The sequence below is a fragment of the Schistocerca americana genome, chromosome 2, assembly GCF_021461395.2.
Source record: "Schistocerca americana isolate TAMUIC-IGC-003095 chromosome 2, iqSchAmer2.1, whole genome shotgun sequence".
Lineage (NCBI taxonomy): Eukaryota > Metazoa > Arthropoda > Insecta > Orthoptera > Acrididae > Schistocerca > Schistocerca americana.
In genome coordinates, this window is record NC_060120.1 from 705,497,136 (window position 1) to 705,641,314 (window position 144,179).

The window sequence follows — 144,179 nt, forward strand, 5'->3', positions numbered from 1 at the left end:
AGTTTTTAAAACAGCCAAATTTGATTCCAACATGTGATTTGGACTAGCATTGATGATCTTACTATCGACGTTTATAAAGGAATACTGACGATTTCTTTACTACCCGCACGCTGCAGGTGGGAGTGGGATGTGGTGGGTTTACTGCTAGCATTGAGAGTGAACTGTCAAGTTGATCCTTCTTACTATGTGTTTGAAGAATTATCTTAGGAGGGGGACATGTACAGGCATTCTTATATAGCGGTGTGAGTATTTTCAGTGTTTCTCGGGCTATAGAGGGAATAGTTGCAGAAATATATATATTTAAAAAATGTTAACGTCTTTTGTTTCCGTCATTACCACTCGTGATGTTTAAGGTACCCCACAGTTACTGGAATTCAGCACATTAGAAACTTATCTCATTTTACAAGAGAGCGAAAAATAAAAATTAGATGCAAGATTTTTGCTACTTCGCATATCTGTTACTGTTCTCACTTTGTATAGGCGTGATACTCAAGATACAACCAATACAGAAGCTAACACTAACTAACTACGTATTTTATATAGCCAACATTCAACGGAACACCTGCTTATACCTTCCTTTCGTTTGCTACAAGTTGCAATGTTCAAAACGTCTTTCAATACAAAAAAATTTTATGGCGTTATGATCATTATCTAAGTACTAGTGAGACGTATCCATCAGGATTTTATACATTTTAAGGAGTAGATAGATACGTAACAAGGATACTTACAGCAGAACGCTGGACCAATTTTCAAAAATGTGACTCATGTTTCCGACGTTTGATCGACTTTTATCTACGTGTTATGCAGCTACCCAATTTCTTTATTCTAACACAGTACTGCCAGTGTGTTGTAACTGCTCAACAGAATTAGCGAAGACCGACAGACAGACTCTAGATGTCTAAACTGTTGGTACAAAAACTTAGAAAAACAAGGAACGTGAACAGATAATGATTAAAAGAACAATGATAACCGCAATACATCCATTGAACGTTGCGTTTCTGTTCGTGTTTATACAACTTACTGTAATTGCTGCATGTTTTGGTGGAAATCGTGCTCTTATTAAATGTACTATCTTAATTTTTCCTCTAATAACCTTACGCGGTAATTCCCTAACCAAGAGGACAGCAAGCTGCCTTAACCTGAGTCATAGAGAAAGCGGATAGTGTAGAGGTGATGCGAGTGAAAGTTTAGCGATTGCGGTTTGTTGCTGCGTCTACACGTCTCGTGTGATTGGTTAAAAATGTCCTCGGGCGTCTCCTCTGAGCTTTACTACAACACTACCTACGTAACTGTCAAACCTAGCATAATTCTGAACAGAATATTCGGAAATTAAGGTGTGATCCGTTGTGAAATGTAAACCATAGTTAAAATGATTTTTTTTTTTTTTTTTATTTTAATAAAAACAGCTGCGTCCCTACAGAGTCGTCGCTCCAGATGATACGCTTGACATAGAATTTTACTAAATTTCCAACACCCCTGTCGTAGAAGGCAGCCGCCTGTGCATTCTGCCAGTCCTCTACGCTGACCTGTGCCAAAATGTTGTCATCATAGCCAGCGGTTCATCTGAACGGAGACGAAAATCAGAAGGAGCAAAGTCTCAGCTGTTGGTGGATGATGAAACACTTCCCAACGAAAACGCTATAGGGTTGGTTTATTACCCCTGCAGTGTGAGACCGAGAATTGTCATGAACAAGGAAATGCATGACAATTAGTTTGTGTCGGTTACATGGAATCAGGCGACAACTCACACAAGCGCTCATAGTTGGTGGGAGACACTATTTTCTAGAGCATCTTTATGTGTTCACCGTGTGCTCAGAATTGAAACAAGCGACTTGAGGCCATGGGCGGGGACTCTGTCCAACACGTCTATGCAGAACTTCGTCAGTTTTTCATTATGGTTTCCTTTCCGTGATCGATCGGACCTTACATTCCAAATAGCCCTGAAATGGGAAAGTACGTTTCTAACGTGATCCCCCCTCGATTCTACCTACACTAGCTATCGGCCTTGTACACTAACTGTACTCCGTACAAGAAATAAATTTCCTTTTAAAAGAGAACCGAATCTCCTAATTGCCAGCTCCCTAAAGGTTACCGTGCCAGAGCAACTGTTGAGCTGCTTTGTACGCATTGCAGTGTGAATCAATATGTGCAGTGAAGTAAGAGAATCCAAAAGAGCAGGAAGGTCAGAGGAAAAATAGTGAGGTAAGCAATTGTGATTGCTGTTTCAGCGCAGGAATGCCCTGGGCACCAGTGTGTTCTCGGTGCCGGGCTTCTGCTGCCTCTTGTGGTGCCCCTGCCTGGCGGCAACCAGCCTGTGCAGCAGCACCTCGAATAGCAGCGCCGCCAGGGATGCGGCGACGCCGTAGCACACCATGAGCAGCGCGGGCGACACCTCAGTGAGGCCCACCTCGGCGTAGCCGCTGTCGCGGTTCAGGCAGCGCGGTTTCTGCGCCACCCAGCGCGTCCACTCGCGCTTCAGCAGACCTGTCTCCCGCAGCCACGTCAGCCTGTTGTATAACAAAACTTCCCTTTAGCTCCACCATATGACAGACAAGCTAGTGAAATACCAAACAAAACACACACACACTAGGCTTTAATACGCTACTGGACATTAAAATTGCTGCACCAAGAAGAAATGCAGATGATAAACGGGTATTCATTGGACAAATAAATATATTATACTAAAACTGACATGTGATTACATTTTCACGCAATTTGGGTGCATAGATCCTGAGAAATCAGTACCCAGAACAACCACCTCTGGCCGTAATAATGGCCTTGATACGCCTGGGCATTGAGTCAAACAGAGCTTGGATGGCGTGTACAGGTACAGCTGCCCATGCAGCTTCAATACGATACCACAGTTCATCAAGAGTAGTGACTGGCGTATTGTGACGAGCCACTTGCTCGGCCACCATTAACCACACGTTTTCAATTGGTAAGAGATCAGGAGAATGTGCTGGCCAGGGCAGCAGTCGAACATTTTCTGTATCCAGGAAGGCCCGTACAGGGCTTGCAACATGCAGTCGTGCATTATCCTGCTGAAATGTAGGGTTTCGCAGGGATCGAATGAAGGGTAGAGCCACTGATCGTAACACATCTGAAATGTAACGTCCATGCGGACAAGAGGTGACCGAGACGTGTAACCAATGGCACCCCATACCATCACGCCGGGTGATACGCCAGTATGGCGATCACGAATACACGCTTCCAATGTGCGTTCACCGCGATGTCGCCAAACACGGATGCGACCATCATGATGCTGTAAACAGAACCTGGATTCATCCGAAAAAATGACGTTTTGCCATTCGTGCACCCAGGATCGTCGTTGAGTATACCATCGCAGGCACTCCTGTCTGTGATGCAGTGTCAAGGGTAACAGCAGCAATAGTCTCCGACCTCATAGTCCATGCTACTACAAACGTCGTCGAACTGTTCGTGCAGGTGATTGTTCTCTTGCAAACGTCCCCATATGTTGATTCAGGGATCGAGACGTGGCTGCACAATCCGTTACAGCCATTCGGATAAGATGCCTGTCATCTCGCCTGCTAGTGATACGAGGCCGTTGTGATCCAGAACGAAGTTCCATATTACCCTCCTGAACCCACCGTTTCCATATTCTGCTAACAGTCATTGGATCTCGACCAACACGAGCAGCAATGTCGCGATACGATAAAGCGCAATCGCGATAGGCTACAATTCGACCTTTATCAAAGTCGGAAACGTGATGGTACGCATTTCTCCTCCTTACACGAGGCATCACAACAACGTTTCACGAGGCAACGCCGGTCAATTGCTGTTTGTGTATGAGAAATCGGTTGGAATCTTTCCGCATGTCAGCACGTTGTAGGTGTCGTCACCGGCGACTACCTTGTGTGAATGCTCTGAAAAGCTAATCATTTGCATATCACAGCATCTTCTTCCTGTCGGTTAAACTACGCTTCTGTAGCACGTCATCTTCGTGGTGTAGCAATTTTAATGGCCAGTACCGTACATCAAGGTGACAAAACTCATGTAGAGATGGTAATAATACCACATACACAAGGTATGAAAGGGCAGTGCATTGTCAGAGCTGTCACTTGTACTCAGGTAATTCATACGGAAAGATTACACTTGTGCTTCTGGCTGCACGATGGAAATTAACAGATTTTGAATGTGGAATGTTAACTGGAGCTAGATGCGTGGGACATTCCATTTCGGAAATCTTTACGGAATTCAATATTCCGAGTTCCACAGTGTCAAGAATGTGATGAGAATACCAAATTCCAGGCATTAACTCTCTTCATGAACAGTACAGTGGCTGACGGCCTTCACTTAACAACAGAGAACAGTGGCGTTTGTTTAGAGATGTCAGTGCTAGCAGACAAGCAACTCAGCGTGACATAACCGTAGAAATCAATATGGGATGTTTGACAAATTTGTGTCTTAGGACTATATGGCGGAATGTGGTGTTAATCGACAGTTGAAGACTGGCGTTAATATCTTCGCTAACAGTACAACATTGCCTGCAGCGCACTCCTGGGTTTGAGGCCATATCGTTTCGACCCTAGAGGGCTAAAAGAAATGGCCTTGGTCACATAAGTACCGATTTCAGTTGGTAAGAGCTGGTGGTAGGGTTCAAATGTGATGCAGGCCCCACGAAGCCATGGGCCAAATTGCCAACAAGACACTATGTAAACTGGTGGTGGCTCCATAATGATGTGGGCTGTGTTTATATGGAATAGACTGGGTCGTATGGTCCAACTGAGCCGATCATTGACTGTATATGGTTATGCGACTACTTTGACACCATTTGCAGCCATTCATAGGCTTCCAGTTCCCAAACAATGGTGGGATTTTTTTGCATGACAATATGCCAAGCCATTGGGTCACAGTTTTTGCTGACTTGTTTGAGGAACATTCCATACAAGTCAAGTGAATGGCTTGGCCATCCAAATCGCCTGACATGAATCCCATCGAACATTTATGGGACATAGGTGAGAGGTCAATTCATGCAAAACATCCTGCACCGGCAACTTTCGTAATTATGGACAGCTATAGAGGCAGCATGGTTCAATATGTCGACAGGGGACTTCCGACGACTTGTTAAACCCATGCCACTTCGACTTGCTGCACTATGCACGGCAAAAGGAGGTCCGACACGGTATTAGAAGGTATCCTATAGCTTTTGTCATCTCATTATATGCAATGCATCACTGGCACATAATATTTTACCAGACAGGTTAAAATATCCAATTATTAATCCATTTCATAATAAAAGTGACAAGACAGACTTAAACAATTTTCGCCAAGTTTTCTTGTCTCTATTTGTCACGTCGGATTTGGAAATAGCTAAGAGAACTTTGAACTTTAAGTTTTAATTAACGTTTTTATCAGCAAAAATAAATACTTCACAAAATATAAATATTGTTTGACATTTACAGGACGAAACAAACATAAATAAAACGTAGATCATCGATTTAGTAAGTGTCCTCGCCTCTAATTCCTCGGGATGCGCCTTCCAATTTGTATCTAAAATTATTTTATGGTGTATCCCTCCTCTATCGCGAGTTGATTCCCACTAGAACTAAAAACATATTTGCTTATTTGACCTTCATTTAACCTTGTCGTGATCTTGAATAATGTATTATATTATACGTAAAATTTGATTTGCCGCTCTTTTCAAATCTCAAATCAAATATTACGGTACTCATTTAAAAAAAAAAAAATCACTTAACCTCCAAATCACCTTGAACTTACGTTCAAGATCATGGCCAGTAGCTGTAATGTCTGATCCTCTTTGCCCCCTACAACTATTACCTAAAACATTTTGTTGTATCTCATCTCCATCCCGAGTTATTCCGCATTATGGATTAGAACAGTGCACCCTGTGTAACTGCCTGAGTAGGACTACAAATAATGTGTTCATTAATGTTAACGCTTATCATGTAGAAATATCCTGTAAACTGGCTTGTTCCACATCGATAAAAGAACCGTTCAAATTATCTGTGGAGCATATAAAAACACACACTAGTCTTTAATAAAGAGTGACGCACCTAGAAGGAGACGAGAAAACGGAATGAAATGTAACGGATTGAGAGGGAATGCGATGTTATTTCAGTGATTACAAAAATGGCTCTGAACACTATAGGACTTAACATCTGAGGTCATCAGTCCCCTAGAACTTAGAACTACTTAAACCTAACTAGCCTATAGACATCACACACATCCATGCCCGAGGGAGGATTCGAACCTGCGACCGTAGCAGCAGCGCGGTTCCGGACTGAAGCGCCTAGAGCGACTCTGCCACAACGGCCGCGCAGTGATTACAAAATCGAGTTAAATTTACAAAGAAGTTGGCTACACGAACCCACTTATCAGCATGACATTGCACCCCGTCGGCTCTGTTACGTGCTCTGTTTTTGTTTCGGAAGGGTGTCATAAGGCCGTGCAACCTATCCTGGGGCATGATAGCTTACAACTGTGGAAACTAGTCCTTTATATCCTATATACTGGGACTGGGATGCAGTTGACATCCTAGATGGTCCCACCATGTTCTATCAGCGGCGGATTTGAGGTCTTTCTGGTCACGGAAATAGTTCGACATCACACATGCAGCTCAAAGGGATACGTCGAATCCGTTTATGATGATTGTACTGTAGAAAACTGGCCCCACTATACTGTCCCATGAAGACACGAGATATCCGTGACGTACTGTTGTGCCGCCAATAACTACCAGCCATGACCTGAAGTCGTACTTGATGATTTCTAACATCATGACGTCAGGAGTAACATTGCTGTGATCCCTAAAACATTAGAAGAATGAGACCTTTCCCTGGGCAGCCACCATGCTCACCGACAATGGTCATTCAGGGTAGCGCAGAACCGCGAATCATTGCTGAACACAATGAGACACCATTCTTCAGCAGTCCTTGATTCGTGGCGTCGCCATCGATCCAAACGTATCCGTTTGTGTTGTGACCTTGACGGTAGTCAACGCGAGTGACGGTAATTACCTAGTCTGGCTGCTGCTAGCCTCCGACTAATGATGCCAGATGACACGTGACCTTGCAGGCAGTCCATTGTGTGAGCTCGGATGGCAGGTGCAGCTGTGAAGGTGTTGTGATATGCTTGGTACACAATACGGCGATCTTCCCATGTGATGGAGACGTAATCGATCGGAAACTTAGGATGAGTATGCCTGTCCTACGCTGTCACGCAATCTAAACGTCAGAATACTACCACATCTGATTGTCACAAAAATCTGGATAGTGCATGAGTCAGCTAGCCTAGTAGAGATCCATAATGAGGCCCCTTTCAAACTCTTCCAGGTGCTAATATGATTACGAAGTCTTTCGCGACGGAGTCCTTGCATAAAAAGTTCTCGGTTCCAGGTGCTGATAATACAAGTGTGACGCTGTTCACGGTTTTTCTATACCGTTTCAGGCCTGTTAACAACCCTAATCACCTATGCACTCTAACGGCCGTTTTGCTTATCACATAGAACTGCAACTCTAATCATTTACACACCAACCGATGATGTGTATGTGCACGGAACTACTTTGACATTCAACAACGTGTTCTGGGCCCTTCACTTTGTTTGTCTTGCGGTGCATTCCAGAAAGTCTATTCAAGCATGTTCTTAGATTCTTTCGTGGCTTCCTAACTGAATAAAATTCTCACGTCAGACGAGATTCGACTGCGTGTCAGTAGTGTTGTAACAACTCGTTCCCAGTGACGCCGTGGGGTCGTCCTCTCAACCGTGGTGGTTGCGACAATTGGTGGGTTTGGGCTTAGCTCATCCTGGATCTGATCGGAGGATCTTTCGCTAATCCTCGTAAATCAGGTTATGTTCGTCGCCTACAAGGCTGCCTTGAGGACTAGTGACTGTCCCACAATGCTGGTGCTTTCGAGCACCTGTTCCAAATAAACTTGCGAAAATTACTGTCAGAAGGCAGCATTTCCCAGAGGAGTGGTATTATTTGGAGAAGCGAATAACCAATGATAATTCTTGTTAGATTTCTGTTACTGAAAATCACTGGCTGAGAGGCCAGAAGTTTGAATGATTTTGGGAGTTGTTGTCAGTTCGTGGGGTTGGTAGTCAGTCAGCAGCCCCTCTGGGTCAAGGAGGCAAGTCGTGTACCCTCTGGACTCGACGTGGAGCTTAAAACCGTTTAACATTTATGATCCTTAGTTAATAACAACATCCTTAGTTAATAACAAAATCGAACAGGGGACAATCGACACCAAGTGTTTCTAATGGTGATGACATAATATCAGTACTTGAAGGCTGGTGGCCAACTTACCACATTCTTATTATAGCTGTTCTGTTGGGTGCTCAACCATTTTACTGAGCGATTATCCCAGGGGGCAAAACCTGGACCCAGTTGCAGGCTGCCTATCTAGTGGCTACCCAGAGGTAACAAAACTTCTGTTTTCAATGTTTCATACAAGTACTGGCAGAATTAAAAAATTTAAAATGCTGACAATCTACTCATTAAGAGATATAGTCTTATGTTAAAGGTTCCATACCTTTAAACTGTATATGTCTTCAGGAACAGTAATGCACATCCCTTTAATACCCAGACTATATTCGTGCAATATTTAAAAATGAGAACATTTTGTGGCTTCCAACAAACTTTAAACATAAATTCAAACCTTTCCCACACTTTTTCTGGTTTACATGGTTGATATCATACATTTAATACATGGAGAAGTAATCAGAAGTTTGAAGTTGTTTATAACAGTAGTTCGATTCCATAAAGAATCAGGGGGTTACTGACAAAACACTAATTTATGTAGGTTAGCAACTAGTAATAAGGACGGTACATATGCAGCACAAGGAGCCACCCTACAATGTCAGTACTGGCTCTTGAACAAAGAAGTCTGATGGCCACTGCCAGAAGTCAAGATGGTGGTGGTGGGGGCTCATTTTCAATATTATTACTGACTTTCAAAGGTAGCATACAGATGTATAAATGACATGTAAAAAAATGCTGATTTAAAAAAAACAGTACACAGAAAGAACAATCATCAGAGTTCAGAATTTATTTTCATAAGCTCAGAAAGCATATATATAGTCAGTGCACTCTCTTTGCTTCTTTGTATTTGGCTATGTTGCATGTTTACATTCTGCCGATTTTTTCCTTATTTCAACTAAATGAGTTATTACTCATAACTTTTTTTATAATAAGAATATGGGAGGAAGAAACTGAATGTGCCAACAACAAACATTATTTTAAAAAATGCTGCTCATGAGGAGATAAAAAATTCATCGCATCACTAAAAAGGTAGTAATTCTGTTGGTTAACATGGTGTTCCAACATACTATTAAATTCTGGTGCTGATTTGACAATACTACACTTAAATCATATTTGCGACAACTCAGTGACCCAGAGTATAGTTCCTCAAAGGCTAAGATATATTGAATTATCACCCAAAAATGAATCTGTAGATAAGGATAACACTTTTAATTCCAATATGCAAAGATTACGTGAAATCAAAAATGCATTCCCCCGCAGAGACATGGAAATATGATCTGTCGCTCTCTGGTTTCCCAGGCGAGAGTTGTGGTTTAGAGTCCGTGTTCGTGCTCGGTAGGCAGATGTCTTGTATCAGGTCGTGGAGACACTAACCAGCTAGAGATGATGGTTAATGAAACAGATGGACTTGACAAAATGAAATAGTGAGAATACCGAAATCCCTGACTGATTTAGAAAACTGTGCCAAAATACGGCTAGCGATTTCTGTGAACCACACGACGACTGCTACAGGCTGCGTCGCTTACGTCCTGGAGAAGGTCTCCTTGTACTGCGACTGCTTCCTGACGGCCATGATGATGCCCCTCAGCGGGAACATGGGCACCGCCTTGAGGCTGCACTTCTCCGACTCGAGGAAGGTGTCGCCGATCACCTTGTAGGCCGCCTCGTCCGCGTGGCACGCCACGCCGCCCTCGCGCATCTGCGCCACGCAGTCCTCCAGCGGGCGGAACGCTTTGCGCGGCTGCGAGTACACGCGCTCCCGGTAGAAGGACTTGATCAGCGGATCCTTCGTCTCCTGCAGACATCCACAACGCATTTGCTGTACAGTCTGAAAAGGTACAGACAGCAAATCAGTCTACATTTATCAAGCAGTTCCCAGCCTAAGAGGTCCTAAACATAACTTCCACTAAAAAGTTACTGCAAATAAAATCATACGACAGTAATTTTTGTTTAAATAATCGTAAATGGCATAAATACTAATGTCGCCATTATACACTACTGGCCATTAAAATTGCTACACCACGAAGATGACGTGCTACAGACGCGAAATTTAACCGACTGGAAGAAGATGCTGTGATGTGCAAATGATTAGCTTCTCAGAGCATTCACACAACGTTGGCGCCGGTGCCGACATCTACAACGTGCTGACATGAGGAAAGTTTCCAATCCATTTCTCATACACAAACAGCAGTTGGTCGGCGGTGCCTGGTGAAACGTTCAGTGATGCCTCGTGTAAGGAGGAGAAATGCGTACCATCACGTTTCCGACTTTGATAATGGTAGTATTGTAGGCCATCGTATCGCGACATTGTTGCTGGCGTTAGTCGAGATCCAATGACTGTTAGCAGAATATGGAATCGGTGGGTTCAGGAGGGTAATACGGAACGCCGTGCTGGATCACAACGGCCTCGAATCACTAGCAGTCGATATGACAGGCATCTTATCCGCATGGCTGTAACGGATCGTGCAGCCACGTCTCGATCCCTGAGTCAACAGATGGGGACGTTTGCAAGACAACAACCATCTGCACGAACAGTTCGACGACGTTTGCAGCAGCATGGACTATCAGCTCTGAGACAATGGCTGCAGTAACCCTTGACGCTGCATCACAGAGAGGAGCGCCTGCGATGATGTAATCAGCTACGAACCTGGGTGCACGAATGGCAAACGTCATTTTTTCGCATGAATCCAGGCTCTGTTTACAGCATCATGATGGTCGCATCCGTGTTTGGCGACATCGCGGTGAACGCACATTGGAAGCGTGTATTCGTGATCGCCATACTGGCGTATCTCGCGGCGTGACGGTATGGGGTGATATTGGTTACACGTCTCGGTCACCTTTTGTTCGCATTGACGGCACTTTGAACAGTGGACGTTACATTTCAGATGTGTTACGACCCGTGGCTCTACCCTTCATTCGATCCCTGCGAAACCCTACGTTTCAGCAGGATAATGCACGACCGCATATTGAAGGTCCTGTACGGGCCTTTCTGGATACAGAAAATGTTCGACTACTGTCCTGGCCAGCACATTCTCCAGATCTCTCACCAATTGAAAACGTCTGGTCAATGGTGGCCGAGCAACTGGCTCGTCACAATACGCCAGTCACTACTCTTGATGAACTGTGGTGTCGTATTGAAGCTGCATGGACAGCTGTACCTGTACACGCCGTCCAAGCTCTGTTTGACTCAATGCCCAGGCGTATCAAGGCCGTTATTACGGTCAGAGGTCGTTGTTCTGGGTACTGATTTTTCAGGGTCTGTGCACCCGAATTGCGTGAAAATGTAATAATATGTCAGTTCTAGTACAATATATTTGTCCAGCGAATATCTGTTTATCATCTGCATTTCTTCTTGGTGTAGCAATTTTAATGGCCAGTAGTGTAGATACACACAAGTTCCGTGAGAAATACAGTGAGACTTACAGCACTGGAAGCGATATGCCGACGCTGTGTTGTTCTGCTTGTGTAGAACACTGTATTCAAGTCTCCCAGACGCTCAGTCCGAGTTCCAGCACCGTGCAGCCATCACGTAATCGTTGAGAGCGCCATCAGTGAAGCTGTGTTTTTGTTGTGTGTTACGAAAATGGAACAACGGAATGTGGAGCAACATTAAGCCATCAAGCTTTGTGCAAAACCTGGAGAATCTGCGAGTGTAATCTTTTAAAAGTTGCAACAGGGCTAAGAGGAACATTCATTATCAAGCGCAAAAGTTTATCGTTCGCACAAATCGTTTCTGGAAGGCCAAGAAAATGTTCAACCTCGCTCAAGGAGATCCTCAACTTCAACAACTGACAAAAACCTCGGATGTGTTGTGTTTCTGTGAGATCAGACCGACGTTTAAGGATGATGGGTGATCTCTTAAACTTAAACAATCTCACCGTACATCGGATTTTGAGCGAAAATTTGCACATGAGAAAGGTTTGTACCAAAAAGGTGCTGGAAAACATAACAATTGATCAGAAGGACAAATGAAGAAACATTTGCGTTGATCTTGAGAAGATTGCAATGACCAATTCGGTCGTGTGATCACAGGCGATGAGTCCTGGATTTCTGAGTACGATCCTGAGACAAAGAGGTAAAGTGGGGAGTGGCACAGTGAGACATTCCTCGACAGAAAAATAAGCTCGAATGAGCAAATCAAATATCAAAACAATGCAGATTTGCTTTTTTGACAGTAGAGGTCTCGTGCATAAAGAATTTGCTCCTCAAGGATGAATTGTCAACCACGTGTTTTACAAAGATATCCTTGAAAGGCTCAGGAAAAGAATGAATCGAGTGAGACCGGACACAGCAAACAATTAAACTATAGTAAAATGAAGACCCTAAGCTGTCGACAGGCGTTGATATACATCAACGGGGACAGTTGAAAATGTGTGCCCCGACCGGGCATTGAACCCGGGATCTCCTGCTTGCATGGCAGACGCCCTATCCATCTTTTTTTCATTATGGTTCGTAGCGGACGTCACATGACATCTGTTGAAGTTCGTTGTTGATCTTTTCACTGAGTTTTTTTTTTTTTTTTTTTACAGAGGCCAGCCAGCTCTCTGACCGAACACGCTGAGCTACCGTGCCGGCTCCATCTGAGCCACTGAGGGCACAGAGGATAGTGCGACTGCAGGGATTTATCCCTTGCACGCTCCCCGTGGGACCCATATGCCCAACTTAATGTCCACACACCATATTCGTAGTGCCCCTCCCCATTACACTCATTACTCGCGGCAGACAATCTTGCCGAGTCCCGTAAGAGTACGGGCAATGCGTGTGCATCCAGCACAGAAAAAGAAGGTCAATGGCCGGTTAGCCTTAACTATATGAAGATGGTATCAGTTCTTTCGGACATGTTCGAAAGAACAGATATCATCTTCATATAGCGAACAATTGGATGCTGCATCATTACAACGTCTCATGTCACACGCCCACTTCCACCGCGGAATTTTGGAGCTCTGAGGGCATTGCTGTTGTTCCACAGACCCCCTATTCGCCTGATCTCTTTCCTTATGAAATCTTTTCTTTTTCTGCAATTGAAAAAGTCTTAAAGGACATCATTTTGGGACTCTGCAGAACATTAAAAAGAGTGTGACCGACATGTTAAAGGCCCCACCACTTGAAGCCTTTCCGCACTGCTACGTAGAATAGAAATAACACCACCGGTGTATGGCTGCCGATGGGAACTGCTTCGAAGGGGACAATATTGTGGTTTCAAAATAAAAAGTAAAAGCTTTAGTAGATAAAAAATCAATATCTTTACCTTTCTCACACGTCTCGTAATAATTACTGATGTGCAAACACATGGCGACCATTGTCCACCGCGAGAAGCAATGCCAACTGGGGAGCTGTCCACTCCGCAGCAGCCAACTCTTACGTGTTTCCATATAGACCTAGACATCGTCATAGTCATCATCATCATACCTGACACCTTCAGTTAAAATCGCAGAGCGCACTAGACCATCTAGATTGAGCCGTCGATCAATGGAAATGTGTCGACTGGTCGAATGAACCATGTTTCTTGTTACACCATGTCAATGGTCGTGTCCTAATACGCTATCATCCAGACGAACGATTCCTCGAAAACATTTACAGCGCCGCAGATTCAAGCTTGTTGGGACAGTATTATGCCGCTGGGGAAAATTACCCTGGTTTCCATGGGATCTTTGGTAATAATCGAAGGCACATTACAGCTGTAGACTACATGAACACTACTGTGAACCCCGTGTATCCTTCCATGCTTGTCTCTTCTATGACGACAATGGTATCTTCCAAGAGGGTAACTGCCCTTGTCAAAAGGTGATAATGGTATTACAGTGACTCGAGGAGCATGTTAGTGAACTCACATTGATGTGCCCACGAAATTTGTCAGATCTGAACCTGGTGGAATACAAAATGAATGCTATCGGGCGTCAATTCTGTGTCCATAAGTCAACCACCCGTAATTTGTAGGAATTACGTCACCTATGCCAGTCACCTCAGGAAATGCCACGCAAAATTCTTGATGTGTCGAATTTTAAGAGTAACAGACAATTATTTAGTTGTTATAATGTTTTGGATCCTCAGTGTAAGTAGACGGTAAACCACGCAATCTATTGTACAAATGCTACATGTGTATCTGAGGTATGAAAGCTGAGTTACGCGGCACATTTTGATGCAGATAGGTGACAGCCGTTGTTTGTGGTAGTTGGACGCTAGGCACCATATCCTGCACGTGTTGGAGAGTCTAGATATGGATATGTAAAGGGCACGATACGAAAATAGGGGCTTGTGGTATCTTGTTGAGATATAAAGTACCATACAGTGTTCAAATGTTAAGTGGAGTCATTGTTTCTTTATTGGTTGTACTAATTATCAAAAGTCCACACCTCTTACACAGTCAGTTGATTTGGACCACAATGGCCATTTTCAAGTGATGAATAAATGCATATACATAGTAAATGCGTACAGATATGGTCGGACGGCAGGAGTTAGTAAATCATGGAAGTATGAACCAGTCGTCATTGTTTCTTGGATCAATACAAGAAGAAGTCGATTGTTAAGTAGTAGTGAGTACTAAAAAGTAATGAGTGCTATCGACAGCGGGTCACAACTTGATTCCATACTTCTCGATTTTCAGAAGGCTTTTGACACCATTCCTTACAAGAGACTTCTAACCACATTGTGCGTCTTAGGAGTATCGTCTCAGTTCGCGACTGAATTCGTGATATCTCATCAGGAAGGTCACAGTATGTAGTAATCGACGGAAAATCATTGATTAAAACAGAAGTGACATCCAGAGTACCCCAGGGAAGGATTGCAGATCCTCTGCTGTTCCTAATCTATGTAGTCGATTTTGGAGACAATCTGACTAGCCCTCTTAGATTGTTTGCAATTGCTGCTGTGATATACCGTCTCATAAAGTCATCAGGACATAAAAACCAATTGCGTAACGGTTTAGAAAAGTATGTGTGTGGTAGGTAAAATGGCAATTGTCTCTGAATAAGGAAAAGTGTGAGGTCGCCCACATGAGTACGAAAAGACAACCGTTAAATTTCGGTTGCACGATAAATGATACAAATCCAAAGGCAGTCTTTTCGATTAAATACGTAGGAATTACAATTACGAACAACTTAAATATGAACGATCACATAGATAATGTCGAGGGGAAGGCACAGGAAAGACTGCGTTTTATTGGCAGAACGCGTAAAAGATGCACAAACCTACTGGAGAGACTGTCGACATTACACTTGTTCTCCCTCTGCTACAGTATTGCTGTGCCGTATGGGATCCTTACCACATAGGATTGTCAAAGAAGGGCAGCTCTTTTGTATTATCGTGAAACAGGAGAGAGAGTGTCACGGTTATGATAAGCGATTTGGGGTGGCAACCATTAGAAGAAAGGCGCTTTTCGTTCTTTTCAAGAAATTTCAATTACCAACTTTCTTCACTGAGTGTGGTGCCAACCTGCACTACCGTCACTACCATCATCCGAAAGCACAGTGGTTATGACACCTAACCAGCTTTCGGAACTAGTGTTGTTTAAATCATTGTCCGACCATTTAGATTTTTATTTTTCCGTTCTTTCTCCAAAATCTATTCCCCCGAATTTCGGGGTAATCTCTTGAAAAATTATATGGCCGATCATCTTCCCATTCTTCATCTATCCGACACGATGCTCTGTCTCTGATGACCTTGTCATCGACTGGGCGTTAAACTCAAAGTTGCTTTATTACATGCTAGGTACTGTACTTATCCTAGCTCTGTACCACTTTCTGATGACATACATGTATCCCTCGCAACTTGCTACATTAGGTGGTTATGTGGCCAGAGGTCAGCGACTATAGGGCATTTTTTTCTGTGTGTTCTATAATGCATTTTCACCGGTATATTTTGTGTTTGCATTTATTGATGAGAGACACAATGTATGTCTCGCCTTACATTTCCGTAGTTGATGTTGTAGGGCAGGTCATGGATGACGATGCGCATCTTGGAACTGAAGAGCGACTCCAGGGTCTTGATGCTGCTGCTGGGCAGCTGCAGGAGCGTCACGATGCACGCCGAGTAGGCCGTCATGTGGAAGACGGCCAGCACCAGCAGGAACATGAGCAGGATGCGCGAAGAGGCGTTCTGCGGCGGGTCCTGCATGCCTGTGGAGACGTACAGTAAGTCATGATAGAAATGGTACATCTGTTAACTGTTGCTGCCCTCTGCGCAGGACGTCACCCCAGTGTTATTTACGGCTTCAGTAAACAAGTCAAAATCATTTGAGATCCAACATTTTGCAAGTTGCAATTTTATAAACTGGAAAACGTGTGATAGCAATTCACTCTGCAATCTGTACTAAGTGTTTGCAATTGACCTAAACTATGCTACAACCTAACTGGCATGATAAGGGACTTCTATACAAGAAAATATGATCGCGTAAGGATGGAATGGATAGAAACTACAGCTATGATAAAGCTAACTTACTAAAAAAGAAATCCACTCAGTGCAGCATCGAAGAAGGAGAGAACAAGAACAATATCTTCATCACCAATAGCATGTCAATTGCATCAACTGGAGAAAATGGTACTGTAGTTATTATCTCGAATCCATAATGGTTTGTGTATATACAGTACTTCTCTTTACTGTGGAAACTATTACGGAGGGAGACGGAGAGAGAGAGAGAAAATCTAGTTACACCAGTGTTCGTTATGGGTGCTAACAGTGCTCATTTACCTGGTGAGCTGAAGAGAAGAATATTGACTTTATGATGAGTGATGAGTTACATATGACTAAGCAGTCAGAGGATTCAGGCAAGTAATTCGAAAGTTTCTACAAAGTAATGGTTGTACAACTTATTCTGTTCGGGACTAGGAATTGGCTCTGGCTTTAATGCGCAAACAATGTTGATCGAGTGGGGTGTTGAAGAAGGAAACACTTAGGAAAATGTGATAACCACACTTTTGCAACTGGTATTGCAAGTCATCTCAAGCAGTAAATGATACGCAGTAAAGTCAGCGCCGGCACGCCAGACCGGAACGACAAAGAAGAGAAGGCTGTGAGAAGAAGTCAGCCAATCGTACACTGACCAACCTCTCTCCAGGACAACGCGACAGCAGCGGCCCCCAGGTGAAGAGGACATAAGAGCCGCGCCCGGCTGGAGGTGGATCACTTCGATAGCAGCTTCAACGTTAGCGACTTCGTTAGGAATCTCTATGTAGCAAAGACTTGTGGTTGTCTGTTCTGAAGAAAAGTGATTATTTTGTATGTCGCCCTTTGCTTGCGCCACATCTAATAAATTCAAGTATTGTAATTGTCTTATTGTAATAAAACTCATTAATACGAGTTGTTTGATTGTTTGTCTAGTGGACAAAGTATGGTTCAAATGGCTCTGAGCACTATGGGACTTAACTTCTGAGGTCATCAGTCCCCTAGAACTTAGAACTACTTAAACCTAACTAACCTAAGGACATCACACACATCCATGCCCGAGGCAGGATTCGAACCTGCGACCGTGGCGGTCGCGCGGTTCCAGACTGTAGCGCCTAGAACTGCTCGGCCACCCGGCCGGCGTGGACCAAGTATGCAGGATTCCTAGACACAACAGGATTTGTGACGAGGATGGGATAATAACATTGACGACGAGAATGGACGAAAAACATTGTCGACGAGGTGAACGAATACTACAGCGACATTCTTTTAACATAGCCACCCGCTGTCACAGATGTTTTGTTTTGCCGTGGGCATCATTGCGCCTTAATTTTACGTTGTCTTTTCTTTGCAGGGGTGTGTTTACATGTTTTAACAGTATCTCTTATAACGCTTTTTTCTATTCAGTGTTTTCAGAAGGGTGTAGCAGAAATTTTCTTTGCTTCTGTGCTTATTTTTCTTGCTTGCATTGTCTATTTACTGCATTTGCCTGTTCCAAAGTGAGTAGCCCACCTCTCCCACCCCCTGCTGAGGCGTCTCAGCTGCAAGCGATAGATGCAACGCACCTAACACAGATGTTTCAGTTTCAGATGCAGCGGATTTCAACCCTTCTAAACACGGTACAGCAGTTACTAACAAACCAAGCAAAGAGCGCAACGCAACATGCAACAGCTGTATCTCTGAGAGGCATACTGCCTTTTCGCCAGTTTAATGAAAGAGCAGACGAATGGCTCGAATGGTTGCGAAAGTGTGAAGCCCACATCATTGCTCACAAAATATCAGATGCTATGAAACTACATTACTTTTTGTCAACAGCAGAAAGTGTAGTCTTTCGCCTCATTCAGAAATTGTTCCCTAATTCCACTCCGAGTGAACTTCCCTATGATCAGGTTGTAGGTTCTCTAACTAATATGACCAACAAGTGAATGTGGTGGCGGCTAGGTATCAATTCTGTCATTGCAAGAAAAGGTCAGTACAAACTTATCGCGAGTGGGTAATACATTTGCTGGGTATGACTAGGAAATGCAAATTCAGCTGTGCTTGTGTTACTTTATATGCAGATGTTATGTTGCATGATGCAGTCGCGTACAATGTAACTGATGTCAAACTTAGAGAACATATTTTGAAGCAGCCATATCCATCGTTTCATCATATAGTGCAATTTCTAGATCAGCATGATTCAGGTGCCGTAGAGGCTGATAAATTTGAGCAGCCACAAATTTCTTGGGTTGAGTTGTTCCTTGTTCATGACTGACCCAGTAGGCAGAAACATACGCACGTGCAACGACACGTAAACAGTTCTCTAAACAAGCGGCTACGTCAGTGAATCGAATTAAGTCACGCCGTTGGTGCTATTCACAGCACAAACGCCAAGATTGCCCGTCCAGACAAGCACAGTGTTACGCTTCTTGCAAGAAGGGTCAAATACAGTCCGTATATTTGCAACGGAACAAACATAAGAATTATTCCCATTCACAAAAATCTAGTTCAAACAGTTCAAATGGCTGTAAGCACTATGGGACTTAACATCTGAAGTCATCAGTCCCCTAGACTAAGAACTACTTAAACCTAACTATCCTAAGGACATCACACACATCCATGCCCAAAGCAGGATTCGAACCTGCGACAGTAGCAGCAGTGCGGTTCCGGACTGAAGCGCCTAGAACCGCTCGGCCACAGCAGCCGGCAATAATCTAATCACAAGGCCCATATAACCAGTGCAGTGTATTCAACGTCTGCTGCAGGTATTAGCAAAACTAGCAAGCAAACAATTTCTTCAGTGATACTCTCGTCCAACAAACTTTTTGTTCATTTGCAACTTAGTGGAAAATATGTGAAATTTCAGTTGGACACGGGAGCCTGTGTTACATTGCTGAAGCGTAACGCGTATGAACTGTTACGTTCCCCATGCCTGTCTAAAAGTAGCACGCACCTGATAGCTTATAATGGACAAGACATTCCCGTTCTCAGAAAATGTACTTTGCCTTCTAAGTATCGTTCGCATACACGAACTGTGACTTTCACTGTGCTATAATCACGCAATTGTGGGAACATGTTTGGCCTTGGTTCGTTTGATTTGTTTGGCTTTCAAATTCATGACAATGTGTTGTCAGTGACAGCATTTAGTGATAAAGACAGTGTAGCAGAAAGAATTCCCTGAACTCTTTTCCGAAGGTTTAGGCAAGGCTAACAATTTTATTGCACTTATTGCTATGAAAGACAATGCTCAGCCGAAATTTTGCAGCGTCAGAACTTTTCCCATTGAATTACGGTACAAAGTGGCTGCTGAAATTAAAGAATTGCAAGATAGCGGAGCCCATACAAGCTAGTCAGTGGGTAAGTTCACTGGTTTTTCTCACCAAACTTCAGGTCGCACTCGCCTCTGTGTTGACTTAAAGTCTAGAGCCAACCCACAAACTGTGGTTCATATTCATCCCTTGCCACGCCCGAAGATTAGGCGCTGGTCGCTACTTTTCAACAACTGATTTGCGTGACGCATATCTTCAAATACCACTAGATGAAGAATCTCAAACTGTGTGTGTTGTAAACACTCATTTAGGCTTGTTTAAATATTTGCGTTTGCCTTTTGGCAGTGCTTCCGCACCCGCCATTTTCCAACGGTATTTGGAACAGCTGACTGCTTAAGTACCAAACTGTTTAAACTATTTGGGCGATATTGTCGTAGCAGGTCGTACATGTGAAGAACACATTGGAAATTCGTGTGCTTTGTTTCGTGTGTTATCTGATTCAGGACTAAAGTGTAGACTGGGCAAAGTGCGATTTTTTTAAACCTGAGTTGCAGTGTCTTGGTCATGTAATACACAGTCAAGATGTACATCCTCTTCAGTCACATTTGTTAACCATACTTGGTCTACCAGTTCCTTGCAATGTCACAGAATTGCAGTCAGTCTTAGGGAAAATGAACTATTATATTCGATTCATACCGAATGCTGCACAAATCGGACCTCCATTGCATTGCTTGCGTTGCGAGGATGTCCCCTTTGTTTGGACAGATGAGTGCCAAGAAGCTTTTGAAAAGCTTGAAGATTCATTTCTCAGTGATCGATGCTTGGTTCACTTTGATCCTGACAAACCAGTTGTGCTGCAAGTTGAAGCTTCCTCTTACGGAATCGATGCAATGCTTTCGCACAGCTTTGTTGATAAAGACAGGCCTATTGCTTTCGCATCGAAAGTGTTGTCCACAGCTCAGTACAACTATTCACAAATAGAGAAAGAGGCATTGGTTATTGTGTATGGTGATACCAAATTCCACCACTATTTGTAAAGCAGAAAATTCTACTTAATAACGGATCACAAGCCACTGCAGTCCTTGTTTCATCCTATGAAGACGGTTCCTGTACAAAATGCCAAAAAATTGCAAAGATGCGCTTTGTTGTTGTCTCAATATCAGTATAAGACTCTGTATCGTCGGACTGCTCAACATGGCAATGTGGACACACTTTCACATCTTCCATTTGGCCCTGATACAGACTTTGACGCTTCTGCTGCATCTTATTGCCACAACGATGCTCATGATTCTGAATTGCTTCAATCATTTCCTCTGAATTATAGGAAAATTGCACAGGCCACGGAAGTTGATTTAGATTTGAACATTTTGCTCCACCCTCCTCAACATCTGGTGCCGAAGGAAGCCGGAGGTATCGCTTTGCGCCCATGATATTGTGTTTTTCAGGGTTTTCAGTGGCAGCAGATTGTGAGCGTGAGGCAAGATCCTTCGTCGACTTGGCAAATGCATGTATCTCATTTCAGGCCGAGACAGATTGCAGCGCCGACATCACAGTCAAATTCACCAATGTCATGTGAACGGTGATCCTTCTGTTTCTCTTCCCCCAGATTCACATACCCCGAGGACAGCGCGATGCCGGCCGCTGGTGGCCGAGCGGTTCTGGCTCTAGAGTCTGGAAGCGCGACCGCTACGGTCGCAGGTTCGAATCCTGCCTCGGGCATGGATGTGTGTGTTGTCCTTAGGTTAGTTAGGTTTAAGTAGTTCTAAGTTCTAGGGGACTTATGACCTCAGCAGTTGAGTCCCATAGTGCTCAGAGCCATTTGAACCATTTGACTGCGCGATCATAGCAGCCACCAGAGGGTGTCATCACGACACTGCAGAACGACCCGATGGAGCCTTCACCTCCTCCGCCCCCTCTCATCCTACGATGGAGCTGGACCTGCCCACTCCGCAGACGCCGACATCTTCTACATCTTGCTGTGGGCCTCAGGAGGCGGATGCGTACCCTCCTGGGCGTTTCCCAGTGGACGTTTCCAACAGGGCAAAGGCCGGATGGCAGAGTATGACCAGGACTCTGACGTCCCCTGCAGCCACAGCTTCCGGTCCATCAAAGTGTCCACGCTCCTGCCTTCCACACTACCCTCCCCTTGTCGTGCTCCATATACAACGACGGTCAGCGCCGGCAAACCAATCGGGAATGAGAAAGAGAAGGCTGTGAGAAGACGTCAGCCAATCGCACGCTGACCGACCTCTCTCCTGGACGACAACGCGACAGCAGCGACCCTCAGGTGAAGAGGACATAAGCGCCGCGTCCTACTGGTGGCGGCCCGCTTCGATAGTAGACTTCGTTAGGAATCTCTATGTAGCGCAGACTTATGGCTGTCTGTTCTTCAGAAGACTGATTATTTTGTAAGTCACCCTTTGCTTGCGACACATCTATCAAAGTTAAGTATTGTAATTGTCTTACTGTAATAAAATACATTAACACGAGTTGTTTGATTGTTTGTCTAGCGAACCGAGTATGCAGGATTCTTAGACACAACAGTAAAAATGTTAACTGTCGTCTGTCTTACCGTATGACATGTGAAGCCAGACACTCAGATCTAGATAGTGCCATGGAAAGGAGCGCTGAACATTGATGGAAAGAAGAGGATATCGCATCTGTTACAGACCTTAAAATACCAGGGGAAGAGTTCGAGACTTCTGTAATGGGTGTCAGCTAGACGCTTCCGAATGAGAAGCACTGGTCAGGAAATCCGTTCCGCAAATTCTCATGAAGAGCCTTATAAATCAATATCTTCACTTCCGCACTATTTTTAAGTTCATGCTTTATGCAGCTCCGTCAGACTTATAAAATAATCTTGTCCACTGTCCAGCATCACATAGTATCTCCACCCTCTTTGCCGTCCCATTTCTGATGACGTTTCCATCGACAGAATGGTGTATCCTTATCTTCCTAAATTTTTTGTTATCCTAATGTATCACAGAAGCGGCATGCCCTGTTTCTCACGGATGTGCATTGAGGATGTGGTGATGTTACTTGATATTCACTAGCTTCCAGGCGAATCTAGGATGTCAGAATTGGATAGCTGCAGCTCTGCACATCCAGTCAGTACTCTCGCCATGTGTAGGACCCAGTCAACAAACATGATATCTTCTTGCCTCAAAATATCCTGGCGCTGTTATGTCCTCTATGTGGCAAAAGAAAAATTCCGACATCTACAATCAGGCATTGAAATAAATCCAAGGGCGTCAAGTAAAAGTTTTATGCTGGGTCAGCACTCTAATCCGGCTTTTTCAGTTATACTTAAACTCTTGGGCTATCCGAGTCTGCTTACAGAATATCTCATTCGTCTTGTATATGTGGCTGCGTGTTTGTGAATGGTGTCTGTTCTTTCAGACATCTCTGAAAGAACAGACACCTAACATATATACATTCCGCGTATGCCTCTTGACGCTAAATAATAATTTCAGTGCAGATGCACTCTTCGTCCAACCTCTCCTGGGTAGCATGTGAGGCTGTGAGCAGAGAGGGTAATGGGCAGGGGGCGCTATTTGTGTAGTGTACGACATACGGGAATTTGGTTTGGATGGGAAACGTGCTCGGATAGCAGAAGTGCTTAAGGCGGACGCTCACGATAAACGATAAATCCGGGTTAGAGTCCCAGTCCAGTACAAATATTAACTTATCGCCAGTGGATTTATTTCACTGCCCCTTTGCAGCTGATGTCAGAATTCCTCTTTCGTCATGTACATACGGCTGCAGGAACATGAATGGTATCTGTTCTTTGTGACATGTCGGAAGGAACAGCTACCACACATATAAATTGCTTTTATCTGCCTGCAGTGGTCGCAAAGAGTTTTCATTTATTTACCACCATTATTTCAATCAAAATACAATGTAAGGTCATTAGACTAAAATAACGACAATAGCACTCGTTGGTTCTAGTCTACAGCATGGTACAAATGCATCCAAAAGCACTTCAAGGATCTCTGCTACCGTATAACACAATGCGTTTGAGTGTTGATGGTGTTATTATGTGGGATTAAGCGATGACATACAGTGCGATAGTCTCACACCAGCGACTCTCTGCTGAAAGTAGCACAGCGAAAGGTGCCTGCCCTCGTGTACCCTTCTGATAAATCAGCAAGATCGAAGACCTTTAGTCTTTCAAGAACTTTGGAGTACAGTCGATAGGTAAAGGTCTGGATGGATTCCGATATTGGGTTTGCGAACCTGCACCGACCCGAATATCTACAGATCTGTTTGTAAAATTACTTTATGGGTAAACGGTAAAAGACAAAAGACAGTGTCCATTTAGTAGTTTCTTCTATTTTTGGAGTACAAGCAATTGAAAACAACACTTAACATTTTTAACATATTACCGCTCACTAGGGACAAATACCGCTACTGGACATTGGCTTGAGTGCGGAGTATCCTGGGAAAAAAGATAGCTGTGCTTTGACATACGCAAGGGCTGCAAATGAGGACGCAGATAACCTTCAGATTTTCCGCTCAAATCCATGTACCTCTTGCTTGCGTCGTATGAACAGCTACTTTACGCCTGAGCCGTTCCTTTTTTCACTAACATTGGTCACTTACGCAATTACCAAAGCGACATTAAGGCTAATCTAGCATACCCCATCCATTGGAATCTTCGCTCCATGGTCTTTCTCCTGTTTGTTCACCTCACACGACATGAACGCATTTTGTAGCCCTTAGCATGAAGATCGTCCAATAAATAACCTTTCCACAATTTATTTTCTCATGACATAACCACTCTTAAGAGTTAGAATTTGGTGGAAATACCTACATTTCTTTTACATTTAATGTTTGTCTACTTAGTCTCCGTCACATCCTATGGCCAGAGTTGTGTAAGAGCGTGTGGAAAGGTGCCTGCCTATTCATTGGATCGTTCATATCCTCATCACCTATTTCACATTCTTCGAGATCTGTGAGATTTATTTTATAACTATCGCTGAGATGTTGACTTAAACCAGCTTTTGTATCTGCGCGCCGATATACTCCGCGTATTCACGTGCAACAGATTAGTCTTGAAAAGGCTATGAATTATTAAATATTTGGAACTACATGGTCCCGTCACAGTAACGTAACCACCACTTGTGGTCGACTTCAACGTGCAGTAACGACTCACACACGATAAGTTGGTTTGTTGGTTTGGGGAAGGAGACCAGACAGCGAGGTCATCGGTCTCATCGGATTAGGGAAGGACGGGGAAGGAAGTCGGCCGTGCCCTTTGAAAGGAACCATCCCGGCATTTGCCTGGAGCGATTTAGGGAAATCACGGAAAACCTAAATCAGGATGGCCGGACGCGGGATTGAACCGTCGTCCTCCCGAATGCGAGTCCAGTGTCTAACCACTGCGCCACCTCGCTCGGTTTACACGATAAGTGGCAGACTTGTAGTGGACGGTATATAAAGCATGTCGGTGGCACACGGAAAACAGTTGTCGTAATCCGGAAATGGAGCGATTTATCTGACGTTCAAAAGGGCATTATCATTGGCTTTCGGGCCGATACGGCTAAGTTTGTATACTGTTCCCGTGCCGCCGTGGTTAAAGCATACTGTGCAACTCAGAATGAGGCTATCCAAAACCGGTGCAGAGGCAACTGTGGTGGAACATGGGCCATGACAGGTGTGAACGAAGGCTGTAGACATGTGTGCGGTGTAACTGACGTGCAACTGTTCAGCAACTGACAGCCTAGATAAACGTAGGAGCTACCAACAGTGACTCCTCAACGACCATTCAGCGAATGTTGGTGCATAGGGGCCTCCGCAGCAGGCCCTGCACCTGGTTCATGCACCCTTGCTGACTGCTGTTCATCGGCAACGAAGACTGGAGTCTGCACGTCAGTACCGCAACTGGACGTCCACTGAGTGGCGACAGGTGGCCTTCTCAGATGAATCACGTTTTATGCCCCATCGGACAGATGGCCTTTGGCGTATAAGGCCCTGCAACAGTCGTCGGAAGGGTCCAAGCCGGAGAAAAGAGCAGTATGGCCTGGGGAATGTTTTCGTGGTATTCACTGGAAGATCTCATCGTTCTGGAAAACACAATGGATCAACACAAGTATGCATATATCCTTGCGGATATACGCAAACCCCTACATGCAGATTGTCTTTCCTCGGCACGATAGCATCTTCCAGCAGGACAACGTGTCACACAGCAATGTACGCATGTGATTCATAGAGCACCAGGATTAGTAATCCATACTCCTCTGGCCACTGAACTCACCGGATTTAAACCCAACTGAAAATCAGTGGTACCATCTCGATCGGGCTATTCGCTCCATGGATGCTCAACCGGAAAACATAACGCAGGTGACCACAACACTGGGGTCGGCATGGCCTCGGCATCCGTCAGTGGCTTCCAGAACCTCACTCACTCTCGACTTGTACGTCTCGCAGCACTCCGCTCTGCAAAAAGTGATTATTCGGGTTTTTGGCAGATGGTCATGTTAAAGTTACTAGACAATGTAATTACTGCATTATCATTTCGCATTATTATATCTTCAATTTTTCCGTGTTATAAATGAAAGAAGTGCAAAGTCTGTTTTGTATGGACCATACATGATTTCTTTTGCGACTATAGACGCTTGGTTTAGTAAAGATTAATTTAGGTAGGATTTTAATCACGTGGTTATAATTTGTGAGCCGCGCGGTTTGAGGCGCCCGTGCCATGGATTACGCAGCCCCTCCCGCCGAAGGTTCGAGTCCTCCCTCTTGTGTGTGTGTGTGTGTGTGTGTGTGTGTGTGTGTGTGTGTGTGTGTGTGTTTTGTTCTTAGCATAAGTTAATTTCAGTAGTGTGTAAGTTTAGGGACCGATGACCTTACCAGTTTGGTCCCTTACGAAGTGACACACATTTGAACATTTATAATTTGTGTTCATATGTATGAGAAATATATTCGTAAATTTATATTCAACAACGTGTGTTTCTTAGTGAATTACCACAGAGATCATTCCTTTTGTTCGTGTTTTACTTAAATGTGCCTCAAGTGGCTCTGAGCACTATAGGACTTAACATCTGAGGTCATCAGTCCCCTAGACTTAGAGCTACTTAAACCTAACTAACCTGAGGACATCACACACATCCATGCCCGAGACAGGATTCTAACCATTGACCGTAGCAGCAGCGCGGTTCTGACTGAAGCGCCTGGAACCGCTCGGCCACAGCGGCCGGCGTGCTTCAAATACGATGCCACCATTTTGTAGTCGTGATCTTAGACAAAGTGGCAGCTACAGTGAAAGGTTTTCTGATGATTAAGTTCACACACTGTGAACCATGATTTGAGGCTAACGATAAAATTAAGTACAATCTCTTTGCATCCTACCCAGTTTCTAGGAACTGAATAAGGGAAGACGATGTGCGTTGATGTGTCGCTGGTGTGTTACGTATGGTAACCCTATGTCACTAAATTATCATCATTTCACGTGCGAAAGATACTGGAGTGTTATTAAATGATTTTTCAGATAGTTAACCTCTGCATTCACTCTGAACTTACTAGTATATGATTGGTGAAAGTGCTACACGCCACAGCTGATCGCTGTGCCACTACTTTAGAGGTGGTTATTCGAGTCGGATAGGGATAGAAAATTTGATGACAGTTACATATTTCATTTTGCAAATCACCACAATATCAGGGCTTGCGCGCCACTACCCGTACACACCTTCTAATGCTATCGTTGTTAGTAAAAACAGTTTTCATATGCCCATAGCCATTTCATGAAGTACAATCTCTTCTTCTTCAATGTGTGTCCCGCATGTAGGATTCTTAAACGGCTGAAGTAGACAGATGTCCGAAGGCGCTAAGTCGTGGCTGTAGGGTGGATGAGGCAATGATGTCTAATCCAATTTGGTGATGCCTACGCAGGTTCTGGGACTTACGTGAGGGTGTGCATTATCGTGTTGGAGAGAAATTTCTTTTGGGTTCTTATCAGACCGAACAGGTCAGATATGGTTCTTGAATTTCTTCGGAGTGTTTACATGTGCCTCTGAATTAGTGATTATCCCTAAGGCAACACTTCCATGAGAATGATGCCATCACTATCCCAAAAGACTCTCATTATTACTTTGCCAGCAGAGGGTGGTGCTACCGCAGTGACTACCTCTGATTTTCAACGCAAAGTGATGCACCCAAGCTTCATGAAACGTAATGGTCCGTGACAGCCTCTCTGTTCGCCTCAAACGGCGCCAACAGTTTTCTTTGAACCTTATGTCTGTTATGAGCGTTCGTCGGACCTATCTTGAGCACTGCGTTCAATACCCAAGAGTCTCAGTGGTTTTACACGCCAATCCAGCGCTCACAGATTGCTGTTGAGCCAATTGTCGACATGCGTTGTGTCGATCTGCACGGATAATGGCATCCGCGCGATTCACCATGTTGGAAGTGTTGGCTGTGACGGGACGCCCCCAACGTGGCCGATCATGGAGCTCCGTTTCCCCACTTCATAACGCTTTAACTCTCTATATCCAGAGCCCACAGTACTATTATCTACTGCATCACTGCCAAAAACCACACGCAAACATTAATGAATTTTCAACACGGTTTCTTTCTCCGCAACCAAGAATTCAATTACAGCTGCCGGCCGGTGTGGCAGAGCGGTTCTAGGCGCTTCAGTCTGGAACCGCACGACCACTACGGTCGCAGGTTCGAATCCTGCCTCGGGCATGGATGTGTGTGACGTCCTTAGGTTAGTTAGGTTTAAGTAGTTCTAAGTTCTAGGGGACTGATGACCTCAGAAGTTAAGTCCCATAGTGCTCAGAGCCATTTGGACCGTTTTCAATTTCAGCTGGCTGCTTGTAACAAATGCTTTGCACGAACTACGGCACTGCCACGTGTCGGAATTGTTAGAAATTTAGCAGACGTGCTAAAGAAACATCAGACGTGACGCAGCTAAACTTACGTTCTCCTGTAGTTATTAACAGCCGCAAAAACTCGTGGAAGTGTTTATTGAACCACCCTCGTACTCTGAGAAGTGTAGCACGTTAACATGCTTTAACATTATGGTGAATAAACGTACATGTGATAAATCAAGTAGCTGGATAATATTTAACAATTTGCAAGATGTGACAACAACTTGTGAAAGTGCTTCATTTGAGTTCCCGATGTTGAGGAAATATTCTGATAAAAAGTCACAGAATCCATTACAGCAATGTAAATACAATATACGTAAATGTATACAATATGACAGAGGGCGCTGATAACCTCGCCGCTTAATGACCTAAAACACCAATCACATAACAACACAATATGACTGAGTGTGTTGTATTAAATTGTGGTTATGTCTGGTCTATACATTCTTAGTCTATTGAATGTGGAATGAGAGGTCAGCTGATGAAAATTAAGACCAAGTGCAAGCCTACCACCAAACGTTCAGTGTACAGAACGAATAATCAGATGAAACTACATGGTTCCAGAGGCCTTCTCATGTCTATAACAACTATGACGTATGAACGCAGACTGAAGCGACGAATGAAATTTGTACCAAGGCCAGGATTCAGACCCGGGTCTCCTGCTCAATAGGCAGATGCACTAACCATTACGCCATCCTGGCACAGTGGCTTTGCACAACTGCACAACTGCCATAGCACGCCTCCCTCTTGAACCCAAATTCCCATTTACGCCTCAACCCACTTGGTATTCCCCCTAAACTCGAACATCTCTGCAGAGACTCCCCAACTGTATTGAAATAGCACCATAGTATCGAATGAAAAGGGGAATTTTGTCTAAAACCCATGTATAGGTGCTTTAATCAAATGAAATTATTTGGTTCCAGAGATCTTTCCAAGTCTCTAACATCTATTCTGTATATATACAGACTAAAGCAACGAATAAAAATTTATACCAAGGTCAGGATTCGAACCCAGGTCTCCTACTTACTACGCAGATACACCAACCACTACGCCACCCTGGCACAGTGGCTTTGCAAAACTGCACGGGCTGCCCAGGCACACCTCCCTCTTCAATCCAAATTGCAATTGATGCCTCAGCTCACTTGGTATTCTCCCCAAACTCGAACGAATGATATTGGTTTACAATATTGTAATGGACTTGTGGATATGGACAGCATATCTCTTGCCCAGGAAATCTGCAGGACTTTCCACGTTCTAACTCTCTGCATAAACTGAGGGTAGCTGTTGAGAAGGCACGATCAGTAATAAGGTGGAAATCGAGGCTGGTTCCAGAATGAATTTTCACTGTACAGTGAAGTGTGCATTGACCTGCAACTCCCTGGCATATTAAAACAGCTCTCTGACTGAGCTATTCAGGATAGGAGAGAGACACTGGCGGCAGTAATGTTGTGCAGAATGTCATGATTCGTTCTTGCATATTCAGTCGGTATAGCACTTGCTACCGAAAGACGAAGCAACAAGTTTCGACTTCCCGTGCGGATTGGAGAGGCAGGCTGATGTGACTAATCATTTTTCTCATCCTGTAATACTATGATTCTAGACTCATACATCGTTGAAAAGAGAAACAATCTTCAGCATTCTCATTTGAATCCAATATCGTTACTCGATTAGCGTTATTATTGTCAGTGAACACCGAGCTGCAAAGCGCCACAGGTGAGTCACGCACCTTCCTCGCAGACGATGCTGAAGGCGACGAGCGGTACGTCGGCCCAGGGCGGCGCGACGGCGGGGTCGGCAGTGGCAGAGAGCACGCCCTGCGCCCTGGCCAGCAGCCGCTGCGAGGCGACCACCAGCAGGGCGAGCAGCAGCGCCGCCAGCGAGTAGCTGAGCCAGACGCCGCGCGAGAAGGGCCGCGTGTACACGTTGCTCACCGCCGCCAGCGACGGCTCCCGGAACATGAACGCCGGCCTGCACCGGCGACAAAGCCAAGTAATCAGTCTGGGACGTTACTGTTTTATTGTGGCTGGGGGTCGATCTAGGCAACACGAAAATGGATACTGTACACATACCCTGAAACTCGGAACTCATTTTATACTCTCCATTGCAAAACGAAATAAGATTCTATAATGAGGCGAGAAAAGTCATGGGGCAGCAAACTCCCCTCTGGCCGAACATGGGGGTTGAACCCCTCTACCATCCTTCACACCTACAAATCCTTAATCTATCCCATCCTCTGTTATGCCAATCCCACCTGGATATTCACCCCCCCCCCAAATTCCATAAGTCCCTCCAGATCCTCGAGCACCACGTTCTCCGCCTTGCCTTCCGTATATGCCTCCCGTCCCCCCCACGCGGATCCTCTACGACCTGATTCCTTTCCCCCATCTGCTCCTTTTCCTCGAATATATCCACGTCCTCTGCACCTCCTGCCGCCTTGATCTCCCTCATCCCCTAGTTGCAACTCTCCTCTCCAAACCCCACCCTCTGCTGCGCCTTCACAGTTGTGTCCCCCCTACCCTCCTCCTCTTCACCCTTTATCTCCTTTCCCAAGATGGCTTCCGTCGACTTCCTGTCCCAGATGCTGCCCTCTCTTCCTCCATTTCTCCCTCCTATCAACTCTGATCCTCACCTGCCCCTCCCCTCCTCTGTCCTTTTCCCAGGATCCCTCTGCCCCCCTTCCATCCTATTTTCCCCGCCTACCCTCTCTCTGCCTCCCTTCTCTCCCCTGAGTCCTTTTGCTCTCCCCTCCACTGCCTTTCCCACTCCTTCTCACATCCGCCCAGCCCCCTCTTTTTACTATGTCCCCCTCCCTCCATCAGCTCCCCCTTTTTTCCTTACCTCTCCTCCCCCCTTTATCCCCTTCATTGGTCCGGGTCCTCCTCCCCCCCCCCCCCCCAAATCTGCCGCTGTGTCGCCTCCACAGTACTGTTTTAAGTGAATGTTCAGTGTTGTGCATCCCCTCTCAGTGTTGTGAATAGCCACCATACTGTCGCTAGCTTTGTTTTTATCTCGTGCGAACAGAAACCAGAGTGTCGCCGTGTTTTTTAATTGTAGATGTCTCCTTCCTGTATGTCTTCATCCGCATCGTCAACGCCGTGTTTTTGTATTTTAAGTTAGGCAAGTTTCCGCCATTTTACTGTTATTAACTAAGTCACCGTTTTATCGCCTTTTTATATTGTTTGTTCTCTCACCATTGCTTGTTTAATTTTTCTTTCGGCTGCAAAGCAGCGTATTAAACTGCTGTCAGCCCGCCCCTCCCCAGGTGGGGGGGGGGGGAATCGAAGGTCAATAAAAAAAAACATGGGGCAGCGATATGCGCATATAGATTTGGCAGTAGTATTACATACACAGGTTACAAAATCGCATGTGCTGGGAGAGACGTCATTTGTACTCAGGTGATTCATATGAAAAGTTTGTGACGTGATTATGGCAACACGACGTGAATTACCAGACCCTGAACGCGGAATGGTAGTTGGAGCTAGACGAACTGGATATTCTATTTAGAAAATCGTTAGGGAATTCAATATTCCGAGATCCATAGTATAAAGAGTGTGCTGAGAATACCGAACTTCAAACTTCACCTCTTGCCATGGACAACGCTGTTGCCGACAGTCTTCACTTAACAACCGAGAGCAGCGGCGTTTCTGTAGAGTTGTCAGACAAGAAACACTGCGTAAAATAACCACAGTTATCTGTGAAGTCCTAAATCATCGACTGCACACAGACCAGTGCAGCGTCCCGAAACGGCATCAAGAAGTCGCTCACCCGCGCGCCAATAGAAAGAGCGGGCAATGGCACAACTCGAGGATGTATCCCCTGTTAACGCTGATTTAACCAGCCACCCATCGCTAGTCGACCAAATTCTGTCACATTAGTGCTGAGTAATAAGAAGGCGTTAGTTAGCCTGCGTTCTGCGAGTAGTAATAGAGAGCAAAGTACTTGTATATAGGAGGCAGAGGAAGCACAGAAATCAAGAGAAGTTAAGTTTCTTTTCTTTTTAGAAATAAAGTTTTCTAGTAATTAGAAAGTGTTTTGCATTTATGATCCTAGATCCCTGCTAACGGCCATGGCAATTTCTCTCGTTCCTTTCTTGTGTCCATGCTGACTTCCACAGTAGCCGACACAACAAAATAAATGTGATACATATGACGAATGTATCGTATAGAATATTGCCACTTCTGAGGTCGTCACCGTATCGGTTGGACGCTAGGCGACTGGAAACCCGTGGACTGGTCAGGTGAGCCCAGATTTCAGTTGGTAAGAGGTGATGGTAGGGTTCGAGTTTGGCGCAGTCCCCACGAAGCCACAGACCCAAGTCGTCAACAACGCATTGTGCAGATCGGTGGTGACTCCATAATTGAGTGGACTGTGGTTTACATTGAATCGACTAGCTCCTATGGTCCAACTGAACCATCATTGGCTGAAAAGGGTTATGCTCAGCTAGTTGGAGATCATTTGCAGCCATTCATGGGCCTCATGTTCCCAAAGAACGATGGAATTTTTATGGATGACAATGCTCCCTGTCACCGGGCCACAGTTACTCGTGATTAGTCTGAAGAACATTCTGGACGATTCGAGCCCATGATTTGGCCACCCAGGTCGTCCAGCATCGATCCCATCGAACATTTACGAGGCATAATCTAGAGGTCAGTTCGTGCACAAAATCCTTCACCTGCAACATTTCCGCAATTATAGGTGGATGTAGAGACAGCATCGCTCAGTATTCGTGCAGGGGACTTTCAACTTGTTGAGACAATGTCACATCAAGCGGCTGCACTACACCGAGCAAAAGGAGGTCTTACCCGACATTAGGAGGTACCCCACGACTTTTGTCACCTCACTGTATAGTCTCTATTGCAAAACGGAATAAGATTGTCTTTCAGATCAGTTTGTGGAATAATAATACTGTTACTAACAAAGATCTACTTAGTGCTAAAGAGTCATCGATTCCGCGTTGCTCTAACGTAATTATACTCCCTGGTTTAATCTGCGAATTTGGAGAGGGAGATTTCAAGATCAAGTTATGCAGGATGAGACATCCTCCTTCAGTTCATTACCAGGTCGAATGTATAACTGATGGAATTTAGGTATTCAAAAAGCTCACTTTATTTTATAACTGAAAAACACAATGTTAAACATATTTAAATTAGTTGCAGTCTACACAGCAAACAGTAGTACAATTCTACTTAAGCAAACCTTAAAATACTCAATAATATTGTCCTTAATTATTTGCATTTGTAAGGGATTGCGTTTGGGATCACTATAACACCAGCATTATGTCATATTTAAGAAAGTACACAGCATTTTAGGGAAATTTCTCCTTCAGAAATATCTATAGTTAGTTATCCGAAGGAAATCCAAATTTACATGAAATACATTGGATTTGCAAATATGGACAACCATCGACTACATTGAAAATTTGTGCCTGACTGAGACTCGAACCTGGATTTCCCACTTAAAATGGTTTAAATGGCTCTGAGCCCTATGGGACTTAACATCTGCGGACGTCAGTTCCCTAGACTTAGAACTACTTGAACCTAACTAACCTAAGGACCCCACACACATCCTTGCCCGAGGCAGGATTCGAACCAGCAGCAGCGAGGTTCCGGACTGAAGTGCCTAGAAGCGCTCGGCCAATACGGCCGGGCTTTCCCACTCACCACGTGCGATCGCCTTACCATTAGTCTATGCAAGTATGACTGATGGTTAGACTCAAACTTCCCTATGTCAACAGCCATGTGTGTAAAACCTGCACTGGTACATTCATTATGTATATTCCTGTACAGTTGAGACATTCTAATTAAAAGTCACTTCCCCAGTTTCGGCGGATAAATACGATACTGCAATGCCTGTGCTGTATAGAAATACGATTCAAAGTTTCTTCGGACATACATGAATGGATATTCTTCTCGTCATTTGATCATACAGCTGATGGTTACCCGCATTCGAATATGGATGTGGACACATTTTATGTATTTGTTAACAGCCGTAGTCGCCGCCATGTCTGTTCCTTCGACCCTGTATGTATATCCGAAGAAACCTCGCATCGCACTTCTGAACAAAACAGGCAGAGGACAATCGTACATCCAAATTTACTTCTTCATTTATAATTTCAAGTGAAATATTTTTGTTGTTTTTATCTATAGTATTAAGTTCTGCCTATTCCACTTTCCTTGTTATATGCTTTACCACACCGACCATATTCGCTCAGAAAGGTGCAAAGTAGGAACTAGATTACGGCAGATCCAGCCACAGGTGCACACAGATAATATGCATTGCAAAACACAACACAGCCATCGCATATCGCGAGGCGGGCCGGCCAGGTGAAGTGTGGAAATAGTTGACAAAGCAACAGCTAAATGGCTGAAAGTAGAAGCTTTTCCACACCAGCAACCGCAGAAGTGTTTAGCGTACATCATTGACAGACTGGACACCATGCACACATTCTCGGGACCAACTGGGTGTCTCAGCCACACTGCCGCTGCTTGCAGTGAGCTATGGCAGGGAGCAGGAATAAAGCAATTTGGAAAGCACAAAACAATTTCTCTGACTCCAGCCTCTTCAATGCATATCTTATTTGTAGAATTCAGTATCTGACAATCACCTTTCGATATATGTTAATCAATCATCTGCTTGCATTTATTTAACTCTTCTGACTCAACATATTTAACATTTTCTGTTCCATAGACAGCAAGCTTTACTCAGTTATTCTTATGCACACATATTTCCAAATAACCTTTCTACTATTTCTTATCTAGAACTGTTTTCAACTTTTCTCTGGTACAGTGATAATCTTTTTGTCGCTAAAAATTACTTTATAAACTTGAAATTCTGTTATTTAGATGTATTTTTGAAATAAAATTTGAATATAATTATCTCTTCTGAAAGAACTGTCATAGTTTAGAAAAATGATCTGTAAGTAAACAAAATGCAGAAACACATGTTTAGCGTTAATTAAAATTCAGAAGAAAAAGATTTCTAAGAACAATTTTTGTTTTTGGAGATGGTTGAAGCATAAGGTGGATAATTTTTTATGTAAGCAGTACAGAAAATACTTGCTTCTTTACTAAGAGAATATAATAAAACTACATGATATGATTTACACGTAAATTGAGGACTGAATGTGAAGCTCTCCTTAAACATATTAGGTGCTTTCCTATCCTATTCTTTTATGCATCACTACTATTAATCATTTTTAAGTACAGAATTTTCATTCTGTAACTTACTAACTCGATATTTTAATGTTAACAGTATTTGACTTAGACATTTCCAATTATTTCTCCTAAATTTAAATTAATAATTCTCCTATCCACTATTGTCATGCTATTATTGATTATTATTGTATGTTTTACACACTATTGTTTTTGAAAAACCAGTAACATTAAAATTTATTGATACATTAATTATACTTTGTGAAAACCGTTCATATTATTAATTGATCATCATAAGGATTAAATATCAACTCTTCACCCAAAAATGCTTGTCTGTGGTTATTAATTCTTCTTCAGTTTCTGCTTCAGTTGTGCTTATCATGTAGATAAGAATAAATATTGTCCATCTTCACAAATGAAGATTCGTATTTTTTCAATGAAACGGGTTACATGTGTCCATATCTGCTGTGATTAGTGGCTTACAAAATAAAAGATAACATCTTCCTAGTTTTATGATAATTCCATTTGTATTCAGTTTACTTTCAACAATCAGAGAATTCATAAGAAATCATTTTCTCAGAACAAACAAAGATAACAATCATAAATTTAAGTGATTTCAAAGATTAGTTCACAAACCATCTGAGTAGCGTCCAGTGAGTGCGAAAGTAAAGTTTTAGTAATCGATTTGACCAAAAACCCAAAGAAGTTTTGGTCGTAAGGAAATTCAATATTCAGATCGAAATAAACTATTAAATCGCTCAGTGACCATACTAGCATCGAAACAGAAGATGACAGATGTAATATCAAAATACTGAATTCGGTCTTCCGAAGTTATTTCACAGCAGAAGATCTTAATACGGTTCCTTCTTTCCATCATGACACGATTCTTGAGTATCGATATTTCTCATCAGTCTGGTACCCTTACCAAATTGGATTAACAGAAGAGATAGGGATTATCCAAAGAAGAACTATGTGCTCCGTCTTGGGATCGTTTACTATCCGTGAGATCATTGCAGAGATAACAAACCTCGATAGCAGGCATCAAAAGAGAGGCGCTGTGCATCACAGAGTAAACTGTTGAAATTCCGAGACCGTACATTCCAGCAAGAGTCGGGTAACATATTACTTTCTCCCACACACATCTCGTAAAATGATCGCGACGAGAATATCTCATACATTAGAGCTTACACAGAGGTTTGCAAACAATTGTTCTTCCCATGCTCAATTCGAGAGGAAATGGCTAAATGATGGCATCTAAAATCTTTCACCGCAAAACCGTAAGATGACATAAGGAATATAGATGCGGAAGTAGATATGAATGTAGATATTTGCCTTACTTTCTGGAACAGTTTTATCTTTTAATTTTAAGCACTTGTACTCTACATAGTATATATCGATTATACGAAATTCTTTTAAGAGAAAAATGAGTTACTTATTTAGTTACAGCGTCAACTTTGTATGTAACAGGTTTTTAAAACAAAACAAAACAATTTAAGAAAATCTATCAGAAAATAAAAGAAATGCCTGACAAAAGCTGTTAACAATGTAAGAACATAAGAAAATTTGATTCATTTCTGAGAACCTTGGATAATTCCGTGAGATTAGAAGTTGGCATTCAAGTTACTTCTGTACTAAAACAACTGATTTTGAAAAATTCTAGTTTTATTTCTGTACATGGTTATATACTGTCAGTAGGCATATACTTACAGAAATTTTGCAAGGCTCTCTGTCTGGATAAATATTTTACCACATTGCTACTAATAATACATCATCCTACAAGTTATGAGATAAACTGCACCTCATAGTAAGGACAGCTTCCTTTAACTGTACTGAAATTTTCGACGATATTATGATGAAACCAGCTGTATGTAGAGAGGTCGTCAGGTTGTTGCACTTGTAAGGCGTAATATCAATCGGGACTCCCCACGAGTTTGGATTTGTAAAACACATGTCATTTAATTTGGCAGTGTCACTGTCAATACACGTTGGGCTTGGTTTTCACTTGTATAAATTCCCATCACACATGTAATGAAAGCATTTTTTTTTAAGAAATGTCACCCATGATCATTTGCTAAGGCATGAGACATTTAAACTGTGGTTTTGTAAAGATCTCATTCCGTATAGTTAAATGAAATTCCTTGTGAATCAGTCATCCACAATGAGACACAACTACATGAAAAAGTTCCATCGCTTAAGATCAATCTCAATAATAAATCAAATGTGTTTATCTTCTAGTAGGGTAAAATTTATGCTCACAGCTCTCCGGCCAGATAGTTACTTGTAACGCTGTGGGATGTGTCAGACTGTCAGACAGGACGGAACACTTTTCAAGATTTTCTTGACTGGCAACAAATGTGTCAACCAAGTCTGCGTCAATGACAAAACGTTGAGTTCCACATTCATCGAGTTCTAGTGCTCATTACAGCTGCAGAGCCTGCATGAGAAATTAAAGCCTGTGGAAGCGAAGTGTCAAAAATGTATGTAGGCAAAAAAATAGTCTCCGGTTCATATTTCTCACAGTGGCCTGCCATTTGACTGTTCCTCCAATAGCAAAAATCTTCCTAACACGCATCGAAATCATGCCAGCGGACTACAATGTATTTTAGATGGTAGCTGAATTCTAAATGCAACTCCCCTTTTCTTTCAATAATGCTTTCGTGGAACTTAAAAAAGCGAAAATTATTAAACAAAATTAGGACAAACCATCTAATTACATGTTGCGCGGCTGTTAGTTCAGAATCACTACGAAAAGACGTGAAGAAGGCATCTGGAAGGACCCAACTCGACTAAAGAGAAAGGTTCATCTCTAGCAATAAGCCATATTATTGAATATTTCTGGTATCTCAATTGCAGATTTTTCAGCGCTCATTTAACCTTAGGACTCTGTATCTCAAAATGAATAAAAATGGACTTGTACCACTACTGAAATAAGCCCTTCAATTGTAATGTGGCTCACGCCATCACAAGAAGATATACTTTACTTTAGTTGCACGAGACACGGGAAATGTCTATGTAGGTATCGATGAACTACCTCGACTATCGAAAACACCTTCACTATGTACTACTGTCTTGCCAAATTCGACATAAGAATGAGGGTAGAGTAGGTGAAACGATGATCAACGACCCATGTCCCCTACTACAGAAGGATGAAGGTTCTTCTAAAAGTTATTAAAAAGTCCAGAAGCATGTGTATCATGTCTGAGATCAGTAACTCTGACAATAAAATTAAAGCAATTTGGAATATTATTGAAAGGGAAACAGGGCAACCAAGAGCACAGGAAGACTTTAGTGCCATAAAACTGAATGACAAGTGTACTAACAAACAATCAGGAATTGAAAATATTTTCAATAATCATTTTTTAAATGTTGTGGAGAAAATAGGATCTAGATCTTCACAAGAAGAGGCAAGGCTACTAATAGAAGAGGCCATACCTGTGCAGTTTGAAACAACTGTAATTCCACCAACCTCTCCCTCTGAAATCAGTAAAATAATAAACTCACTGAAAAGTAAAAGCTCTTACAGAATTGATGGCGTTTCCAGCAAGGTACTTAAAGCTTGTCCCCCACAGATAAGTAGGATTCTCAGCCACATATGTAATAGCTCTTTGGAGCAGGATGTTTTCCCCGATAGACTGAAATATGCCATTGCAAAACCATTGCATAAAAAGGGGGATACGTTGGATGTCAACAACTACCGCCCAATCTTTCTTCTGACAGCTCTATCAAAAATTTTTGAGAAAGTAATGTATTTAAGAGTAGCCTCCCATGTTTGTAAAAATAAAGTACTAACAAAATGACAGTTTGGTTTTCAGAAAGGCTTTTCAAGAGAAAATGCTATATGCACTTTCACTGATCAAATATTAAATGCTCTGAATAACCGGACACCACCCATTGGTATTTTTTGTGATCTCTTAAAGGCCTTTGATTGTGTAAATCATGGAATTCTTTTAGATAAGTTAAGTCATTATGGTTTGAGGGGGGCAGTGCACAAATGGTTTAATTCATACTTAACTGGAAGAATGCAGAAAGTTGAAATAAGTGGTTCATGTAATGTTAAAACATCAGCTGATTCCTCAAACTGGGGGGCTATCAAGTACAGGGTCCCACAGGGTTCGGTCTTAGGTCCTTTACTGTTCATGATATACATTAATGACTTACCATTCCACATTGATGAAGATTCAAAGTTAGTTCTTTTTGCTGATGATACAAGTATAGTAATAACATCCAAAAACCAAGAACTAAGTGATGCAATTGTAAATGATGTTTTTGACAAAATTATTCAGTGGTTCTCAGCAAACGGACTCTCTTTAAATTTTGATAAAACGCAGTATATACAGTTCCATACAGTAAACGGCACAACTCCAGTAATAAATATAGAGTTTGAACAGAAGTCTGTAGCTAAGGTAGAATTTTCAAAATTTTTGGGTGTGTCCATTGATGAGAGGTTAAACTGGAAGCAACACATCGATGGTCTGCTGAAACGTCCGAGTTCAGCTACGTATGCTATTAGGGTTATTGCAAATTTTGGTGATAAGAATCTCGGTAAATTAGCTTACTATGCCTACTTTCATTCACTGCTTTCATATGGCATCATATTCTGGGATAATTCATCGTTGAGTAGAAAAGTATTCATTGCTCAAAAACGTGTAATCAGAATAATTGCTGGAGCCCACCCACAGTCATCCTGCAGACATCTATTTAAGGATCTAGGGAGCCTCACAGTAACCTCACAGCATATATATTCACTTATGAAATTTGTTGTTAATAATCCAGCCCAGTTCAAAAGTAATAGCAGTGTGCATAGCTATAACACCAGGAGAAAGGACGATCTTCACTATGCAGGTTTAAATCTAACTTTGGCACAGAAAGGGGTAAATTATGCTGCCACAAAAGTCTTTGGTCATCTACCAAACAGCATCAAAAGCCTGACAAATAGCCAAGTAACATTCAAAAATAAATTAAAATAATTTCTAGATGACAACTCCTTCTACTCATTGGCTGAATTTTTAGATATAAATTAAGGGGGAAAAAAAACAACTTATACATTTGTGTCATGCAATATTTTGTGTAATGTAATATCTTGTACAGATATCTTTTATTAACCTGACACGTTCCACATCATTACGAAGTGTCGTATTCATGATCTATGGGACAAGTATTAATCTAATCTAATCGAATCGAATCTAATCTGATCCGCCCTCTGTCACGGGGCTCTATAAGTCACTGAGTTTGTTCATTCTCGACAACATCGGCAGTGTCAGATCGAAACGAATTTAGAGAGCAGGCGCCACTTCATTGGTCCACACCTGGAAATTTATAGTACTTGAAAATTAACGTAATAGCATTAACAGAATATGGTTTACATTCTTTTCACTTGCTCTGAAAATTAATGTATTACCAATTGTCAATTCTTTTTAGAGTCGAGTCTTATTCTTTTACTGTCGCCTGAAGGCATTATATTCAGGTCACATCTCTATAATCACACAGTCTTTCACGACGGTTTTGTTCTGTTGGATGTTCTAGGTGTACTTGTCACGTTAATTCTCTATGAATATCAGAACTCTCGATATTATCCACCTTGTCATCGCCAAGAATAAAACTGAATGTCAACGAAATAATGGAATAACTGAAACCAGAGACCACTTTGGCGGTAGCGATGAAAGGTCACTAACAGTGCCTTCCTGCACTATCAGTAATACGGAACGTATTCCTCAGCGGAAAAGGGCATTGTGGATAAGCAGAACCGAAATTTTCCTCTGTTCTGCGCATTAAGTCGATGTGTAAAACTCTGCTCAGTATAGGCGAACTTTTTTTTGTTCATTGTCTTTAAATAACTACAATTTGAAAATTAAAGATTACGTATTGTAATTTTCCCGAAGCTTCACAAACATGTGATAGGTGAGTTCAGCTCAGCAGAAGAAGTGATGGCGTTAATACTAAAAACGCTGCTTGTTAGCTGTAGCATACATTTTAAAGACGACAGCTATTTACGATCTCCATGCCTGATTATTGAAACTTCCGTAAAAGAAGACTTTAAAGCCGGTTGCAGTGCCTACTTTGCATCTTCAAGTTACTTATGCTGCTCTTCCTTCCACTAGCCAATTGGTATCACACTGGATCGATAAAAAGAATGTTCGGTATCCTTTAATGTTAACTGTCACCGAAGAAGGAAAACTTACATCAAAGCACAAAAACAGAAAAAGGCCGTACTGTGAGTAACATTAAGAAATTTGAGAAAGAACTAACACTATTGAGAGCAAAAATTCAACCACTAATCGCAAAACACACTGTAAAACAAAACCAACAATACTGGCTCATGCTTTATGCAGACAGGGGAAGCAATGACAAAGCAGTTTCGTCACAGTGCTAAACTAATGACTAAAATACACCACATTTCATAAAAACTCTTTATAGACACACAAATTAAATGCCACGTCAAATGCAAGACGAATGCCGTTGGAAGTCGGGAAGTTATAAGGAAAATCTTGTTTTTACGCTCTTTGCCCATGAGACTATACAGGGTGGTGACCGGGCCAAATACCTCACGAAATAAGCGTCAAACGAAAAAAACTACAACGAACGAAACTTGTCTAGCTTGAAGGGGGAAACTAGGTGGCGGTAAGGTAGGCCCGCTAGATGGCACTGCCATAGGTCAAACGGATATCAACTGCGTTTTTAAAAATAGGAACCCCTAATTTTTATTACATATTCGTGTAGTGCGTAAAGAAATATGAATGTTTTAGTTGGACCAGTTTTTTCGCTTTGTGATAGATGGCGCTGTAATAGCCACAAACATATGGCTCACGATTTTAGACGAACAGTTAGTAACAGGTAGGTTTTTTAAATTAAAATACAGAACGTAGGTACGTTTGAACATTTTATTTCGGTTGTTCCAATGTGATAATGTACCTTTGTGAACTTACCATTTCTGAGAAGGCATGCTGTTACAGTGTGATTACCTGTAAATACCACATTAATGCAATAAATGCTCAAAACGATGTCCGTCAACCTCAATGCATTTGGCAATACGTGTAACGACATTCCTCTCAACAGCGAGTAGTTCGCCTTCCGTAATGTTCGCACGTGGATTGACAATGCGCTGACGCATGTTGCCAGGCGTTGTCGGTGGATCACGATAGCAAATATCCTTCAACTTTCCCCACAGAAAGAAATCCGGGGACGTCAGATCCGGTGAACGTGCGGGCCATGGTATGATGCTTCGACGACCAATCAACCTGTCATGAAATATGCTATTCAATACCGCTTCAACCGCACGCGAGCTATGTGCCGGACATCCATCATGTTGGAAGTACATCGCCGTTCTGTCATGCAGTGAATCACCTTGTAGTAACATAGGTAGAACATTACGTAGGAAATCAGCATACATTGCGCCATTTAGATTTCCATCGATGAAATTGGGACCAATTTCTGTCCTCCCATAATGCCGCACCATACATTAACCCGCCAAGATCGCTGATGTTCCAATTGTCGCAGCCATCGTTGATTTTCAGTTGCCCAATAGTGCATATTATGCCGGTTTACGTTACCGCTGTTGGTGAATGACACATCATCGCTAAATAGAACGCGTACAAAAAATCTGTCATCGTCCAGTCATTTCTCTTGTGCCCAGTGGCAGAACTGTACACGACATTCAAAGTCGTCGCCATCCAATTACTGGTACATAGAAATATGGTACCGGTGCAATCGATGTTGATGTAGCATTCTCAACACCGACGTTTTTGAGATTCCCGATTCTCCCGCAATTTGTCTGCTACTGATGTGAGGATTAGCCGCGACAGCAACTAAAACATCTACTTTGGCATCTTCATTTGTTGCAGGTCGTGGTTGACGTTTCACATGTGGCTGAACACTTCCTGTTTCCTTAAATAACATAACCATCAGGCTAACGGTCCGGACACTTGGATGATGTCGTCCAGGATACCGAGCAGCATACATAGCACACGCCCGTTGGGCATTTTGATCACAATAGCCATAGATCAACACGATATCGTCCTTTTCCGCAATTGGTAAACGGTCCATTTTAACACGGGTAATGCATCACGAAACAAATACCGTCCGCACTGGCGGAATGTTACGTGATAGCGCGTACTTATACGTTTGTGACTATTACAGCGCCATGTGTCACAAAGCGAAAAAAGTGGTCCAACTAAAACATTCATATTTCTTCACATACTGCACGTATATGTAATAAAAAATGGGAGTTCCTATTTTAAAAATCGCAGCTGATATCCGATTGGCCTATGGCAGCGCCATCTAGCGGGCGAACGATAACGCCATCTGGTTTCCCCTTCAAGTTAGACGAGTTTCGTTCTCTGTAGTTTTTTCGTTTGATGCTTATTTCGTGAGATATTTGGCCCGGTCACTAACAATGGAATACCCTGTATATTTATGTAAAAACTAAGAGACATGATCAGAACACCTTTACGAATATTTTCAGCTTTATAACAATGGGTATCTAATTCTTTTCAGTGCCATCTTCTCATTTTGATTAACGTGTGTTGACTAGTGTTAAGTTTTTGCATAATTATGCGTAGTTAACCATCTGAAATCACGGTCTTTTCTTATTACTTCATATCAGCAAGAAAAAGATGTTACTCACAACTGTCGACTGTTCATACACAAAATGCGTCGAAGTCAAAGAAAATCCTTATCATTGTTGCATATGCAGCACTATTAACCTCTAGCAGGTTAAAAGTTATCTAATAGAAAATATTGAGTAATCGACTACCCTATATGTGATCAAGAGCAGTCATAATGTGTATTATTCCTCTTTTCATTATGCACTGTGGTGACGAAAGCCATGGGATTAGTGATGTACACATATACAGTTGGCGGTAGTATCACTTACATAAGGTATAAAAGGCCAGTGCATTTGCAGGTGTGTCATTTTCACTCTGGTTATTCATGTGAAAAGTTTCTGACTTGGTTATGGTCGCACGACGGGCAGTAACAAACTTTGAACACGCAGTGGTAGTTGGAGCCAGACGCATGGAACATTCGATTTCGGAAATCATTAGGGAATTCGATATTCCGAGATCTACAGTATCAAGAACTTGCAGAGGACATCAAATTTCAGGCATTACCTCTCACCACGGATGACTTCATAAGCGAAAACTGGTGTTTGCGTAGAGTTCTCAGTGTTAACACACAAGCAACATTGCGTTAAATAACCACAGAATCAATGCGTGACGTACGAATAACGTATCCGATAGGACACTGTGGCGAAATTTGGCATTAATGGGCTACGGCAGAAGACGACCGACACAATGACTTTGCTAACAGCACGAAATCGCCTGCAGCGTCTCTCCTGGTTTCGTGACCATATCGATTGAACTCTAGGTGACTGGAAAACCGTGGCCTGGTCAGATGAGTCCGGATTTCAGTTGTTAATAGCTAATGGTAGGGTTCGAGTGTTACACAGACTCCACGAAGCCAAGGATCCAAGGTGTCAACAAGCCACTGTGCAAACTGGTGGTGGCTCCATAATGATGTCAACTGTGTTTGCATGGAATGGACTGGGTCTCTCGTCCAACTGAACCGATCATTGACTGGAAATGGTTACGTTCAGCTACTTGTAGATCATTTACAGCCATTCATGGACTTTGTATTCACAAACGATGACAGAATTTTTATGAATAACAATGCGCTATGTCACCGGCCCACAGATATTCGCGATAGGTTTGGAGAATATTCTGGACAGTTCGAGCGAATGATTTGGCCAACCAGAACGCCCGAATTGAATCCCATCGATCATTTACTGGGCATAATCGAGAGATCAGTTCATGCACAAAATCCTGCACCGGCAACCCTTTCGCAATTATGGACGGCTATAGAGGCAGCATGGCTCAGCACCTCTGTGGGGGACTTCCACAGACTTGTTGAGTCCATGCCAAGTCGAGTTGCTGCACTGCGCCGAGCAAAAGGAGGCCCGACACGACGCTAGGAGGTATCGCATGACTTTTGTTACCTCAGTGAATAGAAAGCGATACGTGAATTTCGTCGCCATAGGAACTAATAACAAACGTCCGTATATATGTATGTTTCTATTGTCCGTGTAACTCATTATACTGCACTGCCCTTCAGTTTTCTTACATTAATGTTGGTTTAAGTGGAATAGTGCCACACCCGATCGTGAGAACACGGCTCGCAGGGCTACCGCTTCTTGACAGTGACGTCACGCGAAAACCCCTGATCGCTGTCGAGTGCATCGGTCCGCCGTTCTACGTAGTAACCCTGCTAATTCCTACCTAGTCTCTCGGTATCAGGTGCACGCCCAACTCTCTGCTGAGCGTGAATGCTATATCTCTACTAAAGCTGTTCACACATATTCTAATTTTATAATTTCCTTAGCCTCTTTGATAAGTGAGTCCCAGCAGTTTGCAGTGAGGAGTTAAGTCTGTGTCGTATCAAACAAGATTTTGTACTTCTTAAGGCTGTGTTATCCATCAAATTTGTCTAGATTCCTGTACGTGAAGTGCTTCTGATATTCGGAGCAGCGCAGGGATACAGTTTAGACGCACGTTACTGCCCTTTCACTTGGAATATTATAAATATCTGGGACTACTTCGCTGCACATGAAAATATTGCACGTCATGTAGGATAGTAACGGTACCAGAGTCCCAGATATACACAATAATCCATGGTAATATGACAAAGCAGCGTGGGAAAGTTTATGAAAACTGTTTCCCAGAGCTGTTCCGAATACCCGCTACACATAAAGACACTGAAATTTTTGGTTATAAAATAACATTTGGTGTAGAAGACATACGTTATGGTACCTGCAGGTGGGTTTTCTACTGACTTATATATTGTTCCGTCTTTATATAGTAGAACAATTTCATATTTATCAAAGAAAACACAAACTATAGATGCTCTACAATATCCCTGATGAATTTGTTACTCATACGACATCCATTGACTAGCGCACGTTACATGCCACAGAGCGCTCCTGATCGGCCCATTCTGGAGTTAGTACTTCGCTACTGACAGAACAATACTCTTCACCTTATTGTACCCTGGCTGGTCCGACTGTCGTGACATCTAGTGATCAATTCCGCATTACATATGAGTAGCTGGATACTTTTGATAAGATAGTGCAGAACGGACTACATTTCAAAGTAAGAGCATTTTTTTCCTAAGAAACACAAGATAAGAAATCTTCACTTTGCTTTCGTGTCTGATTGTGACTGTCGGTATACCTTCTTATTTAACCGGTAGTTTACTATAGACCACAATAACAGACCCAACAGCAGTTGTGACCGTAAAATAGTATAGAAGTTGGTAGCATGATGTAAGTCAATCCCTCCAGAACCCAGCCAATAATGACAGGACGAACACTGTCACATTCAATGTCCATGACTTCTACCTTACCATTTACGACCATCCTCTCCAGTTAACGAATACATTAAAATACCTTGGACTAACCCTCGAGTGCTGAGTAATGTCGAAATCTGACCCACGAACCATCCAACAGGATGTGCACAATAGACTACAACTAAAATTGCTAATGGGCCTTACTTGGGGGTTACACTCCTCCACTGTTCTCCACACTTAGAGAACCCCAATCCTATCCATCCTCTGCAATGTAAATGTTGCATGGACCTCACCCCTATTGAAGTTCTATAAGTCCCTTCAAATCCTCGAACGCCTAGCACTCGGTCTCACTTTCCAATTCCGTTTAGCTTCCCCCACATGGATCCTCTACCATCTCATGAAATTCCCACCCCCACGCCTCCCACTCACATCGAGCACCACCGCATCTTCTATACTATCTGCAAACTAGATTCCAGTAATTTCATTGTCTCCCCTCTGATTACCAACCGTGGTATGCTGTTGCACCTTCACACACAAAGCCCTCCACCCTACAACAGCACACACACTCAATATCTTACCCAATGGAACTTCAACCAACTGCTCTCCCCAACAGTGAGATTCGCCCTGGTATTTACCCCTCCTATCAATTCTAGCTCTTTCCCACCTATCCACCAAACCCCTTCCTGTCCCCTCTCTTTCCCAACTTCTGTCTTCCCACTATCCACCTCAACACCTGCACTGATCTCTACAGTTTTCCCTACAACTCAGTCCTACTGAACATATTCTCTTCTCCCAAAATACTTTACTACCAGTGCAGGTTCTTCAGATTTTAAGTGAAGGTACAGTGCTTCTTTCTCCTACAAACATTTCAAGATCCCTTAATATATTTTTAAAACGTGTATATTTTCGCTTTTTATATTACCGTCTTTGTTTTTTTTAATTTAGAATAGTAAATCAGTCCTCTTGTCTGTTCTTTATATCATGCTTATTATATTTTTAAAACTGCCGTGAGCCAGCCTTACTGGAAGAGGCCAGTGGGCGTGGTGTAGTCGATGGCGTCGCTGCGCTCGGCCCGCAGGGCGACGCCGCCGACGGCGACGTCCACCTCGCCCCTCTGTATCTGGCCCACCTGCCCGTTGAACATGTCCTTGGTGACGCGCGTGCCCCACTGGTCGGCGAACACGATATTGTGCCTGCACACAACAAGCACAGAACGGATAGCAGGCCAACATATTCTAGGCAGCAACACTGGGTACACGCTGCTTCTGGACTTCACTTCAACCTTTGAGGATGAACTGCCCCAGGAAGTGGATCACTTTCCTGTCAAGCGAGATATGCTGAGGTAACAAAACACATGAAACAGAGGTATGCACATATACAGATAGCAGTAGTATCGCGTAATCAAAGGTATAAAAGGACAGTGCATTGGCGGAGCTGTCATTAGCACTCAGGTGATTCATGTGAAAACGTTTCCGATGTGATTAAGGCTGCACGTCTTTTAACAACTTTTGACGGTGAGTAGCAGTTAGGACTAGAACATAGGACACTCCATTTCCGAAATCGTTAGGGAATTCAATATTCAGAAATCCATAGTGCCAACAATACGAAATTTCAGGCGTTACCTCTCACCACGGAAAACGCAATGGCCGACAATGTTCACTTAACAGCTGAGAGCAGCGGCGTTTGCCAAAAGTTGTCAGTACTGACAGAGAAGCAACACTGCGTGAAATAGCCGCAGAAATTCGTGTGAGACGTACGAAGAACGTATCCGTTTGAACAGGACCCTAGACGACTGGAAACCCGTGGACTGCTGAGAAGAGTCCCGATTTCAGTTGGTAAGAACTGGCGGTAGGGTTTAAGTGTGGTGCAGACCCCACGATGCCATGAACCAAAGTTGTCAACAAGACACTGTGTAAGCTGTTAGTGCCTCCATAATGGTGTGAGCGGTGTTTACATGGAAAGGGCTGGACTCTGTTACTGGAAATGGTTATATTCAGCTACTCGGAGACCATTTGCTGCTATTCGTGGACTTCATGTTCCCAAACAACAATGGAACTTTTATGGGTGACAGTTCGCCTTGTCACTGGGCCACATATGTTTGCAATTGGTTTGAAAAATATTCTGGACAATTCGAGCGAATGGTTGAGCTACCCAGACCGCCCTACATGAACCCCACGAACATATGTGGGACATAATTGAGATGTCAGTTCACGTACAAACTCCTGCACCGGCAACACTTTCACAATTATGGACAGCCATAGAGGCAGCATGGCTCAATATTTCCGCAGGGGACTTCTAACGACTTGTTGAGCACATGCCACATCTAGCTGGTGTACTACGCTGCGCAAAAGGAGGCCCAACACTATGTTAGGAGGTCTCCCACGACTTCCGTCACCTCAGAGTATCGTTACTAAGTTGTGTGTATGAGACATCTGTAATATTCTCAGAATGAGTGACAAGAACTGTAGATAAATTATTATTTATTGTCGTCATGTCTGAATAAATGTGTAACATGCTTTGTTAGAGCTTTCATTCCTTCGCAAAATGACTATTCAATTGTTTTGCGCATGTTAAAGAGTCTATTTCGTGTTCTGAAATACATCATTGATTTGGGCAGTCAGTCAGATCTAGTGACATTTGTAGTAATTTACACCAAATACATGACGTGGCCACGAAGGCCAACAAAAGGTGTGGCTCACATAACAAGAACTCATTTACCCTCAAAGTGGACAGGTAGAGCCTGCACAGAATACTGTGGCCAGCAGATGCATACGTGGGGAGAGCAGTAGTGGCGGGGACTGCAGGCAGACACTGTGGGGAAATGCCGAGCGCTGGAGGGGAAGTGCCGTTCTAAACTCAAGCCTACCTCACATTTTTTGTAAATATTAAGTGGGGTCCCTCCACGCCCACATTTGTGTGTTGACCATTCAAAAAGATCTACTGTCATCTCTGCTTTGGTTAGTATCTAAAAGGGGTTCCACCGAAAACGCGGCGATTTATTTTCGCCTAGCTTGTTAACCATTTTTAACTTGCAGAGAACCATCATGTGTGGCGAATTTTGAGTAAAACGAAGACATTTCTCTCGTTGCCATGTCAAAAAATGAGTCTTTTGCCAAAAAACAGAGGAATGTACACAGTCTGATCTCACTCACATGTCGTGCCAACGCAGCTGTGAGAGAATTCTGAAACAGTGGTTTATTAAATTTGGAACTGAGAAAAAGTAAGACCAGTATCTTATGGAAAAGCACATCCTTGGTACGAAATAAAGCGTAACATATTCACTCACATAATTCTAAAATCCACAGCACTTTTCATTTCACCAGCTCACTTCACCTTAAAAATATATTCTTTCGTCGAAAAAGTCTGTTAGTGAAATTACACGGTCGATAATGAAGTTTTGCATAATAGCCACACGGCAAAATACTTTCCTCTTTGTGTGTTATCATTTGCCAAAATCGTATTTCGATATCTCAAACAGTTTATGGAATACGAGGAATGTTGTGGATGTTTCACTCTGGCATTATGGCTAGCGCGGCGCGATCACAAATGAGTGTCCTATGTCAGATCAATTTTCTCGAGACTGGTGACAGACAGAGACCTCCACCCAGGTCTAAAGATAAATGCAATATGTTAGATAAATTTCGTGTGCAAACATACTAAATAATATGCACCTAGCGCAAAATCATAGCGACTCCTATTTTTCATAGAATTTTTTTTCGAGTTTCGCGTAGTGTCTTATTTCCACGTAAATATCACAATAACTATGACCATTAACGAAATGACGGGCATATCGTCATGAACCTGATATACCCTCTACCACAATTAAAGATACAAGTAAAGCAAAAATTTAAATTTTTACCAGATAGCTTCTGTAAAATCATTTAAGAAAGCTGGCAGGACGCGCGCCTCGATTCTGTCATCGCTCACTGCGAAAGGTGGCAGACAGTGTCGGCCTCACCCTCCAAACAAACGAGTGAACTCGCCCGTCGCTTTGGACGAAAATTGGTCACTGCACATCGGCCACCGTATCCTGCGCGCACTTCAGCTGTGTTCACGCATCAGCACAGATGAACTGGAGTTTTAGCCGGCTGTGACTATAGGTTGCTGCGTAGAGTAAGCAGTACCGTGGCTAGCAGTTTTGTACGCATGGCTTTCAGAAACTGGTGATAAGACTTTTTAGTGAAGCATACCACGTAAGTAGACTTCCTAGAAGAAGACTGTTAAATATTCCAGGGCAAATAGCCACAGAAGACTTTGGTTGATGTGATCTAATAACGACAGCCTGACGATTCTCGTCATTTTATATTTTTCTTAGCTACTTTTAAATTGATCTCGACAATCTTCAGTCATCTTTGCTTTCTTCGAAGTGTTGAAAATAAATTAAATGCTATTTGGGAATATGAGCGGGTATTCATTACAAAGGCAATACCAAGTCAGGGCGAAAAAGGAACAAGACTATTTCTATTACTCAGGTACTATTAACAGTTGTTTACCGACCTTGAACTGAGTTCATATGTCGTAACAAGTTCAAACTTGGAACATTTCAGGGCAGGAAAAGCAACCATTATAGCAGTAGCGCTTTTGCACTTCTGTGAAAAATGTGTGTGGTCTGACACAATACTCTAGAAGTTGATTCAATGACACAGTGAAATTACAATGCGTATTCAGTATATACTGTAATTTTCAAAGTATGACTTATTTGAGTTCTCGCACATCTTAATTAGCACCTTCTACCACTCAAAATATTTTTCACTCCTGCCGTTTCCCTTAAGGGTGCACGGCAACGACTCCAATTTTTACCTCCCACCAGAGCTATAGGAAATATCCGTAGTAAACTACAAGACATTGGCACACTAACACGCTATGATAACTAGTTTCCTAGTGGTGTTAGTATCCTTGTTTCTTTTCAACCAGAATTCGCAAGTAAAAGCAGTTGCACGTTTTGTGTGTAGTCAAAAAATTCATAAAAATTTTGGTGATAGCACAGAAACATGAAAAGAGTTACATAGTTGTAGGCAGTGCAAATGGATTACTAAAACAGCTGCGATATACTGAACAGAGGAGCCGCTCTTTTGGTTGACTAACGCTTGTGAAGTTTCATAATTGAAAAAATAAATGGAGATTAGGGCTTTACTTCATTGGCCAGATCATTACAGGTACACACGTCTTCACATACACAAGAAGTAAAGAAATCGGCTGTATGTCTAGCAGAACAATCTGTGTAGCCGGAAAGGGATTTCAATCTAGCTTCTCCGTAATAAAAAATCTACTCTGTCCCAGCCCAGTTAAATGGTATAGGACCGAAAATGGGTGCTGTTACAGTTTTATAGGTGGACATTCATGTTATGGACAGGTGAGTAATACTTGTAACTTGTGCAAATACATCAGATTCATTACCACAATTTTTATTCGTTTGTTGAGAGAAGCCGTTGGACACTTACGTGAAATTCAGCCGCGCTGCCGCCACTTTGGATATGGCATAGTGTAGTTTGCTCCAAGTGTCCAGATGCCGGTAACGTAGGTCGTCGTAGCGAGAGAAATCATCGTGCACTTTCTGGAACAACAAAATATTTGTCAGGATTTAAATTCACTGTGCACTACCTTTTTCGTTTTTCTTTTGTTTCGTTTCCTACATTTCTTTTACCTTTTTCTATTTATCGAATGAACATGAGAAATGTTCACGACGGATTCCTAGCAAAAAGAGCGAAGTTTTCTGTCACTGACTGGTTTTTTATACGAAGTCACCTAAATCAAAGGAATCAGTAACTCACCATCCGTTTTTACCTGTTTTCAATACTCTCAGCTAAGCCCAGATACCCTACATTTAAAATATGTAACACTTTGGAGAGCATTTCATTTAGACTGTCGTGAAAGGGTGAGAGGTAACAGATAATTGTACTGATGCCTGTACAACGCTCCCTGAATTCCTACTGTGAAAATAAAAATTGTTAGACACACCTCATATGCGAAACATGAATAGTATTAAACAACATACTATCAGAAACATAAAACTGAAACGGGAATAGATCGAATAATCTAAATCTGGGAAATCTAGGAGCAAAAATACTGAGTAAGGTCGAGCCGTCATCTTGGAACCATACAATGAATTAATGCTACCAAAACATGGGAGTTACAGAGTGACGCACTAGTTTCCTGCAGTGATACAAAGAAGTTGGCCCAGTAGCTGACACATGGACTAATGCGATCCTCAGCTGCAACAAATAAACATTTGCAATTTTTGGTTATGCCTAAAAGAACGCTTTGTTTGACTGAACGTCGACGCTCCTTAACAAACTGACAACATCTCTACAAATCGTCACTACCCAAAAATCTCAGCAAGCTGTTGCACATGAGCTGGTCATTTTTCGCTTACTGAATGTCCTTAAAAAGATTGAAGTAATCTAGTAAATAGAAAATGAAGCGAATTTGTTCCAGCTCTTGGGTAAGTTATTACTCGACTGCTGATACAACCCTAGGCGCGAATCGAATCGGCGCAGCATAGCGAAAAATTACACAGGGAAAAAAGTTCAGTTTTGAAAATTCTGTTATCATTTAGGACCATCCTCCCTCCAATAACTCTTAAATTAATTCATTTCCCTCTAATTTCTATCAGATTCCGGACAAAGCTATCTTACCCACTATACATTGCCTGCCGAAAAAAAGGAAGCACCCAAAAATGCCTGATATCAGTGTAACTTTTTACACATATACACCGTCGACAGACATGCAAATCATAAGAAATGTAATTCTCTATGACAGGTATATCAGCCACCAGAACTCATTAGTGTCGCTCGAGTGTACTGTTGTTACCAGGCATGGTACAGTCCTTTATAGGAGGCCTGAACAACATCAGATGTCGAGTGGTCACAGTAACTCCCAGAGATACCGGTTACTCGTATCACATAATGTTACCAGCGCTTGACAGTGTTTGAAGGCGCCTCATTCTATGTCTTCATTTGGACGTTTGGTCGAGTTGTGCAATATCCAGATTTGTGAGGATATGCCCAATCTTTGACTGCATAGGAATGTGAGGGCAGGCATAATCGTCGTCAATGTTGCAGTCCACGACGCCTGACTAAAAATGGCAGGACTGACATATTATGCACCAAGCACATCGTAACACCCTTACAACTGTGCCTGCCGACCGAACACAAGTAATGGACTCACCGCAACATTCTGTCGTTACGTACTACTGGTCGGTGACTATCAGCAGTCGGAATATGGAATTAACCCTCCGTACGTAGACTGCCGTTAACACCACATCACAAGCGGCTGCGTTTGGATTTATGCGTTGACCGGAAGCATGGACTGTTGATGAATGGCGTCGCATTGTGTTCAGCGATGAACCGCGGGTTCTGCACTAATCCGGACGACCATCATCGGTGAGTATTACGACAACCTAAAGAGGGGTCCCATCAGTGTAATGTTTTGGAGTGTCACAGTGGTGTTACTCCTGGCATCATGATATGGGAAGCTATCAAGTATGACTCCAGGCTAGTTGTGATGAGGGACCTCTAACGACACGAAGGTACATCACAGACATTTTACATCATCATGTGATACCTCTCACGGGACAGCATCGTGCTGACATTTTCAGCAGGATAATTCTCGTCCTCGCTTGTCATATCTCTCTATGAACTGTGTGCGTGGTGTTGAGGTACTCCTGTGGCCTTCGAGGCACTCAAATCTGTTCCCCTTAAAACATGTGTGAGATTAGGTCGGACTTCATCTCAGTGCCAGTGCCAATATCCAGGATATCCCCTGAGCAGTTACAACAGCTGTGGGCCAGCTAGCCTCAGGGGAGGATGGAACCGCTTTATGGGACCCTTCTCAACCTAATCGGTTCATACATCCAGGCTACTAATAAGTCGGCCCATACTGACAATATCTTTGTAAATTTGGCTCGATATTGTTGTCATTGACATAATGTCACATCATTTCGTTTCCTCTTCTCCTTCTGGAATCTTCATTTCTTTTGTCAGGCAAAGCAACAGTCCTCAATGATTTTCTTAAAAAAACGCTTCGTCTGTGGCACATCGCACTTACCATTTTAGAGAAAAAATTGTTGTTTCTGTGTATCTGGGACAGTCGGTGTTTGAATGTGTACAGTGGTGAAGAAAAATATGGAAACACTGCGAGAAGTGGTTGCTTGAACATGATTGCGGATGCTTGCCAAACCTGCAGGTAACTGGTTGTATTTGACCACGAACGGGACCTGTGGAATGTCCTCAGAATATTGCGAGTGTCAGTCCTTGTCAGAACAGTGTTCTATGTACTTGTGAATGCGTTATGTCGGAACTAAGTGGATATTCGAAGGTGGGTAAATCGTAGGTGCTCGAATGGTGTGTGTTTCAGGAACCAGGGTAGCCAAAATGTTTGGTGTTTCAAGAAGCACCATGTCGAAGATTTATACCGCATATAGGGGAAACTGAAAAATAATCATCTGGTAAGACAGAAAGCGAACGAAAAGTGTGTGTTGAGTGACCGTGACAGACGGTCGTTGAAGAGATTTGTGGCGAAAAATAAGGGAACGGCAGCTGTAAAAGTCAAATGTTCAAATGTGTGTGAATTTCTAAGGGACCAAACTTCTGAGGTCATCGGTCCCGAGACTTACACACTACTTAAACTAACTTAAAGTAACTTATGCTAAGAACAACACACACCCATGCCCGAGGGAGGACTCGAACCTCCGGCGGGAGCTGCAAAAGTCACGCAGAACTGAATGACGCACACGCGAACCCTGTCAGTATCAAAACAACGTGAAGAGGTCTCCATAAGATCGGAATTGCAAGACGAGCAGGAATTACAAAACCACACCTCAGTGATTCAAATGCCTGTAACAGGAAAACGAGGTGCCGATGCCATTAAACCTGGACAATGGAGGGACGGAAGTAAGTCACTTGGCCGGATGAGACTTGGCCACACTGTTTCCAACTTTTGTTCGAGTTTGCGTCTGGAGTACACCATCTCAATCCTACGATACAGACTGCTTGCTGCCAAGAGTGAAACATGATAGCTGTTCGATGATAATCTGGTCAGCCATATCGTGGGAGTCAATAGGCCCCATGATTACTCCCAGGATTATGTGACTCTTTTGGCTGATCAGGTCCATCCCGTAGCACAGTATTTGTTCTCCATTGCTAATGCATTAATGCATGTTCCAAGACGACGGGGCCCCTGTTCACACAGCTTGCATCATCCCGGAATGGCTTTGTGAGCACGAGGATGAAACGTACATGTCTACCACAGTCACCAGATATTATTATTGAATCTTTGTGATCTACTTTCAAGAGAATGGTACGTGATCGCTATCTACCAAAGGCATAGTTACTTGACCTTGTCACTGTTGTGCAGAAATAACGCTATAAGATTCCCTTCAACACCATATAGGACCTGCATGTAACCATTCCGTGAAGACTCGGAGCCAAGTTGAGTGCCAACGTTCTCCCTACACGGTATTAGCCTTGATAATGTGATTTGGTATTTCCATGTTGTTTGTCCACTGCATGCAGAAGTAGAAAGGCGAACAAGCGTAGCGACTTACGACGATGCCGGCCTTGATGGCGAGTCCCTGCAAGTTGTCCCGCGAAGGAGGGGCGGGCATGGGGCTGCCCGGTTGCCAGACAACGGGTGGCGACACCACGAGACGAGTGCCCAGACCGTAGACGTCCCTCAGCAGCCAGGAGCCGGGAGTCGCCGTGTCTGGAGTCGCCAGAGTGACGCTCGAGTCCAGCGCCAGCTGCGGCAGCTGATCAGGGTCCGACTCGCCCAGCAGCAGCCAGTGGCGCTGAGCTCCCAGCAGCTGGCGGCCTGCAGCCTGCAGGTCAGCGCATGAGTCACTTCTCGGTACGTGGTTGCCTCGTACCAATGGGCACCAGTCTTTAAACCCCAAGATAAAGATGAGATAGCGGTAATACCTGTTTTATTTCACTGGTCGCGTAATGAACAAGGGGTCAGACTACGCAACTCACTTGCCGACTGAAACACTATTGGCCATATTTTGAAACGTAAAATATAAAGTTTTCACTGCGCTACTTTTGTGTATGGAAAAAAATAACAAGAATGGCATCTATAGTAGGTTGCTTAATAGAATAAGACCAATATGCGAGTAACATAAAAAGCTAGAGTGAAGAAAACAATACGCTGTAGAAATTAAAAGTAAAAGAGTGTGTTTGTCGTATGGAGCCTATGGTAGCATCGCAAAATAGATTTTAGCTGCTAATGAGTAATTGAACAGAGCTGTAGAGAAATTCGAGGGGCAGACAATAAGTAACACAACACATTTTTTCTGAAAGAACGTCGGTTCTTTTCATGATTCCAGTAGTATTATTCCCCGCTCTTTTGGCTACAAAATCCTATTTTTCACCATATTTTCGTTCAGTGTGACGGCCTTTCGTCACCTTACCAAGAGGGCGCTTTGCCCGCATTGTGCCGCTCCATTGGTCGACGACGGAGTCAACGTCTTGCTGCAGCAGTAACCTCCCCATAGTCCACCTACTGCTTCCTGCGGAGTGCATTCTTCATTGGGTCAAACGGAAGTCGGAAGGTGCGAGATCCGGGCTGGAGGTTGGTGAGGAAGAACGGTTCATTGAAGTTTTGTGAGCCGGCCGCTGTGGCCGAGCGGTTGTAGGCGCTTCAGTTCGGAACCGCGCTGCTGCCACGGTCGCAGGTTCGAATCCTGCCTCGGGCATGGATGTGTTCGATGTCCTTAAGTTAGTTAGGTTTAAGTAGTTGTAAGTTCTAGGGGTGTGATGACCTCAGATGTTAAGTCCCATAGTGCTCAGAGCCATCTGAACCATTTGAAGTTTTGTGAGCTCCTCTCGCGTGCGCAGGCTTGTGTGAGGCCTATCGTTGTCATGGAGAAGGGAAGTTTGCATTTTTGTGGCGACGAACACCTGAACTCGTTTCTTCAATTTCCCGAGGATCAGCCGGCGCACAGGAGACCGAACAGGTTTGCGCTGCCTTGTCATGATGATCCAGACGTAGGATTTTTTTTTCCTTTCATTTGTGTTGTGAAACCTTCCTTCTTGCCAAATTTCTTGATTCTGGGTCAATGACTAATAATCCACAGACTTTGATGAGTGAATTTAGTATTTGAAACAAATTTCAACTTAATACGTCTACCCGTTCATCAGAGAAATGGACGGACAGACGGACAACGAAGTGATCCCATAAGGGTTCCGTTTTAACCAATTGTTATGCGGAACCTTAAAACCAGTACTTTTTCTTACTTTTTTTTTTTTTTTGCACTTTGTTCTTGGTTCGATACCACTAACAGTTCTTCAATCACTTATATAGGTGGTTTAATGGAGCGTAAACACTTTGAGAAACTGTTGTTGTGCCCCTGGATTTCTGATTCCCTGATATAGTAGATATTTGGCTGATCATACGATTGAAAAATTCATGGCTATGAACTCGGAATCACCTCGGCTATTTCTAGCGCAATATTTATCTCTTTCACGCAGTTACATGACGTAACATATTCTCGTTCGTGAGAACACTCTGTACTTTCTGATATTCTCTGTGAGGCTAGACCTGAACACCGAGGTATTTTGTTAGTATCTTTCTACTGTCTGTATACCATAAATGTAGAAGACGATACACTGTTGTTTGTATTTGTTACGTGATTTTTTCTTCACGGTTACTGAGAAGTCCACCCCATTTGACATCGCCCAAAATACTAAGGGATTTCTCTTAGCTACATACACTCTGAGGTATTCCACGTAACCTGTCTCGGATATGTTCCAGCCCCGTGAGGCTATTAGAGATTTGTGCCATTGATCGTCAAAACTTCTGAAGATATTAAAAAATGAGAAAAGCGGAATACGATCGTTCATGAGAAAGTTCTAAATTAATGCGGCAGTAGTATGGTTGATTCCTATCAATGATTGTAAGTGGGCCGTGAATGCTCTGCCTGTCTCCTAAACCGCTCGACATCACAACGTGCAACCTACAGCAGGTGTTTCAGTTGTGACGTGTTTAAGTTTTTAGGGATAGGGGAAAGACTACAGACAAATAACAGAGGTGCTGCAGTTGAATCCAAAATACGTGTACTGATATGAAACACGTGGGTAAAAAGCTACTCGGTCGTCACCCTCTGGGAAAAACCATGAATCCACAATTCTGGCCTGACACAAGCAAGCCACCTATGAAAAATAACGCAAAAAAACACACAGTGGTGGGAGTTCGTTCCAGCTCTTAGAGAAAAATTACTAGATCTATCGAGACAGAACTAATATGAAGGAAAGTAATAAAATAAACGACAGTAACAGAAACGAGAACGAGAGCGCGTAGCTAACCACCGACGCATCGGCGCGCTGGTGGTAGGCTGTTCACAGAACCAGCTGCGAGTACTTATGATAGATATAGCGGATATCATGTGCGTCTTCTTGAGGTACAACGGTATTACTATGGTAGGTTTGCAGTACATGTCTGGCTCCCAGGTTATGAAGTCCGGCACTCGTTGGTAATAAGACGGCGGCAGACTTCCACGCCAGTCTTCACGATGAACCGAAACCAAGCGACCGCGACCAGATGCTGATTCAGACTGCGCTGCAGAGTGTGTCTCCATCGATTTTATTTTCTTATTCGGTGTGCCACCTCTGCGAAACACAGTCCGCGCCGTTAACTTTTCAGGGGAGGCGGTGGTGACCTCTTACGCTGTTTTATTGCTAAGCGGCGGGAGGGAATTAGTTCTGACAAGGCCAGAGTGGCACTAATCCAGAGACGCTAGAAAAAAAAGGCATGCTTCCACCACAACATGGTCAGAAAGAAAGTTTAAATGCAAATCTTATTTTCTTATTTTTTAAGGAACATACTATTTTGCAACTATTTTAATAAACTGATTTCTAGTAATCTCAGAATTATCCGAATCTCCTCAATCTGTGGTCCATTTCCTAGGCAGAAATTTGGTCAATTTTGAATCGCGGGGAAAATTATTTTTAAGGGGAATTTACCTATCAAATTTACTAGCTCGTTGTTTATGTGATTACAGTCATTTTGTTCGTAATCTCTTCTACAGTTCGAATTTGCAATTGGCTTTCGTGTTATGTTTGTTTGGATGGTACGTTTGTTAAAGACGGAAAAATCAGTAGCAGAGGATTTTATGAAGTTAAGGCCACAATGTCAACTGCGTGATCCCGTCAGTATCATCTTCATTACAGCGTCATATGCAAAACACATTAGTTGTACCATATAATTAATTTAAGTTCAGTTACATAACTAAAAAGACTAGCGCTATGAATGTGAGACAATGCTTAGAAAATCTCTGGCTCACTTTTAAAAGGAATGTAGTGTAATATAATTCTGCTGAATTCTCCGCTATTCTCATCAAAATATGATCTGTTGTAAGTACTCTATCAATATAAAACTGATTGCTTTGAATAGAATATGTTTATTCATAACTTAAATTTACACGTAATAAAAGTTGGCACTCATGTAATCTAATTCCACTTACGATTAAAATATTAATTTCCTTCGAGTTATCAGTCTCTTTTCATGACTGCAACTGTTACTTAACATTTATGTGATTTATGTGATTCAAGCTCCCGCTTTCGGTTTCCTTGTTTAAGTTATTCCTAACATTACTGACATTTATTGAAAGTCACAACCACCTCTTATTCGGGGTGAAATGATAGGTTTCTTGAGTAACAGTTTCCATGATCTAACCTGACCAATGCCGATACAGGAACACCTCTCAACTTATTTGTTAACACCATTTAAGACACCCTTCTCGTGCAATTAAGATATTTAAGTCGTCACAGGTAGTCGTAATACTTTGATTCACGTAACTAGTTTCAACAAATTAATTTTAATTATGTTATTAAAATACGAGTATAAATACATCAATAACTATGAAAATATATTACCTTAAAAAACGTATCGTGATTACGGCGTAAGACTTGGTTGACCCCATAACGACGACGATACGAGCCGTTATTGCAAAAGACGCTTCCTCTGCTGACATTTACCAAAGAGACAGACAGTGGCTGGTCTGATTGCGAAATGAGAGTTTGACACATTCTTTCACAAGAGATGGAACTGTACTTTATTTAAAATATAACTGTATGTTGTAATACCAGTGTCATCCACATTGGTATAATTTTATTTGTGGTGGAAATTAGCATCTCACATTTCATAAGTTTTTTGTTTCAAATCTCAATATGACCTCAAGCACTGTATGAAGCCATGAATCTGTAATTCTGGACAAGAGGACACCAACAAGGATGAATAGATCGAAATGACTTGTAGAGTTGGATTTCTACTAATGAAGGGTCGATTCAATGCCAGAAAATTAAGTAGGAAGAGGCGCGGATACTTGGTTGGGTACTAGAACTGGGGTCTGTCAAATGAGAACGAGACAGATTTAAAAAAGTAAGTGAACTTTATTATATCGAAAGGAATCTCCATGAATGTTAAAACATTTATCCTGCTGTGAGACAAGACGGTCAGTGCCTTCATCGAAAAATATCTGCGGTTGCCTACGGAACCATGGCTGTACCCAAACGTGCACCTCTTCGTCCGAAGCAAATCAACGGCCACGATTGCTTCCCTTCATGGCTCAAAAAGTATAGAAACTGCTTGGGGAGAGATCGGGACTTATTCGGAACATGTGGGCGGACCTACATGTTGCCAAGGTTGTTTAGAGTACGCTGCACAAATTCTCCTCGGAAGTCCTTAAGCATCGTTAATATAGCCCCGACCTCGCCCCATACGATTTCCATATTTTTCTGAGAATTTTGGACACTAGTGTATGTGAAAATTTAAACAGTTTTGGTAAAATCGTTTGGGAGTGGGGACTGGTCATGGGGGTCGTGACCTCGTCCTTCCCCCACCTTCTATCCCCACCCTTTGATCTGTGCCTGCATAGGTACCGAGGGGTTATAATTAAAGTTCACCTACTCACAGAGGTCCAGTGTGGGCTATAATTATCGTATGGCAGCGAACTTGGTAGAAATGCTTACGCAATATTGTGGAACCGACTTACACTGCAAAAAATTAGTTACACAAGCGGCTTATAGTGAATTCCGTCCTTACTAAATATCGTCTCAGTTATGTGACTGGATTTGTGACTTACGGAAAGTCATCTAATAAAACAGAAGTGATTTCTGGCCTTCCCCAAGGTAGTGTTATAGGCCCTTTGCTGTTTCTTATCTATATAAACGATTTGGGAGACAATCTGAGCAGCTGTCTTAGGTTGTTTGCAGATGACTCTGTCGTTTATCGACTAACAAAGTCATCAGAAGATCCAAACAAACTGAAAGACGATTTAGGAAAGATATCTGATTGGTGCGGAAATTGGCAGTTCACCCTAAATAACGAGAAGTGGGAGGTCATCCGCATGAGTGCTAAAAGCAATCCGTTAAACTTCGGTTACAAAATAAATCAGTCAAATATAAAGGCCGTAAGTTCAACTAAATACCTAGGAATTACAATTATGAACAACTTAAATTGGAAGGAATGTAATTCATTGATTATTCCTTGCTACTGTAGTGTTATCTTGAAGCTGTGAGAAAGGAGGACAGGCGCTCCAAGGCGCGGAAGCAGAGACGATGCTGAGGGCAGACGAAACTAGGAGAGATATTGTTACATGAAGTAAAACGTAAGGGGAGAACCTTGCAGACGCCCCCAGACGCGGTCCCAGGGCGTTAGTTACTCTTCAAGGAATTAACATGTATCTTCATATGGCGTATAGACGCTGTGGTAGGTTGCCACCGTAGAACTTTGTAACCAACAGGCACGCACTAGCGTATAAAGCCAGCTTGATATCAGCTCTGAGAACAGCAACGTCAGTAGGCTCACAAGGGTTAGAAAGAGAGCGAAAACGCCAAAAACTGTTGACCTGGCAGTCCCTACTCCGGGGAGCCCGAGGGGCGGGGCTAAATGACGTATAACAATAATGTTGCAAGCCTTATTTGGCAGAGCAGTTACTTTAGCTTTCAGCTGAACAATTTTGATACCAAACACGGGCTTAGTTAGTGCAACTGCATTAACATCCCCGCCTTAGGAGCAGTAGAGGGGACCTAACTAAACCGTGATTGGCAGGCACCTGCTAGAGACCTATGGGATTGGCTGGGTGACTTTAAGTGGAAAAAACAGTGCCCCCACGCGACTCTTTAAAACCCCTAGATTCCGCATTTTGGCGGAGTTCTCAGTCAGACGATCTGGGGCCGAATGCGCGTCCGTCGACTCCAGCCTCGGTCCAGCTCCGCGTAAGTCTGCTCTCTCACTTGGAGAGCCTCAGTGAACAGTGTCGCATTCAGAATGTTTTGTTTTGCAACTAAGTTGTTGCCTTAAGATACTGCTAGTGCTTGCTACTGTGGTTAGCATCCACTCCTGGGACTTAGTAAATGTAACAGATCTAGTAAGGAGGCTGCCTACACTACGCTTGTCCATCCTCTTTTAGAATACTGCTGCGCGGTGTGGGATCCTTACCAGATAGGACTGACGGAATACATCGAAAAAGTTCAAAGAAGGGCAGCACGTTTTGTATTATCGCGAAATATGGAAAAAAGTGTCACTGAAATGATACAGGATTTGGGAAGGACATCATTAAAAGAAAGGCGTTTTGCGTTGCGACGGAATCTTCTCGCGAAATTCCAATCACCAACTTTCTCCTCCGAATGCGAAAATATTTTATTGTCACCGACCTACATAGGGAGAAATGGCCACAACGATAAAATAAGGGAAATCAGGGCTCGTACGGAAAGATATAGGTGTTCATTCTTTCCGCGCGCTATACAAGATTGGAATAATAGAGAAACGTGAAGGTGGTTCGATGAACCCTCTGCCAGGCACTTAAATGTGATTTGCAGAGTATCCGTGTAGATGTAGATGTAAATATTGGCCACCAGGTCTACATCTGGCGCTGTTGAGCATCATCTCGACGTCTCCGGTGCTCATATTGAACAAATTCTATAACCGTCGGTTAATAATAAAACCAACATTACGCCTTTCTTACTTGTTCGACCTTTCCTGCAACCGTCCCTTTCCTAATACATTGCGTATGGAAACATTTCTATACCTCTTTCTTGCATTCATAGCGTCAGATTTACACCTGGTGGCCAAAATTGGAACTAATTTTCTTTCCAGCGTAAATCGGTTCTGCGCGCACCAACGTAGCTATCGAGTTTCGCTGCCATACGATAGTGAGTAGCTGCTGTTCGATGTTAACCATCTGGTACATCTCAGAAGGTGGAAGTGGAAAACAAGTACTGGATGACATGAGCGTGCTGATGCATATCTAGCAATAGACAGCTGTGGTGTCAGCTGGTAGACGCGGGGAGAGACGCACCTTGCGGAAGATCTGCAGGGCGGCCGGACAGGAGAGCGCAGTGCAGACGGCGACGGCGCCCCTGGTGGTGCTGAGCAGCGCCCCCAGGTCTGGCCGCACCTCCTCCGGCACGTGGACGGAGGCGCGCAGACCACGCCGGCTCCAGGTGCGCATGGCCGACAGGCCGCCTGCATGACGAGCACAAGCTCCAGTTACGGTATTCCAAGTCCAGGAATGTAAACAATGTAAACACTGTCGCATTCACGCACGGACCTGGTAAGCCCGGGACTACGGTGCCGAGAGACCTCTATCGGCGCTTGTCTTTTCAGCCGACATGCTCACTAAAGGAAAGAACTGCTTTTAGGTCAAAAAATCCGGATAAATGCGAGTGGGACACGCGCAACGAGGTTTCCATGCAAACTTAGTTACGTATATAGATAGTTCATCCATCTCGGGAATCGAGAATCTCGACGACTTTTGCCTTTTATCGATATCGATGGTGGCGAGATATCGGTCCCCGGTATTTCAAGATCTCCGAGAATGCTTTAATTTAAATTTTTTCTGTCTTTTCGCATTTTTTCTTTTATTTTATTAATGTTGGAGCTACACCGGGTGGTTGTAATTAAAGTACAACTACTTACAGAAGTCCATTGTGGGCTGTAGTTATCGTACGGCATGGAGTCTCGGTGGGTATGCTAATGTGTTACTGAGGAACCGATTTAAGCTGGAAAAAAAAATTGATCCAGTTTCGGCTATCAGTTGCAAATCTCGCGCTATGAATGGAAGAAAGACTACAGAAATATTTCCGTATGTAATTTATTAGAAGCAGGAGGTGGGCAGAAGAGGTCGGACAAGTGAGAAAGACAAAGTGTTGATTTTATTATTATTCGCCTTTACACAGTTTGTTCAATATGAGCTTCTGAGACGTCGACGATATGCTGCATCCGTAAAAGCAAGTTATCAACATTTGTTTGCAGCATTTATGGTCGAATCTCCGCAACGTCTTCCTAATCCCGGCCAATAGAAACGCTTTCTTCTTACTGGTCTTACTAGTAGGAAATAAAACTTTCTCATGTATCTGTCAAAGCCACGAAGCTATTTGGAACTGTATAAATGACATTTTTTGTAGGGACATAATATTTTATGGCTGCTGTCAAACTGACTCTCGAACTTAAATCTGCTTCATACATGCACATATTACCAACATTGCGAGGGCAGTTGGAAATACTAAATCTTCATGAATGTTGAAGATGCAAATTATTGCCCGCATCTCGTGGTCGTGCGGTAGCGTTCTCGCTTCCCACGCACGGGTTCCCGGGTTCGATTCCCGGCGGGGTCAGGGATTTTCTCTGCCTCGTGATGGCTGGGTGTTGTGTGCTGTCCTTAGGTTAGTTAGGTTTAAGTAGTTCTAAGTTCTAGGGGACTTATGACCACAGCAGTTGAGTCCCATAGTGCTCAGAGCCATTTGAACCATTTTTTGCAAATTATTCCGAATAACTGGCATCAGTTCTAAGGCTACACTGAACATGACAATAGGCACTGGAGTGACGAACGTGGTAAACGCCGTTGGCTTTCTATGAGCAGTGAACGGTGTGCCGCGTCTTAGCCTTCCTCCCCTCAATCTAGCAGCTTCCAGTCACTGACGGCGATCATAATGGTGGTTTTTCAGCACGGATGCGATTTCGCATATCTCTTACGTACAGGTCTCAGGCAAAGATTAAATTCACAGTGAGCACCAACTGTACGTAGGATATCTACTTCACACCCTATTTGTTCCGTCCAGTTGATCTGTACGCAAACCGGTTGGATTGATTTTTGGAGACTTGAACTCTAACACACACGCATACACACACTCATGCATTGATTATACTGTTCAAAAGAATTAGGATAACATGATTTTGGGAGTCCGCGATATTTCATTGAGCAACAACTGAGGACTGGGTACGTTACAAAATTATAGCTTTATCTGTCACAAATTAAATACAGAACAAAACATCATCATATCCTCGATCGCTTACACAAAAAGAATTAAAATGGCCGAGCCGGTCGTTGTGGCCGAGCGGTTCTAGGCGCTTCAGTCCGCAACCACGTGACTGCTACAGTCGCAGGTTCGAATCCTGCCTGGGGTATGGATGTGTGTGATGTCCTTAGGTTAGTTAGGTTTAAGGAGTTCTAAGTTCTAGAGGACTGATGACCTCAGATGTTAAGTCCCATAGTGCTCAGAGCTATTTGAACCAAAATGTCCGACACGTGTCGTGGAAACAATCATTCATCGCGTCATCCTGGGTGCTCTTCAGGGAACTTTGAGGGCTTCAGTAACTTGCGTGCCCAGCATCAGCGTCTCACACTGTCTGACAGCTATTTGGCGTGCTCTGTATGCGTGCACGGAGCTCATCCTGCAGCATCCGTTCCAGTTCTTCAAGCAGAGCCCATGAAAGTTCTCGGACAGTCTGCGGTGGAACATGACGACCCCGAACACGTCTGTCAACATGTATCACATATGCACGATGGGGTTTAAGTCGAGACTTATACTGACCATTCCTTTATTTCAATTTCCAGTTTTCGCAAGACATCCTTGCTGACGCCCACCACATATGTCCAGGCATTAGAAGAAATTCAGGGCCCCCACCGTATGCAGCATCACCACATGGTCCAGCAGAAACTTCTCGATATGCTGCCTGGCTGTAAGGTCACCATAGGCACTGATAAGATCCTAATGGCCTCCCCACAATATTACAGAAACTTGGAAATGTGTCGATATACTGGACAACATTTGGCAGGTACCGCTCACCACGGGTCTTGCACATGAACACAGCCATCACCTTGCATCAGAAGATATTAGGACCTGTCTGTGAAAAACTCGTTTCGCCAGTGACGAAGTTGCAAGTTGACATGGGAACGGCAGAAGTGAAGGCGAGCTTCCAGATATTGTCGTGTTAAATAGGGTACTGGAACACGACGTGTAGGTCATATGGTCCTTCCTCGTAAACTATTAATTACAGGCTGATCGGACACAGCGAGTTCAGTGGCCCTTCTGAAACCGTCTTGGAATGCTCTGGCGGTATCCGTACGAAGCCGGAACGCAGAGGTAGCCAGATATTCGTCTTCATGCTGGGTTGTAATGCATCGGCAACCTTGTCCAACTCACCTTCTGTATTGGCCTGTCTCCTTGTAGTGTCCGCCACCTATAGATGACGCATAGAGAAGCATTGGCATGTACAGCAACACGACCGAAAGTCTATCCTTTTTGGATCAAACAGACCACCCCTGCAACTCGCGCTGCTAGTGCCTGGTTGAATACAGCGCCCACAAATGTCAACTGCCATCAGTGTATCTCTCTAGAAAACTACTGGACACGGGTAATCACTTCCTTCTGAAAGATCAGCTGATTTTGTGATGCGTAACACAGCCACTAGTTGGCGAATCATTTTGTTACCTACACTGAAAGCAAAGATCTCAAGCCATGGAATAAGATCACGGGTACAGCATTCCGGACGCTGATTGTGTGTTCCCCTAATTCTTTTGAACAGTGTATTTCTAAAAACTATTTCGTTTTTCAGTTATTGAATTATGCTACCTTATACAAAGATGAAAGTGGCAAACTGATTATAAACAACAATCATAAATGAAATTCATACTCATTGATGAATTCTAGCCAAATATTATCTTTTTACGCCGACAGGATGGATTTTAGTTTTATGCATGTTACGAAAAAAGCGAGAGGACAAGCTGACCAAGTGTACTTACCGTCAGGCCAGCAACCGAACGCTACAACGAAGTGCAGGTGTCGCTGCTCAGCAAAATCCGCCACCACTGCCACTGCGTCGGGTTCAGTCCGTTGTGAGGTCTCTGATGGCTGAGGCGTGGAAGGGGTCGCTAGCGAAGTAGTCGTCAGCAGCAGGAGAAGCAGAACCACAACCATAGTCCACAACATCTGCTGCCCTACTACTGAAGCACCTCAGCTTACGGACTCGTCGCTAGTAAATAATTAATAAAAGCCATAAGCATCACAATATATCACTTAACATCCGTTTTAAAGAATGTGAGGCTGATTTATGATTTGACGTCTAAGCAAAGGCCTGATACCTGTTTCTCAGAATCAATAGTTTCCATTTTTTCAACTCTCTTCAAGAAATAGTGAACGGAGTCATTACTAAGGAATTATATTAGTTTAAGAATATTATAATAATAAATAGGCCCATACCCAGGGAATGAGCGTAGGGAGAACAGATGCAGGAATCCTGCACCACCGCTCATGGCAAGGTCTCACGCGAGGTGGTTTTCCGTTGCCTTCCTCTCACCTGTTATGAAGTGCAAGTGTGTATCTAGCCGTGTGGGTGACTATGATGAGCGCTTGGACACTGTAGTGTTGGTTTTGTGTTGTCGTGGATGAAGGGAAGGGAGAGGGCGAAACCCCGTGCTGTCACATAACCTACTCCTCTCGAATACCACCAGCTGGGCCGCAGAGCTTAACGTCACCATCCGACTGACGGATGACCATCAACAGCGTCACACGCCCTCGCTTCATAAGACACTGGGGATAGGCTTGGAATTAAATCCAGGACATTGGCAGCCAAATACTGGCAGTGAAAATTTCACTCACCACCTGAAATCGAACCGATTGAAAATTTGCTAGCAGAATGAAAAATACATTTTCCAAGTCTGTGGTTTTTAACTGTCAGATCTGACTGACATAGAGTAGGTATACAGTGGAATTAACTGTTGCAAAAAGGAAGATCTATGGGCGAAGTCGGTTATTCTGGTTCACGAAATAGAATTGTTTAAAATCACATAAAAAATCTGAAATTTTTATTCCATGAGCATTAACCAGACTCAGACTTGACCCTTAATATAGATGTGCTCTACCTAATGAGCATCTTAAAAACGATGTAAACTGAGCAAATTAATACCAATAATCGAGAGCCAAAGTAAGTGACCTAAGACGTCGCGCGGGGTAGCCGCACGGTCTTAGGCGCCTTGACACGTTTCGCGCGGCTCCCCCCTTGTCGGAGGTTCAAGTTCTCCCTCAGGCATGGTATGTGTGTTGTCCTTAGCGTAAGTTATTTTAAGTTAGATTAAGTAGTGTGTAAGCCTAGGGACCGATGACCTCAGCAGTTTTGTCCCATAGAACCTTACAACAAATTTCCAAAAAGCTACTTAAGCATTACGTAATCTCAGTGTTATTATATTAAACGCCCCGGTTTCTCCCTCAAATTCTTTCTGAAAGTAATGACTTAACTTTCAAAAATAAAACTAGTAAAGATTTATTTACAACATAAATGTTTAATAGAGAGTGAGCTGACTTTATTTTTCCGATAAATTAGTAGGACATAACTCGAAAACCACACTACAGCTTGATTACTGATTCCGTTGCACTATCTGCTTCCACCATCAAAACTTTCATTTTTTTATTTTTTTTTTATTTCATCCTTTCTGATATTTAAGGACTTTTTACTCATATTATGAAATTTCTTGTGGACAGATACAGATTAAATATTGCTGTGCGCTGTTATTAATTTCATATTATTAATTGGAAATAATAACTAAGTAAGTAATGTCACAGAATTTAATTACTATTGTATTACTTAAACAAAATATGACGTGCAGTTACTGAGGTGTTGATCTTCTTTTTCACTAGTCTAGCGTATATTCTCAGTAATAACAGAAATAAAAGGGAATATTTAACTTCGAAACGTAGGTGAAATAGATACACACCAAGAAAGCTACAAACACAAAATAAAATTTCATTTCCTTAACACTAAGAGGAACAAAATTCACTTTCATATGAAACATTACCTAAGGTACCAATAGCAGGGCCTATATAGGCGCCAGAAAACACAGAAAATGCTGGAAACAGGCGAGACGCCCCTTTTACATACTAACCTCCTCCGACGTTTATTCCCTCTTGTTGCTCTGGATGTCGTGACATCTCGTATTTATCTCGTCTTCTCTGAGAATACGAGGTTGACTCGGCCCTTCCCCGACTTGCTACTAATGGTAACTTAAATGCGGTGCGACGAACTGATTCGCTGCATAATTTCCTAACGCTGACGTTCATAGTCTTTGGGTCCGCGATAGCGTGCCATCAGACTGTCAATCAAGGTGCAAGATCAACAGACCGCACATCGAACTGTCACCGATCCGATATTTTTCGTGACGCAGCAGGTTATGTTCAGTTCCTGACGATTAGTGTTGTTTTCGGTTGATTTACAAAACGATTCCATGCAAAAGACAAATGTCTTGCTTCAAACTTATTCAAAAGTCTTGAAGTTATGGTAAGACGAAACCGCGGCTTCTACGAACATAAACGAAGCTTTCTGATAAAAATCGTTCAGAATCTTAGGGCTTCACTGCATGGTCTTCATTGCAAATCACTGAAGAATCTTTAACGTGATATATACTCCTCTTTACGCCAAGAATAGCGTAACTGAATATTTTCTTTAGTGTGTAAATGAAAAAACAGTACTTCTACTATTCAACAGGAAATACGTGTTTGAAAATATCTTTAATTTAGAAAAATGTGACGATTATATGATCGCCGTGCCTCATAATTGTTCCTGCCAATGATGATTCATCCCAATGATGTTTTCTTTCACGTCGAAAAGAAATTAGGATCTTTTGGAGTTTGTCGTCAACCAGAGGTCTTGAGTAAATAACTTGAAATAATTTCCTATATAGATCGCTGCGGCAAAAAAAGTAGGTTACAATTAGATTAAAGAAGCACAGTGGATTCTGAGCTCAGAGGACGGTTCCTGATAGCAATTAGAGAACTTCTGTAATAAGACTGTCCCAATAGCTGGAAGTGCACGCCACGATCGCCGTATTGTTACGTTCCATAGGATGATGGATTCCGAGAGAACGCTCTGCATGTCGGCTCGGCTGTTGTAAGCGTGTGAGGCAATTGAGATTAAATTAGCAAGTGACCTTATAAATAGAGACGGATGTTCTTGCTTCAGTTTTGCTTGCATTTCTGTTCCCTCCCTGTTCAAACAGAAGGACAGAGTTAATGCTGCTTTTCCACCCGCTGGTTATTAATATCCACTATCGATAACTTCTGACGTTGGCCATCTTTGGTAGCATGATGACGTGCTAGTTGTTTATGGTGTGTGTTTTTTCAGCAGATGTCCCGCTCACAGAGGCTTTAAATTTCCTTGCATAGCGCTCTCTCGTTGCGTTTGTATCTTGAAAATGACGAGGTGTCGAAATGTCTATGGCTGTCGAAGACGTCGCTCGGCTGCATTCCCGTCAGCTGCTTGAACATTTTATGCACCAGTTCAATTTTTACATCATCTTTTTAAAAGTACTCCACTCCTGCTTGAATGCACTTTATCTAGCGTCCTGCCCGTCCTCGAACATAGGGTGCCGGCCTTTCTTTGTCAGGTCTTTGAGAATTACCTCACTTTTCATGAGCACTGCTTCAGAGTTCTCGAATCGAATGCTGCGAAGCTTTGCCTTTAGTCATGGGAATAAATAATCAGAGTGTGCAAGATCGGAGCGGTACGCAGGTAATGTTGAATTGAGCCATAAACTGCATGACATGATTTCCGTGCTGAGGCCGCGAATTGTCATGATGAAGCCGCCACCCAGTCCGAGAAAGTTCTGGTCGTTTCCTTGCAACGTGCTTCCTCAGTTTAGCCGATACTGCCGTGCAGTATGCAGCCATAACAGTAGTGTGAGGGAAACCGCATGCTGGTAAATCATTCCCTGACAGTAAAAAAATGTGATTGCCATCGCTCTCCCTGCGGATGGAACAACTTTGGTGCTGGAGACCCTTGCGATTTCAACACTGTGCTGGTTCGTTTCCCTCCAGGATCACTATAACGCGGCCATGACTCGTCACCGATGACAATCGATTTCAGGAACGCATCCCCTCCACCAGCAAACAGACGCAACACCTCGCGGCACGGCTGCAGTCGCACAGCCTTCTGCCGAGACTGAACAGAGGTGCCGGGCACAAACGGGCAAACACGAGTCATACCGCAGTGATCATGCATAATCGTAAAGACACTGCCATTTTAAATTCTTGGCTCTTCGCTTGAGGTTACACAATGTTATCCGCCGATCCTCATGGACAATCAAAGCAGCTGTGTTGATCTTGACTTAAGTCATAGCAGAATCCGAAACACCAGGCCCACCTTGCTTAAAACAGACAAATCGGCCTTCTTTGAAGTCCTTGAACTATCTAAACACCATTGTTCGAGATAATGGTTCAAATGGTTCAAATGGCTCTGAGCACTATGGGACTTAACATCTGAGGTCATGACTCCCCTAGAACTTAGAACTACTTAAACCTAACTAACGTAAGGACATCACACACATCCATGCCCGAGGCAGGATTCGAACCTGCGACCGTAGCGGTCGCACGGTTCCAGACTGAAGCGCCTACAACAGCTCGGCCACATAGGCCGGATCGAGATAATGCATCTTCACCGTACGCTTGCTTCGGCTTTCGTAAGTTTCACTGACTGTATAGTTTAAACGAACACAGAATTTTGTTGCGTCGTACAGCTCCTCTCTCGTCACCTCCGTAGTCTCGTGTGCGAAATGCTAAGAGCGCCTACAAAACAGAGCGTTACTACCAACCTAACAATAAGAGAGTGCTGTTGCTTATGGACGTTATGCAAAAAAAAAAAAAACCGTTCTTTTCAAATATTCATGGTACAGATAGGATACTATCACGTAACTTACAGGAAAAAATCAGTCTTCATCCTTGTTCAGCCCTCGTACTCCAGTTGTGTTGTTGTGGTCTTCAGTCCTGAGACTGGTTTGATGCAGCTCTCCATGCTACTCTATCCTGTGCAAGCTTCTTCATCTCCCAGTACCTACTGCAACCTACATCCTTCTGAATCTTAGTGTATTCATCTCTTGGTCTCCCTCTACGCTGCCCTCCAATACTAAACTGGTGATCCCTTGATGCCTCATGTCCTACCAACCGATCCCTTCTTCTAGTCAAGTTGTGCCACAAACTCCTGATCTCCCCATTTCTATTCAATACTTCCTCATTAGTTATGTGATCTACCCATTTAATCTTCAGCATTCTTCTGTAGCACCACATTTCGAAAGCTTCTATTCTCTTCTCGTTCAAACTATTTGTCGTCCATGTTTCACTTCCATACATGGCTACACTCCATACAAACACTTTCAGAAACGACTTCGTGACACTTAAACCTATACTCGATGTTAACAAATTTCTCTTCTTCAGAAACGCTTTCCTTGCCATTGCCAGTGTACATTTTATATCCTCTCTACTTCGACCATCATCAGTTATTTTGCTCCCCCAAATAGCAGAACTCATTTACTACTTTAAGTGTCTCATTTCCTAATCTAATTCCCTCAGCAGCACCCGACTTAATTCGACTACATTCCATTATCCTTGTTTTGCTTTTGTTGATGTTCATCTTATATCCTCCTTTCAAGACACTATCCATTCCGTTCAACTGCTCTTCCAAGTCCTTTGCTGTCCCTGACAGAATTACAATGTCATCGGCGAACCTTAAAGTTTTTATTTCTTCTCCATGGATTTTAATACCTACTCCGAATTTTTCTTATGTTTCCTTTACTGCTTGCTCAATATACAGACTGAACAACATCGAGGAGAGGCTACAACCCTGTCTCACTCCCTTCCCAACCACTGCTTCCCTTTCATGCCCCTCGACTCTTATAACTGCCATCTGGTTTCTGTACAAATTGTAAATAGCTTTTCGCTCCTTGTATTTTACCCCTGCCACCTTCTGAATTTGAAAGAGAGTATTCCAGTCAACATTGTCAAAAGCTTTCTCTAAGTCTACAAATGCTAGGAACGTAGGTTTGCCTTTCCTTAATCTAGCTTCTAAGATAAATCGTAGGGTCAATGTTGCCTCACGTGTTCCAATATTTCTACGGAATCCAAACTGATCTTCCCCGAGATCGGCTTCTACTAGTTTTTCCATTCATCTGTAAAGAATTCGTGTTAGCATTTTGCAGCCGTGACTTATTGAACTGATAGTTCGGTAATTTTCACATCTGTCAACACCTGCTCTCTTTGGGATTGAAATTATTATATTCTTCTTGAAGTCTGACGGTGTTTCGCCTCACCAGATGGTAGAGTTTTGTCAGGACTGGCTCTCCCAAGGCCGTCAGTAGTTCTAATGGAATGTTGTCTACTCCCGGGGCCTTGTTTCGACTCAGGTCTTTCAGTGCTCTGTCAAACTCTTTACGCAGTATCGTATCTCCCATTCCATCTTCATCTACATCCTCTTCCATTTCCATAATATTGTCCTCAAGTACATCGCCCTTGTATAGACCCTCTATATACTACTTCCACCTTTCTGCTTTCCCTTCTTTGCTTAGAACTGGGTTTCAAAAAAAATGATTCAAATGGCTCTGAGCACTATGGGACTCAACTGCTGAGGTCATTAGTCTCCTAGAACTTAGAACCAGTTAAACCTAACTAACCTAAGGACATCACACACATCCATGCCCGAGGCAGGATTCGAACCTGCGACCGTAGCGGCCTCGCGGTTCCAGACTGCAGCGCCAGAACCGCGCGGCCACTTCGGCCGGCAACTGGGTTTCCATCTGAGCTCTTGATATTCATACAAGTGGCTCTCTTTTCTCCAAAGGTCTCTTTAATTTTCTTGTAGGCAGTATCTATCTTACCTGTAGTGAGATAAGGCTCTACATCATTACAATTGTCCTCTAGCCATCCCTGCTTAGCCATTTTGGACTTCCTGTCGATCTCATTTTTGAGACGTTTATATTCCTTTTTGTCTCCTTCATTTACTGCTGTTTTATATTTTCTCCTGTCATCAATTAAATTCAATATTTCTTCTGTTACCCAAGGATTTCTACTAGCCCTCGTCGTTTTACCTACTTGATCCTCTACTGCCTTTACTACTTCAGCCCTCAGAGCTACCCATTCTACTTCTACTGTATTTCTTTCCCCCATTCCTGTCAATTGTTCCCTTATGCTCTCAGTTTATCCAGGTCCCATCTCCTTAAATTCCCACCTTTTTGCTCTCCAGTAGAAACTCAAATTTCACATTGTCCTCATAGTCCATATATATTGTTCGTGATTTACGTATCTCTCACAGAAACTAATTTGGAATCCGAGCAATTAAAACTGCCATTGTTATCTAGCTTCCTCCTTAGCTATCCGATTGTACCCCAACTTCCTCTACATTCATTCTGTCATACCAGTTTCATTCAGCGAACATCAAATGACACTGGCAATAGTCTTCATAACAAATGTTCACAGAATTGTATCGATATTTTCCTATATAACGTTGAAGACACATTCCAGAATATTACCAGCACACAAACACTCCGCCGACCGCTTGGCAGAAGCACAGGGAGCAGTGAGTGCAGGGAAATTTGCGAGTTGTTTACACTAGACTGTCCAGACGATAGGCTTACTAAAAAGAACTAGACCTCTCACTGGCTTTCAGCCAGCCGGAGTAGCCGAGCGGTTCTAGACGCTACAGTCTGGAGCCGCGCGACCGCTACGGTCGCAGGTTCGAATCCTGCCTCGGGCATGGATGTATGTGATGTCCTTAGGTTAGTTAGGTTTAAGTAGTTCTAAGTTCTAGGGGACTGATGACCTCAGATGTTAAGTCCCATAGTGCTCAGAGCCATTTTTGAGCCTCTCACCGGCGCTAGTATCGTGCTCTCTTACTGAAGCCGCCATCTGCAGGGCACAGCAGTGTTTGCGCTTAGTAAATTATGTAAAATATATGATAAAACGTTGCGCACACAGTGACATAACAAACGCAAAAGACGTTCATAAGGACTCTGCAACCCTGTTAGAGACAAGTGTAAAAGTGATGTGGCTAGTTCAAGTTATATTGGAGATTACAATTACTCACTTTAAAGCCAGTTCAAGAGAAATCATGGAAAGGAAGTTAGATATAATTATGTCTTACAAAAATAAATTAGAGACTGAAAAATAGGCACAAAAAACAGATGCAGAGGGTGTGACAAGAAATTTTAAACAAGAACTGAAAGTGACAAACTTAGTGAATGATAAAATAATCCTGCTATTTGCTAATTCATATATTTCATGAAACTTTCTTTAGTCTAAAAGTTGCACATTTTCGCTCTTACTTGTCAGAAATCCAACCCTCCATTCTTGGATACATATCTGTAACTTAAAGTCTTTTGATGTAAAACTATTATAGAATACCAGAAAATTACATCTATTTCAGAAAGACTTGATTACTCAGTATGAGTTGTGAAGTAAACATACTTTTATTTTGTCCTTCGGTTTCCTATTGTTCTCTCTTATACCTTTGAAATCAATAGACGCTAGGCCAGTTTCCATACTTGTCCCTCCAAATGGTTGTTTCAGTTCGGGAACAGTTACCTCACTTGCCAGTATGCCTGGTAGAAGCTTAGTTCCAACAAATGAGGTAAACACGTAAACATCCTGTTGGGTATCTATCAATGATGGCCGAAGTAGAGGGGATATAAAATGCGGACTAGCAGCAGCAAGAAAATTATTTCTGAAAAAGAGACATTATGTTAATATCGAATATAAATCTAAATGTAAGAAACTTAGTGATTGATTGAAACTGTGTGCTGGACCGAGACTCGAACCAAGGGCCCTTGCTGTTCAGGGCCAAGTGCTGCACTGAGTGAGCTACCCAAGGACGTCTCACGCCCGCAACTCACAGCTTGATTTCCATCAGTACATCTCCAGCCTTCCAAATCTATGAGACTGGCCATGAGTCCTGTCTGGGTAGCTCAATCGGAATAGCATTTACCCACGAAAACAAAAATCCAGAGTTCGAGTCCCGGTCCAATACACAATCTGCCAGAAAGTTCCACATAAACGCCCACTCCGCTGCAGAGTCGAAACCTCATTCTAAGCGTAAGAAGTCTTCTCTGAAGGCACCCTTTCTGGAGTGTAACTTTGTACGGAAGCGAAACATGGGCTATAAACGGAAAAGATAAGAACTGAATAAAAACGTTTTTGAAATGTTGTGCTACAGGAAAACTCTGTAGATTAGATAGGTAGATCGGATAAAAAATGAGGAAGCACTGAATTAAATAGACAAGAAAAGAAATTTATGGCACAACTTGAGTAAAATAATAATGGAACACATTCTGTTCTCAAGAATTATGACATTTTTGGAGAACGAAAATCTCCTCTGCAAAGATCAACATGGATTCCGCAAACAGAGATCTTGCGAAACAGCTCACTCTGTTCATCCGTGAGTCCCGTAGAGGTGTAGAAGCGCTGAGCTTGATGCCCGTCTCTTGAATCAGGAAGGTATCTGATAACGTTCCGCATTGCCGTTCAGTGAAAAAAAATACGAGCTTGCCACGAATCGGACCAGATTTACGACTGGATTCAAGACTTTCTTGCAGATAGAACTCAACATGTCGTTCTTAACGGAACAAAATCGACAGACGCAAAGGTAATTTCCAGGATCCACAAGAAAATGTGATAGGACAGTGACTGTTCACAGTTTTTATAAATGGTCTAGTAGAAACCGTTGGATGCTCTTTAAAACTGACCGCAGATGATGCGATTGCCTATAAGAAAGTAACAACGCCAGAAACTATAAGAAAGTAACAACGCCAGAAGACAGCATAGATTTGCAGAACAGCCGATACAGGACTGACAAATAGTTCAGGCTCTGGCAGTTGCCCTGAACGTAAATAAATGTAGCATATTGCACTTACACAAGAAAATAAACCCACTACTTCACAATTAGGCTACATTATTCCTGACAAAAATTTCTGGAAACAGCATCTACAGTAAAATATCTCGTAGCACTTAACCACAGCGACATTAAGTGGAATGACCACCTAAAACAAATAGTACGAAAATCAGATGTGAGCCTGAGATACATAGGAAGAATCTGAAGGAAATGAAACTCATCCACGAAGGAAGGGGTTTACAAGGCGCTTGTTCGACCGATTCTTGGTTACTTTTCATCAATCTGAAATCCTTACCAGGTAAGACTAATAGAAATGACAGAGGAAATCCAACGAAGAGCTGCACATTTCGTCACAGGGTCGTTTAGTTGGAGGGAAAGCGTTGCAGACATGCTCAAACAAACACCAGTGGCAGACGTTACAAGAGAGGCGTTGTGCATCACGGAGAGACTGACTACTGAAATTTCGAGAGAGTACTTTCCGGGAAGAGTCGGACAACATATTACTTCCTCCAATATACATATCGCGAAATTATCACAATGAGAAAATTCGAGAAATTAGAGCTAATACACGGGCTTACGAACAATCATTTTTCCCACGCGCAGTTCGCGAGTGGAACAGGGAAGATGAGTTAGTGGTACCAGAAGTATTGTCCGCCTCACACCGACAGGTGGCTTCTGATGTATTGATGTAGTACTCATCGAGGTCTTTAAAACTAGCTTAAATGCCGCCAGGTCCTTGTTCTCAACACAGAGGAGAGATCTTTTGTGTTGAGTTGGTGTGGTATTAATGAAGAGTTGAATCAGCTCGCCATTATTGTTTGGTTCGTCGAGATGCTGATTCCGTTTTAAAACTACAAGATACTGCAGATAAGTCCGGGAGCGTGTCGACAATACTGCAGGGCATCTATGGTAGTCATACCCCATTTTATTTGGCATTCTGCCGGTACAGTTTCATGATCTCGGATTCGAATTCCGCAAAGGTTGTGGAGTGTCCGATGATGGGAAAACTTTCACGATAGCGGCTTCATTCTTAAAATTGTTCCTTCTGTGCATTCACCAGGAATTAAGCAGACTGTCCTGAAATTGCCCTGTCCAAGTATTAATACACAGGTCTCAGGCTGCAGTGTAGGTGAGAAATGTCCTTAATGAAAAGAAGCGTTTGTCACCAAAGTTCTGTCCGTTGATGGGCACGAACCTCGATGATGGGTACATTTTCTTCACAGTGATACTATTTTGTGATGTTGGCGGTGCATCACTAGACAGCAAATGGTGACATACATGCCGCTCATTATTACCTCTTATCCTACTCTCTGCTAAGGCCATTAATGGGTCCGGAATTCGCGACTGCTCAATCTCTTCTCTAGGATTCTGAAGACATTGTTCATGAGAGGAAAACTCTTCAGTTTCGGAGAATTGCATTGGTTCTTTCATAAATTCCAGAGTATGATGTAAATGTAGATGTAGGTCGGTAGATAGGACACGCTCTCATGCCTTAAGGATTTGTTAGCTTGGTAATGGAGGGACTTAGTTGGGGTAGGAGGGAAAAACTTGTAGTGCGTTGATGCCCAAGGCTTGAATGCAGTAAGGACCTTCGAATTGTTTTAGGATGTAAGTTATAGTAGTTTGTAGAAGTACAGAAGCTTGCGCAGTATAGACTGTAGTGAGGAGCTGCATGAAACAAGCCTTTTTTTTTAGTTTATTATCTTTGGGGCCGTGCCCACTCAGCTATCTCCATAGCAGAATGTCAAGTATAACGATACTTCCGTAATGACAACACAACACGCAGTCCCCGAGAGAAGAAAATTTCCGACCTGCCCGGGTATCGAACCCGGGTCCCTTCGCTTAAAAAATCCGCCTCTCTGGTTTCCACGAGCCGCCGGACAGAATATCACAACAGCGTAAATTAAGGGCACTGCTTGTAATCTAAACCAGTTGGACTCAATGATGCGAGTCGATTGACCATCGCACCTGCTACATTACCTTTCTCGGTTAAAATACTCGAGGTTCATCACGATAGTTTCGTCGCAGCTCGTTACTCTTTCTGTATTCATCAAGTTGTAGAGGCTTGATTTGTACAGTTCGAACCGGGCCATGACTGTAACAGATTATTGCGAGTCCCATCGACTACGAAGTAAGAAGTATATTCCGGTTTTTTTTTTCTCGTACAGAAAATTTTTAACCAAGTGATGCCCGTGGTGAACCTGCTGTGTGCATGTTCCAACTGTGATAAGTGGCTGGAAGTGGTGCTTAGTGTTCTGTAAACCATAAGACTGAGAGATCAGGACAACTTTCTGACATCACGAATGCTTCCAAAGATGTGAAATATGGACCGTGGAAAGCGCGGAGGGCAAGAAGCTACAACTGTTTGAAGTGTTACTGCACATGGATGCTAAAAATTGAGTTAAGAAGTAATAAATATGAGGGATAAGTACCCCAAAGTATAAGCGAGAAAAGAACGGTCAGGTTAGTGAGAAATTTCGTGACACAATCAGGAGCAGTCAGCCGAACGAGCTGAGGGGAAGAAAAGTTTCTGCGTAGACAACGATTAGAACTACGAAACTGATTATAGGAAACTTGGAGAATTTGCAACTATGCAGATTTGAATAAATTTATGTAACACACGAAGGCATGTTGGTGAGTATTTAAAAATAGTGAGAAGAGTAGGGGAAGTTGCGACCTAAACGGGCTCCGACAGTAGTCTCATTGTAGGGATTCTTTGCTAGCTCATGAGGTTCTGCTAAGATGTACCTGGGTCATATTTTATGGCGTTCTTATAACCAGATACTTGTCTTGTGATTTACCTAATGATCCTTAAGTTCCGTTCACTGAATGCTTTTTTTTATTATTTAAACTCTTACTCGCTCTGTGACTGGACTGAGGACTGTTCGAGATTGTTGTAGGTAGTTTCGTCCCTAATAGTCTGTCTCCCTTGATTTTCTGACGCTTCCTAGGCCGACATCCAGTGTTCCTATAGTAACGATCAGTTCCGTAAGTCTGTTGTTTTAGTGTGTCAGTGTATATGCCTCCTCCGTCTGCACATTATATTGTACACACGCTAAGGGCAAAGAAAAGAAAGATGAAAGTCGTAAAGAATAGTAACAAGCTGATCAGTCACTGTAGACGAGATATTTAGCCCTCGAAAAACGAGCTACTGATAGTGTTCACTACCCATTACCTACTGTGCGCCAGGTCCGCGTCCTTGTCCAACGCTATCTCCAGCAGCCCACGGGACTTCCAGCCAGCACTGCCGTCCTGGTGTCCAGACAGCTCCCTATAAACCTTGCGGCCCTCTCTCTGCTGGCTCGGATTCTCTTTGTTGCGGGCTACGTCTTTTGTGATACTTCGGGTCAGCCGCTAATCCACTCTCATTGCCTATACAATACTTTCCACTGTGCGCTGTCAGCAGTACGTATTATTAATCAACCTATTCTCCACTCAACCCACTTGCCACTGTACGCATATTTTCAAGTACTGCTGCAATATTCACGCATATTGCACAGTCACGCCTCACCACACCGTGAGAAGCCTGCCTGGTTCTAAATATGAAGTCAGTGTAACCTAAACCGAGGATGATTCCTTCCGACTCATAAATTTGTTTGGACCGAAAGGGAATCGCTTATCCAGTTTACCGAGGGTGTGCGTGATGAGCACTGTTTTCTGATAAAAACCACTAACAAGCCTATATTTCGATGCCGGGGATGAGCTACAAAGTGCAGAATATACAAAGAAAATCTCTGTGGTTCTTTAAAGACAAGGTGATTTTTGAAATAATCATAGCCTACCACTTTCCAGCATCGGTTTGCTAAGAGTAAGTCTAACACTGTTTATACTGTAGGCCATATGCGGAGGCACCGTGCATTTAAACAACTTTCTTCTATCATTGCTTCAATATGTTCTCTAGTTGATCATATTAGAAGTTTACACCTTTCACTCATATATGTGGTGTCTGTTCTTTCTTAAATCTCCGAAAGAACAGATATCATTATTGATACAGCAGCCATTATGTTTTAAGACACGAAGGAATTACAGGCACTGGCTGCGAAGAAAGTTGAAAATTTTCACCGGACTAAAATTCGAAGACGGGTCTGGAAATTACTAGGCCGAAGCTCTGACCACTAAGCCATCCGGATACAGCGGTCATTGTAACTACACGGAGTACCCTAGTACGCCTCCCGTCAGACTCAAATTCTCAACATATTCACACACTACGAATGTAGTGCCCCTTCCCCATTATCCTCATTAACCGCGGCATTTCGCTGATTCCTGCTCGACGACTCCCGCTCGGACATGATCGAAAGAGGAGACGCCACAAATATATACAAGGTGAATATCAATAAAACCGACGGATTGCTGGCTATAAATGGAGGAAAATGGCCAGCGTGCGTGCAACGACAAGAAGTCGTCCTGTAACACAGTGCAGAGCTGCATCGCACCCACGTTAAAACGTTCCAAATGGCCTCTATTGGATGCAATGGTCATGCTCACGCGTCGCTGATGAATTGCCGCACTTTGGCTTACGCCATGTTGGCGGACCACTTGCCTGGAGCTTGTACTAGGGTTCGTCTCAGTATCCTGTAGAACCTGGTCCTCCAAATCTGATGTACGCACAGTCCACATCCTAGCAGCGCGTTCCTCTGCCTCGAAGAACCCATGATCACACAAACGGTCAAAAATGACTTGAAATGTTGTGTGATGTTGTTGATGTCTGTGAGGGTGCTTGTTTTGGTATAGCTGTGTTGCCTGTCGACCGTGCCCATCCGCTTGGGCTTGCACAAACACAATCTCGGCTTGTTCCCGACATGAATAGGGGACCATTTTACTGCTTGCAGTACGCTGCGTCAATCACACAGCCTATATAACCCAAGGGACACATGACATGTGTTTATGAAATCTTCACAGGTTATCAGCCGAGTGGCGTCGTCTTCTAGTCGCAACGTTTCAATGGATTGCGTATCCATCATCTTTAGGTGAAGTGTCGGGATGCTCTCTCTCTCTCTCTCTCTCTCTCTCTCTCTCTCTCTCTCTCTCTCGCCTTTTACTTTCCCCTCCTTGGGGAAGTGTATGGAGGAGATTATAGTCTGTCGGCTTTTACTCCACATGTGTGCTGTGTGTGTGTGTGTGTGTGTGTGTGTGTGTGTGTGATTATCTTTGATTGTTTTGGCCGTTTGTGTATTGTGGTGGTGTTCTGGTGGTGTCTTGAAGATCGTCATGACGCGTTTGTGCTTATCACGGGACATGCCATACTGACCTAAGGAGTGGATGGGGTTGTTTCCAGATCTGGAAGAGCTCTCTTAGAAAGCCCTTGCCAAATCTTGGAATCTTTCTTTGGGGAGTGGGATTTCGGCAGCGGCGTGCAGATCGTCGGCCCTCCTGAGGGCGCAGTTCTGCAGCCTCTGCAGTTTGTCCAGATGCTGCTTCGCCGTGTATCCCCAGGCAGGGCGCGCATGCTCCATTACTGGCCATATTAGGGCCTGATAAACATTTAGTCCTACAGAGCAGAGATGGGAGCTGGTTGTGTTGAGGACTGGGCATAGGACGGAAATTCTGGCGCAGACCTGCCTGTGGATCTCGTCTATGTGGGGTTTCCACGTTAGTCTCGAGAAGAGCTTACCGAGTGTATTACAACATCTAAAGAAAACCTTCAGAAGAAACGGCTACAGCGGGAAACTAATAGGAAGAGCTTTGAGGAACAATAAGAGGAGAGGAGGAGAGAGACCAGAAGAGGTCGACACAAGAGGTTGTGCGTTCCTGCCGTATGTAGGACCACCAACGGCGAAGATCGCAAGAATCCTTAAGACGCACCAAGTGAAAACCGTCTTTCACGCAGCAAAGAAAACCAAGGATATTCTTGGATCGTCCAAAGACCCACTAGGACTAATGACACCTGGTGTTTATAGAAATGGATGCGAATGTGGAATGCAATACATACGGCAGACGCAACGTTGCATTACACAGCGCCGTACGGAACATGTAAGAAATGTGCGTCTTGGACAGGTGACGGAACACAACACAACGAAACGCGTACCTTCGAATTTGCAGAAACAAAGAAGTCATGCAGCGCCAGCAGATTTAGGGATTCGGTGATAAAAAGAACTGGTAAACATTCGTCTGCATGAAAATTTATTCAATCGAGATAGTTGTTACCACCTCAGTACAGCTTAAAATCCTGCAATTAGGAAAATTCAGCAAGAACACTCCGGTCCAAAGGGGACTGTGGCAATAGCTGATATGAACAGCCACCGGGAATCGACGCCAGCACGCGCGTCCGCACCACCCCCAACCCCCACTGGTGGCGCCAATCGCCTGGTGCGATTTCGCTGGCAGCACGTGATTGGTCGGCGGCCGGAATCTGATAGCGATCCAGCAGCTACAAAGGTGCACGACAGACAGCAACAAAGGGTTTTGGATGACACAGAAACTTGGGCCCGTCGCTGGCGAATCACCATCAACTCCGAAAAGACGCAGGCTATGCTGATTACCCGTAGGCTCGGAAGCGCGAACCTCCTCAATGCCCCCCCCCCCCCCCACCTTCACCTAAACGGAACCCAACTCCCTGGCGCAGAACCGCCAAGTATCTTGGCGTAACCTTGGACTCTCGTCTTACGTGGAAACCCCACATAGACGAAGTCCATAGGAAGGTCTGCGCCAGAATGTCCATCCTGTACCCAATCCTCAACTCATCCAGCTCACTTCCCTGCTCAGTAGGAGTGAACGTATACCAGGCCCTGATCCGGCCAGTCATGGAATACGCGTGTCCTGTCTGGGGATATGCGGCGAAGCAGCACCTGGACAAACTTCAGAGGCTGCAGAACCGCACCCTCAGGAGGGCACTGCGTTTACCTCTTGGATTCCCCATTGACGATTTGCACGCCGCTGCTGAAATCCCACTCCTGAGAGAGCGTTTTCAAGACCTGGCAAGGGCCTTCTATGAAGGCTCTTCCAGTTCAGGAAGCGCCCTCATCCACTCCCTAGGTCGGTATGAAATGTCCTGCAATAAGCACAATCGCCCCATGACGATCTTCGAGGACTAAGTCGAAGAGAAAATCCCAATATCCATTCCCAAATCCTGCTCCTACCCAAATAACTACAATTATCTCGCCAAACCTCAGGCAAGTACCAGACACACACAGAACAATCATCACATTTCACAGACACCAAAAAGTACAGACTTAATCACACACACAAGTACACAGGGGAGTAAAAGCCGAAAGGCTACAAACTCCCCCTCACACATCCCCAAAGAGGGGAAAGTAAAAGATGAGAACAGCAGCAAACTACCCGCCACCAAAAGGCGTATTCGTGCTGGGGTGCCACAAGGATCGGTCCTGGGGCCCGTTTTGTAAAGTCTGTACACTGCAGACACTCCAACAGTCCCCCTGGTGCACACCGCACAGTACGCTGACGACAACGCCTTTTAAACTCGTAATGTGAATAAGGACCTGGTCATTCGTAGGCTACAAAGGGTTTTAGATAACACAGAAACCTGGGCCCGTTGCTGGCGCATCACCATCAATCCTGAAAAGACACAGGCTATGTTGATCACCCGGAGACGCCTCCACCCCCCCCCCTTTCACCTGCACCTACATGGATCCCAAATCCCCTGGCGCAGATCCGCCAAGTATCTCGGCGTAATCTTGGACTCAAGACTAACGTGGAAACCCCGTATAGACGAGATCCACCGGAAGGTCTGTGTCAGAATGTCCATCCTATACCCAATCCTCAACACAATCAACTCTCTCCCCTGCTCTATAGGACTACACGTCTATCAGGCCCTCATACGGCCAGTAATGGGGTATGCGCGCCCTGTCTGGGGATACGCAGCAAAGCAGCACCTAGACAAACTCCAGAGGCTACAGAATTGCGCCCTCAGGAAGGCACTGCAGTTCCTATCGGATTCTCCACTGACGATCTGTACGCCGCTGGTGAAATCCTCCTCCTCAAAGAAAGATTCCAGGATCTGGCAAGGGCTTTCTATGAGAGCTCTTCCAGTTCTGGAAATAACCTTATCCAATCCCTAGGTCGGTATGACTTGTCCCGCGACAAGCACAAACGCCCCATAACGATATTCGACGACTAAGTCGAAGAGAAAATCCCAAAAATCCCCAAATCCTAACCCTAATCCTTAATCCTTAAAACACCCAACATCTCGCCAACCTCAGGCAAGTACTAGACACCACCAGAACACCAACACAACACACAGACAGATAAAACAGTCAAAGAAAATCACACACTCAAAACGCACACAGTAGAGTAAAAGCCAATAGGCTACACACTCTCCAAAACACTTCCCCAAGGAGGGGAAAATTAAAAGGTGAGAGAGCAGCCTACACACAACTTGGGTAAAACCAAGGCCTGACTCTCCAAGGCAACATATGCAAAAGTGGTATCTCGACCATAGAGCCACGAAAATGTCAAGAAATCGACACAAGCCCTTTCACCACAACACCAGACGCACACGCAAGAATGACGCCGGGAAAAACACAACAATGACCAGGTCCACCAAGACAGAGGAAGCTCTAGGGAACCCCACACTCACTCCACCCCCTGAGATCAACTGTTAGGCATTATGGTCCATACCATAAACCACGTCATGGAAATGATTAAGGAATTCAGGGAGGCCCAGAAGCAGAACACTCAGATCCTCGTTTCCCTTCAGGCAGCAGTCCAGCAGTCCACCAGTCGCTCCCCTCTGCGACTTCCTCAGTAGTTACAAAACCTCATCATGGATAGATGACCAAATATCCAAGGCCTGACAATGTGCATCTTTAACGCAAATGGCATTGTTAATCAAGAGGTCGAGTCCAGAGAACTCATGAAGGAGTTCTCCATCGACATATGCATGATGGGGGAAAACCACCTAAAATCAGGAATAAAAGCGAAAGTTCCCAATATGTTAGCTACCGTAGAGATAGGCCAACTCAAGTTGGATGAGTGGCCATATACATAAAAAGAGGGATCCCCCACCACCAGGTATTCTTGCCAGCTACCAATAAAACCGAAGCAGTGGCTGTGGAAGTAACCACTGCCACCGGAACCCTAACAATCGTTGCAATCTACCGACCCCCACAGGATGAGATAGACGATGGAGACATAGCTGCTCTAGGGCAAATTGAAGGCAAACTCATAATAGGGGGCGACTTCAATGGCAAACTCCCCGATTGGAACTCTAGGGTAACTTCCAGAGCAGGCGCCAAGCTGCAATGACTAGCGCGTGACCACCACTTCGAATCATGGGGTACGGTCGAGCCCACACATTTACCAAAAAATGGAGGTAGGCCCGACGTGTTAGACAGAGCCATCACTAGGAGGATCGCGGGGTTTGTGGCTGCAAGGACAATCAACAGAATGTTCTCCACTCACAACCCAGTGATGCTTCAAATGGCTCTGAGCACTATGCAACTTAACTTCTGAGGTCATCAGTTGCCTAGAACTTAGAACTAATTAAACCTAACTAACCTAAGGACATCACACACATCCATGCCCGAGGCATGATTCGAACCTGCGACCGTAGCGGTTGCTCGGTTCCAGACTGTAGCGCCTAGAATCGCACGACCACTCCGGCCGGCAACCCAGTGATTCTAGAGGTCGATTTGGGAGAATGGGTAGCACTCACACAGTACCATACGTCTTACAAATGAACAGACTACGAGCGATACTGAGAAACAGTCGCCTCTGATACTGCTGGCGCTCCACCACCTACAGTCGAAACAGTAGAACAAGCGCTACAAGACCTAACAGGTACCATCTTGCAGGCAGCGGAAGAGCCCTCCTACCTGTAAAGGGACGGGCGAGCCCCGCAAATACAGCTCCCGGAACATTTGCTCGCTCAAATTCGGCATAAGAACAGAGTGACAAAAGAGTGGAAGATCACGAGAAATCAGGCCACCAGGAGGCTGCTCAATTGCCTGCAGAGAGAGCTGAAGGTAGCGCTCAATGAGCACAGAAACCAGCAATGGCCAAACCGCCTCTCAGCTATCAAAGTAGTCGATCACACACTATGGCAAGCAACGAAGCAAATCATAAAATGACACGCTAGGATGCCGTCACTGCAAGGCGAGCGTGGTCTGGCCTACAGCCAAGCTGAAAAGACCAACGCCCTCGTCGACTCCAGTTTCAAGCGACAGAACTCCAGGATGAAGAACATGAAAAGGTAGTCCGCCATCAACTGGCTGTCTTCCTCAATGTTAAGGAGGACCCAAAGGACGAACCCACACTTTTCGACCCCAAAGACTTGGCAAACGTAATTAGGTCCCTCCCCAGAAAATAGTTGGTAGGACATAATAGTGTCACGAATCAGTTAGTTAAAAACCTCCCACCTCCGGCTATCGAACGACTCGCGATCGTCTTCAACAAGATTACTTGTTCCCGCGAGTTCCGGTAGAACCACTCTGCCCCACAACAGATCATGAGAGTGGTAGAAGCAGCCAGAGAGGGCTTCAACCACAGAGGCTGCTGAGGGGATAGTGCTACTAGACGTAACCAAAGCCTTCTACTCAGTATGGCACACAGGGCCTCTCTACAAATGGTACAGACAAGGATTCCCCAGGAGCATAGTTAAGCAGATCAAAAGCTATCTCACGGATAGAACTTTCTCTGTCAAAGTAAAAACTTCCACCTCCACCAAAAGGCATATTCGTGCAGGGGTGCCACAGGGATCGGTCCCGGGGTCCGTTTTGTAAAGTCTGTACACTGCAGACACTCCAACAGTCCCCCTGGTGCACACCGCACAGTGCGCTGACGACAGCGCCTTTTAAACTCGTAATGTGAATAAGGACCTGGTCATTCGTAGGCTACAAAGGGTTTTAGATAACACAGAAACCTGGGCCCGTTGCTGGCGCATCACCATCAATCCTGAAAAGACACAGGCTATGTTGATCACCCGGAGACGCCTCCACCCCCCCCCCCCCCCCTTTCACCTGCACCTACATGGATCCCATATCCCCTGGCGCAGATCCGCCAAGTATCTCGGCGTAATCTTGGACTCAAGACTAACGTGGAAACCCAGTATAGATGAGATCCACCGGAAGGTCTGTGTCAGAATGTCCATCCTACACCCAATCCTCAACACAATCAACTCTCTCCCCGGCTCTATAGGACTACACGTCTATCAGGCCCTCATACGGCCAGTAATGGGGTATGCGCGCCCTGTCTGGGGATACGCAGCAAAGCAGCACCTAGACAAACTCCAGAGGCTACAGAATTGCGCCCTCAGGAAGGCACTGCAGTTCCTATCGGATTCTCCACTGACGATCTGTACGCCGCTGGTGAAATCCTCCTCCTTAAAGAAAGATTCCAGGATCTGGCAAGGGCTTTCTATGAGAGCTCTTCCAGTTCTGGAAATAACCTTATCCAATCCCTAGGTCGGTATGACTTGTCCCGCGACAAGCACAAACGCCCCATAACGATATTCGACGACTAAGTCGAAGAGAAAATCCCAAAAATCCCCAAATCCTAACCCTAATCCTTAATCCTTAAAACACCAAACATCTCGCCAACCTCAGGCAAGTACTAGACACCACCAGAACACCAACACAACACACAGACAGATAAAACAGTCAAAGAAAATCACACACTCAAAACGCACACAGTAGAGTAAAAGCCAACAGGCTACACACTCTCCAAAACACTTCCCCAAGGAGGGGAAATTTAAAAGGTGAGAGAGCAGCCTACCTGAGAGACAAAACAGGACAACACACACACACAACTTGGGTAAAACCAAGGCCTGACTCTCCAAGGCAACATATGCAGAAGTGGTATCTCGACCATAGAGCCACGAAAATGTCAAGAAATCGACACAAGCCCTTTCACCACAACACCAGACGCACACGCAAGAATGACGCCGGGAAAAACACAACAATGACCAGGTCCACCAAGACAGAGGAAGCTCTAGGGAACCCCACACTCACTCCACCCCCTCAGATCAACTGTTAGGCATTATGGTCCATACCATAAACCACGTCATGGAAATGATTAAGGAATTCAGGGAGGCCCAGAAGCAGAACACTCAGATCCTCGTTTTCCTTCAGGCAGCAGTCCAGCAGTCCACCAGTCGCTCCCCTCTGCGACTTCCTCAGTAGTTACAAAACCTCATCATGGATAGATGACCAAATATCCAAGGCCTGACAATGTGCATCTTTAACGCAAATGGCATTGTTAATCAAGAGGTCGAGTTCAGAGAACTCATGAAGGAGTTCTCCATCGACATATGCATGATGGGGGAAAACCTCCTAAAATCAGGAATAAAAGCGACAGTTCCCAATATGTTAGCTACCGTAGAGATAGGCCAACTCAAGTTGGATGAGTGGCCATATACATAAAAAGAGGGATCCCCCACCACCAGGTATTCTTGCCAGCTACCAATAAAACCGAAGCAGTGGCTGTGGAAGTAACCACTGCCACCGGAACCCTAACAATCGTTGCAATCTACCGACCCCCACAGGATGAGATAGACGATGGAGACATAGCTGCTCTAGGGCAAATTGAAGGCAAACTCATAATAGGGGGCGACTTCAATGGCAAACTCCCCGATTGGAACTCTAGGGTAACTTCCAGAGCAGGCGCCAAGCTGCAATGACTAGCGCGTGACCACCACTTCGAATCATGGGGTACGGTCGAGCCCACACATTTACCAAAAAATGGAGGTAGGCCCGACGTGTTAGACAGAGCCATCACTAGGAGGATCGCGGGGTTTGTGGCTGCAAGGACAATCAACAGAATGTTCTCCACTCACAACCCAGTGATGCTTCAAATGGCTCTGAGCACTATGCAACTTAACTTCTGAGGTCATCAGTTGCCTAGAACTTAGAACTAATTAAACCTAACTAACCTAAGGACATCACACACATCCATGCCCGAGGCATGATTCGAACCTGCGACCGTAGCGGTTGCTCGGTTCCAGACTGTAGCGCCTAGAATCGCACGACCACTCCGGCCGGCAACCCAGTGATTCTAGAGGTCGATTTGGGAGAATGGGTAGCACTCACACAGTACCATACGTCTTACAAATGAACAGACTACGAGCGATACTGAGAAACAGTCGCCTCTGATACTGCTGGCGCTCCACCACCTACAGTCGAAACAGTAGAACAAGCGCTACAAGACCTAACAGGTACCATCTTGCAGGCAGCGGAAGAGCCCTCCTACCTGTAAAGGGACGGGCGAGCCCCGCAAATACAGCTCCCGGAACATTTGCTCGCTCAAATTCGGCATAAGAACAGAGTGACAAAAGAGTGGAAGATCACGAGAAATCAGGCCACCAGGAGGCTGCTCAATTGCCTGCAGAGAGAGCTGAAGGTAGCGCTCAATGAGCACAGAAACCAGCAATGGCCAAACCGCCTCTCAGCTATCAAAGTAGTCGATCACACACTATGGCAAGCAACGAAGCAAATCATAAAATGACACGCTAGGATGCCGTCACTGCAAGGCGAGCGTGGTCTGGCCTACAGCCAAGCTGAAAAGACCAACGCCCTCGTCGACTCCAGTTTCAAGCGACAGAACTCCAGGATGAAGAACATGAAAAGGTAGTCCGCCATCAACTGGCTGTCTTCCTCAATGTTAAGGAGGACCCAAAGGACGAACCCACACTTTTCGACCCCAAAGACTTGGCAAACGTAATTAGGTCCCTCCCCAGAAAATAGTTGGTAGGACATAATAGTGTCACGAATCAGTTAGTTAAAAACCTCCCACCTCCGGCTATCGAACGACTCGCGATCGTCTTCAACAAGATTACTTGTTCCCGCGAGTTCCGGTAGAACCACTCTGCCCCACAACAGATCATGAGAGTGGTAGAAGCAGCCAGAGAGGGCTTCAACCACAGAGGCTGCTGAGGGGATAGTGCTACTAGACGTAACCAAAGCCTTCTACTCAGTATGGCACACAGGGCCTCTCTACAAATGGTACAGACAAGAATTCCCCAGGAGCATAGTTAAGCAGATCAAAAGCTATCTCACGGATAGAACTTTCTCTGTCAAAGTAAAAACTTCCACCTCCACCAAAAGGCATATTCGTGCAGGGGTGCCACAGGGATCGGTCCTGGGGCCGGTATTGTACAGTCTGTACACTGCAGACCCACCAACAGCCCCCTTGGTGCACACTACACAGTACGCAAATGACACAGCCCTATACACTCGAAATGCGAACAAGGACCTGGTCATCTGTAGGCTACAAAGGATTTTAGATGACACAGAAACTTGGCGCATCACCAACAACTCCGAAAAGACGCAGGCTATGCTGATCACCCGTAGGCTCGGAAGGCGCGGACCTCCTCCACGCCCCCCTCCCATCTCCACCTTCACCTAAACGGAACCCAACACCGCTGGCGCAGAACCACCAAGTACCTTGAGAATGACCATCCTATACCCAGTCCTCAACACAACCAGCTGCCTTCCCTGCTCTGTAGGAGTAAACGCCTATCAGGCCCTTATACGGCCAGTGATGGAGTATGCATGCCCTGTCTAGGGATACGCGGCGAAGCAGCACCTGGACAAACTCCAGAAGCTGCAGAACCGCGCCCTCAGGAGGTCACTGCACCTACCTACGGGATTTACCACCGACGATCTGCACGCCGCTGCCGAAATACCACTCCTCAAAAAAAGATTCCAAGATCTGGCAAGGGGGTTCTATGAGAACACTTCCAGATCTGTAAATAACCTCATCCACTCCTTAGGTCGGTATGACATGTCCCACGATAAGCACAAACGCCCAATGATGATGTTCGACGACTATGTTGTTGTTGCGGTCTTCAGTCCTGAGACTGGTTTGATGCAGCTCTCCATGCTAATCTATCCTGTCAAGCTCCTTCATCTCCCAATACGTACTGCAGCCTACATCCTCCTGAATCTGTTTAGTGTATTCATCTCTTGGTCTCCCTCTACGATTTTTACCCTCCACACTGCCCTCCAATACTAAGTTGGTGATCCCTTGATGCCTCAGAACATGTCCTACCAACCGATCCCTTCTTCTTGTCAAGTTGTGCCACAAACTCCTCTTCTCTCCAATCCTATTCAACACTTCCTCATTAGTTACGTGATCTACCCATCTAATCTTCAGCATTCTTCTGTAGCACCACATTTCAAAGGCTTCTATTCTCTTCTTGTCCAAACTATTTATTGTCCATGTTTCACTTCCATACATGGCTACACTCCATACAAATACTTTCAGAAACGACTTCCTGACATTTAAATCTATACTCGATGTTAACAAATTTCTCTTCTTCAGAAACGCTTTCCTTGCCATTGCCAGTCTACCTTTTATATCCTCTCTACTTCGACCATCATCAGTTACTTTGCTCCCCAAATAGCAAAACTCATTTACTACTTTAAGTGTCTCATTTCCTAATCTAATTCCCTCAGCAGCACCCGACTTAATTCGACTACATTCCATTATCCTCGTTTTGCTTTTGTTGATGTTCATCTTATATCCTCCTTTCAAGGCACTATCCATTCCGTTCAACTGCTCTTCCAAGTCCTTTGCTGTCTCTGACAGAATTACAATGCCATCGGCGAACCTTAAAGTTTTTATTTCTTCTCCATGGATTTTAATACCTACTCCGAATTTTTCTCTTGTTTCCTTTACTGCTTGCTCAATATACAGATTGAATAACATCAGGGGAGAGGCTACAGCTCTGTCTCACTCCCTTCCCAACCACTGCTTCCCTTTCATGTCCCTCGACTGTTATAACTGCCATCTGGTTTCTGTACAAATTGTAAATAGCCTTTCGCTCCCTGTATTTTACCCCTGCCACCTTCTGAATTTGAAAGAGATTATTCCAGTCAACATTGTCAAAAAGCTTCTCCAAGTCTACAAATAATAGAAACGTAGGTTTGCCTTTTCTTAATCTAGAAGATAAGTCGTAGGGTCAGTATTGCCTCATGTGTTCCCATATTTCTACGGAATCCAAACTGATCTTCCCCAAGGTCGCCTTCTACCAGTTTTTCCATTCGTCTGTAGAGAATTCGCGTTAGTATTTTGCAGCCGTGACTTATTAAACTGACAGTTCGGTAATTTTCACATCTGTCAACACCTGCTTTGTTTGGGATTGGAGTTATTATATTCTTCTTGACGTCTGAGGGTATTTCGCCTGTCTCATATATTTTGCTCGCCAGATGGCAGAGTTTTGTCAGGACTGGCTCTCCCAAGGCTGTCAGTAGTTCTAATGGAATCTCGTCTACTCCCGGGGCCTTGTTTCGGCTTAGGTCTTTCAGTGTTCTATCAAATTCTTCACGCAGTATCATATCTCCCATTTCATCTTCATCTACATCCTCTTCCATTTCCATAATATTGTCCTCAAGAATATCGCCCTTGTATAGACCGTCTATATACTCCTTCCACCTTTCTACTTTCCCTTCTTTGCTTAGAACTGGGTTTCCATCCGAGCCCTTGATATTCATACAAGTGGTTCTCTTTTCTCCAAAGGTCTCTTTAATTTTCCTGTAGGCAGTATCTATCTTACCCCTAATGAGGTAAGCCTCTACATCCTTACATTTGCCCTCTAGCCATGCCTGCTTAGCCATTTTGCACTTCCTGTCAATCTCATTTTTGAGACGTTTGTATTCCTTTTTGTCTGCTTCATTTACTGCATTTTTATATTTTCTCCTTTCATCAATTAAATTCAGTATTTCTTCTGTCACCCAAGGATTTCTACTAGCCCTCGTCTTTTTACCTACTTGATCCTCTGCTGCCTTCACCACTTCATCCCTCAAAGCTACCCATTCTTCTTCTACTGTATTTCTTTCCCCCATTCTTGTCAATTGTTCCTTTATGCTCTTCCTGAAACTCTCTACAACCTCTGGTTCTTTCAGTTTATCCAGGTCCCATCTCCTCAAATTCCCACCTTTTTGCAGTTTCTTCAGTTTTAATCTACAGTTCATAACCAATAGATTGTGGTCAGAGTCCACATCTGCCCCTGGAAATGTTTTACAATTTAAAACCTGGTTCCTAAATCTCTGTCTTACCATTGTATAATCTATCTGATATCTTCTAGTATCTCCAGGGTTCTTCCAAAAGTACAAAAACAATAGTTCAGCGGAAGTGCATGCAGTAGAGTTAACGTTGATGAGCGGCTGACTGTCTGCGCAACCCAGTATTAGTCTCCCCCCACCCCCCACCCCCTTCCCTAAAAAACGAATACGTTCTCCGTTGAGGCAATATTGGTTACAAGATAAAAAGAAATTAAAGGCATTAGCTACCAGTGGGCACTGATTTTTATCAATGGGGCAAGTTGAAAATTTGTATCAGAGCAGGATTCGAACCTGAGTCTTCTGCTTACTAGGTATACAAGTGGTCACTAGGCATACAAGTGGTCACCACAAACGCACGGACTACCTTAGTACGCCACCCGTCAGGTCCAAATTCTCAACGTATATCACGCACTGTTATTCAGAGTTAGAATGAAAGAACCAGAATGCTAGTTTATGTATGTGAGTTAATCTGTATCTTCGAATAATAACGACACACGTAAAGGCTATCATTAGCTTGAAAGAAGGGAACAGTATACGATGACCAAGTGCATCAGAAGTGAATTTTGTACGTGGAAGACAGGCTTTCGGTATTAGATGTACGGTTAGCCGAAAATTAAATTAGCTGTTCTGTGAAAACACTTGCAATTGCCCCGATACTGTTGACAGCTGTACGAACTTTACAGCCTACAGATTGCAGTTAAATTAAGTTTTAAGCGTGTAGAGCGCCGGCCGGGGTGGCCGAGCGTTTCTAGGAGCTACAGTGTGGAATCCTGCCTCGGGCATGGATGTGTGTGATGTCCTTAGGTTAGTTAGGTTTAAGTAGTTCTGAGTTCTAGGGGACTGATGACCTCAGAAGTTAAGTCCCATAGTGCTCAGAGCCATTTGAACCATTTTTTAAGCGTGTAGAAAACCTTCTCGATTGTATAATCTTCAGAGATAAATCAACATTTCAACTCAGTAAAGTAGTGAAAACTCAACGTAACACGAAGTTAATGTCTTAAATGTCTTTTGTATAATATTCTCGCAGCAACTGCTTATTTTATATGCTTCTACTGTACCTCCTTTTCTCACTGTAAGTAAAACCAGAAAACTCTATTTAGCAACAAAAGTTTGCGCATTTCCCCTGTCTTAATTCTATATGGGACTGTCTAAAAGACGTTCTTACCCACCGTTTAAATTTCCGCAAGGGTCCAGATGAAATGACTTTGCATTTAATCAATCTGACTTCATACGATTTGTTAGATTACATATTTACATAGAGATGTACATATCATGTGATTTTTATTTGCACTGACACAATATCATTACACGAGCGCTGTAGACGCCTACGAGGAGCTAGAGTAGCATTGGCGTCATAGGTTGAAACGAAATCTGGTGTAGAAACGTAAGCAAAAAGAAACCAGTCCGCATTACAAGTTCCAGTATCAGAGACACAAGTAAGAAACCAGAGTTCAACCGAAAAAAGTTCGTATTGAGGGCCTGATAACTGCCGTAGCGAGAAAGTAAGATTACCTGTAGATGGTGTAGAACTGGTACCAGCGGTTACCATCGATGTAACTCGTAGAAGTGAAGTTCATGTGACAGTCGGTTATATGGATTCAGCGCAGTAAGATGTTTGACATAGAAACGTGACAGAATGACTGAAAGGAGCCATAGTGTTTTGACTTTCCCGTGACACCATTGTGTGCCATTTCTTAGTGTATCAACGAAGACCGTCCAACTTGCCTACAGGGAACGGTGTACAGCTCGCAGCCATTTTACACGGCGTAAGAACAAAAGCCGAAAAAAGATTCTACTGACAGTGACCAGTCATGCGTGTCACTTCTTCTTAGGGCAATCGATTTCAGACCCGATATCAGTTGCTACTGTCAGGGAATACCGCTCCATCTTAGTTTATCTCTGAGCGAAAATTGCGAAGCAAAATGTTGCAAGGAACACTTTGAATCGGGAATCTCGCAACAAACATTGCTTACAGCGTCAATTAAAGCTCCGCATCCCTCTTTCGTGGGCCAAATAACACTGAAACTAGACAGTAGGTGACAGCAGGCGTCTAATGTACTCCGAGCCGTGATTTTTATCTTCTTCAAATGATTCAAGGGCGTCTAGTTCACCAGAAGTCCAAATTGACGTTTCATCTACAGAGCGTTTAGAGTGTTAAATGGAAGGTGATACTGTGACGTTTTGGGGTTTTGAGTATCACGCATTCCGTTTACAGTGAACATAGTCCACAATGATTATTTCAACATTCACGGTGACCAAGTGTTGCGGTTTCTTCTACATTTTAGTGAAGAGTACACTGTGGACACTCCCATCTTAAAAGACGTCAACAGCCTTTGTCATAGAACAACACGCATATCTCGCCGGTTTCAGGAGCATCCAGGTCCCTTATCGCACTTCGATAGTCCCGTAATAAATCACCTGATTTCATACCCATTCAAAAAATCTAGTATTATTTGGAATACCGGTTGAAAAGCAACAGTCAACATCCTCGCCAATTGGTACCTCTTCTGGATTCCCGCTGGACATGGTATACCTGAGGAAACTTAGGGACAATCTTGCTCGCCGAATTGAAATCATTATCAAATACAGACGCGGTAAAAGAAGTAAAATCGTATTGCGTTGTTGGCTGAGAGACCTGGAAGGGTTGGTACAGTCGCCTAATTGGAAAGGTTTCTTCTGTCCTTCACGCACAATGATACCTTTTCTTCGCGATGTGTGGGAGTTGAATGTTGTAAGTGCATCTGATAAATGTAGGTGACCGTAGTGGGTGTCTGCAGCGTAATGTGATCTTTGTGTTGGATGACGATGACGGGAGAGGGTGAAACCAGGTGCCGGCACATAGCCTGCTCCTCTCATATAGCACCAAGCGGGCCGCCAAGCTTAACGAACCCGTCCAACAGTCGGGTCACCACAAGAACGTCACACGTCCTCACTCCATGAGAGTGGAAGTTTGGAATTTAATCCAGGACACTCGCGCAAAGTCTGGTAATCAGGAAATTTGCGCCACCACCTCTTCTCATCTTTGCCACAAACGCAGAGGAAATACAACCAACAGCACGTGGCGCACCCAGGTGCTTACCCGTCCAACTACTGGCCACGCCCGCCGTTGTTAACTTCGGTGAACTGACAAGAAGTGGTGTATTCAACGAGGCAAGATCGTTGGCACAGAGACCATGTTACATCGTTATTAGCAGTATGTTTCCTATGGATGATTAAGTTTTTGTCCGATGTGTTTCCTGTCTGCCATACCGAACTGAACATCTAACCAGGACGCCACCATCATTGTGTTTACAACTGAAGAAAGAGAAGGATGGTAGTAGTAACGGGTATACCAGTAGTCTTACAAGCAGAGCGTTATAACACATCCTTGCATAGCACAATAATTAAACAATGACCCGCCCTTTCTTTGACAATACTCGTCCCACAGATTTACAAAATGGTTCAAATGGCTCTGAGCACTATGGCACTTAACATCTGAGGTCACTTGTGCCCTAGAACTTATAACTACTTAAACCTAGCTAACCTAAGGACATCACATACGTCCATGCCCGAGGCAGGATTCGAACCTGCAACCGTAGCAGTAGCGCGGTTCCGGAGTGAAGCCCCTAGAACCGCTCGGCCACCACGGCCGGCCACAGATTTACATAAAATTTGATGTATTATGCTTTTTTCACACTGCGTCATCTTCTTTGCATACGTGATGACTTGCTTATTCTAGCGCCTTTTCTAAAACAAATATACAACATAGGATGACTTTTCTCAGCGTTACCTTGCAAGACTTTAAATCCATTTGTCTGCAACAATTGTGATTATTCTGCAAAGATGGTCATTTTTTGTATTGGTCATTATATCGAAGAAATGGATGCCTAATAACACGTTCATTCACATCGCCAATGATTTATTAACTGTGTGCACCTTGCTTCTACATACTTGAATCTCACTTCTCTCAGCATATTACGCTCCTGCCTATCATCGACTTTCTCAGCTTTAAAATTTTGCTTGCATGTTCCGTCGCCTTTTCCATCCACATTTCCATTTCTTTCTTCTTTTCTTCGTTAATAACTTAATCACAAGTGAGTGCCGTCGCGGCTGCTCACAGAAGTACGAAAGTCATTCAAGAATTAAACAGGCAGAAAGGTGATGAGTAGAAATGGTTTTTTAAATCAGTACAGTTTTTGTCTTCGCGCTTCTTACCAACTTCTATGCACTTGTACCATCTTCTTATCTCATCCTATCAGCGGATATTTCTTTACTTTGATCTGAAGCTCAGGTTTGTCCTTTTTCCTTGCCTCTTCCTTGTAATTGAGCTTGGTGCAATACAAAGCTTCTTTCATCGGGCCAAATAGATAAAAAAAACGAAGAAGGAAGGTCAGGGCTGTAAGGAGGATAAAGCAGGAGCTCAAAACCCAATCAACCAATAACTTCCGGCATCAGTTCTGCCGTATTAGGCAGAGCGTTGCCTGAAACAAGCACGCCTATCGGCTGCCATCCCGGACATATCCTCTTTGCCTGAATAGTATAGGCTGCTGGCTGTGCGTTGTACCATGGACACTAAACAAGAGCGTTAACGAGACATTACCAACCGATGGTTGCGTTTTGAATTTCCTAAAAACAAGCGATTGAGGGCGTTTTCACTGGTAACACCCTAATGCTTGTATTCTGGCTCAAAAAGTCCTGTCCTAAAATGCACCGTTTTTATTGACGAAACAGTTTTTGAGTTCGGAGCAAATATAAAATCTGTGTTCTTTGCAATGGAAATAAACTCTTTGGGAACCTACCTTGCACAAGGCTTACGAGAGCGCAGTTTGTTCTGAATGATGGAGTGAGTTGTGGCAACACCTAATCAACATGTTTTAGCAATTTCTCCAACTGTCAATTTTCTTGGATAACTGAATCAACACGAGTTTGTTTGGATACTGACACTGGGTGCCCTGAGCCCTCTTCATTCGCTGCGCTTTCGCCGTCACTTATAAATTTTTGCGCTCTGGATTACTAAATCACCAATTTATGCAACGGCCGCCGTATTATTTGTGCATTCGAGAAAATATATCTCAAAGTTGTACACTTTCCGGAGTAAAAACGACATCACAAAACGCTGTTCTTCGAAAGTACATTTTTCGGTCGGACCCATCATCGTAATTAAGGCTTTACTTGTTATGTTTACGAAAATATTAATCTCTTCGCAAGATTGCCAACTAACACAAAAGTTTCAATTCCCTGCATTAGGTTTTGCACCGACTAGATATGTTTGTTTAACTATTGAACTATTCTCATGTTTTCAGCGATACTTTGTGCGTTTGCACTGCGAGATAACCAACACAGTGGTGTCACCCCAGGCCTTTTGATGGGGTGCGACAAGCTACAACTCTCGTTCACCTCCGGTGTTTCCGGAGGAGACGCTAACCAGCGCTCGGTAGGTGCAGAATGTTGTTATATCAGTTATTTTGCTGTTCTTGTAACAGGAAGCTGATGTGTTGTTCCAATAGGACAATGCTCGCCCACACACCGCCCGTGAAACTCAATATGCTATGTAAGACGTGCAGTAACTTCCCTGGCCAGCAATATCTCCGGACTCGTCCCCAGTCGAGCACGTGTAGGCTTCATTGCAGGACAAGTGACTCGTGCGACTCAGCAGCCAGCAGCTCGTACAGAACTACGTGAACAGCTCGAGCAGGCGTGACATAACGTATTCCAGGACTGTAATCGCCATCTGGACGACCCATTGGATTCCAGAGTCAGCGCCTGCATTGCCGCCCGCGGAGGACACACCACATACTAATATGGGTGTTTCGGCATGGTTCGATACCCAGTGCCTCAGAACCGCTTGTGCTACTGATCTCTAACTGTAATCATTTCATGTATTCCATATGCTCTTATGCGACAATAAATCTTGAGTTAATCGGAAACCTCTAAAAGAGCGTTTTAATTTCTTTCCAGCAGTGTATTACAGCTTTCTTACCTACCGTTGTGCAATCTTCTGCTAAGCAGCAATGAATTTCTTTCAATAGCTTTCTGTACGTGGAACTTCTGTAGCTTCATTAGAAGATAAGGTACATAATTTCTGTCCACTCGACAAACAATTCTCTCCGTAACTAGATAGAGACCACCTACTACGGATACTCCCGCACATTGGAGGCATGACATTAGCATCTTCTTTAATCGGTAGCTGGTAAAATGTAAGCCCTACGTGTCCCGCCATCATACAGCTCACCTAGTTGGTCATCTCCTCAATAGCTACTTACTTACTTACGTGCCCCAGGCGGTGATCGATGATCATCAGCCTAGAGCTGGGATTATCGACCGAGTAACAGCGTCATTTAGGCTATGGAGATAAGTAGCTTATGGTAAACCCTCGGTGTTTTTACCTTAACTCAAGCGTGGTGAAACAAAATCCGTAAACGATATGCCTTTACGAAACCGTCGTGTGTGTTATTAGGAATTCCTTCAGCTATCACGCCGACTATTCCCTGTTCTTTCTTCCCACATATTTTATATAGAAACTTTTTCCCTTATAATTCGCGGTTTTAGTTTTATTTCCATTTCTAAATACGGTTTGGACTACTGTTATATTCCATTCTTTTGATATACCTCTGTATTTCAGTTACGAGTTTAAACTGTTTAAAAAACTGTCTTCCAATTTATTTATTTTCTGTGGACACTTCAGTACCTCAGAATTTATATCATCACAACTTCGTGTCTTTTAATTTATTAGTGTTGATTAAGCTGTATTAAGTACTTCTGTTGTTTGATCTACATAAATATATGTATCTTCTATTTCCCTACTTCTTTTTGATATTAGTCCAGAGACAAATGAGGTTAAACCGGACTAGATCTAGACCATTGCCCAGTAACTTACTTCATAAGTCATTATCCACTCCCTGATGCTGCTTAGTTTGTGTCTTGCACAAAGATTCTGTAGAACTTATTCATCGGAAACGAATGGTTGCAAATGAGAAGCAAAAGTCTTGATGTGTGAAGAGAGGAAAGAGCTATGGTACCCCTTGCGAAATTTAAACGTTGTGGTGGTCCTTGTTTTAGAGAAACATGAAATATTTCGAATTTCGTTTGAAAGGTACACATTTACGGCATAAGTGTTCAAATGTCCCTTATAACATGTTTCTGAGATATAAAATTTTCCAACTCTTAATTATTTAGGTAAATTTTATTAATTAGTAAAGAATCTGAGAGGATAAATACGGATGAATAAATCAGCTGACATGAAGTGCATGTATTCGAAAACTTCTACATGCCTACAGGATATAGGTAACGAATGTACTTCGATAAAGTGTATTTTGGAGCGTAAGTCTCGATGGTACTCATGAGTGTGATGGATTTTTTCAACTATGCTCTTAAAGGTCATTCACGGTTATATTAGTCTGCTCTTTTTATATATTTTATCCCCGTCTGGTGTATATAAAAGGCAGGCAGAATGACAGTACCATTAATAGCTTATCTAACGATTTTAAAAAATTTAGGACATCTAATGATTACAGTAAATACAGAGTTACTCAAGAAGATAGACCCAATTTAACGAGTTTTTATTTCTTCAAGTATAAACTGGAAACCACTAGTGAAAACTTTGTCGGAAATAAAAGCACCAAACGTTTCAATTACCGCCAGTACATCACTGATGATAGTTACACAGACGGTGGTTAGAGCGCTCGTACCAGCAGACATCCAGTTCGCATGACCTTCAAGATAACTACCATACAGCACACATTTACCTGCGTTCTTGAGTTCACAATAAGTGAGTCGGCAGTTTCACTGCAGACGCCATATCTACTTCTACTTTTTAATGAACCACCAACTAGGAAAAGCGTAAGCCTTTCGTTTAAGCAGTTTCGATCATCACAAAAGGATGAAGCACACGCCGACTGCGATAGCAAGCTAATGTACAGCTTAGATGTCTGAAATGCAAAAAGAGGGGGACACATTGAACATTTATAACTTGTGTTTGTAAACTTTAAATCCTTATATCTCCATCTATATATATATATATATATATATATATATATATATATATATATATATATATATATAGTCGGTCACGATCAATGGACCACCCTATATACACTCCTGGAAATTGAAATAAGAACACCGTGAATTCATTGTCCCAGGAAGGGGAAACTTTATTGACACATTCCTGGGGTCAGATACATCACATGATCACACTGACAGAACCACAGGCACATAGACACAGGCAACAGAGCATGCACAATGTCGGCACTAGTACAGTGTATATCCACCTTTCGCAGCAATGCAGGCTGCTATTCTCCCATGGAGACGATCGTAGAGATGCTGGATGTAGTCCTGTGGAACGGCTTGCCATGCCATTTCCACCTGGCGCCTCAGTTGGACCAGCGTTCATGATGGACGTGCAGACCGCGTGAGACGACGCTTCATCCAGTCCCAAACATGCTCAATGGGGGACAGATCCGGAGATCTTGCTGGCCAGGGTAGTTGACTCACACCTTCTAGAGCACGTTGGGTGGCACGGGATACATGCGGACGTGCATTGTCCTGTTGGAACAGCAAGTTCCCTTGCCGGTCTAGGAATGGTAGAACGATGGGTTCGATGACGGTTTGGATGTACCGTGCACTATTCAGTGTCCCCTCGACGATCACCAGTGGTGTACGGCCAGTGTAGGAGATCGCTCCCCACACCATGATGCCGGGTGTCGGCCCTGTGTGCCTCGGTCGTATGCAGTCCTGATTGTGGCGCTCACCTGCACGGCGCCAAACACGCATACGACCATCATTGGCACCAAGGCAGAAGCGACTCTCATCGCTGAAGACGACACGTCTCCATTCGTCCCTCCATTCACGCCTGTCGCGACACCACTGGAGGCGGGCTGCACGATGTTGGGGCGTGAGCGGAAGACGGCCTAACGGTGTGCGGGACCGTAGCCCAGCTTCATGGAGACGGTTGCGAATGGTCCTCGCCGATACCCCAGGAGCAACAGTGTCCCTAATTTGCTGGGAAGTGGCGGTGCGGTCCCCTACGGCACTGCGTAGGATCCTACGGTCTTGGCGTGCATCCGTGCGTCGCTGCGGTCCGGTCCCAGGTCGACGGGCACGTGCACCATCCGCCGACCACTGGCGACAACATCGATGTACTGTGGAGACCTCACGCCCCACGTGTTAAGCAATTCGGTGGTACGTCCACCCGGCCTCCCGCATGCCCACTATACGCCCTCGCTCAAAGTCCGTCAACTGCACATACGGTTCACGTCTACGCTGTCGCGGCATGCTACCAGTGTTAAAGACTGCGATGGAGCTCCGTATGCCACGGCAAACTGGCTGACACTGACGGCGGCGGTGCACAAACGCTGCGCAGCTAGCGCCATTCGACGGCCAACACCGCGGTTCCTGGCGTGCCCGCTGTGCCGTGCGTGTGATCATTGCTTGTACAGCCCTCTCGCAGTGTCCGGAGCAAGTATGGTGGGTCTGACACACCGGTGTCAATGTGTTCTTTTTTCCATTTCCAGGAGTATATATATATATATATATATATATATATATATATATATATATATATATATATATATATAGGGTGGTCCATTGATCGTAACCGGGCCAAATATCTCACGAAATAAGCGTCAAACGAAAAAACTACAAAGAACGAAACTTGTCTAGCTTGAAGGGGGAAACCAGATGGCGCTGCCATAGGTCAAACGGATATCAACTGCGTTTTTTCAAATAGGAACTCCCATTTTTATTACATATTAGAGTAGTACATAAAGAAATATGAATGTTTTAGTTGGACCACTTTTTTCGCTTTGTGATAGAAGGCGCTGTAATAGTCACAAACATATGGCTCACAATTTTAGACGAACAGTTGGTAACAGGTAGGTTTTTTAAATTAAAATACAGAAGGTAGGTACGTTTGAACATTTTATTTCGGTTGTTCCAATGTGATACATGTAATTTTGTGAACTTATAATTTCTGAGAACGCATGCTGTTACAGCGTGATTACCTGTAAATACCACATTAATGCAATAAATGTTCAAAATGATGTCCGTCAACCTCAATGCATTTGGCAATACGTGTAACGACATTCCTCTCAACAGCGAGTAGCTCGCCTTCCGTAATGTTCGCACATGCATTGACAATGCGCTGACGCATGTTGTCAGGCGTTGTTGGTGGATCACGATAGCAAATATCCTTTAACTTTCCCCACAGAAAGAAATCCGGGGACGTCAGATCCGATGAACGTGCGGGCCATGGTATGGTGTTTCGACGACCAATCCACCTGTCATGAAATATGCTATTCAGTACCGCTTCAACCGCACGCGAGCTATGTGCCGGACATCCATCATGTTGGAATGTACATCATCATTCTGTCATGCACTGAAACATCTTGTAATAACATCGGTAGAACATTACGTAGGAAATCAGCATACATTGCACCATTTAGATTGCCATCGATAAAATGGGTGCCAATTACCCTTCCTCCCATAATGCCGCACCATACATTTACTCGCCAAGGTCGCTGATGTTCCACTTGTCGCAGCCATCGTGGGTTTTCCGTTGCTCAATAGTGGATATTATGCCAGTTTACGTTAATGTTGTTGGTGAATGACGCTACGTCGCTAAATAGAACGAGTGCAAAAAATCTGTCATCGTCCCGTAATTTCTCTTGTGCCCAGTGGCAGAACTGTACACGACGTTCAAAGTCGTCGCCATGCAATTCCTGGTGCATAGAAATATGGTATGGGTGCAATCGATGTTGATGTAGCATTCTCAACTCCAACGTTTTTGAGATTCCCTATTATCGCGCAGTTTGTCTGCTACTGATGTGAGGATTAGCCGCGACAGCAGCTAAAACACCTACTTGGGCATCATCATTTGTTGCAGGTCGTGGTTGACGTTTCACACGTCGCTGAACACTTTCTGTTTCCTTAAATAACGTAACTATTCGGCGAACGGTCCGGGCACTTGGATGATGTCGTCCAGAATACCGACCAGCATACATATCACACGCCCATTGGGCATTTTGATCACAATAGCCATACATCAACACGATATCGACCTTTTCCGCAGTTGGTAAACGGTCCATTTTAACACAGGTAAGGTATCACGAAGCAAATACCGTCCGCACTGGCGGACTGGGACGTGATATCACGTACTTATACGTTTGTGACTATTACAGCGCCATCTATCACAAAGCGAAAATAGTGGTCCAACTAAAACACTCATATTTCTTTACGTACTACACGAATATGTAATAAAAAATAGGGGTTCCTATCTAAAAAGAAAACGCAGTTGATATTCGTTTGACCTATGGCAGCACCATCTAGCGGGCCAACCATAGCGCCATCCGGTTTCCCCCTACAAGCTAGACGAGTTTCGTTCTATATAGTTTTTTCGTTTGCTGCTTATTTCGTGAGGTATCTGGCCCGTCACAATTAATGGACCGCCCTGTATACTTACGTGTGTACATCCATTTTACAATATGTATGGATTTAACCCACGCACATTATGGCCTTATGGCTCTCTCTTACATCAAGCCAGGATTTTACTCGTAGATTAAATTGACCAACAGAGGACTGTATTCACGTCAGCTTCCAGAGTGTATCCGATCTCCGGCGGTACTCCGAAAGGATACCGCCCTTCGATTGTGCCATTCCAGCACTAATCGAAGCGCTAGGTTTTCAGGTGCCAGCCAGCCGAGCAGCAGCGTCCAGCCGAGCAGCAGCGGTCCAGCCGAGCAGCAGCAGCAGCGGCAGCAGCGGCAGCAGTTCCGGCCAGCACCAGCGGTCCCGACCAGCAGCAGCGGTCCAGCCGACAGCAGCCAGCCAGCCCTCCAGCAGCAGCAGCAGCAGCTGCGGCATTCCTGCCAGCCGTCGTCAGCGTCAGCGCCAGCGCCAGCAGCGTGGGACTCTGGTCTTCGTCCATGTTCGTCTTCATCCGTCTTCGTCTTCGTCTGTCCCCAGTTTTTTTCCTTTCCTTTTCGTCCTGTGCAGTTTTGTTTATCCCTGTCGTCATGTCAGCCCCCACCACGACTACCACCACTACCAGCGCAGCCATAGTTTATACTTCCCCCTCCGCCGCCACCACCACCATTACATGGTGTGCACAGTCACCCCCTCCCTCTTTCCATCCCTCCTCTTCTCACTCTCCCTTCGCCCTCGCTCTTTGTCGCCCCCTCTCCAGCTTCTTCCTCCCACTCCTCTCCCTCTGATCCTTTCCCCCCCACTCCCCCAGCCTGTCACTGCAGCTCCAGCTAGGGTAGTGGCCTGTCGGGCCACTGCCCATGCCCAACTCTCCCCATCGCCTTCGCCATCACCGCCACCACCGTCGCCATTGCCGTCGCCTTCACCGTCACCATCTCCGGCGCCGACTGCTGCGTCCATGCCGGGACCTGCCCCTTCCCGCCACCTCCCTATAGCTCCCGCCCCTCATATCACCACCCACCCTTCTGCCGCTGTTAAACGTCCTAGTGGCACCACCACCTCCTCCGCTCCCAAAAAGGCCCCGCCCCATCATCCTCCCCCCCCCCCCCAGGATTCCATGGATGTCTCCCCGCCTGGCCCTGCTCGCTCCGCCTCCTCCTCCTCCTCCTCCTCCTCCCCCTCTTTATACAAATACCTCCTCTCCCATCCCGATCCTTCCTTCTCGAGGCCCGGAATCTCTCCCTCCTCCTCTACCAACACTTCCCTGGTGCCCCCATCTCCCTCCTCACTCCCAGATGGGATTCCATTCTCATCTCCTCCCCCAGCCCCACCCTCCATACTGACTTCCTCTCCCGCCTCCCCATCACCCGTTTTGGCCCCAACGCCTGCCTCACCCCTGCTCCTTCTCCATCTCCTACCCGCCAACCCCGACCCCCACGTCGCCCACCGACCCTCACCGCCGTGTTCACTCGGCTCAGTCTGACGATCAAAGGCGGAGGAGGTGTTGGCGGAGCTCATCCCACACTGGAGGTGCGGGCGGTCCGCCGCATTTTCAACTCGGCCGGTCCCACCCGCCTTATGCGGGTTTTCTCCGAGGATGCCCCCTCCATTGACTGTCTCCTGAAGGAGGATGCCCTCCTCTTCAACCAGTGCTATAAGGTCGACCCCTCCCGTTCCCCTCCTCAATCCCTGTGCTGCCAGAGGTGTCTCCGCTATAACGCACACCCAACAGCCGAGTGCCGCGAGGCCCCCACCTGCCCGCATTGTAGGCAAGCGCACTTCCTCCGGCAGTGTCCTAACCTTCCATCCCCTCCCTCCTGTAATACCTGCAATCTCCCCCATCCCACCAACTCCCAGAAGTGTAAAGCCTGACCCCATGCGACCACTCCTGAACTCACCATCCCTGTCCGTCCTCTGGACGCCCCCACCCCTCCTGGCAATTTCCTTCGTCCCCGCCCCACCGCTGAGGACATCATCAGGTTCCTCACCATTGTCCTACAAAACGTCCACCCTTTCCAGCGCCCTCACACCCTCCAACAGGTCTCCCTCGCCACCCGTTCCATTTTCCACTTAAAAATGTATGCCACCTACTCCAACAACCAGGCCCATTTCACCTTCTCCCGCCTTGACACCCTTGTCTAAATCCCTGTCATGGCACGACAGCACTGTATCCTTTTCAACAACATCTGCTCCCTTCCCGCCAACAAGAACCTCTTCCTGCACACCCTTGCCACCCACCGCGTGGATGCCTTCTTCCTCAGTGAAACCTTCCTCCAACTGCACCACACCATCCACATGTCGCCCTACCTCCTTCACCGCTCCGATAATCCCCTCGCGATTGCGTGTAGCGGAGTTGCCATTGGTCACCACTGCCAGATCCCAGTTCGGCTCCAACCTCTCCTTCCCGACCCCGCCAAACACCTCATCCTCAGTCTCTTCTTCCCCAGCCTTACCGTCACCTGCGCCACCATCTATGTCCTCCCTAACGCCCCTATTCCCTTCGACTTCCTCTCCCACATTGACCGTACCTTCTCCTCCTACGTGATCGCCGCCGACCTCAACATCCATAGTCGTTCCGCCGCCCAGTTACGGCGGTGGCATCGGTTCCTCTCCTCCCTTCAAGGCGACCTCATCCCCATCCCTCAGCACACCCGTCCTGAATCCAACTCCATTCCTGATGTTATCCTTTCCTCCCCTAACCTCCTTGGCCGCATAACGGTGGATGTCCTGGAGCCTATTGGTTGCGACCATCTCCCTGTCCTCCTCACCCTTTCAGACTGTCGTCGCCCCCGCCCCAACCCTCGTACTGACCCTCCCCCAAAGTATGTCCATGACTATTCCCATGCCAACTGGAATGCCTACCGGGATACCCTCTCCATCCAGGTCGATAGCCACCCCTTCACCTACCGCTACCCTGACGATGTAACCCATGCCACCTCCTTTCTCCAGCAGACCTTGTCTGAGGCCGTGGAGGCCCAAGTCCCTACTGTCGCCATCCACCCCCACCATCCTACCCTACCCCCAAAGGCCATCCTCCTCCTCCGTGAATCCTGTCGTCTCTACCGTGCCTTTCTCCACACGTGTGACCTGGACGCACTCTGACACCACCGGCAACTCCAGCGACACATTCGTAATTTGCTCGTGGCTAAGAAACGCCGGGACTGGCGACAGACATGCATCCGTTTAAATGCTACCCTACCTATAAACTCGTCCAAGTTCTGGTCAGCCTTCCGTCGCCGAACCGGAACTAAACCCTCCCCCTACTATCCTTTTCTCCATAATGATCATCCCTTCCCTGACACCCTTAGTAAGGCCAATCACTTTGCCTCTTACCTCTCCGATGTCTTTTCCATCCCCGATGATCCCCAGTTCGATTACTCCCTCTTCCCAGATGTCCGCAATCGAACTGGCACCTCTGTCCCTCCCCTTGCACCTGGTTTCCAGTACTTGGACAACATGGCACACACGGAACTCAATGCCCCTATCATTACACAGGATGTCATTGCTACACTCAGCACGAAACGCAACACCGCTCCTGGTCATGATCGAGTCACCTACCGTCACCTTCGTGAAGCTCCTGTCTCTTTCCTCTCCACCCTGGCCAGGCTCTACAATGTAGTCCTGTCCACCAGTTACTACCCCGACCTGTGGAAAACCTCCCGTATCCTGATGTTCCTTAAATGTGGTAAACTGCTGTCCGCTGTCTCCTCCTACCATCCCATCAGCCTTACCTCGGTTTTCAGCAAGGTCCTGGAATCTATCGTCACCCGCCGCATCCACCAGCATCTCCACCGGCACCGCTTCCTTCCCGTTACCCAGTGTGGCTTTCAGCTGTCCTTCTCTTCCGACGACTTTCTCCTTCACCTCACTCATCTCCTTTCCGAACAGCTTAATTCCCGTCGCTCTGCAATCTTCCTCTCCCTGGACCTCGAACGTGCTTATGACCGCGTATGCCATTCCGGTCTCCTCTTCAAGTTCCAAACCTTCGGCCTTCCCATTAATTACGTCCGTTTGATCGGCTCCTTTCTCTCCCACCGTCCTTCCTACGTCACCATCCATAACACGGATTCCTACACCTTTTTTCCGTCCGCCGGTGTGCCCCAAGGCTCCATCCTCTCCCCCCTTCTGTACCTTTTATATACGGCGGACATGCCGCCGCCGTCACCCCCCCTCCCCCGTCCACCTTCTCCACTTTGTCGATGACACCGCCTTCCTTGCCCTTGCCCCCACCCTGCAGCGCTCCCAACACCTTCTCCAATCCCATCTTGACCGGTTCACCGCTTGGTGCAACCAGTGGTTGCTCAAGGTCAATCCCTCCAAAACCCAGGCGATCATTGTAGGCAAAACCACCCCTTCCTTCCGCCTCCTTGATTTCTATCTCACCATCTATGGCCATCCTTTCGCCCTCACCCCCACCCTTAAGTACCTTGGCGTCACCCTCAACCGTCGACTCTCCTGGACCCCCCATCTCCGGACAATCCAAGCCAAGGCACGCTCCCGACTCCGTCTCCTCAAGCTCCTTTCCGGCCGTACATGGGGTCTGGACCCCTCCACCATACTCCACACCTATAAATCCCTCATCCGCCCTATCCTTTGTTACGTCCATCTGGTCTGGATCTCCGCCCCCCCTACCTTTTATAAATCCCTTCAAATCCTTGAACGCCATGCACTCCACCTCGCCTATCGCATCCGTCTCTCCTCCCCCACACGGATCCTGTACGATCTCATTCCGTTCCCCCACCTCCTCCCTTTCCTTGAAAGGATACGGATCCTGTGCACCTCCCGCAAGCTCGATCCTCCTCACCCGCTTGTCTCGCCCATCCTCTCCCACCCCCGCCCGCTGTCGCGCCTGTATTCCCACATCCTACCCAGTCTCCATCTCTCCACCCTCCTTACCCTCTCCCAAGGTGGCTTCTGTCAGCTCCCTCTCCCTGATGATGCCCTCCATCTACCCCTCCTACCAACTTTGATCCTCCCACCCTCTTCCTGTGTTTGCTCCTTTGGGCACCCTCCCTCTCTTCTCTCCCTCTTCCCTCCATCCTCAATTTCTCTCCACTCCTCCCCCGGGCTTCCCCTCCCCTGTCCCCTCCCCCATCTCCTCAGTCATTGGCATCCTTGTTCTCCCCTCTCCCCTACCACACCCTTATTCCCCTCTTGGCAGGTCCCCGGACTCGCACACGCTAAGTGGGCATCCGCGCGCCGGAGATCATCGCCATCAGTGTCTCGTGTGTGCCGTCGTGTTTAGTGTTCAGTGTTCACCGCTACACTCCATCGTTCACCAGTGCCATCGACATCTTCAGTGTTTGTGCTTCGTGTCAACAGTTTGTAGTGTGGATTGTCATCGAGTGCGAACGGCTTCATGTTTTTTTATGTTCATGTGTCTACTGTTTTTTCCCCTCCGTTTTGTTCCAACTCATGTGTCTTCTCTCTTTTTATCATTGTACTATCTTTGGCTGAAGAGCGGCGTGTTGTGCTCCTGCCAGCCTACCTGTTCTACGGGTTTTAAATTCACAATAAAGAAAAAAAAGCAGAGTGTGTCACAGATTGTCCAGCTCACGGAAATCTGGTAAGTTAAAGCAATAGGACCACCTGCTTAGTAGCTTGTCGGTCTACCTTTGGAAAGTAATGCAGCAGAGATTCTGCGTGGCTTGAATTCGACAACTACTTGGTAAGTTTCCAGAGGTACGTATGTCTATTTCTACGTACAAGTCACACAGTTACTGTAAATTACTGGCCGATGGCTGGTAGGCGCAGGAATGGCGCCCGGTACTTCGACAGATGTGCTCCATCGGTTGCAGATCAGACATATTTCATGACCAAGACATAAAAGTGAGTTCACTATCATGTTCCTCAATTGCAACATGATTTTGGTCTTGCGAGACTAAAAGTTATCCCGTTGGAAGATGCCATCTCTGTCGAGGAACACATCAAGCATGAAGGAATGCCGTTGGTCCGCAATAATGTCATGGTACCTTTGATTACTACTACAAATTCCTTGGAAATCCAGATGAATGCAGCCCTTAGCATAATATTTCCCCCAGCAGCCTGTGTCCGTGGTGCAGAGCATGTTTCGAGCAGCCGTTTGCCTATATGATGACGTATCTGCACAAGAAGAAGCGTGGGTGTTCTGAACAGGTGACATGTTTCCATTGATCCACGGTCCAATCTCGATGATCCCGGGTTCACTGCAATTATAATTGACGACATCGTTGGGTCAGCATTGGAACACATAGGTTGTATAACAGTGTTGTCATCTGTCGTCAGATCGGCCACAAATCGCCACATGCCCTGCCTTTCAGAGCAAGCAGGCCTGAGACCATCACGCTCTTAAATGAGCTATGGATTTCCAACACCTTGTCGCCTACTCGTGGTTTCATTTCCTTCAAGCATTTTCCATAGATTCTCATAACAGCAGCAGGCAAATAGCCGACTAGGTTCACCGTTTTCGAAATGATAGTTCCCAGGTGCTGGACCGTATCAGTCTCCTTTTTGTCAAAATCGCTTATGTCAGTGGAACTCCCGATTTGCGGTTCATACAGGCGCTAGAATATTTTACCATTCGTTCCTGTTTCGATTGTATACATCCATTATCAAGTCACGTGCGCGCAACGCCACCAGGTGTGATTCAGTCTAGTGGGTTACAGTGTTCATAATGTTATAGCTAATTACTGTGTGCATATGTGTGTGTGTGTTTGTGTGTGTGTGACGTTTGTTTAAAATAAATCTGTCAGAAGTCGGAGCTGTTATCCTCGAGAACTGGCGAGCAAATTTACATAAAGTGATAGAATTCAACTGATCTTCAAACGGAAGACTTCATGGCCTAAGTCGACGAAGTACTGGTGGACTGTAGCTGCGAAGACAGGGGAAAGGGCAGAGGAGTTCAGGATGACTTACGGTGTTCTCTATGGAATGGGACAATGATATACATGTCTCTCACGAAGACACAGAGTTGTGCACTGAAGTTTCACGTTATCGTCACCATCTCCTAGATGTTATGGCTTCTATATGTTGTTCGTTTGTCCCGAAATATGTCTTCGTCAAGTGTTAAGGACAAATAAATTGTTACCATTAATTTAGGCGGTGTTGTCTCGTGAGTAAGAAAGTGTGACATTGTCACAACATGACGTTGCTATGCGATATTTTTTCATTTTTCTGTGGATACTTCCTGGTTATCTGGTGACTGTACTGGAGCAGTGTGTCTGAGAAATGAAAACGCAGCGCTTCGGCGGATGGTGTGCTGCCAGAAGCATCTGTATAAACACCTTCGTCGGAGGAAAGAAGGGAGGGTTGGGCAGTTCACAGGACTAGGGTATGGGTCGCTCATGGAACTTGGGCAACTATCCAGTCCGAGGATATTTAGAGTCAGACTGGCGCCTGCACCCTTGAGGTCAGGGTATGCCAAGGCCGACCCAAAGATCCCAGAGAATAACGGAATACGACCTTCTTTCTTTCCTGCGCGACTTCAAATTTTCAGACAGCACGGCACCAGCTCGTCAGGTCGGAGGAATCTGTTCTGTCCACTCTAAAAATTTTGTTCAGCCAATAGTATTGCGTCGCTCTGGACAGTTCTTGGCACATGAAGACACTGCTTCACTCTAATGCCAACTTCATGTTCAAAAATTTGCATCTTTTAGACAAAAGTAGAGATGTTCAAATCCTTTTCCCTGCTTTTTCATGAACTTAGCAAGAGTTCTCGCCCGTCACATTGGCAACAGAATCTCCTCCATGAGAGTTCAAGGCTGTGAACTTGGATTCTGGGCATTCTGTTCCAGGCTGATGTGTGGAGAATGTTCTGCTCTGGGCTAGTATAGAGAGCATCAGATCCAACTGCTGTTGGGTGCTGGTCGGCACAGGACAGCTGTTCAAGGGAATGTAGGTAAAGCAATTGGAGTAGCACGATCCATATTCTGTGCAGTTTGTTACATACTTTTCTGCCACGTAAGTCGCGTTGCTTGTTTTGTTTATATAGTTCAAATTAGACATTAAACCAGAAGTTTTAAAAAACAAGCTGCAACTTGGCGAAAACGTTCTAGATCGCTATCGTCAAGATCGATATCGCAGAAGTCCCAAAAAATTGACTTTGGGGAAAAGCCACCATCTTGAAAAGACCACCGCCCTCTTGGAATTTTTATGTTTCAGCTGAACCAAGGGACTGATTGGGATCATATTTGCTCCAAACAAATGAGTTTACACACCACCATCGTTCAAAACGATAAAATTCTTTGCTATAATCCAGTATTGCTTTTCAAGACAAAATAATATTTATTTTAATCCAAGTAGTCTTGATAAAACAGTCGACCTAAAATGTTTGCAACTTTTGGTAATAAGTTGTTGATTTTTAAAATTATGTGTAATGTTTTTACTTACAATAAAAACAAAATGCAATTTAAATAATTTTCACGAGACAGGACAAACAGCAACAATAATACAGTGTTTTTACGACAGCGGACAGAGTTATTGTAAGCACGACTGGCTCAACGAAGCGATACTAACTCGCTGGCCCAAAATCGGCAGAAAGGCATTATCTGAAAATAAACTAAGATCAGAATTGCTTTTATAAAAATATAAAAACATTGGTCATTACTTTTTATATTTTTGGTTGTTTACCAACACGTCACTCAAAGTTTCGAAGTCGTCTTTGGTGTCAGTCTGCTAAGTCTATCCGATTAGTGCAGCTGTGGCTGGCGCAGTAGCCGCATGTACACGTACGACCCAAGCCGTTTGTCCTACATACGCACTTGTTTTCGCAACCAGATTTATGGCTGCAAGATATAATTTGAAGTACCTGTTCTGGTGCTCGTTCATCTTCACTGGAATAACGGTTTAAGGTGACCGGCATGCACGCCGTATCCCCCTTTCTTTTTCCAGAAAGCGATTTCCCATTCATACTTGAACCTAATGTAAATGATGCAAATGAGTTAAAGATCTGAGGGTTTGTGTTTACATATGACCTAGATGCTCTTAGGTGACAACAACGTAAATAATCTCTCCAAAAAACATGCAATGCTTTTTAAAATCACTCTCGTCACTCATGCAGCTCAGGCGCTTGCCTCGTTTCAGTTGCCGTACATCTTCACCGTTAATGTGAGGGCACGTGACGGTGTAAGTCTTACGACAATTCACATTCACTGTAACACATTGTTTGTAAGGCTGTAAGCCAACAATCTGATAGTTCCTTTGCAGCCTCATCCGATGTAAACCACCTATGCCCCTTTTCACAACGACAAGTTCATCACTTTCATAACCTATGCATAAAACACACGTTTCCATATTTATAAACGTTTCAAGAACTTACAATCACGAATGATGAACTGTTACACCAAGGCAATTCCCAATTCCGAATCAATCACCGCAAGTGACTAGAATACACTACTGGCCATTAAAATTGCTGCACCAAGAAGAAATGCAGATGATAAACGGGTATTCGTTGGACAAATAAATATATTATACTAAAACTGACCGCCGGCCGCGGTGGTCTCGCGGTTCTAGACGCTCAGTCCAGAACCGCGCGACTGCTACGGTCGCAGGTTCGAATCCTGCCTCGGGCATGGATGTGTGTGATGTCCTTAGTGTAATTTTTCCTCCTCATATCTTTTCTTTTCTACGTAATTCTGTAGCTCTCAATTCGTTCGAGCAATCAGTCATTCATGACAGGAAATACAGTCATAGCTCAGTCACTCAAAATGATTCTGAAATTTTACTTGTTAGAATGAAATCAGGCGATGATTCTTCTTCTCTGCAGGCTCGTGCTTTGCGGCAGTCTGCTAATCTGTACAAATGAAATGCCTCGTAATTTTCGGAGCGTTGTACAATCAGTCGGGAAACCTCAGATCAAGCGGATATTTGGCTTTGATGAAGTTTAACCTTCCGAAGAAGTAATGGAGCTCTTGGATTATTAAATGCAGGTTCGTATCCAGTCTTTCGGAAGTTCCCTTCTGATTAACAACTACGCAATATACCGATAAATATCATTAATTCTCATATTTCCAATACACACCTTTTATTTGAAGGAGCAATCTATATATATTTCCTCTTAATCGTACAGTTCGTATCAGTTATCTTCTGTGATAAATCTCAATAATCAGATTACAGTTCTTCCAAACCAAGCTCAGGCTAATCGGCACGAAGACAATCTCGGAAGCTCCCTTTTCATTTTTTTCCAACAACCACCAGAGACAGTACTACAAAGAATACTTATGCGCTCATGGCATAGCAATTGTATGAGCTACTTTTCGCATGGATTCCGCGAGTATGAAGATATAAAATTAGTAAACGTCATTCAAGGGTAGAATTGTATCTGAATAATTCATCGAATATAAAGAGATATTACAATAGCCCCTCGCAGCGAGCAAAGTTAATGATAATACACTTTGCGAGCTAACAGAAAAAATTTGTTGGGTTGTTTATTCAAAAGAGGAATATTTTTAATTAGTAGAATTTTACTGTAGAGAGTATGGGTAACATGTTAAGACAATAAGTTACGGGAATACCTAAGCTGTAGCTTTTACATGTACCGGGGTATACCCGCATCCCGAGTACATAACCAGGGAAGATGTAGATTGGTGTAATTACGAAAAAGGTCTACCCATTTGGGAACTGGCCTTCACAGGGAAACCCTGGAAAACCCGGAGGAATAGACCCCAGCTCAGGTATTAAAGAAGATAGGAAAGCCTAAATCCAGTAATTTTGAAATATATAGAAGCTCTATAGATTAGATCGAAGGAAAAGTGCCCCATAGCAAAAAAAAAAAATTTTACGATATTGCTCAAAAAAAATTTTCAAAATTCTTCTTTCGACGATGTAGCCGGCGATCTCGTTGTGAAGTCGATGGAACAGGAACACTGGGTACGGACACCGGGTAGGCGACGTACAGCGTTTGGTGGACGCTGCACGGAGGACAGGCGATGGCTTATGGTACAGGATAGAAGCTGGTAACGTGCCGTAGAAACAGGAAGATGATCTCAGGAACAGATGGTCAGGTACGTGAACATGAAACAGGTTTAAAGTGGAATAAGAAAAGGTTCTGACTGAATAAATCCCTGGAAGAGAGTGGATTAAGGCAACGAAGTCCATATTTCATCGTTGAACTCAAAATCGGAGTGGATCCCTACATTCTTCCATCTGTACTAGACTGGAACATCCATCAGTCCTGACAATCGCGATTTTTTTTTTATAGTCCTCAATACCAAAGTTGTTTTGCATTACAACTGCTGATTGTCCAAAACATTGCCAAATAGACTGTGCGCATTTAAATTTTGTTGTAGCTCATATCGATTGTATTCATCTCAAAAAATTTTTTAATCAAATCTTCGTTTGTTACAGTGCAGGTGGAAGTAGAGCATTGAATCTGTCCGAGGTTTGCTTTCAAGTACGAAATTATGGATAAAATTTAAGTTTACACCTGATGAAAAATTTTAAACATAGGCATATGACACTGAATCCACAAAAGGAATAATTTGAAAAATTTTCATTATTCTTATAATTAATTGATTTATAGATCCACTTGCAAATAAATATCATTAATGATAACGTATATTCATTTAACAAATCATCCACTCGCAGAATCTTCTTCATCCTCTCATGAACATTTATGGAAATATATTTCAACAATTATGTCCATAATATGAAACACACAAACTGCTATTCTTAAAATGTTAATTAAAATTCTTAAATTAATTCTCCTGGTAAAGAAGGCATAATGAAAGTCTAAAAATTATAGTAATTTTCTCTCGCGCAACCAGAGAGTTTGTTTTCTTTCTCGAACAGCGCACATCATACTCACAGCGTATTTACCTACATATCCCACACTGTTCAAGTTTCACACGCAATTCTCACATAAGTGCCGTGTCTTGAGGAAATGTAGATGCACTTTCATTGTATATCACTGTGGCTTCTGCTCATAGTCCACACTTACAAACACTAGTAATCAACGATTTCTTCCACCTATCTTAAAATTTTTTGCTAAACTATCACAGGAGTAATCTCACTGTCCCTTAACCTATCACAGGAGTAATCTCACTGTCTCTTAACCTAGCACAGGATTAGTCTCACTGTCTCTTAACCTCTAGACAGCATAAACTTCTTGATATTTATATACACATTCGACTCATAGTCAAATTCCACACTAAATTCTTCTCCATATTTGGTATCACAGATCTACGATCCTTCACTAAATTTCTTGATATCATTATGTGGGAATAATCCCTTTATCCTTTTCGATTCGGGATATGCCAACAAGTATGATCCAGGATTTGGTATATTTACAATAACATATGGTCCGGTATAAATAAGATTCCATTTCTTTATGTTCTTCATCAGTTTCGAGGAATGGATGTGTCGCCTCAATAAAACCTTTTCTCCAAGATGAAACGTCTGAATCCGGTGAATCCGTTTATCATATGTCAATTTCCGTTGTATTGCCTTTTTAGTTAAATTGACAAGTGCGAGTCGAATCTTTTCTTCCCATTTTAAATTCTGGTCTTCATACTTTTCGTCCGTTGCCTCCAGATTTTGGAACGACTAAGAGTGGAGAACAATATGGACTAGTTGATGGCTCAATCAAGTTCCATTCTAACATTCTATTTATCTCCCTTTGAACAGATTGTTTTAAACGCCAGGGGATCGGATAGTGCGTGTAACAGTAAGTCTGATGTGGCTTCACTTGTAGGTGACAAATATACCCTTTAATAATTCCTGATTTCTCATCAAAAATCTCTTCATATCCATCTAACAAATAATGAAGCTGCTGCCTTTGTTCTCTGGTAAGCTGATTTGATTCACTAGCTTTTATCATTGTTGTTTGGTTAAAGTCTTCCTGTTGTATCAGATCCTTTGAAAGCCCCTTCCAACGACCGTTTGTAGTGTCAATTAATTGAATTATGGCACCGCGACAATATTTCTCATGCACAGTTTCCTTTCTATTTAAATCCAGTGCTATCTCTTCTCCATTTAATCTAAATTTAACTATTCCTTCCAAAAAATCTATCTGACAATCGTACTCCTGCATACTCCCAATGCCAAGAATACAGTCCACTAATAACTTCTCCACTACAAGGAACGTGCATTTTATTGCTACATTTCCCATTTTCATCTCTAATTGTGTTTGTATTTTGACATTGGGAGAGCGTGCTCCAACAGCTCCGATGAATTTGCAGTTCTGTACTGGCAAAATTGGTACCTTCTTCTTCCTAATAATTCTCCGAAAAAGAGCGCCTGAGATGACATTGGCGGAAGCGGCGGTGTCTAATATCACATTCGTTGGAACTTCCTCTATTTCAACAAATACTTCCGATACCGGAACACTCGATCTGTCATTATGACAAGTTATTAAATCCTTTGTTAACTCTTCAGTCAACAGCTCACCATCATTATATCCTAACAATTGTAATTTTACTGTTTCGCCCCTAACAGATCCCCTGACCGCTCCTCTGGGGCACGATGCGGTCATGTTTAGTTTGACTGATTATTGGTCCGATTGGTATTTATCTCTTCAGCTACTTCAGTGATTATCGGTTGTTGTGGTGAATTCGGTCTATATTGTCTTGCTTGATTTGTGTGATTATTGTTGTTGTTCTGCTGGTGTTGGTAGAACTGTCCTGTGTTGCCATACATTAGATCATATCGATTAAAATTCCTACTGTTCCTAAAATAGCCCCTCGCTGCACCATTACTAAAGTTTCCATTATGGTAATAATTATTGTTTGCATTTTGTCCATTTCTAAGTCTCCTCGGAGAGTGTAGTTGGTTATGATTATTGTTACTGCTACCATTACTGCCATTCCCATTCGAGTTGCAGCTCGGATTCGCTTCTGTTACTCCTCTTTGATATGACATTTCTCTTGCCCTTTTATTGTCCTCCTCAATTATATCAATATGATCAAGCGTAGTCATAAATGAGTCTATATCCTTATCATTTATATATAACAGCTGATTCCTTATACTGGTGGGTAGTCTGGACTTGAGTATTCTAAGTATATCCGGCAAAGGAATCAGTACATCCCAATACAAAGATTTATTAATGTATTTCTCAAAATATCTCTTTAGAGATCCTCTAGAAAACGAGAAAGGCTCAGGATATAATACTTCCTGCCTAAGTCTTTCTTGTATTCCAGCAGACCAATATTTTGCTAGAAAAGCCTGCTCAAATTCTTTGTAACATTTACAAGAAGATGTTTGTTCGGATGCCCACAATGCTCCTGATCCTTGTATATATCCAGATACAAAACCAATCTTTTGCCATTCTGTCCAAGATCGTGGAAATAGACCATTGAAACTTCGAATAAAGACTACAGGATGAACATTCTTTTTGTCAGGGTTAAAGATTTGAAATTGTCTCTGTTTAATCATCGTCTCCTCAACGCTACTACGATTCCAAAAATCATCCTGTTCGTACTTTTCCCTGTGGCTATCCGTTATATCGAATCTTACTTGTGACGTTCCAGTTCTGTCTACATCGGATCTTGACGTGGACGGAATGTCACGCGCAGATTGAAAGTTTTGTTTCCTACTTCTCGCTGTTTCTAAATCCTGCTGCGAGAGATTTAGTGATCTTTCGATATTTTCTTTCCAACGCGAGAAATCTTCGCCAAGTTGTTCTCGAACTTCCTTTAACCCTTTGTTAAAAAAATTATCCTCGGAACTCTCTGAAATGGACTGTAAAGCTACTTTCACAGTTTCTTCTATGGTTTCCGAAGGAGAATTTTGCCGCTCTAATGTCATTTCTGAAAACTTTCCCGCAAGTACGTTCATTCTATGTTCCACTGTCTCCTGTTTTTCCTTCACTTCGTCAAATTGCTTCTTTAGATTATCTTGGGATTCTGTTATTTCTGGTATCATAGCTACGGAACACTGTATGTCCTCTTGAGCTTGTATTACTTGAGGAAACAGTTCTACTTGTTTTTGTATCGTGTCAATTTTGACGGATACATATTCGGTTAGTTCCGCTTTTAATTTACTATTGTTTTCTTGGCATTGTTGGCGGACCTGCTCAATTCGAGCAATAAGATTCTGTTTGGTCCTTTCTGCCTGTTCCTTTATTTCCTGTGTCTGGGTATTTAATCTCTGATCTAATTCGGTAAAGGTTGCTCTTAACTGATTTTGTAATTCTGTTTGATTTTCGGCTAGTTGATTTTTGAATTCATTTTGTATAACGGATAAGTCTCGTTTCACCTCCGCTTGGCCTTCGGCTAATAGAGACAACTGTTGCATAATAACAACTAATGTGTCAACAACAGTCTGATCAGCTGTTGTATGAATGTTTTCTGAACCAGCGGGATTATTTATATTGCTACCGCTAGCCACAACAGTCTCAGAATTACTATCCGTGGCCTCTGCTTCTGTGCAAACAGCTGAAGGCTGTTGCACGTCTCGTTGCTGATTCAATGACATTTTAAATGCCGCTCTAGTCAATACCATTAAATAACTGTCAATATCAGGTTCCAGTCACTAAATACAGTTTCAAATTTACTGTCGTAGACACACTTAACTTTCTAATTACTTCACAGATGGTATAAAGTTCACTGCTCAGATACGAAAATCACACAATATACAGTTCTACAATCTAACTACTATCTGGAAAAAAGTTCTTTCTAAATTGATTTCAAACTATTTTAACTACAGGATGAAAAAAAATTAGATTTCTCTGGCCTTGTTCTGTAGTCTCGGTGTTGTCCAATAGTTGAAATCGTTTCTTGGTATCAGCAATCTTTTACTATGGGCACCGAATCTCTCTTCAGATTAGTTACCTCTCGTTCTCGTTGGTTTTCATGAAACAAAAAAATACATATATTATATAACAATCCAAGAGAGTCCTGTCACGGTCGCCACTGTAATTTTTCCTCCCCATATCTTTTCTTTTCTACGTAATTCTGTAGCTCTCAATTCGTTCGAGCAATCAATCATTCATGATAGGAAATACAGTCATAGCTCAGTCACTCAAAATGATTCTGAAATTTTACTTGTTAGAATGAAATCAGGCGATGATTCTTCTTCTCTGCAGGCTCGTGCTTTGCGGCAGTCTGCTAATCTGTACAAATAAAATGCCTCGTAATTTTGGGAGCGTTGTACAATCAGTCGGGAAACCTCAGATCAAGCGGATATTTGGCTTTGATGAAGTTTAACCTTCCGAAGAAGCAATGGAGCTCTTGGATTATTAAATGCAGGTTCGTATCCAGTCTTTCGGAAGTTCCCTTCTGATTAACAACTACGCAATATACCGATAAATATCATTAATTCTCATATTTCCAATACACACCTTTTATTTGAAGGAGCAATCTATATATATTTCCTCTTAATCGTACAGTTCGTATCAGTTATCTTCTGTGATAAATCTCAATAATCAGATTACAGTTCTTCCAAACCAAGCTCAGGCTAATCGGCACGAAGACAATCTCGGAAGCTCCCTTTTCATTTTTTTCTAACAACCACCAGAGACAGTACTACAAAGAATACTTATGCGCTCATGGCATAGCAATTGTATGAGCTACTTTTCGCATGGATTCCGCGAGTATGAAGATAGAAAATTAGTAAACGTCATTCAAGGGTAGAATTGTATCTGAATAATTCATCGAATATAAAGAGATATTACATTAGGTTAGTTAGGTTTAAGTAGTTCTAAGTTCTAGGGGACTGATGACCACAGATGTTAAGTCCCATAGTGCTCAGAGCCAGCCAAAACTGACATGTGATTACATTTTCACGCAATTTGGGTGCATAGATCCCGAGAAATCAGAACCCAGAACAACCACCTCTGGCCATAATAACGGCCTTGATACGCCTGGGCATTGAGTCAAACAGAGCTTGGATGGCGTGTACAGGTACAGCTGCCCATGCAGCTTCAACACGATGCCATAGTTCATCAAGGGTAGTGACTGGCGTATTGTGACGAGTCAGTTGCTCGGCCACCATTGAGACGTTTTCAATTGGTGAGAGATCTGGAGAATGTGCTGGCCAGGGCAGCAGTCGAACATTTTCTGTATCCAAAAAGGCCCGTACAGGACGTGCGACATGCGGTCGTGCATTATCCTGCTGAAACGTAGGGTTTCGCAGGGATCGAATGAAGGGTAGAGCCACGGGTCTTAACACATCTGAAATGTAACGTCCACTGTTCAAAGTGCCGTCATTGCGAACAAGAGGTGACCGAGAAGTGTAACCAGTGGCACCCCATACCATCACGCTGGGTGATACGCCAGTATGGCCATGACGAATACACGCTTCCAACGTGCGTTCACTGCGATGTCGCCAAACACGGATGCGACCATCATGGTGCTGTAAACAGAACCTGGATTCATCCGAAAAAATGACGTTTTGCCATTCGTGCACCCAGGTTCGTCGTTGAGTACACCATCGCAGGCGCTGCTGTCTGTGATGCAGCGTGTAACCTCCCCACAAAATTTTTAAAGAAATGACGATACTAATTAGAAATGCTAATGGACATTGCTCTATGCGTAACCTGCCCACAATCAAATGTACTGACAATGGCAACAAAAATGTGAAATTCGCAATCTGACTCAAATATAAATCCTTCAAAAAATTAAAGTCCATTCAGTGACAAGAAAATTCAATTAAACCGAAATATCGGTCTTTGGCCCTGTGTAAAACAATCAGAATTAAAGTCTTACCTCAGAATAAATGGATGTCACATATCTGCTCTTGTTGTTGCGCACCGCTTGGAGGAACTGCATTGCAAATAATGATATTGTCTTTTTTTGTGATTTTAGTGGAATTTTTCTTCAAAAGAAGTGGAATGAAATGGGAAGTGCAACGAAATCTTGAGTTCAATAAAAAATTAAATTTTTGAGAAAATGCTTTTGAAATAAAAAAATTATTATTGGGAGACTTGTTGGAGAATAATTACAATAAATAAAATTTTTCATTATCTAATGATTATATTAATTAACAGTATACCTTATTCCTCATCTTGACCATTGTTGCCGACCGCCTACATCACACAACCGCACTGGGCTCCTACTACTGACCGACCGCTCTGCATGACGACTACAGACTGAGTACTGCTCTCAACTAGACAGAGCTACAGACTCGCAACGACTGACTGACTGCTACTCTGCATAGCGACAACTAACTCGCAAAGACTACTACTGACTGAGAACCGCTCGCAACACTCGCGCGGTCAAGCGCATACTCTCTGGTCACAGATGCTACAATGCCTCGCCATCGCTGCTGCGTTACATACGTGTTTCATAACCCTCCACTCGGGGGGCAAAAATTTGGCAGCGATGGTGAGTCATTTGGACTTGCCAAGCGCGGCAAAATTTTTCTTTAATTAACAAAATCCTACAACTTACAGAATATTTAAATGTTGTGCACACGCACTAAGTACAAAATATATCAGACAAAGACAAAATGTGAGTACAAAACATAGTAGCAAATCAGAAAAGTATATACAAATTATTTGACAGATAACAAAGTGCACAGGCACTGAAAAAATTCTTTAGCATATGCAGAACAAATAAACAGACTGGCAAGAATAATTAGATGTAGTACATAAAGTAAATGTTGTGCACACGCACTAAGTACAAAATATATCAGACAAAGACAAAATGTGAGTACAAAACATAGTAGCAAATCAGAAAAGTATATACAAATTATTTGACAGATAACAAAGTGCACAGGCACTGAAAATTCTTTAGCATATTCAGAACAAATAAACAGACTGGCAAAAAATATTATGTTGACAAGTGTACATGCACTGAAAAATGTCTTTAGCATTGTCACAACAAATAAACATAATGGCAAAAAAAATTCATGTCCAAAGTGCACATGCACTGAAAAATGTCTTTAGTATTTTCACAACAAATAAACATAATGGCAAACATCATGTCGACCAGTGACATAAGTGTACTCACACTGGAGTTTAGCGAATCGAAAAATGTATAACCTATGAACATAAATGATGTTACCAAAAAAAATTTTTTCTTTATGTGACAAGAATCAGGATAGGAAAAGGAAGGATTGCATCATGGTTGTAGCACTTTAGATTGCACACAGCTGCTCTGAAAGTCAATATCTTTCCACAGTAGTACAACACCAAGTGACACAACTTGAAGTTCTTTTCCCATCAGAATTTATCAGTGTAGCCAAGACACTGAACTGTCGTAGTAATGTTCCATGTTTTCATTTTGGCAGTACATTAGGTACACCAAACAGTGGGACCATAATAATGTCTTCATCGCTCATGGTGGTGGACAGCATGTCGTGTCAACACCACACTCTTACAAGGCACACCAACGTAGAATTAGTGCAAAACCAAATATAGTGCTCCATGATCACTGGGATAAACAGGACAAATGGACATTGCAGTAATTCAGGGTAGTCAGCTTATGAGGTGAAGGACATCAAGTCACATAATATTGACAATTACAGTCTTCATTGATAGTTCGTGGCATTCATAGCCCAGTAATTGAACATTTCTGTACCAAGTATGTAGTATTACAGAAAAATGTTCATTAATTGTTTTACATAGAATCAGTAGCCTTCTTTTCCTGGTTACAAAGCATTATGAAATAATCGCATTCTTTTCAGTTACAGAGTATAATCAAGAATCATTAACCTTCTCCTAATTACAGTTAATTAATCATTTGTCATTAATTAATCATTTGTCTAATTACAGTTAATTAATCATTTGTATAATTACAGTTAATTAATCATTTGTCGTTAATTAATCATTTGTCTAATTACAGTTAATTAATTAATCATTTGTAGCCTTAATTAATTACAAAGCATTATTAAACAGTACCATAGTTAATTAATTATGTGTCATTCCAATCTATTAAGAATCATTAGTCTTTTCCTAATTACAAAGCATTATGAAACAGTCACATTTATTTCCAATTACAAAGTATGAACATTGAAAACAAGAGTTAATTAATGGCATAATTAATAACAATTTCGTTGATTGACATTAATTATTGGCACTCAGTGGCCATCAAGTATTGAATAGAATAAAACATAGTTCATCATTCAGTATTATTCAGATCATTACAAAGTCATTATTAAAAATCAGTTAATTACAGTCAAATCATTAGTAATCACAGGCATTACAATAAACAGTGGCAGTTATTAGCTAGTGACAAAGCATTATTTTGAATATAGTCTCATTAAGAGGTCATTACTCGAGTGACATGCTATTCAGAGTTGATCAGTATTATTCAGAATTATCATAAACTAGTGACATTATGTGGGACTGGTAATACATTTTTTTTTTTGGTAGCAATGCATTGCGTTGGGATCGATAATTAATTGCTGAGGCATAATACTTTTTGCTTTTGACCTATTGCTGCAAATGAGGATAGGTAACGTCATTCGTCATGAGTCAGCTGTAGCAAGATTATGTAACAAGGCAGTACATGTGATCACATTTATAAATGATAAACAAAAATGGGTAAAAAATATAAAAATGCAAGTACTAGAACAGGTATAATAAGTAACAGGTTTAGTAAGTGTCATAAAAAACTTCTCCTGGAAAAAATACAAAAATGGATTATTGACCTGAAAGAAGAAACGCACACTATGCTGAAAAGTAGTGAACTTCGAATTAACAAGTAGTGAAATGTGTATAAAATGTGTTCCATAGCTGTCCTTTCCAAAACTTTCCGTCATCCTACTATGCAATGTAACACCTGCTGTCAAAGCAAACCGCAACAAATACTTAAATAACTACGTGGCATAAAGAAAAAAACTTCATTATCCATATCATCATAACTTCACCATTATCATCACCTGTAAAGAAAAACTTCATTATTCATAATACCATTTCCTTCATCATTATTCATCAGTATTCACTATCATCTGCAAAAAATCACTTCATTACTCATTACCTAACTATTCCTTATCTCTAGCATATTTCATCACTAAAACTAAGATGTGTAGTTCAGTCTGACAGCCTGCATCAATCACCTTGTATTCTGAAAGAAAAAATTAGTTAAGACTGCTATTCTGTGATGAGTATAGTATAGTCTTGCTAATGCTTGTTAATCCTGATCCCTTTACTCTTCCTCATAAAGTTATTGCATCTCCTTTCGTTTATTTCGTAGGTGAAATTCCCATTTATGTTAAATTTATTTCTTAGAATCATCATTCCTTTCTGAAATTGATGAACAAAGATTAATGTCTTGCATTTAAATCCTATACCCACTAAATAATGACTGGTTTATGTTGACACAATTAACCATACAGCATAACATGACAGAAAACGTAATATGTCCAAGACATTGATAGTGTTCGGATGCGAAAAAATGTACACAGAATAATACAATGCAGTAGCAAAAAAAATGTGAAACAGTCACGATGTTGAGATGTCATAAGGCAAAAAAAAATGTCAAAGTCGACTGGTGTGTGTTATATCTTAACTATTTCATAGTGCATACAAACAAAACTGGAGTACAGTCATATACACAAAAAAAATGGAAAATGTGCACGGTCTGATGTGTAACGACAAGAAAAGCGACCTGCTAACCTTACCTTGCCGGGCACTTGCCAAGAAAAAAAATACGATAATCATCAATAAGTAGTCACATAAATATAATTGCAGAAATAGTCGTAAATGTGTAAATTCATCTGGAAAAATATGCACGGTCTGATGTGTAACGACAAGAAAAGCGACCTGCTAACCTTACCTTGCCGGGCACTTGCCAAGAAAAAAATACGATAATCATCAATAATTAGTCAGGTGAATTAATTGCATTAGTAAATGGCATCATAGTGTGTTGAATCATACAGTGGTTTCACTCAATAAACGGTTTAATATTTGAGATATGGTGATTGCCTTTCGATTTTCTGGTTCTCAAAGTTTCGACGTGTACAACATTGGGGTGAGGGATACTGCGAATCCGATACGGACCTGCGTATAGAAGTTCAAATTTACTGCACTTACCTTTTAATTTGCTGGATAAATAGTGTGTACGTACTAATATCTTCTGTCCAACGTGAAAGTCGCGGCGTGTACAAACCTGTTTTTGCTGTCTTCTCCGGCGCTCTGCGGCACGTTTGATGTTGTTCAGCGCAATGTCAATTATTTCGTGGTGTCGTAGGCGACGATTTTTGGGGAATTCTATTAATTCTTTAATTTTGTTCGGTGGTTCAACGTTTTTCAGTATAACAGTCGGAGATAGCATAGTGGATTCATTTGGAATGGAATTAATTACATCTTGGAATGAGAGTATGTGTGTATCCCAATCAATATGTCTTTTGTGGCAGTATATTCTGCACAGCTTACCAATTTCCTTCATTAATCTTTCACAAGGGTTCGAAGAAGCGTGGTACTTGGATATATAGATCGGAGAAATGTTTCTAGCTCGTAACATGCGTGTCCATACACTACTACGAAATTGAGATCCATTATCAGAAATTACTTTCATTACATGCCCTACATGAGATAGAAAATGTTTTACAAATGCTTTCGAAACAGTTTTAGCAGTAGCTTTGCGTAACGGAGTGAAAGTAACAAATTTTGAAGTGAGCTCAACAGCGACAAAAATGTAGCAAAAACCTCTGTTAGTTCTCGGAATCGGACCAAAAATATCTACTGCGGCCATGTGTCTTAATTTCACAGGTATAATGGGATATAAAGGAGGAATATGTGAAGTGGTGTCTGATTTAGCTTTCTGGCAAATTTTACAAGACGCTAAAACTCGTCGTATACGTTTTTCCATGTTGGTAAAATAACAGTTCTGTCTCAGTATAAGAAAACATTTTCTTGCTCCGTAATGTGCGTAACTTAAATGAGTGTACCAAATTAGTTTGTTAACCAGTTCGTCAGGAATGCATAATAACCAAATGTTGCTGTCAGGATGAGAGCGGCGAAACAGAATGTCATTGCGTACAGTGTAGTGGTTCCTAATCGTAACATTTTTCCTATCTTGCCAAAGGTGTTTAATTTCTTTCCACACATTGTCCTTATTTTGTTCTTGTGCTATGTCCTGTAATGGCGATGAAATAAAATTTTCAAATGCAACCTGCTGAATGTACATGACACTGAAATTTGCTTTGCAGAAGTTGGTTGCTACGTCTTGCTGATTGTTGCCGAGAGAACGCGACAGTGCGTCTGCTATAACATTTTGTGTGCCGGGAATGTGAACAATCGTAAAATTAAATTCTTGTAGATATAGTTTCCATCTACTTAATCTATCGTGAGTGAATTTGGCCGAAAGTAAAAATTGTATCGCTCTGTGATCTGTGTAAACTGTGGTATGTCTGCCATAAAGAAAGTGCCTAAATCTCATAAAAGCCCATACAACACATAATGTTTCAAGTTCTGTAACGGAGTAATTTCGTTCAGCAGGTGACAAAATGCGACTTGCAAATGCGATGTTTTTAATTACTATAGAGCCATCTTCTTCTATTTCCTGGAAAATGTGTACGCCTAAAGCGGTGTTGGAACTGTCAGTGGCAATGGAAAAATTTCTGGTGAGATCTGGGTGCGATAATAGTGGTGCATTCAACAGAGCATGTTTCAAATAACATTCTCGTGAGCAAAATTCTGCGTGTCAAAAGTAATGTTTGCGTTACTGTATTATGCAATCTGTGCTGTATCTGGTTAAAATCTATCGTACGTGTTATTATTTACGGGAGAATGTTGTGGCATATCCACTATATGAACTGTTCTGTTATTTCTTACTGACGTGTTACGCTATGGATGACACCTATTGTCTGTTTCATTCATGATTATTCGTTGTTGCTGATGTTCTTGCTGCTGAAAAAATCGACTGTTATTAAATGTACGCTGAAAATTGTGCTCGTTATTTTTACGTCTGTCATGATAGTAATTTCTATACGGCGCATTGCTATACGAGTTGAAATAGTGTGTTGTCTGTACGTAGTTATTTCTTTGCTGCCATGCGTTACTATTTGTTGGGGCTGGGACTATAGGTGCACGCGGCGAAACATTAAAGTTTGGTTGACCTTGTAGACTGCATTGTTGGTTACGTATGCTAAGCGGTTGACTTTCATGCTATTGTGGTGAAAAACATCTATTGTTACCAAAAAATGCGTTTGCTGTTAATTTTACTTTTACACATACTGATGATTACGATTTTATCTGTAATTAAAATTACGGCGGTAGTTGTCATTACGGGAGTGCCTACTGAAAATTGTCACATTCGGTAAAAGTTTGTCACATCGGATATTCATTACATGTTTCTTAATACTACAAAGAGCAATAGTTAAAGAGCAGTTTGGATAGATATAAAGGATAGTAGAAGAAAAGGCAGCAGTGCAGAAAACTAAAGATGAAACAGCACTACTACAGCTCGGGGCCCTATGCTCGCTACGGCACATATTCATTAAAGCGTAATGAATCCCCTGAGGTCAATTACGCACTGCAAATAAATTTTAGCTTTTGCGTTGCAAGCAATAGCGGTAAAATTCCAAAAGTTAATCGCTGTCTGCATGCTAATTGTTGTTTCTTCATTACAGGCAATGCTGATGAAAATGCAATAGCAAATTGTCGCATCAGGTTCAAAGCTAGTTTCTGCATTACAGGTAATAGCGGTGAATGTACAAAGATAAATTGTCGTATACAGTGCAAAGCGTGTGCCTGTACGCTGTCATTATTACTTTCTTTACATTTTCTTACAAATGCAAACTGCTTATTATCAACGTTCTCGTCACTGAATTTGAGAACACGTTCGGGTTTGTGTGTGAATCTGTTCGTCTCTGTCATTTCGGTTTTCAAGTTGCGTAGCTTTTCAGATTTTAATTCGCGTGGCTTTTCGGATTTTAAGTCGCGTAGTTGCTGTAAATTGCTCACATTATACACGCTGCGTGAGTCTGACAAATGTTCATAAAGTGGCATCTGTTGTGGTATGTTATTAACTGACATGTTTTTCATCTCTGTTACTTCTTGTTGTAAATTTGATAACTTCCGACGTAACGTGTTGTTAGATGAATCGATTTCATTAATTGTCAGCTGTAAATTTTGAAATTCAGGTGTTTGGATAAAAGAAACCGGTGCAGTATCGTCTGATTTATTGTCATTAGTATTTTCGATAACATCAATACGACTGGCCAATTCATCACATTTTTCAGTCAGTATTTTAACCTGATCATCGGTTTTAGAATCAGACGCATTAATCTGTTTTTGCAACTTGCGCGTAGTTTCGCTTAGTTTTTTAACATCAGCTTTGATGACATCGCAATCCTGTGTTAGATCTAGTTGTTCGAATCTATCTGTCACTGTTTGAATATTTACTGTGTGTGTATCTGTTTTTGCTTTAAGATCAGAAATTTCATCCTGTAATTCCGCGTTCAATTGTTCTATGGTATTAATTTTGTCAGACACTGTAGTAATATTATTGTCTACATACGTCTTCGCTTTCGCGAATATTTTACGTTTGTCCTCCTGTCTCTGTGCAGTGATTGTTTCCATGACTTGTCGTTTTACTTTGTTTTGATCTTGAATAAATCTGCGGAAACGCGTATTACTGTTCTGTATGTGCTGACTAAAGCGCTCGTTAATCTGAGTGTACTGCTGTTCGAATTTCGCGTCTATCTTTGCGTCCATAGTGCGCGAAAGTTCTACCGTCATTGCTCTAAACTCGTCCCGTAATTGTGTAGCTTTTTCAGAGCACTGTTTGGCGACTCCGCTAATTTCGTCTCTGAGTGTATCTGTCGCGGCTGTTTGCATTTCCCTTAATTCTTGCGCAACCGACTTTATTTCTTCGCTATTTTTTTGTGAACAAGCCTCAATTTCCACGCGCAACTGTTCCTTAGTGTCATGGCACTGCGCGGCAACGGCTGTAATTTGTTCACTAAGTTGTTTGAAATTTTCGTCATTATTGTCAAGTTTTTCATTTAAGTGTATGTTATCTTCCCTAAGTTGTTTGACCTGTTCATTGAGTTGTTGTTTGAGATTTTCGTTATCTTGTTTGTTATCTTCCCTAAGTTGTTTGAAATTTTCACTCTGTTGTTTATTATCTTCCCTAAGTTGTTTGAAATTTTCACTCTGTTGTTTGATCTGCTCATTATTTTGTAGCAATATTGCCATAATTTGACCCAATGTAACATTATCTATTCCATTCTCTGTACTATTTGACGGTGTATTTGCAATTGTCCCGCTTTGTGTGACCATTTGGTCATTTTGCAACTTACAAAAAGGATTACCAGTCGGATGTACACTGTCAGACATTATTTCGGAATTAAATGAATCTGTCCTACTTTGTGTATCCTGTTCATTTTCATTAGACAAATTTGTCTGTACATTACTTGGATTTTCTAAATCGGCTGTGTTAAGCTCGGCAGCGCTCATTACTATAGACCGTTCCGCGTCATCAATTGTCGTCAAGTTAACACACGAGACAATTGAGTTCGTTTGTTCATCATTAAGGTAAAAGTCATCATTAGCGGTTGGAATGCACTGATTGTTAGTGAACGCAGGATTGTCATCATTACGTTGCGTATCACAATTACTATCGGTCACGTTGTTTAAGTCGGTAATTTCATTCACAATACTTCGCGATACACTATTCACAGTCTTTCGCGGCATTTTTACAATAGTCAAAATTTTTCACAAAACAAATCAACACAATGCAAAAGCAACACACAAATACAACAAAGCAACAAATTGCCGTTGACCTGTAGAGAGAAAGTCACAATATTATTAAAAGCGTTGCGCTAAATCCTAATTATATCTAAGCAAACAAGAGCAGATATCTAACTGTTGCTCAAAAGACTCTCAACGAAATACGATCCTGGACTGGGTGTCGCCAAGTGTAACCTCCCCACAAAATTTCTAAAGAAATGACGATACTAATTAGAAATGCTAATGGACATTGCTCTATGCGTAACCTGCCCACAATCAAATGTACTGACAATGGCAACAAAAATGTGAAATTTGCAATCTGACTCAAATATAAATCCTTCAAAAAATTAAAGTCCATTCAGTGACAAGAAAATTCAATTAAACCGAAATATCGGTCTTTGGCCCTGTGTAAAACAATCAGAATTAAAGTCTTACCTCAGAATAAATGGATGTCACATATCTGCTCTTGTTGTTGCGCACCGCTTGGAGGAACTGCATTGCAAATAATGATATTGTCTTTTTTTGTGATTTTAGTGGAATTTTTCTTCAAAAGAAGTGGAATGAAATGGGAAGTGCAACGAAATCTTGAGTTCAATAAAAAATTAAATTTTTGAGAAAATGCTTTTGAAATAAAAAAATTATTATTGGGAGACTTGTTGGAGAATAATTACAATAAATAAAATTTTTCATTATCTAATGATTATATTAATTAACAGTATACCTTATTCCTCATCTTGACCATTGTTGCCGACCGCCTACATCACACAACCGCACTGGGCTCCTACTACTGACCGACCGCTCTGCATGACGACTACAGACTGAGTACTGCTCTCAACTAGACAGAGCTACAGACTCGCAACGACTGACTGACTGCTACTCTGCATAGCGACAACTAACTCGCAAAGACTACTACTGACTGAGAACCGCTCGCAACACTCGCGCGGTCAAGCGCATACTCTCTGGTCACAGATGCTACAATGCCTCGCCATCGCTGCTGCGTTACATACGTGTTTCAAGCGTCAAGGGTAACCGCAGCCATGGTCTCCAAGTTGATAGTCCATGCTGCTGCAAACGTCGTCGACCTGTTCGTGCAGATGGTTGTTGTCTTGCAAACGTCCCCATCTGTTGACTCAGGGATCGAGACGTGGCTGCACGAACCGATGGCGTATAAGATGCCTGTCATGTCGACTGCTAGTGATACGAGGCCGTTGGGATCCAGCACGGCGTTCCGTATTACCCTCCTGAACCCACTCATTCCATTTTCTGCTAATAGTCATTGGATCTCCACCGACGCGAGCAGCAATGTCGCAATACGATAAACCGCAATCGCGATAGCCTGCAATGCTACCTTTATCAAAGTCGGAAACGTGATGATACGAATTTTTCCTCCTTACACGAGGCATCACAACAACGTTTCACCAGGCAACGCCGATCAACTGCTGTTTGTGAATGAGAAATCGGTTGGAAACTTTCCTCATGTCAGCACGTTGTAGGTGCCAACCTTGTGTGAATGCTCTGAAAAGCTAATCATTTGCATATCACAGCATTTTCTCCCTGTCTGTAGCGCGTCATCTTCGTGGTGTAGCAATTTTAATGGCCAGTAGTGTATTATCACGGAGAAGTAATCTGTCCACCACAACAGTGCCAAACGATGACTTCGAACGTCACACCTTGTGAAACAGCATACTTCTGTGAAAACAAAAACCATGAGTATTAAAACAAAATCGTCCCTTGTATGAAAGCTTCTGTAAAATTTTCACCAGCACATGCGTGCACAGGAATAACACGCTCAAAGTCCTCTTAGTGCAATTCGTGCTTCCTTCAGAACAACAGTTTTCATAAACACAACACTTACGAGTTAAGTTTCTTGGGTATGAAACCGTTTATGTTATCAGACAAAACTTACACACATCTGCTACTAATTCATACACCATGACACATAAAACACTACTTTCATATGCAGATATTCACAACAACAGTTTTTCGGTTATGTTGCAGCTAACAAACGACATTTTGAGCAAGTTATAACATATCACAACAATGCCACAGCAGCTAGAGATACCTAGCTGCGAGTTAGAGGTAGTTTCAAGCGAGAGATGATCAAAAAGCATCGTGCGCGACCCTCGCTGAGTAGTTTGTCGAGTTTTTATTATAGCTTTTAATTACAATGACATTAACAAGTATAAAATATACGGAATAGTAACTCTTCCTGACTAGTTTTTTTTTTCACCTAAAGTATCAAAACAAAACATTTTACACATAAATGAAGCCATACGGACGCTTGGTCAGTTACTTTTGTTAAAACTCGAAATTTGATGATGGCGGATTTTCCCCAAAGTGGATTTTTGGAGTCTTCTGAGATTTTGAACTAGACCTAATCCTGGGTGTTTCTGCCAATTATCAGCTTGTTTTTAAAAACGTCTCAGCTAGGGCGAATTTTTTGTCTAATTATACTGGACTAATGTGTATGGCTTCTTGTTGTAACCCTGACTTTGATTTCACGAGCTGCCCAGATAAGCAGATCTTGTTGCACTAACTCCGTGGTGCGCGGGGTAGCCGCGCGATCTGGGGCGTCTTGTCACGGTTCGGTTCGAGTCCTCCCTCGGGCATGGGCGTATGTGTCGTCTTTAGTGTAAGTTAGTTTAAGTTAGATTAAATAGTGTGTAAGCTTAGGGACTGATGACCTCAGCAGTGTGTTCCCATAAGACCTTACCACAAATTTCCAATTTCTGACTCCGTACAGTCTTCCACAGTTTTTGATACCTCCTACTGTGTTAGCGTCACTTTGTAGTTTAATCTGAATTATACAGAACTTTTCTCTCTGTTAATCTCTTTGTGATTTACGTCAATCATTGGAGCAAATAAACGTTTATAGCAGTCTTCTCTTTCCGTAGATTTCATGATCCTTTAACTTGACCTACAACTTTTCCTGATAAGGTGACCCATTAAAAAGCAAATATACCCTCTTCCATTCCCAAATTTCCACTGTGACAGTGTTGTCTTTGTGCACAGTGGCCTACTACAAGGATAAGTTACTTACTATTTTATCAAAGTAACGAGCATTGCACCCACTTTTCTTATATCATTACGACTTAGTTTCCCCTGATATTCAGTGTCAAAGCAATGAGCATTGCAACTGCTTATTTTGCATCAGTACACTGTGCTCTTAAGTGTTGCGTGGAAGCAACGAGCGTTGCACACAGCTTGCATCACTGACACACAGCCAATAACTGTTCATGGCAACCCTCCCAGGATCTTTGGATTCCATGCGTTTCCTGTAGTCAATACGGCATAGTGAAACACCTGTTGGAGTACAGAAAGTTTCAGAGAACATTTTTCCTCATTTTGCATAGATGTATGGTTGAATTAGCAGCTGCAGCATAGGATTTTGTGGTAAATACTGACCTTTTGTTCTGTGTTGATTTTTTGTATGTGCTCGTATTTTGAGGAATTTCGTTAACATATTGTGAGACACGCGAAGTTTTTCTTTTATTCTATGTGAAGTTTTCATTTTTGTGTGTGAAGGTGTTCTTTTGTGTAAGCTTCGTTGTTGATATTAAATTTTATGGGTAGCTTTCAGTTTTAACTCCTTTACACATGGACAGGGCTAATCGAGTGTGGTCCTGCGATTCAAGAAAAATTACTAGATGAGAAGATTCCATAGACTGAGACGATCTCATGTCATAACTTTTTGAGAGGGAGGCGTCAGCAGTTGTTGCATTACCTGGAACGCAGAAAACTTTTGAAACAAGTCAACGGAGAGAGACTTGTGAAACGGAGTCGGCAATAGCACAGAGAAGTTCTAACCCTAGAAACATGGGGAATATTCCACTGCAAGTAAAACAGATGATAAAAAAAAAACAGAGGAAGACAGGAAAGAAGCCTCGGATAGAGATATAAAAGCCAAAGAAAGATACGAGGAGAATCGGTAGACGAAAAAGTGTCTGAGGTCTCTAAGACAGTCGAAAGCAACGTGACCAGGCTGGTTCAGGCTGTAGGAGGCAAACGTCTCGCTTTCTCAGAGAGTATAGAATATAGGCAAGTATAGAATCTATAACAGATCCAATGCGACTCTCCAGAATTGAGGAGTTTGCCTGATATAAACAAGGCCTTGAGAACCTGCATAGCACGTGTGAGAAGACCTGTAGTTGAACAGAAATAATAGTTTGTTAAACTAAAAAACTTAAGGGGGCAACAGGATGTTGAGAGTTTTCTGAGTGACTTTTTCAGTCAGTGTTCAAAACTAACTATGGCGCAGTTTCCGTTCCTTGGTTAGCATTAAAATATGTAGTAATTATTAGAGCAAAAATCTTTCATAGAATTCTTCAAGGCTGCGCCTTCTCATTCCTGAAAAAGTTTACCGGCAGGTGTATAATGTGTTGTGTTGAGGTTGTATGAAGTGGCCGTATTCTCCTCATTGAAGTTTAGATTGCTTCGGAGGAAGCTGAGATGCCAGGAGGCGTGAAAGCTGAGTCAGGTGGCAGTTAGGGTGGGATTCCGTCGACGTTCACAAGGAATTACCGGGCTCAGGGATCACCACTTGCTGGAGTACCAGGGTGGGCCGCACGCACCTCTTCACGCAGTGTCCAGCCCGACAATCTCAGGGTGTCGACGGGCGCCGATGTGGGCTAACTCGTAGCCACTCCGATGGCAATCTATTGATGACTTGAAGAGTTACCAAGTGTGACACTTTAAATATTTCCAGTTTAAATGCACACACCGAGGATAAAAAGAGACACACATTTTTGTAGACAGACACATGGATGTACTCAGTTTCATTTTAATTTAGATAACCACAGGAAATGTTCACACACACACACACGAGCGTGCGCGTTTTTTTACGCAAAAACGCGACAGTCGCCACTATTTAACTGCGTAATCCACCAACCATACATCGTCACTAGATTCATTTAGAGTACTTCATTCAGTTCAACTCCTTATTTTCAGTCAAATTAATAAGTCTAGTTTTCATATACTCTGGAACAATTGTAGAAATAATCTGAATATCCTGATGTGGGAAAACTTTTGTTTTCATTCTGTCCAAGAAAAGCAGAAAGTAGGCTAAATTCTGTTGAAGATTTTTCATGTTGTACAGACAAGAATTTTACTTTATGTAAGGTGAAATTTTTGCAGAAAGAACAGACACTGTTGATGATCCACAGTTGCACGAAACATTTCTAAATTTATTCAGTCACTGCGAATTCCTTTGACGTCAGCTGTATTAGTTATTGCTCTACTACTCAGTTAGACATATGAAAATTTGTGCCGAACCTGGGTCATCTGTTTTTGTAACGTTAGTCAAGGTGGCCTTGCTGCGCTAGTAGTGTAAAGGCTAAAAACAAAGGGTTACTGCAAACGTTATTTTTTTCCTGAAGACATGCTGCTCTACTGCATGGCTTAATGATGATGGCATCCTGCTGGATAAAATATTGTGGAAGCAAGATAGTCCCGCATTTGCATCTCCGGATAGGACTACTGGCTTTCTACGGATCAGAGCGTGAACTGTTAGATCCATAAATCGGGTAGGTGAAGTAGAGAATTTAAAAGGGGGGAGTGGATAGACTGAAGTTAGATGTAGTGGGAATTGCTGAAGTGCAGTGTCACGACTAACAGGACTTCTGGTCAGGTCAGTACAGCTTTTTAGACAATGTTTCGAAGTTAGCACGGAAAATAAAGGGAATGAAAGATTATTTACAACTTGTACAGAAAACGGACAGCAACTGTTAAGAGTCGAAGGACGTGGGGGGGGGGGGGGGGGAAGTAGAAGTTGAGGAGCAAGAGAGATAGGGTTGTGTCGTATCAACACTGTTATTCAACCTGAGCAAGCTGTGAAGGAAACCAAGGAGAAATTTGAGAAGGTTATTAAAGCTCGGGGAGAAGAAATAAAAACATTGCGGTTTCACGATAACATTGTAATTCTGTCAGAGACATCAGAGGACTTGAAATGAATAGCGCCTTGAACAGAGATTGTAAAATGAACATCAGTGAAAGTAAAACAAGGATAATGAAATGCAGTCGATTTAAGCCAAGTGATATTGAAGGGATTATATTAGGAAACGAGACACTAAAAGTATAGATGAGTTTTATTCTGTGGGCAGCAAAATAACTAATGATGGTAGAAGTAGAGAGGATATGAAACGCAGACTGGACTGTAGTTTTGTATGGACAGCAGCCGGGCTTGAGAAGAAGAGAATAGAAACTTTCGAAATGTTGTATTACAGAAAAATGTTGAAGATTAGATGGGAAGATCAAATAAAAAATGAAGACGTACTGAAATGAATTAGGAAAAACTGAGTAAAAGAGGGTATCAGTTGATAGGACACATCGTGAAGCTTCAAGGAACTGTCAGTTTGGTAATGGAAGGAAATGTGGAAGGTAAAAACTGTTTGAGGAAGACAAAGATTTATACAGTAAGCGGGCTCAAATACACATAAGTTGCGGTAGTTATGAATTGATAAAGAGGCTTGCATTGAGCAGACTAACGTGAAGATCTCCATCAAACCATCCTTCAGACTGACGACAACATTATTCCTTGTTTGTAGCCTACTATTATTTTGAAATATACTCTTTGCTTTGTTTGTTGGGTATCGAATTTTCTTGCTTGATTCTACCTTCCACTGTATTACTCTTATGCTTCTGCCAACAATCCTATCTTTCCTCCTAATCACGAAAATTTTTTACAACTGCCAATGGTGCCCCTTTCAAGACAATGTATGCTACTACATCAGTTTTATTCGCAACCTAAGGTTTGCTTTTGATTTCGTTTAGATTTACATTTTATTTATTTTTCAATATTGTTTCTTCTTAACTGTCATGCCTTTATTTTTTTTTCTTCGCTTTCTGCCAATGCCACCGTTTCTTTTACGAATCTCAGCCTGTCTATTCTCTCCTTGATTGTAATTGTTCACTTTTGTTTCCTTCTGTCATTCTTTTATTTGATCTAATGATTTTTGTACGTAAACATTGAATATTATTCGCAATAACGTGACTGTCTGTCTTATACCTTCTTTATTCTCACTGGTGGTCCACGCCGTCCAAATCTTACTGCAGCCACCTCTTCGTCATACAAAAGCCAGGTGATTCTCCCGTAGTATCTCAGCCTCATTTCTCGCAGTCTGTTGGACTGCCAGTCCCTATCCTTAGGGATCAACGTTTCTGAGAGTACCATAAAGACAAACAATGTTTATCGTAGTAATCTCCATCTTCTAGGGTCGAACTGATCTTCACTTAGTGACACATCTTTATTTTCTATCTTTAATAACATTATTGTTGTCTGAATATTTTTATGTGTGGCACAATTAGCTTATTGTACGATCGCGTCTTTAAGCAGAAATTTCCGTTTATCTAAAACTACTAAACGTCCGTTTAAAATCTGTAGTTTGCCTGTCAGTTTAGTGTCTCATATTATCTTGCATTGCTCACTGCGTATTTCACATTGAGCTGCATTCGGAAGTTACGTTTCGGTAGTCCCTGATGTTTCATAGTACTTCAGCTTCTTTGAGGCTTTGTCAACTTCTTCCCACCATCAGCATCTTTCTTGCTCATCATCAAGTACCTTACCTGCATTCAGATTTTCATTTCCAACTTATATATTTTGCAATCTATTGTGTCAACATTTTAAAAATGCGTCTAACTATACTGGAGAATGTGTACATTTTAGCTTGCAGATGTTTTCCCACTGCCTTATTTTTTAACTTGTTCCTTTTTTAAGTTTATTAATCGCTCAGAAGTTACTCCTCTTTCTCTAACAATTTTTCTTAATTACTCCTTTTACTGCTGTCTTCGCCCTGTTCTTTTTCCCTTCCTATCTCTCTTCATTGTTCTGATTTCCGTTCGTCTTCGTATGTTGCAAGTATTTACTTAATAATTGACTTTCCTAAATTCTGTTTTACTTTAGTTTCTGTTTTATGGTTTTAAAATATCAGGTGAAATTCTCTGAGAACGAAGTGTTGATCATGATCATTAATGGATCTGGCATAACTTGTGCTATCTTTAACGCGATTCCGCATTTTTGTTTCAGTGCTATACAGTTGATCTGGAATTTCCGTCGTTCATTCCGTACAATTTCTTCGTAGGTGGGATTCAAATCAGTTGCTGATTATTGTTAGATGATTTTCCTCTCGCAGCCCCACTACGCACACCAAATGGGCCACTAGTTGCGTCGTCTGTTGACTTTCTAACAATGGCAGTCTACTGTACGAATAAGATTGTCCTCCCCTCAATCCCTGCTATAAATGCGATTAATTGTCCATCAGTATTTTCTACTTTCTTACCTTCATCGATGAAACTTTTGCCAAATGTATTTACAGCATCATGGTATCCTTACATTTTGTTCTCATCAGGCTGTCCATCACACTGCAAATATCCTTTTATGCTAATTCCTTGCTCATTGTTATACCTACTCCAGGTCTTTCTTCTATTACTCCAATCACTAGGTAATTTCATCTGCAGTACTGCCCACTATAAGGTAAACTTACTTCACCTACTGTTCTCTTTCCTACACTGCTGCACACATTTTAAGTGCCAGTTTTTCTCCTATTTCGTTTTATTTTCTTCGTACAAGATCAATCTCCAACTTTTCCCTCCATGCGATAGGACGATAATGTAGAATGTTTCCTAAGGAACACTTCATCATGGCTATTGATTACTGAGGGTTTTCGATGTGGTAAATTACTTTCCTTTTCCATGTTCTATGTTGTTAAGTCGTCGGTAGTTCATCTGTCTTCAGGAATGGTTTCCAATTCAAAGACTAAGACTATCCCAGCTCCACATATTTGAGGTTCTTGGTTATACCAGTATCCTTTCCGTCCCCTGAAATTCAGCACACACATTCTCGTGGATGGTTGCCCGTTCTCCAACAAACGAAGGTGTGGCTTGGGATTCCACTCTCATTGGCACCCCAAATTTTTGCGGAGTGCATTGTTCTGTGTGGTGCTCACGGAGCTGTGCGCAAGAACGAAACAGAGAGACCGTCCATGCTGGTCGACTATCGCGTGCCTTCTTAGTCTTTGCAAACTTCCACGTATGGCACAGGAGATGCAAAATATTTGCAGAGACAATATACGCAGATACAATCTAGTTGGTTCATACACTGATTGACATCACCTCCCATTCTTGTATATTACAGTTATGTTAATATTCCTTCATATTTTCTGTATCTTTTGGCTCTTAAGCGGTCAAACTCGAAAAATGGGATTTCACTGAAAAATATGACTTCACTTTTTTGATGTCAACAATACATTCTGTACATGTAATCTACTCATTTTTCATAAGTAATACACACATAACATATTTGCTATCTTTTATTGTATTTTCTGTTTGCTTTTCCTCTTAACTTACATGTAACTGTTCAAATAATTGTGTTTTCTATGGTTATGTCAATAATTGTGTTTTCTGTGGCTATGTCTACTAACGTTTCCATGGGTGTAATCTTCCTTAGAATGTTGATCATTTAGCACTCTTTCTTGTACCTTGTGTATCTGCTCTAGTCTGCCTATCTTTCATGGGCGACCAACAGACACAACTGTTTTGTTATATACTCGCTGTCTCTTCACATATTTCTGATTTTATTTGCCTTCATTCTTGGTCCCATATGTGTTTCTACGCCTCATTCTGTCGTTGCCTGCTACTGCTGACTTCCGGACATCCGAACTCATTGTTCTCTGATCGACTGCTTCCGTTTCTGTACTTCTGCGGCATGTTGCGTCGACTTTGTACCAGCACTGACATCCTTCTCCAATCTGTTGGTTACCCACAACCCTCGTGACTCCTACCTTGCGTGGAAATCAGATTCTCTTTGTTGTAGGATCCAGAATTTGATATTACCTTCTCCGGGCTGTAATTCGTTGTTTCACTTATACAAGACTTTTCATGGTCCGTTAGCAGCGATGTATACTGTCAACCTATCTGCCAATCCGTAGCCTCACACGTGACTGACCCCACCTTCTTGTAATATTCACGCTTCCCCTACTTACGCATTTCCACATTCTGATGTTGCGGTTTGGATTTCATAATAATGAGCCGTCTGAATCATGAGAAGAGGGTTTCTTTGTCTGTCAATTTTTTACTGCTTATGCATTTCACAAAGGCAGCGGTGCATGTTCAATACAGGTCGTTTCTAAGAACAGCACGTATTTATTTATAGCCCAAGACAGGTAATACTTCATGTAGAAAATTGAATGCCACCACTACTGACCATTTTAACATAAGCCAACCGTTCTTCTCAAATAATACTAAAAGCTTCGCTAGTTCGTTCATGAGACTGTATCGCCTTTTGTCGAGGTTAGATCTTTAGGTATCACAATATCACATTCTGCAAAGCCTATATGTATAAAGGCCATCTAATGTAAGTGTCTCTTATTTGTTCCGAGTGTATTTTTTAAACATTTTTCATAAGTTTCCTTCTTAGCACTATCGAATTCTACAATCTGAGTGTCATACCTCAATAGATGTTAACTTCACTGATCCTTTCGGGCATCGTGTAAAACGTCATGAATACCCAGACGAAAGAGATTTTCACTTTTGCATATTACGAACGGGGTTTAATAAGTAATGCAACACATTTTTTTTTTTTCAAATCAGGTTGCCTTTGTTCAGAATTCAAACACACTATATTATTCCTCACTCTGTTGGTACAAAACCGTATTTTTCAACATGATTTCCATTGAATGCGGTGGTCTTATGCCACCTCAGTGGAACGGCCTGTATGTCTGTATGGTTCCACTCTACCGGTTGCACAAATAACCTCCCAATGATCCACGTACTGCTTCCTGTGGAGTGCATATTTCTTTGGACCAGACAGATGGAATCTCTTCATGGCCTTCTGTTAGACGTCGAGCAACCTAGAGACCACACACCTTTGAGTACCCCAGCTGTTGGACGTGTGTGTCAGCAGCGCGGCGCGGCGCAGCGCGTTTCGTCACAGGGTTATTTGGTAAGCGTGACAGCGTCACGGAGATGTTTAGCAAACTCAAGTGGGAGACTCTGCAAGAGAGGCGCTCTGCATCGCGGTGTAGCTTGCTCGCCAGGTTTCGAGAGGGTGCGTTTTTGGATGAGGTATCGAATATATTGCTTGCCCCTACTTATACCTCCCGAGGAGATCACGAATGTAAAATTAGATTCGAGCGCGCACGGAGGCTTTCAGACAGT

At 43.2% G+C, this 144,179-nt stretch overlaps 1 protein-coding gene across 1 annotated transcript; it reads right to left on the bottom strand.

The window, feature by feature from the left end:
- Positions 1 to 2,224: 2,224 nt before the first annotated feature.
- Positions 2,225 to 82,666, bottom strand: LOC124594364 (glutamate receptor U1-like). Its single transcript, XM_047132731.1, has 10 exons — positions 82,662 to 82,666; positions 81,323 to 81,483; positions 64,522 to 64,688; positions 56,773 to 57,045; positions 52,670 to 52,782; positions 48,251 to 48,421; positions 30,470 to 30,711; positions 16,146 to 16,354; positions 9,767 to 10,035; positions 2,225 to 2,507 (listed from the first exon to the last, which is right to left on the bottom strand). Exons 1-10 carry the CDS (start codon positions 82,664 to 82,666, stop codon positions 2,225 to 2,227), a joined length of 1,893 nt encoding a protein of 630 aa, XP_046988687.1.
- Between the last annotated feature and the right edge of the window lie 61,513 nt (positions 82,667 to 144,179).

What these genes read in the sequence shown, in the direction of transcription:
- LOC124594364 (XM_047132731.1), bottom strand. An exon ending in CCATCAAGGCCGGCATCGTC is followed by an intron (nt 52,783 to 56,772) that starts GTAAGTCGCTAC and finishes TTGTTGTTCCAG; the next exon opens with AAAGTGCACGATGATTTCTC. An exon ending in ACAACATCAACTACGGAAAT is followed by an intron (nt 10,036 to 16,145) that starts GTAAGGCGAGAC and finishes GGATGTCTGCAG; the next exon opens with GAGACGAAGGATCCGCTGAT.